At 42.6% G+C, this 144,179-nt stretch overlaps 1 protein-coding gene across 1 annotated transcript; it reads right to left on the bottom strand.

Moving 5' to 3' along the window:
- Positions 1–29,143: 29,143 nt before the first annotated feature.
- On the bottom strand, positions 29,144–112,847 carry ATP10B (ATPase phospholipid transporting 10B (putative)). The gene is made up of 22 exons (XM_039910163.1): positions 112,828–112,847; positions 112,206–112,400; positions 89,672–89,876; positions 74,310–74,395; positions 70,880–70,986; positions 63,760–63,891; positions 60,281–60,408; positions 58,700–58,952; positions 57,437–57,672; positions 54,257–54,448; positions 53,138–53,747; positions 51,474–51,580; positions 50,667–50,793; positions 49,213–49,397; positions 45,183–45,504; positions 41,885–41,961; positions 40,883–41,008; positions 37,221–37,421; positions 36,162–36,242; positions 35,814–35,918; positions 34,754–34,941; positions 29,144–30,328 (listed from the first exon to the last, which is right to left on the bottom strand). Exons 1-22 carry the CDS (start codon positions 112,845–112,847, stop codon positions 29,851–29,853), a joined length of 4,161 nt encoding a protein of 1,386 aa, XP_039766097.1. The 3' UTR covers positions 29,144–29,850.
- Positions 112,848–144,179: the final 31,332 nt, after the last annotated feature.

Below are 144,179 nucleotides of genomic sequence, written 5' to 3'. Positions count from 1 at the left end.
CCCCTGGAGCCTGAGGGGATGGCCATTTTGCATAAGGCACAATAAGGCAGGGTATGTTATATTAGTCTCAGTCATTCCAGGGGCCGTAGCTCGGAGACTCTTACTGAGACCAATTCCTGCTCCATTCCCTCTGCCTTGATTGCTCCTCCACTCCAAGGCCATTAAATTCCCCCCATTTTACCATCTATCAGTCACCTGATGGGTGGCAATTATGCTTCAGGACTATTACATCAATAATCTCTGAGATCCTCTGTTGCCTTCAAACTCTGTCCTTCATTTTCTACTTGTGGTAAATTAGTGTGGGTTCCTAACATCTGGCAAAAGGATTCTTCTAACACATGTGTTGGCTTTTCACCTTGCCCAAATTCACCTCTAAAACCTGAGGCAACTAAACTGGTGACATTTTTGCCTGAAACCGCTTTGTAATGGAATGAAGTATCTACTTTCTAATGTCTCCCAGGAGAGTTGCAAATAAAGGTAACATCATATAAACATAGAATAGCTCCTGCTTGTCAGTAAATACAAGCTGGAATGAATTAGTGAATTAACTGAGGAAATCTTGCGCCGGATCATAAATTTGGCTTTCTTAAACTATGGTGATGATAATGATGATAATAATAATAATGATTGTAGTATTCATTAAGCACTTACTCTGTGCCAGATACTGTACTAAACACTGGGGTGGACACAAGTAATTCGAGTTGGACACAGTCCCTATCCCACATGGGACTCACGGTCTCAATACTCATTTTACAGATGAGGTACCCGAGGCACAAAGAAGTGAAGTGACTTTCCCAAGGTCACACAGCAGACAAGATTAGAACCCAGGTCCTTTTGACTTCCAGGCCCTTGCTCTATCCACTAGGCAACACGGATTCAGCTTTGATAATTACCTAGATGACCTTGAGGTAATCTTGCCAGGATCATGTTCGAACAAACTCAGAGCCTAGGTTTTGTGCTCCCTCCTGAAAGGTATTAGGCAGTAACCCTAGAGGCTGAGGAAGTGCTTGTGCTTTCCCTAGGGAAAACTCTAGGGAAGCTAAGGGTTTTCATTTTGGAGGAGAGAAGGCCAAAAAAATATCTATGCAGATGAAGGGTTAGTACAGTGCTTGGCACATAAAAAGGGCTTAATGAATACCACAGATATCATGAAGGATTGTTACACAGGGAATGATGAATACAAGCACAAAACAAGTGGAAATGGAACTTGACTGCACCATGCAGGATTTTGATTAGCTAGCACTGAGGCTATTGCACAGTGAGCTTTCTTAATATGGGAATGTGTAACCAAGGGAAGTAAGGGATTTTCTCTCTTCAAAGGACTTTAAAAAAAGGGTAGAGTATCCTCTGTTTGGGCTGATGACATCCCAATTGACCCTGCATAAGGACAGAGGGATGGATCAGATGAACTCTCAAGCAGCCTTCTAGTCCTATGATTCTCTTGTAAGGGATGAAATAGATACCCTTAAGAGGGTGGCCTCTGCGTACATAATTTTCAGAACAATAATTCCGAGGGAATCAGCTCTGATTGTTCTCCTATGAAGAACAGCAGATTGAGGCAGAATCCATGTCTACAACTATTCTGTGGGAAACTTTATAGAAAAGGAGTTAAATCAGAGCCATATAGTTTAACATCTGGTACATGATGATAGGCCAACTGCTGGAATACCATCCAGCTAATCCGGGCAGCTGAAAAAGCATGTGTCATCAGAGCAATCAACACAGCTATAAAATCCAAGGCTATTAATCAAATGGAAAGTATTCCATCCAGGATCAGCCTGTCAGTGGGCTGCAGAACAGATGGGCTGTGGATTTGGTTTCAAAAGGAGGCATTTTCAAGCAGGTAGGTAACATATTGTAAGCAAAATTCAATAGCTGTCATTTTAGACAGAGCCTCCTGACTTGATAACTATCCCAAAAATGCTAATTGAATAAATATTGCATTTGGGATAGTCAGGAGACACAATGGTAGAAAAAGGGATGAGATTTTTCTGGTCCAGGAAAGTTTAGAAAATTTTCATATTGTTTATTTTGGAAAAACTATAAATTTTGGCTTCCGAGGACATTTATATATATATGGAGAGAGAGAGAAATGCAAGTAATCCATTTTAAAGACATTTGAATATGCATTGCATTACTATTTGAGCTGTAGTTATTCATATTGCTTATATGGAACTTAGTATTTTAAGTTGGAGTTTGAATGTCCAAAGGTACTTAAAATAGGCTGGCTGACGGGGTTACAGTCCACAGTGAATAGTTTCTGGCTTCTGTGGTGTGGAGCTCTGTCCTCATTTTCCACTACTCTCTCTTTCAGAGACAGAACAGGACACAACAGTTGGATGATAAAACCAAACTAATGGCTGAGCTACTTGAATGTGGTGCTTTAAAATCCTGAATGCTCCACAGAAGCCATGTCCCTAAGCTCTGACCACACGTTCAAGATCTGGGAGAAATTAAAGCAGCTCTAATGGAAATCAATCAGTGAACTTAGAAACTATCAAATACATCTTACCTGTCCTTCCTCTTCCTCCTTGATTAATTTTTTTTTCTAGGAATCTCCATGAGTGGGATAGCTCTGAAGATGCTTGTTTCAGGCAGATCTTTGTCACCATAAAAAAGCCTGAAGGAATTAAGACAGGGAAATCCTGTCCTAATCATTGATCTTGGCTTTTCTAGGCATATCTAGTCACCTGGATCTCAGAGAGCAGGGAGCTGAAGGAAGTGGAGAGAGCCGCACTGGGAAATGGAGGCAGGGTTGATGAAGAACGTTGGTGGATAAAATAGATGTTTTGTGCTGCAAAATTTTTGAAAACAATTTTCTGGGGTAACTTATAAGGGCAGCGCAGTCATTGAGGACACATTATCTATCGAAAGGAAGAACAAATCAAAGCAGGAAACTAATCACAAAAGAACTTAGTGGCTGCCTCTTAATGAGATAGAATTAAGAGAAGGGAGGGAAAATGAATCACGAAACTTGCCTCCATCATAATGACATAACTACCGCCTCTGACAGTTTTTGAGTCGAAGACCGAGTTACCAAAATATCCCGAATAGAGAGCCAAAGAGACAGCCGTCAGCCCAACAGGACACTGAGAAAAAATAAAGGAGATGGGAAATCTGGCCAGAATCCAAAGGGAAACACTACATGAGTCCTTTGTAAAGCTGAGTAACTCTGTGAACATGTCTGAGAGAGTATATAAAACATAGTGATAGTCAGAAAATGATATTTTATTCAGAAAGATTTACTTGAAAGAAAATGCTAGAGCAAACTAAGATTTTAACCATAAAACTTAGAAATCTATCACAAAAACTTATTTTCTCTGGACTACCTTTCCTTCTGTCAAAGAATCAATCAATCAGTCAATGCCATTAATGAGCACCTCCTGTGTACTGTAGAGCACTGCAGTTGGAGAAGTACAATTGAATTAGTTGGCATGATTCCCATTTTTTAAAGTCTAGTAGGGGAGAGAGACACTAGAATAAAAAAAGGGAATGTATGTATATATGTGTGTATAATAATATGTATGTATTATTATATTATATGTATATGTGAAATATATATATATCTCCCTACAGTGCTTAAGTGCTGAAGTGGCAGTTAGTGATGGGTATATAATTGAGAAATTAGGAATTAAGTGGGGAAGGACTCCTGGAGGAGATGTGATATGTGATTTCAGAAGGGGTTTGAGGATGAAGCAAAATGGCTTAATTGAAAGAGAACAGGTCTGGGAATTAGAAGATCTGGGTTCTAATTCTGACTGCCAATTGCCAGCTGTGTGATGTTATGTAAGTCACTAAATTTCTCAGTGCTTCAGTTTCCTCATCTGTAAAATGAGGATTAAATGCACGTTCTCTTTTCTACTTAGGCTGTGTGCCCCATGTAGGGCAGGGTCTGTCTCCAGTCTAACGTATATTTGCCCCAGAGATTAGAACACTGCTGGACACATAATACTTAATAAATAATAAGTTAAATAATTATTATTATTATGATGGGGAGAACTGTGGTCTGTCAAATGTGAAGGTGAAGGGAATTCCATTCAGGAGAAAGGGTTTGAGAACGAGGTCAGCAGTGGGGAGGACGAGAACAAATTATTGTGAACACAGTGGCTGAGGGCTGAGTGAATACTTTAAAATCAACTATCAGGAATTTCTGCTTCACATGGAGAGATATAGGGAGCCAATGAAGGTTTCTGAGGAATGAAGAGATGTGAGAAAAATGACGGGAGAAAAAATTTTAAAAAATGATCAGGGTAGCAGGTTGAAGTATGATCTGGGAAGGGGAAACTGGAGATGGGAAGATCAGTAAGGAGACTGAAACAGTAGTCAAATAAGATATCTCAAGAGCTTGAAGTAATGTGGTGGCTATTTGCATAGAGACAAAGGGACTGATTATGGAAATGTTGAGGAGGAAGAACTGACAGGATTTGGTAACAGACTGAATATGAGGGTGGGTGAAAAAGGGAAGAGTCAAGGATAATGACAAGGTTAAAGACCTGTGAGATAGGGAGGATGGTGGAATTGTCAACTGTAATGGAAAAGTGAGGTAAAGGAGAGGATCTGGGAGGGAAGATGAGGATTTGGGTTTTGAACATTATTATTATTATTTTTATTATTGTGCCTTTACTATGTGTCAATCGACTTGCTAAATGCTGGGGGTAGATACTAGTTAATCAGCTTGGACACAGCCCCTATTCCACATGGGGATCACAGACTAAGTAGGGAGGAGAGAGAGGAACATATTGTGCCTCAGGTGCTGGCAGGACATCCATACTGAGATGTCCTAGAGACAGAAAGAAACACAAGATCTCAGAGAAGTCAGGACTAATGAGGTAAATTTGGTAATATTCTGCAAAGAGGTGGTAGGTGAAGTTGTGGGAGCAGTTGAGCTCCCCAAGGCAGTAGGAGTAAAGTTTTCCTCCTGGAAGGGCCACAAAGCCAGTTTGAGGTTTTGAGGGCAGGGCAGGGCAGTTTTTCTTTGGCAGAGGTAGGTGCCCCCCTGAGTGATTTAGAAATCTAGCTGATGGATGGCTGTTGCTTGGCAGTGTTGGAAGCCCTGTGCTAGCTACCCTTTCAGGCTCCTCAGAGTATTAGCTGGGTGGAGGAACAGGACTGGAGCATAGGAAAGCTTGAAATGAAGTGGGTCATTCAGCGGATGAAGCCACAGTGGGCTTCCTGGGGTGGTCTTAGGGGTAGGACTAATGGTATGTGATAATAAAATTCAGTTCTACCAATCTTCGCGGTGCAAACCTTGTCAAAATGGAATTTTCAGCACAAAAATTCTCTTCAAAAATTATGCTTGGTACAGGCTGACTTGGTCAATGCACTCTCAATTTAAGGAATCATAAAGTACATTTTTTTGAGGTAAAATAATCAGGCCTTCCATTGTCCAGTGACATCTCCATAAGCCTCTCTAAGGTCACCCATGACCTCCTTCTTGCCAAATCCAATGGCTCCTACTCCATTCTGATCCTCCTTGACCTCTCTGCTGCCTTTGACACTGTCGACCATCCCCTCCTCCTCCATACCTTATCTCACCTTGGCTTCACGGACTCTGTCCTCTCCTGGTTCTCCTCTTACCTCTCTGGCCGATCATTCTTGGTCTCCTACGCTGGAGCCTCCTCCCCCTCCCATCCTTTAACTGTTGGAGTTCCTCAAGGGTCAGTTCTTGGCCCTCTTCTGTTCTCCATTTACACTCACTCCCTCGGTGAACTCATCCGCTCTCACGGCTTTGACTACCATCTCTACGCAGATGACACGCAGATCTACATCTCCGCCCCTGTCCTCTCCCCCTCCCTTCAGGCTCGCATCTCCTCCTGCCTCCGGGACGTCTCCACCTGGATGTCGGCCCGCCACCTAAAACTCAACATGAGCAAGACTGAGCTCCTCATCTTCCCTCCCAAGCCCGGTCCGCTCCCAGACTTCTCCATCACCGTGGATGGCACGACCATCCTTCCCGTCCCGCAGGCCCGCAATCTCGGTGTCATCCTTGACTCGTCCCTCTCGTTCACCCCACACATCCTATCCGTTACCAAGACCTGCCGGTTTCACCTCTACAATATCGCCAAGATCCGCCCTTTCCTCTCCACCCAAACGGCTACCTTACTATTACGGGCTCTCGTTATATCCCGGCTAGACTACTGTGTCAGCCTTCTCTCTGACCTCCCTTCCTCCTCTCTCGCCCTGCTCCGGTCTATTCTTCACTCCGCTGCCCGGCTCATCTTCCTGCAGAAACGATCTGGGCATGTCACTCCCCTTCTTAAACAACTCCAGTGGTTGCCTATCGACCTCCGCTCCAAACAAAAACTCCTCACTCTAGGCTTCAAGGCTCTCCATCACCTTGCCCCTTCCTACCTCTCCTCCCTTCTCTCTTTCTACCGCCCACCCCGCACGCTCCGCTCCTCTGCCGCCCACCTCCTCGCCGTCCCTCGGTCTCGCCTATCCCGCCGTCGACCCCTGGGTCACGTCCTCCCGCGGTCCTGGAACGCCCTCCCTCCTCACCTCCGCCAAACTGATTCTCTTTCCCTCTTCAAAACCTTACTTAAAAATCACCTCCTCCAAGAGGCCTTCCCAGACTGAGCTCCTCTTCCCCCTCTACTCCCTCTGCCATCTCCCCTTTACCTCTCCGCAGCTAAAGCCTCATTTTCCCCTTTTCCCTCTGCTCCTCCACCTCTCCCTTCCCATACCCACAGCACTGTACCCGTCCGCTCAACTGTATATATTTTCGTTACCCTATTTATTTTGTTAATGAATTGTACATCGCCTTGATTCTATTTAGCTGCCATGGTTTTTATGAGATGTTCTTCCCCTTGACGCTGTTTAGTGCCATTGTTCTTGTCTGTCCGTCTCCCCCGATTAGACTGTAAGCCCGTCAAACGGCAGGGACTGTCTCTATCTGTTGCCGACTTGTTCATCCCAAGCGCTTAGTACAGTGCTCTGCACATAGTAAGCGCTCAATAAATACTATTGAATGAATGAATGAATGAAAAGCCTGCTTTTTTCATGGTCTACAAGCCTCCCACAGATCAGCAAATTCATCTCCTAAAACCACAAAGAAGAGTCTGCTTTAGTTCAGAAATGGAATAAAATTCCTTATCAGCTCTGGGTCCTCTTTTCTAGTCAAGGATGATGGTGCTTAAGGGACCAGAATTAAAACCTGCTAGATTTTTCTTCCTTAAATTCTACCTAGGCCCCACCAAGGGAATGACCTTCTGCTAAACCTTGGAATTTAGTGGGTGAAACTGGGTCTTTTGAGTGGTTTCTTTATCCCAACATAACGTGGCCTATTATGGATTCTTGGACTAGGACTGAGCCTACAACGGATATTGTGGATATCGCAGAACAGCTAATATATCATGATAGATCGTAGAACCTCCCAGAGATTCAGGCTCTATCAGAATCCATTTCATTCCTCATCTGTTATCATGAGCATATTATGTGAGAAAGCCCTTTGCTACTGTAATATACCAGCACACAAAGGCCAAATGCCCTGTGATCATATCTGCAAGTGATGTTAAATTATAGAGCATTTAATCTTCTCTGTAGACAGTGATGGATTTGGAGGACTATTTACATTTGAGTTATCCCATCTAACTAGAATCATATTTTGAAACCATTTAAAACATCATTGCATGTTACCCTTTTCTCTTTTAAATGGTATTTGTAAAGCACTTACTCAGTGTCAGGCACTATTCTAAGTGCTAGGCTGTTCCAAGAGCTTGGTATGTCTGGGTTGATGAGTTTCACTTATGGGAAAACAAGAGCAGAGTAGGGAGGAGATGACATTCCAACTTCTCACTTTGAGCTCCTGATTGTTTTCAGTAAGATCATTTGGTGTAGGACAGATTTGCAAATTCATAGCAAAGAGGTGCAAGAGACATCTCATAGAATAATCACATTGGAAAAGACCTTTTTATGGCATGTGTGAAGCACTTACTATGTATCAGGCACTGAAAATGCACTGGGTAGTTACAAACTAATCAGGTTGAACACAGTCCACATTGCACCCGGGGCTCACAGTCTTAATCTCCATTTTACAGATGTGGTAACCGAGGCACAGAGAAGTTAAGTGACTTTCCCACAGTCACACAGCAGACCTTCTTGAGTCATTTAGATCATGTTCCTGCCTTCAGGAAAGTCGAGCCCTAAACCAGCCTGGTGAGATGAATGTTCATCCTAGCTTTGAAGATTCTTTGGGAAGAAGGCATGACTCATTCACAGTAAGAACAAGTCCTGATGTCTTGGTAAGCGCTTAACAAATACCAATATTATTATTATTATTATTTACTACAGTGCTCTACACACAGTAAGCTCTCAATAAATATGTCCGATTGATTGAAGAGACTATGATCCATATGTACCCAGGACAAGCGTATGGACCCAAGATTACAAGTAGACACAAAACAAAAGTGAAGATGAAAGGGATGCATAGGAAAATAAATAGTAACACACACACACACACACACACACACACTCTACATTCTTATATATGTACAAGACTAAGCTCCTCAAAGACAGGAATCTGATCTACCTACTCTAATGGATTGTACTCTCCCAAGAGCTTAGTACTCTGCTCTGCACACAGTAAGCGTTCAATAAATACCATTGATTAATTAATCTAGCTTCATGGAGAATTGAAGCTTTTAGAAGAGTTCTGAAGAAAGGGAAGAACATGGATAAGAGAAAAACGTTAAGGCGATCCAATGGACACCACTACTTCTAATTCTAATTGCTAATGAGTGTCAGTCATTGTTTAAACTCTCCTGAATTTGGAAGATAGTTCTTTGACTCCTGAATTTAGAGGTAACATTTTTGAGGCATAGTAATTGATTGTAAACTATGGAGACATATTACAAGATATTGCTGCTAGTATCTTAGCAACCAAGGACAATAATAGACCAAACATACAGGGAAACTACCTCAGTCTGGCTCATGTTTTTCAAAGAAGAGTCTTGTTTTATGTCGGTTATATTCTGCTGCTATAGAATTGTAGCTAAGGGTATTTCGTGCTATGAATTTGTGTGCTTGTAGAGAAGGTCATTCTTTTTCAGGTGTGATGGATAGATGATGACTTCTGATCTAACTCCATCAATATGTTGCAGCCTTTCAGTTGACACCTTATGGACTGAACTTGGAAGGACAGAATTGAATATTAGCTGCAAAACTCAGCCTATTGTGGACAACCTCTGAGTAAGTATTAGGTGAGAAATAGGTTTACAGTATATTTTCCACTATTACTAGGGAATCGATACTTTTTGGACTTTGAGTGACAGAAAAAAATACACTTCCTCAGCATTGCATATAAATATGATATTTTAAATATATAAATATATATATTCACAATTATATGATTACACATCAAATGTACAGTCATTTATTCATTCTGATTATCCTATTTACTGAGCATCTGTGGGTACATTGGTCTGTTTTAGGAACTTGGAAAATGAAAAACAGAAGAAATGACACATTCTTTGCTCACAAGAAGCTTACATTCTAATGGAAAGACAGCTAAAAGTATCTACAAATTGAGTAGTCCAAATAAACAATTTAAGGCCCAAATGAATGAACATATATTAAAAAAAAGTGCTTAGGATGGGCTCTACACACAGTGAGAGTTCAGTAAATACCACAGCTTGATTAAATATGGCTGACAGGTTTATAAGAACAATAGGTGCTGGCAACAAATTGGAAAAAGTCTGTTGGAAGAGGTGGGATTTTTAAAGCCAGTGAATGTGGGGAGAGTCGTGGCCTGTCGTTATTTGATAAAGGAGTTACAAATGCGGGACTAGGATGACCAAGGGGATAGAAGCTGGAGAGTCTAGAGTTCAAAGGTTGGATCAAAGAGAGACAGTTTGGGAATAAAGGGTGATGAAATTTTCGATGGACACCTTGGCTCTGGGGCCGGTACCTTTCTGGCTTTGTGGGCTGGAGCTGGATACCTACAGCTGCCCATGCTGCCCAAGAAGCCATGGGGCCAGTCCCATATAAGTGGGGACAGCGACCCTTGTTTCATAGATCTGGGGCCCTTGTTACAGTCCTTTCACTCAATAATTTGACCAAATTCTATGTGGCTCCCCAGTTATACAATGAAGACTAAAGCTTTAATACACATGGAAACTTTTCAGATAATTTAAGTTCCAAAATACATTGATCTAAATCTTCCAGATATTTCTGACGGACAGGGTTCTCCTATGCCTTAAATTATCTATAAAAGTGGGACCAAAAATATTTTTAGGCCTTATTTTCTGGATAATTTGCACAGTCATGAAATGCTCAGTGATGATGATGATGAAGGTGGTAGGTGTCTCATCCTCATCGAAGACCACTGGTTGCCAGCCTGCCAGTTGTGAATGAACTCAAATTCTCCTTTCCTGTGCTCTATAGTCAGTTGGGGGAGATGACATTCAAAGAAAACACACTGCAACTTTCCAAATGAAACCTCAGGCAGAAATGTCATCATAGGAGAGCCTTCCCCCTTCAGCTATCTCAGATCCATAGTTGAGAAGAGTGAAAGTTAAAACATTATTTCATTTTTCATGTTAACAGATTTAATTTTTTTAGAGGAAGGAATCTTTACAGTGGAAAATCAATTTTGAACTTGAATCTGCATGGGCAAGCCTAACTTTTAGTACTTAGATTACATTAGCAGGGCCTTCCCTGCACAGAGGAGATCTTTGCAGGTCCATGTACCACTAACTCAGTCTCTGTTGCCCAAGGAATCTAGACATGTGACAAGGCTGGCGTCCAGGATTTTCCAACTGTGGCCAGACCTAGGCCCTCTTATTCTGCTTCGACCTTTAGCATTCTTATCCTTTTCCAGCATAGCTTACCCTACTGATTGCTCTCTATATTATAAATTCTTAGCCTTTCAGAATGATAATCACTTTCAAGTCTAACTTTATCAACCCTCTTCAGTTTTGTCCAGTTATTATAATCTTTGTTAAAACACAGCCTATCTTTCTATTTCCTTGCCATGTTGTCTTTATTAATCTATTTTCCGTCACTGATTACATTTCCAGCATCACTAGAAGTCTATTTTTGACTTCCCTAGCAAATAATAATTTTGCTAGTGGATATTTCTAAAACACTTGCCCCCTCCTTAACTGCCATCTTCAAACTTTCATTTTCAAATGGCTTCTACCCTACTACTTTCAAACATGCTTATGCATCACCTATCCTACAACCCCCTCCCCCCTTCCTTAACTTCACAGCTCACTCCATTTACCGCCCCATCTCTCTTCTACCATTTCTCTCTACACATTTTGAGAGAGTCCTTTACACCCACTGTTTACTTCTAAATCCACTCCAATCTGGCTTTGGCCCTTTTGCTCCATGGAAACTGCCCTCTCTAAGGTAACCAATGACCTTTTTCTGACCCAAACTGATGGCCTCTACTCTATCCTAGTCTTGCTAGACTTCTTAGCTGCCTTCTACACTGAAGACCTCTCTGTCCTCTTAACTTTATCTAACCTTGGCTTCATTGATGCTGTCCTCTCTAGGTTATCCTCTTATCTTTCTGACAGATCCTCCTCAGTCTCTTTTGCAGGTTCCTCCTCTGCCTCCAGAGGCTCAGTTCTAGGTCCCCTTCTATTCTCTAGCTACACCTACTCCTTTGGAGAATTCATTCGCTCCCATGGCTTTTTCTACCATCTCTATTTGGGTGATTCCTAAATCTAAACTTCTTTTCTTTCCACCTAAAGTATGTCCCTCTCCCTGTATTTCCCATCACTGTAGACAGCTTCATCATCCACCTGAACCGCCATTGACCCTCCCCTGGCCCATGTCATACCTCTGGCCTGGAATACCCTCGCTCCTTACATCCATCAAACTAGTACACTTTCCCCCTTCAAAGCCCTACTGAAAGCTCACCTCTTCCAGGAGGCCTTCCCAGACTAAGCCCCCCTTTTCCTCTGCTCCTCTTCCCCTCCCCATCACCCCGACTCTCTCCCTCTTCTCTGCCCCCCCTCTGCCCCAAGGCATTTGTATATATATGTACATATTTATTATTCTATTTATCTTATTAATGATGTGTATATATCTATAATTTTACTTATATTGATGCTATTGATGTCTATTTGTTTTGATGTCTGTTTCCCCCATTTTAGACTGTTACCTCGTTGTTGGATAGGGATTGTCTCTACTGCCCAATTGTACTTTCCAAGTGCTTAGTACAGTACTGTGCTCACAGTAAGCACTCAATGAATACGACTGATGAATGAATCCTCCCTACTTCACAAGTCCTTAAACTTGATGTAGTCCTTGATTCATCTCTCTAATTCTACCCACATACAATATGTCACCAAATCCTCTCAGTTCTATCTTCACAATATTGCTAAAATCCACCCTGTCCTCTGTAATCAAACTTCTACCACCCTGATCCAAGTACTTATCCTATCCTGCCTTGACTACTTTATCTGCCTTCTCACTGACCTCCCTGCCTTCTGTCTCTCCCCACTCCAGGCCATACTGCACTCTGTTGCATGGATCATTTTATTTTTAAGAAACGTTCAGTCCGGGTCTACCCACTTCTCAAGAACCTCCAAAGACTCTCCATCTACCTCCTCATCAAGCAGAAATGTTTTACCATTTGCTTTAAAGCATTCAATCAGCTTTCTCCCTCCTACCTCACCTCACTGATTCTCCTACTAGAGCACAGACTACACTCCTCTAGATCCTCTAGTGCCAGCTTACTCACTGTGCCCTGATCTCATCTATCTCACCACTGATCCTTCTCCCATGGGAACTCCCTCCCCCCTCCCCTTCCACACCCACCACTGTACCCACCTGAAATGCATTATTCATGTCACCTCCTCCAAGAGACTTTCCCCAATTAAGCCCTCTTTTCTCAAGCTCCCTCTTCTTTTTGTGTAATCTCTGAAATTAGATCTGTGACCTTTGGGAATTGATAATCAATCAGTGGTATTTGTCAATTGCTGGTATTTACTGAGTGCTCACTATGTGTAAGCATTGTATGTGATGCTTGCCCTAATCTCCACTCCACCACATTTATGTATATATCTTTAAATTATATATTTATATTGATGTTTTTCTCCTCCTCTAGACTGCAAGCTCATGGGCAGGGAACATGTCTGCCAACTCTGTTTTATTGAACTCATCTAAGCACTTAGTATTCTGCACAGAGTAAGCACAAAATAAATACCACTGATGGATTGATCCCAAAAGTCAATCTCAATCAAATGATTACATCTGATGTGAATTTCTGATTCAAAAGCCCCCAACTTTTGTTGCAGTGGAATGCTCTGGCTTTGACTGCCCTATTCCCCACAACCTTTGACTAGTCAGAGCGGCCCTTGTCAATCCGACAGACTCCAGAGCCAAACGGAGGTCAGGCCAGAAGACATGATTTTCACAGAGAAAGCCCTCTCTGCCCCCAAACCCCCAGAAAGACTTCAACCAAATGGATTTCAGACACTCCTGGCTAATCTGTGACAAAGCTGAAACTACAAGTCGCTCTCTTGTTGATGTCACAGTTGCCCTGTTTTATTTAGCTTTGTCAGGGTGTACACACTAATCATGATAGCAAAACACTCTTGCTTTAGAGGCCAGGGTAGGGTCATTTGACCATCACATGCCTCTGCATTTATTCAGTAAACCAGAAACTAAAGATTGGGTCTATCTAGCAACTGTCATTTCCTCAATTCAAGTCTTTCCTCAAACCTCACTTAAGCTTTTCTACTTTCCTTGGACCTTCATAGAACCCTAAAGTTGGCAAGTCAGGGACTTTGATGCTGTCAGACCCTTAGAAACTGCTCCTTCCTTTGTCATTAATCTCTCTTGGTATAAGAGGTAGTTAGGGTGGCCTGTCACTGATTTTATAATGGACAGTCCTGATTTTATGTCTGGTATTTTTAAGTGCCCAGCTACCCTTAACTCTGCCACCGAGTCCTGCAGCTCAGATGTGGTGTCCGTGCTCAGCGAGAAGGCAAAGCCAAGGCTCTAGCTAAAGTGAAGAAACGCTCAATATTGGGCAGAATTTATGCAAAATGGCCTGTACGACATTATTCTATTATTCTGTGTGCCCAGCCAAGCACATCTGAGGTCACATAAGTCTCCTTGACCAGTAACCGCAAGGGCTATGAGTGAGCTCAGCCTCATTGTCAGATTTACCTTGTGAGGTCACTGTGCAAAGACCAGGCTTCACTGGGCTCAGTATAGAGGGCAGCGCATTCATCTGTCCCGAAAGCGCCAATAATATTAATCTATGAAGCTTATAATCAGCAGCTGATCAAAAATGTAAAAACTGCTTTGGGCAGAATTGGATTCAAATGGCTGAGAGAAGAGGCTTAGAGTGCGCAGTGGAAATGCCATTTGAATATTAATTATAGCAACTCTGATGGTTCACTCTGCCTGGTTCAACAGTTGGGGTCTGTGAAACACCAGAGAGTCTGGAAGAGACTGGAAAATATGAACCAAGTCTTTTCTCGATGTTGAAAGAGGAAGCGAGGACTTGAAATATGATCCAAGGAGCTCCGGGCTGTTTCTAAGCAGCTCATTCCTTATTAGTCCCAGCAAGGACCATCATTCTCATTATTTACTAAACATGCTCAGCTCTCCAAGAGGGATGACACATTGGTAGACTGATGGTAGGACTTGGCTCAGAGCGGTCTCAGGGGCATATTTTAATTAGTGTCTGGGGGTTAAGAATGCACAAGCTGGCTAAAAGAAGGCTCTTCAATGCCTCTGCCAAGTTTCATTTTTCTCAGCAGTTTCTAGGTCAGAATTCTAGGTGAAATAGGTCTGGTCTCATAACTGTAATGGATCTGTGCTGTATGTCAGCACCCTTATACCTCCCCTCCCTACCCCCCAAACAGCCTCAGCAACGGATGACAGCTTGCTTACTGAAAGCCCGAGTGATAAGCATTAAGCAAAAATCCCTGGCAAACTTTTTAATTATGTATACTGTATAATTTCCTACAGATTTAACTGCCCAATAGATTGTGTGAATAATTGCTTCTTTCCACTCGAAGAGTAAGTCACCCGGCAGACAGCTCACTTTGGCGCCATTACATTGGGCCTTGGGCCAGAGAGGGAGTCATTTCAGCCACCTGAGGAGTGCGCTAATTGTCCTGAAATACACTGCCCATTGTGCGCCTCATTGCCGCAGTGTTTTAAATGGGAACTTCTAATTAAAAATAAGAAAAACAGTCGGGGTTGGGTGCGTTTCCCTGAATTCAAGATGCATGGAGGACACCTCTGATAGCAAATTACAGTATTCCAAGTGTGAGTGCCCTTATGAAGCCATTGCAGAAAGGGAATTAATTTGTCTTTGGTTGGCTTTGTCCATTAAATGATGCTCCAGTTATTAGGGCTTCAATTAGAGCCAGGTCAGTGTAAACAGACTCTTGAAGGAACCACCATCCCCTTCTGGTTTTGTATCCTGTGACTGTGCGGAATTTCTCTGTTGGGAAGGGGACTCCAAGAACAGTAGCAGGGCCAGCCCCTCCACAAGGGAAGGAGACTCAAGTTGGAGGTTTGGGTGAAGAGTAGCAACCGTCCATGGGCTGGAGAGGTAGGGTCGAACAAGGTGGCTTCTAGCTATAATAATAATAATGTTGGTATTTGTTAAACGCTTACTATGTGCAGAGCACTGTTCTAAACGCTGGGATAGATACAGGGTAATCAGGTTGTCCCATGTGAGGCTCACAGTCTTAATCCCCATTTTACAGATGAGGTAACTGAGGCACAGAGAAATTAAGTCACTCGTCCACAGTCACATAGCTGACAAGTGGCAGAGGCAGGATTTGAACCCATGACCTCTGACTCCCAAGCCCGTGCTCTTTTTCACTGAGCCACGCTGCTATCCTACCTCTGACCTGAATACAGATCAATCAATCAGTCAATGATATTTATTCACTGCTTACTATGTGCAGAGTACTGTACTAAATACTTTGGAGAGTATAGACAGAATCAATAATAATAACTGTAGCATTTGCTAAATGCTTACTATATGCCAGGCTCTGTACTAAGCAGTGGGTTATATACAAGATAATCGAGTTGGACCTGCTCCCTGTCCCACATGGGGCTCACAGTCTAGATCCTCATTTTACAGATGAGGTAACTGAGGCACAGAGAAGTGAAGTAACTTGTCTAAGACCACACAGCAGACAAGTGGCAGAGCTGGGATTAGAACCCATGACCTCCTGACTCACAGGCCCTTGCTCTATCCACTACACCAAGATTATCTCCACATGGGATACAGAAGGATGTTTGTGTTTCGTAGTGCTGAGACTTATGTCTTAATAATAATAATAATATAATAATAAACATGGTATTTGTTAAGCTCTATGTGCCAAGCACTGTTTTTAGCACTGTGGTAGATGTAAGATAAGCAGTTTGTCCCATTTGGGGCTCACAGACTTAATCCCCATTTTACAGATGAGGAAACTGAGGCATAAAGAAGTTGAGTGACCTGCCCAAAGACACACAGCAGACAAGTGGCAGAGCCGGGATTAGAAACCACGGCCACTGACTCCCAATCCCGGGCTCTTTCCACTAAGACACACTGCTTGACTGTGTGTTGTATGGTTTTAGAGTAAGAAAATCATCAAATGGCAAGATAATAATAATGATGATATTTGTTAAGTGCTTGCGAGGCGCTAAACACTGTTCTAAGCACAGTCAATCAATCAGTCAATGGAATTTACTGAGTGCGACCTACATGCAGATCACTGTACTATGTGCTTGGGAGAGTAAACACAAAGGAGTTGGTAGACGTTATCTTAGCCCTTGAGGAGCTCAGTGACTGTGTTCATTCTACCAGCATCAGAGCAATGCTGTTTATAGCACAACTTGGCTGGGCAGGACATTGTGAGGAGACGGAAAGGTAGCAGAATCCCCACACTTACTGTTCTCTGGTGAGCTGAAATTAGTAATTATAAACAGGTTGACAGAAGAAATGCTCTAAAGGCCCAATGAAACAAAACCTCAAGCACACTGTGGTACATGGTAATAATAATGAAGTTAAAACCAGCAATAATGATTATACGTTTGGTATTTGTTGAGCGCTGTACTGTATTAAGCTCTGGGGTAGATACAAGACAATCAGAGTTTTTTGTCCCACACAAGGTTCACAGTCTAAGTAATTGTGGGCAGACAGATGAGTCTGTTGCACGGTGACTGGAAGTGGGATGATTCATTCTTAGAACAGAAACTTTAGAGAGCTCGTGACAAAAAGACACACGGATGAAAACCAGGCAAGGCCCTGTGGGTAACAAATGCAACAATATATTCCTAGTGATGTTTTTCACATGCACTTGAGGTGGAAGAAATTGTAGGTCACATCTTAATTTGAACTTCATCATTCCAGAACACCAATAAACATCTGACTGAGAAGGAGTCTGAAAGACAGCTATGTAAGTTTGCAAACGTAATGAAAGCCCTTCTTACCAGGGGCCTCAAGGAGACAAGGGCGCCTTCCTCATTAACAGCCTCCAACATTAAATGGTAGCGCTCTATTTAGAAGACAGTGAGCATTAAGCGTGATCCCCTTTACTCAATTTTTTTCAACGTGGTCTAAGAAGACACCTAAAAGCTGTTGTGGTGTCACTTGAGCAGGGCCTGATGGAAAAGTACCGCTGTCCTGTTGGAGGGAAAGAACCACTTAGCTGTGACTGGTAGCGGTGGCAGGATAACAGGTGCCTCAAAAAAGGAGGAAAGAGTCTTCCTCCCGTTCTTCAGGAACCAATAATATTATTTTTTCTCTACCTTAGCACTTAGCATAATTCTTCACGCGTAGTAAGGGCTTCATCAATATCATAACGTTATTAGTATTATTATCAACCAATCAATTGCATTTATTGAGCACTTACTCTGTGCAGTGCACTGTAAATAAGAGCTTGGGAGAGAACCCTATAACAGAGTTGATAGACACATTCCCTGCTGACATCAAGAAGTCCAAACCCAGTCCAAAAGGAAACAGAGAACATTCCAAAGAATCAAGGCATCCATGCCACTCTGGCACCAACTCCTGATACTTCTAGCAATATTAGCAAGCTATGGAAGAAGTCAATGATGGATAAATACAACACATTTTCACCACTGCTGAACTGAAAAATCTGGTAAAATTAAAAAAAAATCCCTTTGGGCCAAGGTTGGAGATTCCTTAGCACTGGGGCCTTTGGCGTCCCCCATTAGAAGCATCACACCCAAGCAAGAAGCTGCCAGCCTGTACAATTCAGCTGTCTCAGTGAAGACTGAGAGATTTTAAAGATTGAGACTTAGCAGCTGATGGGGGTGAATCTTTGGAAACTTCCAGCCATTTGGCTTGAGAGCCACTGGCAGACTGGAAATCTCTCAGCTTGGTTGTCTCCCAGCCAAAGAATCTCCATGCTTCACTGCGAGTGCCACGATGCCAAGATAAGCCAGTCAGCCTAAACCCTGATCACTGTACCACTCCAACTCACTGTGGTATCTCAAGTGGGGAAGTACAGGAGTCTCTCTACTGGGGCTCATCATTCCTTTACCACCCCCCCCCCACCCCACTTTAGTCCCCCGCTGGGCTCTCACAGTGGAAAAGGCATGGATAGCCACATCATAACTAAGTGCAATTGAGGTTCTGAGCAGCAGGTCTGCCCTGCCTTTAACCAGAACACTTTCAGACACATAGATGAGTGTCACTGAGAAACAGTATCTTGCACCCTTAGCCTATGGGGAGGACAAAGAAAAAGGGAGTAGACAAAATCCCTGCCTTCGAGGAACTTATGATCTCCTGTAATGTAAGGAGATGTGGGAAGGCAGGTAGACACACCACTATGTAGTTAGGAGGAAAAAGAAAAAAAGCTGGTCATAAGGAAAAATGGACATAGAAGTTCATTTTTTTTCAAATGGAAAAAAGTTCATAAATACGTGCATAAGTAAATGACCCAGAATAGCATTCCCAGACCATTGATAGGGAAATTCTTATAGAGTAAAGCCCTCTCTTTGAAAAAGAGAAAACCAGTTTTTTAAATTCTTTTCAATCTTTTCCTTCTTTCTTCAAAACGTGAACACCATGAGGGAACCTGAAAGAAGAAAGAGTATGCAGGAACAAGAAGAAAGGGAGAAGAACTTGTGAACAAACCCTACGCTGCAACAGAACCTGTCATTAGAACTTCCTAAGACTAAAGCATTAGGCGGTATTTTGACATTAATTATCCCTTTTAGAGCTTATTCATATTTCGAGTTTATAGATGAGAAAATTGCAGTTAGAGGCGGTAAGTAGAATAATGGGTTTAAGGTCACCGAGCCTGGTCTTTCCAGTGCTGACTAACCAGTGATTTGGATATATATTCCCCAATGGCCTCAATGGTGAAAGCCATATGTTGTGTGAGTAGCACTGTCAGTTTTGCCAGGTAGAGTAAATCAAGGCAGCCTTTGGGAAAGAAGCCTCTGATAGAGCATTTATAAGGTAAATATCCCTAAGTGGTGGGAATGACTGCCTTGATTAGTATATAGTGATCATCATATTTGTAAAATTCTCTTACAAGCCCAAGAGAGAAGCAGCATGGTATATTGGCTAGAGCACAGGCCTGAGAGTCAGAAGGTCATAAATTCTAATTCCAGCTCCACCACATGTCGGCTGTGTGACCTTGGGCAAAACACTTCACTTTTCCGTGCCTCTGTCCCCTCAACTGTAAAATAGGGATTGAGACTGTGAGCCTCACATGGGACAGGACTGTGTCCTACCGGATTTGCTTGAATCCACCCCAGTGCTTAGTACTGTGTTTGGCACAAATTAAGTGCTTAACACATACCATTATTATTATTCGTGCCTTTCATGAGACTGTTTAGTTTCTTATTATTCACCAGGTGGAACAAAATAGGAGTTATTAAGTGAAATTAATGGCTAAGCAAAATTTTCTCTGTCCCTATCTTTCTGCAAACTCACTTTCAAAGATGATTAATGGTATTCATTGAGTGCTTACTCCGTGCAAAGCACTGTACGATGAGACTCCATCTGCGTAGATGAGTGTTATTGGAGACCATCAATCAATCAGTGGTATTTATTGAGCACTTACTCTGTACAAAGCACTGTACTATGGGACTCCATGCACATGGACGAGTGTCACTGAGAAACAGTATCTTGCACCCTTAGCCTATGGGGAGGACAAAAAAAAGGAGTAGACAAAATCCCTGCCTTCAAGGAAATTACGATCTCCTGTAATGTAAGGAGATGTGGGGAGGCAGGTAGACACACCACTATGTAGGTAGGAGGAAAAAGAAAGAAAGCTGGTCATAACAAGGAAAAATGGACAAGTTCATAAATACATGCATAAGTAATATTAGACTATGACATTTGTTACATGCATAAGTGTTACCAGTGGCAGGCAATGCATAGATTACTAAAGTTGGGATAAGGAAACCTGGGGAAAAGGAAATAATTGGAGAATGCTTCTTGGAGGGCACCATTCCATAATGAATGGTTTTCATCATTGAGAGCAAGTGTGACTTTGGGAAATGTATTTGAAGCAGTTTACAAACCTCTTGTTGGTTTGTTCCAGAAAGTCATCTCTGTAAAGATAAAGCCTCTTAGTGATGCATTCAGGAATTTGTCACAGAAGTAAATGAAACACATCGGACAAATATTTAGCACAACTAGAGAATGGATGCTGAATTTATTTGCACGCTGTAAGGATATTTTCACCTCTATGAAAGTTGTCTACTGCAGAAAATAGAATCATCTGGAGTCAATAGGAATTCAATCTTGGGCTTTTTGTACTCCTAGTCTTGGGGTCACATCTGCATCAGAAACCACACACTTTCTAACTCCTCTCTCCTTCTCCTGGATTTCCTCCTTATAGGTGAGGAAACTCTGGAATAGCCAAGTATTATGAATTCCATCATCTTTCCAAATCCTCCACCTCAATACCTCTAAACACAGCTGTATTCTCACCTGAGACCACAGATTATGGTCCAAAGCAGTCAGCGTGAAATGTAAATGGGGGGTAAAAGTGCTCAGCGGGCAATAATAGTTCTAAAGCACACAATTTTAACCCTCTAATTTGTATGAAGGGTGCCTGGAACACAGAACAAACCAATCTGTTAAAAATAAAAAATAGGAAAAGCATATGTGTGCTTTTTCTAACACGTTCATCTTTTATAGCCACTAAAAGGGACAAATGTTTACAAATATTTCTGTGGGAGTGTGCATGTTGCTTTGAGGGAAACTTCTGTGATGGCGAACAACAGTGGATGCAGTTTTCCTGGTGTGTTTGTGGGATTGGGACCTGAGGGCCAGCAGCAATGACACGATTTCCATTCCAGGGGACTCACAGTCCTTCTGCCTTACCAGAATGTGGAATAGTCATTTTCCACCCTACTCCCTCCCCCTATCCTCTGAGACATGTTCCAGGGTCACATTTCCTGGTGCCGATCAATATTCCTCTTGGACATTGAAATGCGAAGACTGTCCCTCCTTCATTTTGCTTCCCATTTAGTCAGGACTGTCTGAAAAGCATATGGTCCACTCATCAGAGTGGACCAGATGATCTAAGGGAAAAGACAGTTCTTGGAGTCAAGGCAGACATTTGAATTCCAAGGAAAGGGAGATCTGTTTTCCATTTGATCATGTTCATTTTCTGTGCCCCCCAGCACTGCTAACATTCCTAGTCATTTTCTCTACCTGTTTTCCAAGAACAAATCCTGCTAACCCACTGCTAATTATTTTGGCAACAGCACAAGGCCATGTTTTCTGACATAATTGCTGTGGTGGGAGTTACCAATTTGGCCACTCTGGAGCCAGAGGCCTCTCTCTTCTAAGGAGGCAGACACCTCTTCTATGCCAATATAACTCATCTCTGTCACCATCATCTTCAATAACAGAACTTACTGAGGGCCTACTCTGTGCTAAGCACTGCATTAAGTCCCTGAGGGCATACAATAGAAAAGACAAGGACTGCCCTAATGGGAATGAAGAGAGTACATTCTTTTTTAGGCCTTTCAAATTTTGGTTTCCTTATTGCCCAAGCGATGATATCCATTTTAACGTCGGGGTTTTGACCCTGCTCTGGGTACCATAGACCAATCAGCCCACCCTCAGTTGTCTCTGTCAATTCAGCTGCCTCTGTCAATTCAGCTATTCCCTGTGGATATAAACTTTCCTGCCTGATTTTTCTTTTACTGCAGGAAGGTGTTGTACTTGGGAAATCCATAATGGAGAGGTGGTGGGGAGAGGGGAAGCAAGAGGAAGGTCACTTCTTGTGGGCCAATACCTCCTTTCCACATTGCCTATTCCTCTAGCCAAGTGGGTGGGTCTGAGAGAGGAATGGCCCAGAAATAATCTTCAATGAATACGAGAGTGCTTGGCCCTGTTCTCATTGCCACAAATTTCACCAAAAAGAAAGATAACCAAATTAATTACCTAAGGAATAGAAATTAAACCAGAAACACAAATTGGCATGAACTGGGAGTTCTTGAAGTAGGCAGGCCAGCCTCTGTATGCAATCAGGGGAGGGGTTGTTTTCCTTGAACAGAATTTTTGGGAAGACCAGGACCCTAAAACACAGATTCAGAAATAATATCAGATGCTGCAAGTCCCACAGGTACCAATAAGTGAGGAATCAATTGTGTTTGCAGAGAGAGAGACTTAGCTACCCCTGTACTCAAGGATAGGATCTCATTGATAATAACAATCCCCCTCCTCCTCCTTCTTCTTTTTCTTCATTTACTATATCACCAAGGACTGTACTTAGTGCTGGGGGAGATATAAGATAATCATGCCCCATATGGGGTTACAGTCTAAGTAGAGAAGCATCGGTCCTCGAGAAAGCATAGGTTTAGGAGTAAGAGTTCTCATCCCAGCTCTGCCACTTATCTGCTGTGTGACCTTGGGCAAGCCACTTAACTTTCCTGTGCCTCATTAAACCTGTGAGTCCCATGTGGGATTAGCTTGTATCTACTCCAGTTCCTGGCATACAGTAAGTGCTTAACGAATACCACACATTATTAAGTAGGAGGGAGAATGGGTAGTGCATCAGCAATTTGAAGATGAGGGAACTGAGGCACAGAGAACTTAAGTGACTTGGCCAAGGTATGTGGCAGAGCTGGGGTTAATAATAGTAATGATAATGATGGTATTTGTAAAGTGTTTACTATGTGCCAAGCATTCTTCTAAGCTCCGGGGTAGATACAAGGTAATCAGGTTGTTCACTTGGGGCTCACAGTCTTAATCCTCATTTTACAGATGAAGTAACCGAGGCACAGAGAAGTTAAGTGACTTGCCCAAAGTCACACAGCTGACAAGTGGCGGAGCCGGGATTAGAATCCAGGTCCTCTGACTCCCAGACCCGTGCTTTTCCCACTCGGCCACAGTACTTCTTAAAGTCATCTTCAAATACGATAGTTCTAAGGACCACTTTACCTATTCCTGGGCAGAATGGAGCTGCAGATTAATTAGTAATTGAATTTTAAACCAATTGCTCCAGTCTGAGTCAAAAAGTGCTCAAGATGTTGCCTCAAAGATAAGAGACATTGATTTGCCAGTGTTCACAGGCTAATCACTTTAGGAAGCAGTAGCTCAGGAAACTTCCTCTCCTATAAACTTTCATCTCTGCTCTCTGAGTCTCTGTTGTTTTTTTCCCACAGTGACAACCAGCTACAGAAGTCAGGGCTTCATCACCAGGTATTGCGCCTCGTCGGATTACATTAGAAACTGCTCACTGGGTTCTGACTGATCTGCCCTGGCTAAATTGTTGGGTAATGACATGCATAGAGGACCTAGCTTCCTTCTAAACCTCTGTCTAGCAATTTTCCTTCCAGTCTACCGATCTTCAAACCATTTGAAAAGCTTAAAAAAAAATCTAAAAGTAATCTGTTAGGTGTGATTGTGTCATGACACCTAAGATTGTCAGCTCCTCCAGGGCAAGGACCGGGATATGTGCCTATGTACTCCCCAGGGCCAACTGCATTGTGACAATCATTTTGAAATGACAAAGAGTTTCAGAGATGACCAGACATTGTTGGGAAAATCCAGGACTATCTTCATTATGGGTGCTGCTTTTCCCTATCAATCAACGCAGGGTCCCTGACTGCCCTGGGCAATGCGTGAGAGTAAGTCACATTGCCCACTGAGCGGTGCCCAGCACATAGTAAGCACCTAATAAATACCATTTTAAAAAAATTAAAAAAAGATGGTCTGCTACCTGTTTCTGCATTCCACCACTCGGAAGAGCTGGGAACAATCAGGAACACGCCAGGCTCCATTTACGTACCGGTCACATGAGAAGAGCCACCGTAATGGCAGCAACGACGTGACACTTCGCAGTGTTGTTTTCCTACAGCAGTTGATGGTCTCCCCTTTCAAGCCTTGACCTCGTAGGCCATTGTCTTCCAGAGATTTGCTTTCCTGTCCAGGTCTTTATTCACCCGTGGTTTTCAGAGGTCTCTCATCACTGCAGTCACTGAGGAGATAGCTCAAAATACTTGATGCAGTGTGCATGATGCAATCTAATTGAATAGATGAATTAAACATCACACAGAGTTCCTACAAAAACAAAAGATGTTACAATCCATCTTTCAGGTGGGGGCGGGAGGGTGGAATGGTCTTGCTATAGAATAAAATTTACCGGTTGTTCAGAATATTATACTGATCAGCTTCCTTTGAGGAAAGGTTTGCAAATTTGATCTTTTTTTTGCCCTATTTGAAACTCCACCAGAGGTAACAGTGTTTTCTAATTCTCTTTAGGGAATTTCTTGGCCATTTCTTTACCCTTCAATTCCCATCTTCTGCCCCTTACCACTATCTACCCTCCTTCCAATTCACATGTCAAATAACCTCGAGTAAGACTGAATTGTTGACTGATCAGAAGTTAGAAATTGCCAGCCAGCATCAGTTAGACAGTTCTTTACCCTCTAGAAGGCATATAATTGTCTAGTTCAAAATCAGCTTCTCTAGGAATTCCAGAGTAAGAAATGGAGAGCTAGTAGTAATATTTGTTAAGTGCGTACTATGGACCAAGTGCTAGGATAGACACAAGATAATTAGATTGGACACAGACTCTGTCCCACATGGAGCTTGCATTCTAAGAGGGGGAACAGATATTTAACTTACATTTTATGGCTGAGAAAATGGAGGAACAGAGAAGTTAGTAATAATAATACTAACAATAATAATAATAATGTTGGTATTTGTTAAGTGCTTACTATGTGCAGAGTACTGTTCTAAGTGCTGGGGTAGATACAGGATAATCAGGTTGTCCCAAATGAGGCTCACAGTCTTAATCCCCATTTTACAGATGAGGTAACTGAGGCACAGAGAAGTTAAGTGACTTGCCCGAGGTTACACAGCAAGTAAGTGGCCGAGCTGGGATCTAACACAGGTGATTTGATTCTCAAGCTTGTGCTCTTTATAGTAGGGCCCAGTTTCCAGCTTATCTGTGAGCCAACCATCCTGACCTTGGGTGGGGGGGGAGTACCCACAACTCCACCCTTACCTTATTCAAGCACACTCCCACCTCCTAAATGCAGGAATGATTTTGTTCTTCTTATAGCTCTAGTGTGTGAGATCCTTGCATCATGGCTCAGTGGGAAGAACAGGGGTTTGGGAGTCATAGGTCATGGGTTCCCAACTCAGCCGCTTGTCAGCTGTGTGACTTTGGGCAAGTCACTTAACTTCTCTGTGCCTCAGTTCCCTCATCTGTAAAATGGGGATTGAGACTGCGAACCCCACCTTGGACAACCTGATCACCTTGTATGCCCCCAGGGCTTAGAACAGTGCTTTGCACATAGTAAGCGCTTAACAAATATCATTATTATTATCCTTGAGGATGGGGATAGTGCCTAGCACACACAGGTATCTTGTGATAGATATATATTTTTATGGTATTAGTTAAATATTAAGTGCCAGACACCATACTAAGCACTGGGGTAGATATAAGCTAATCAGGTTGGACCCAGTCTATGTCTCACATGGGACTCACAGTCTTAATCCCCATTTTACAAGTGAGGTAGCTGAGGCCCAGAGAAGTGACTCTGTCCAAGATCACTCAGCAGACAAGTGGCAGAGCCAAGCTTATAACCCAGGTTCTCTGACTTTGGGCTCACGATCTCTCCACTAGACAACACGGCTTTTCCAGTTACCGCCAGAGCGTCTCTTGGATTTCTAGATGAGAGTTTATTTTTTGTCCATCCATTAGAGCAGTGTTCCCCACACTTTTCAGTCTCAAGACTGCTTCGGCTGTGGTCCACCTGGTTGTGTGGAAGGGCACTGTGCTGTCTTTCCCCTCCCCCAGTCCGGCACCCAGCTGCTTTTCCAAGGCACAAGATTAGAAGGGGTGCAAGAGGTAGGAGCCCCATTCTGAAAATCCCGCCCTGGGAAGGGGTCAAGAGTAGGTAACTAGAAGTCTTCATTTCTACTGATGGTGGTGGTGGTGGTTGAAAACCAGGGATGTTTAGGGGAGTTTATTGAAGAGTGCAAAGAACTTGGATTGGAGCATAGTCAGTCGGTCAATAGTATTTATTGCGCGCCTTACTATTCGCAGGACACTGTACTAAGCGCTTGAGAGAGTATAACATAATAATAAACAGACATATTCCCTGCCCACAACAAGCTCACAGTCCAGAGACCAGCTTACGGTCAAGAGACCAGTTTACCGTCTAGCTTACGTAGTGCAAGAAGAGAGCAGATGGACACAGACAGAAAGGATATGAACGTGCACTAATATTTAGATCATTTCCATGGGAACAAATGACTTTGGTTTTCATTTTTAGGACAGGACAACGAAGTGTCGCAAAAACGAAGGGACAAGGGCATGGAGGAAAGGAGAGACGCAAAGGCAGGCCAAAACCCAATATGGTGGAGATTTATCACTAGGGGGCGCTGGAATGCCGTTTTCAGAATCACAGAAATAAGATTATTAGTTGAAGCGTCTGTCTTTGCTAGTTCCACACTACTGCAGCTGGTGGAGAGGATTTTTCGGGTGATCCCCCATCTCTGAGGTCAAAAGATATTTCTCCAGCCCGAGGGGCAAGTGTAAAGTCCTCAGATGCTTAATTTCATCGTGCTTCCAATCCTTCAATTGTAGAAGAGGAGATTCAATACTCCTTTTCCCTCTTAGACTGTCAACCCCGAGAGGCAGGGACTGTTCCAACCTCATCGATTTGTATCTACCCCAACGCTTAGTATAGTGCTTGGCACATAGTAAGTGCTTAACAAATGCCATGAAACAAACCAACAGAAACCTGTTTCCTGCAGAATTCCCCTTTGGTGGTTCCGGCCTGGCCAGCTTGGGTTCCGCCTTGGGCCAGGAGGACCCCTATCACCACTGTTGGCTGATTTGGCTAGAACCTACTGGTTTGGTCCAGCTTCTGGGAGCTTCAGCACCATCCTCTGGATGGTAATAATAGACCTCTGTTGTCTGGAGTGGGATGATGTGGTCTCCCTGTTTCTCTTGTTGATCTACTCTTTGCTTCTCCCCTTTCCATTTCTTTTTATTCCCCATCATGATCCTCTCCCAGTCTCATGTAAAGACATCATATTTTTAAGAAGGAGGAGGAGGAAGATGTAAGTCCTGAGCTGGATCAGATAGCGATGCAGGGGCATCACAAAACATCACTGACTCGACAACAAGAGATAAAGATTTGCCTTAGCAAAAATCCATCCAGTCAATCAATGATATTTACTGAGTGCTTACTGTTTGCAGAGAACTATACTATGCATTTAGGAAACTACAATAGCAACATACCACTGACGAATCGCCATAACTTGACCCTCATCTGTGGAGGAAGAAACTAGATGGACACATATACTATCCTCCCATCCATCTGGTGGAAACAAGGCTGCTTTTCCCAAACTCTAGACCATTCAGCACAAACACCCAGCCATACCAAGGCTGGTGCTCTTGCCAGAGGCAAGAGCTGAGAGTGGGACAAAATGGCCACCAAGGCCTATTAAAGAACCGCCTGGCCATGATCACAAAGAGTGGGACATCCACGATGAGTGAAGAGGGGATCCTGGGGAATACAGGTTCATCAGGAGATGCTTCCAATATTTGGACAGCTGTTTTTATGTGTTTACAACCACAACCCATCCACCCACCCACCCATGAATGACCCTGGACATTTGGCCCTATCAGATTGGTATCCAACAGATCCCTAGCAAGCCAACTCATAATTTTATTTCTAATTGCAACTCATCAATCAATTTAAGAAATACACAGCACATCTAAACTCTATTAAATATGCATCAAACTGATACAGGTTTTTTAAAAGGAAACCTTAGGCTTCTGGATCTGAAACAGTAAGCTGAAACAAAACAGGAGACAAAATGACAAAGCCACAGTCTCTTGCATATCGATACAAAATAGTAAAAAAGTAGTAAAAAAGAGTAGCAGACTCATGGTTTCTTAAATAGTAAAATTGGTATAAAAATAGAATAGCGCTGCAGTGTAAATCTGACGTTCTGTTCTCCATCTCAGCAAAACTCTCACTGAATTACAGTAAATGCCAGAGCTCACAGCCCGTCAAGCATCCACACAGTTGGCATGGCACAGTGCCCGGCGTCGGTGACCAAGGTTGAGGGTCCTGAATGCTTCCATTCTTAAAGTTGGGGTTGAGGAGAGAAGGGGCCGTATCATCCAGTTATGGTGGCCAGTGACAATGGAACCTAGCAGCCACTGCATTTGGCTGAGAAATACTGAGGTCCACCTACATCAACGCTATTTTTGTTCCAGAGAAATTGGGTATAGAGTGGAGTAGCCAAACCTTGCCCCTTTCTGAGGGCACCAGCAACCAACGGTGCCCACCATGGAGTTGTGGGAGTCTATGGAGGGGGATTGGGCAGGGTTTTGAAGGCCTTTTGTGGGAGGTGGGGTAATATCACCTGAGAGAACGATGACCCTGGGGTTCTCATTAAAGATGGCTGCTAATACAATATGATCTAAGAAGTAGGAGTTTCACCAGCAATATTTTCTTCCCTAATTTCCCTGGTGAGACCAATTAGCACCTTGCTTATCAGGTTGCATAGTCAGAATTGGCCTAGTTTCATCTGAAGGCCAGAGGACGTTTTTGGCATTCTTTCCCTTTATAAGCCACTCTTGTCACCCAAAGTGAGATCTTTATAGAGACCTGGATGACAGGATGGCCATCTGGCCACCATTGATTGAAACCAATCAATCGTATTTATTGAGCACTTACTGTGTACAGGGCACTGTCCTAAGTGCTTGGGAGAGTACAATATAAGAGAATTGGTAGACATGTTCCTTGTCCACAAGGAACTTAGAGTCCAAAGAGGGCATTCCCCCAAGCAAGTGGGGATGGGGTAATTCTTAGAGAAATTTCTGGGGCATGAGACTCTCCACATACTCCTACATAGCTCCTTCCTGGAACCCTGTGTCGATCATGGAGCACGGGGCAGTCAGTGACTGAGTGGGGAAGGCAGGGAGGAGACCAAAAGCAGGCGGGTGATCTGAAGTGTTGCTTAATGTGCTTTTTTAAGGCTCCTGAAATTCAGTCTCCCATCAGCTTGGCCCCATCTTGGGGAATGCAGCCAACTCTGGGCCAGACCGAACTCTTCCAAAAGGTTGTGGTCACCATCCAGATGCTTCCTCAAAAAAAGCTCTCCAAACTTCACAGTTACTTCTAAATAGAAACAATACCTACTTTCTCTGCAGCTTGTAAGACTGGTTGCCCAACCAGATGTTGCTGGCTGCCCAGCAGCTGCACCCAAAGGCAGACTATACAGCAGCCTGTGCATCAGCAAAATGTTCATCTGCCCACACCCAGATCCCTGTACTGACTTTCCCTCACCCATGAAGGAGAGTCTAAGGAGAAAATCAATGGAACCTGCCATCTTTCCTGCTCCAGGTGAGAGGTAAGTGGCTGTTTCCAAGACTGCTGTGCCTCTTTTAAGCACAACCCCCTTTATATGGTCAATGCACTTATGGATCTGCGGTGGCCACTCCTGGAAAAATCTTTGGTGTTAATGGTCTGCTGACCAGGGGCTGCTGACCCAACGGGTCCAAGAAGATGCTCCCCAGGGGAAGGTCTTGCTGAGGTGCTTGCAGTGCCAGTTTCAGCCTCTGAACAGCTTTTGTGACCATCGAGGTTGCTGCTCTCTCCTGTTATTTCACAGTCCTCTCCAGGTTCCCTTTTAGGTGTGCAAAATCCCCTATGGGCATCGTTCCCAGGCCCCTGTGGGGTGAGGAAGAACCCCTGGAAGTGGCTGGGAGGGGCTTCCCCAGAGATCTCTGGCCTGCTGCAGGGGTCTGGTGATTTCTTCTTCCTTTCCCTCCACCCCCGGATCTCCAGCTCTCTCTTATCTTTGGGGAGTTTATCCAGTTGTTGAGCTTGAAGGATTGGAGACTGACTGCAGGTCCCTTGTAGACACATGATGAAATACCTGGTGGGAGATAAAGCAAAGAAAACCTTCTTAATGAAGGATTGTACCAGAAACAGGATATTTTAGAAAGAAGTCCTGTCCTTTTCTCAGGACTCTTCATTCTTTTGGAAAAGGACCAGACAGGGTGAGTGAATGAATCGATCAATTCATAGCATTTTGGCTAGCCTACTGTGTTCAGAGAAATGTTTTAAACCCTTGGAAGAGTACAAGAGGTTAAAGACATGATCCCTGTCCTCAAGGGGCTTATGGTTTAATGGAATCAGACTGGCACAAAATCATTTACTGATAGGAGGAAAAAGAGAATCAAAAGCTGGGTAAATGGATAAATACATGCTTAGATGGAGGAATATTCAAGTCAATATGTACAAAAGTGTGAGAGGTGGCTGTTATGAGGATGCAACCTGAGGAGAAAAAACTTAGGGATTTCAGGAGGACCTGGAACATTTTGGTGGCTTTGAAAATCACCTCTGAGCAGTCCATCAGTCAGTAGTCATAACTGAGCACTTACTACGTTGGAAACACTATACCAAGCGCTTGGGACAGTTCAATAGAGTTAGAAGATCTGGTCCCTGCCCACCAAAAAATTACAATCCAGTGGAGCAAGACACATGTCCTACTTGCCACCCACGAGGGTAACACATTTGTGTAAATAACCCAGTGGATTTTTAGAAGGATACCACTAGGCTCTTAAATCGGATAGGAGAAGTAGATATCACCTCTATTCTGCCATTTTTCCCTATCTGTAATTTAGTTTAATGTCTGTGTCCCCGCTAGACTGTAAACTCCTTGTGGACAGGGAAAGTGTCTGTCAGCTCTATTATACTGTAGAGTTTAGTACAATGCTCTGCACAGAGTAAACAGTAAATACTACTGAGTGAGAGTTTGAGAATCTGTAAGCTGAATCGGTCATTTCACCCACTGGCTTCTCAAGCCAATGCTGTAAACCTTTACACAGGTGACTGCGATGTGGAAGCGACCAGCATGATAAAGATCGTACAGAACATGGCAATGAGAAGAATCCCAGTTTTCTGAGGCAGGCTCTCAGGAACAACAGAAATGTCTTTGGTGGAATGATGGGGGAAAACTGCTGGGATGGCAAGCAGGACAGCACACCTGAACGAAGCAGCTGAGAGGGTCTCAAAAGGAATGGGAAAATAAAAATTATAAAAAATGGAAAAGTGCAACACTTCTAGGTTCTAGGACTGGATTTCTACTTTGACAAAAACCCCAAGAGAACAGCAGAGCCAAACGGTTAAGTTTTCCTGAGAACCTGCAATCCAAAGAGTCTTGAATCTAAATTCTGCCTACAGAAATGACCTTGGGGGAACTTGTCTTTCTTGAGGAGACAACAGAGCCCCTCCCTTATGTAAACACAATTAGCTGTCTGCTCCTCTCTGGAATCTAACAGTCTTTCTGCAGGAATTTGGAGGGGCAAAGTCCAAGTTTGAAATGCCACTTCACGGTCCACAGTGAATCGTTCAGCGGTATTGATTGGGCACTTACTGTGTGCTGGGCACTGTATTAGTGCTTGGGAGAGTACAGTATAATAGACTTGGTAGACACTATCCTTGCCTCAGGAACCTTACAGTCTAGTTGGGGAGACAAACATGAAAATGAATTACGGCTAGGCAAAGCAGCAGAATACAGGGATATTAAGCAATGTGAAACTTGGAGTGACTATCAAAGTGCTTAAGGACTAGAGACCCAAGTGCAAAGATGATGCAGAATGGAGGGGAAATGAGTAGAAGGGGAATGGAGTAGGAAATGAATAGAGTGGGGAAATGATAGGTTAATCAGGGAAGGCTTCTTGGAAAAGACCTTCTCTTAATATGGCTTTGAGGATGGGGAGAAGTTTGGTCAGACACTTCATATTCACCCCAACCAGATATAAGCATATTTAAAACCACTCAAAGAGTATATGTGAAAGGGATCCAGTGGGTTAGGACTATGACAACTAGCTTCTAAATTAAGGAAGGGCCTGGTGTTCCCAGGAACATGCCAGGGCAGTTTGGAGGCAGAGCTAATCAGTCTGAAGAAGCACAGCCAGTGTGGGGATTCGACAGTGCAGAAACTTCTGAAGGAATAGATCTAGGGGGGCCTGGAGAGAGAACAGCAATGCGCCAACCCTAAAGTGAGGAAGTCAGAACTTTTCAAGCTTGGTGTCCTGCTGAGCCAGCAATGATCACAACCTTGCTCAATTCCCAAGATGGAAACATGAATTTTTAACTGTGTGTTTGATGCAGCTTTCCAAAGACAGAGCAGGGTCAAAAACTGCAGTCTCCAAGTTGGTTGATTGGAATACACAAAGAGAGTCACACTTCCTGAATGACAGAGGCTGGATGAAACACTCTTCCAGGGGTTTGAGACCTCAAGGAAACAATACACTGCTCCCTTTTACCTGAACTCTGCAACAAGACACAAAAGAACAAATAACTATGGCAAAATACATAGTTGAAGAAAACATTGGCCAAATAAATTATTCTAGGAGCAGCATAGCCTAGGGAAAAGATCATGTTGCTGGGAGATGGAGGCCCTGGGTTAGAAATCCAGATCTGTCAGCAGCCTGCTGGGTGACCTTGGACAAATTACTTGGATTTGCTATGTCTCTTTTGCCTCATCTATAAAATAGGAATTCAGTAGCTGTTCTCCTGCCCCCTTAGACTGGGAGACCCATCTTGGGCAAAGGTTGTGTTTGATCTCACTACCTTGTATCTACCCCATTGCTTAAAGTGGTAAGTGCTAGTAAGCACAGAGTAAATGCTAAGTCAATATAATAATAATATGACATAAGTCCAGCATTTCCTCCCAAATTTTCTTTTAGAAGCATTGCCATCTGTTGAACTCTCCAAATTTTCAGGGTGGATGTTACTGTGTCTATCTCAATTTGATTGTATCCACTCTAGCGCTTAATACAGTGTCTGGCACAAAGTAAGCCCTTAACAAATACCATCATTATGAATATTATTTGCCTTGACATAGTCCTTGATCTACATGCAGACCTGAATGATATCCATCTTATTCCCCATCCTATCACAGCTTTAATAACACATGGCGAGGGAGGGGAATACATTTTTGGAATGTGCTATCCAGTTGCAGCATAGTCTCTTCTGTGACCACAAGTACTCGCCCCAGGTTACTCAGTGCTTAAGAAGGATGTTAAATCTGTTTACAGATGGGTGAATGATAACCTCACATATAGTCATGAAAGGAAATGAGTTCTGCTTGTTTACCCCTTAGAGACTTAGAGACTCAGGCCATGTTGTTTTATTGAATTGACACTCTCAATGTTCAATAGCCAAATCAGGTTTTCCTTAGAGAGCTGAAATGCTTTTGTCTCATGAGATTCCCACTAAGTCTTAAGAGGCATTTATGTATATTAAAATTAAAGCCCATGGAGAGAATTTCATTGTCAGCAAGGTCACTTCCATATTCAAAGCATAAAGAGAAAAAGAAGAAGAGATACATATAGAGATGTATGCTTCTCCATAAAGAGAAGCAGTGTGGCTTAGTGGAAAGAGCACGGGCTTGGGAGTCAGAGGTCATGGGTTCTAAAGCCGGTTCCACCACTTATCAGCTGTGTGATTTTGGGCAAGTCACTTAACTTCTTTGTGCCTCAGTTACCTCATCTGTAAAATGGGGATTGAGACTGTGAGCCCCACAAGGGACAACCTGATTACCTTGTATCTATCTCTTGTATCTATCTAAGTGCTTGGCACATAGTAAGCACTTAACAAATACCATCATTATTACTGTTATTATTATTACAGAGACAGGTGTATGTGTGTGTGTGTTTGAGCATAAACATAGGCACCATTAGTTATATCATCTTTGAATACAAAGGGCAGATGTATATATGACAGTGTATATGTATGGGTTTGTGAAGGAATATGGAAAATCATTTTCATATGCTTGAATAAAGCTGTGCTTTTTATTCAGAATAGTAGTAGTTACAGTGGAAGCCACAGTAGCAATGTCATTTATTAAGTGCTTACTATGGACAGAGCAATAAACTAAACTCTGGAAAAAATACACAGGGGAAAATTTGACACCATATCTGGTCCTCAAGGGGTTCACCATCTAAAATTGAAGGACAGGGAAGGGAAAGAATGACAGCTACAGAAGGCAAAATGATAAAAAACACAAAAACAGCAGCAAAGACAAGGAGAACATTCTCCGGGGAGAAGGATGGGGCATTGTGACTAGAGAATCCAGCTCTGCATGGCTCAAAGTCCAACAGACAGAGCCACGGCAGCAGTTGCAGCCTCTGCTCATCGCTGCATCTACAAATCACTCACTGATATACAATTGATATAACAGTATCAATTATTTATATACACACATATATAATATATATATAAAGTTTGACCTTATAATGAAATTTCCCCAAACACTTCTAGGAAGAAAAGGAGTAAGAAAAGTGCGAACCTTGGTAAAAGGGCGATGACTGGTGTAATGAAGCACACAAGATAGAAGGTGGGATCTGACATCTGAAGCTCCATGATCCAGTAGGGGTTTGTGGGATTATTACAGATGACACAGAGAGCATTATATATGAGTGAGGTAACAAAGTAGAGCAGGAAACTTCCAATTATGGAGATCCAGTGGATTGCCGTCTATGAACAGAATGGGAAAACAGTCTTGGTTGAGTTTAGAATTTGGAGATACCAGAATTTGAGGTAATTGATAAAAAAGTTCAGTTTACTAACTTTTTTGTTTTATTCTAATCAGAAACATTGTGCCAGTATAAATTTATGTTAACTGCAGTTCAACCATGTATTATGCACGAAACAAACTATCCCTGCATAAAGCCAATTCAGAAGGAAATCATTCCTGTAAAATGATGCCGACAACCTCCTTTTTCCAAGAGCACTGCATTGTGTTTCACATTCTACTCCTCCGCATAATAATGGAGCAATTTAGCTGTGCTTTATACCACAGGTACTAAAGGCATGAAGAGCAACTGAGAGGGCTTCTGTTGCACAGATGCAATTATCTTTCCTCTTCTGTTGGCTGATTACTAATGCACAACTGCATAGGAAGAGAGTTTTTTTTTTTTAAATGGGAAAATGTGAATAATGCAACAGGTTCGATTAAATGGCTCACGACACTTAATTCTATCTCTTTGTTAACGGATTGAATGACTATCCAGAAAGACTCTTGCATACAAACATTCTCATCATTCATATCAGTTAGAGTTCTGATTTGAGAGCATATTCGGGGGTTTCTAGTCTGACATTCAGAATACAGGTTATGGCTTGGGGAAACAGCTGTCCCCCGATAGTCTCCATATCACTGTGTCACAAGCACAGAAGATAGCTTGCTGACAAAGGAGGGAGATATGGGGCTGACCACAGAAGGCTTTGGTCCTAGGATAGCAAAGTGGCAAACGGAGATGCCATGGGTTGAGAAGACCATCTCGGAAAAACTGGAAAATGAGCAATTTCACCCTATAGAAAAAAAATCTCTCCAACCCTAAAACACATACCCAAGTTTTCATCTCTATCGCTTGATGTAACAGAATTGTTATAAGGGCGATGGTATTGATTGGGGTCCCGAAAGAGAAAACATCAATGTCAGTGTCCATGTATATCTAGAAAACAGGCAAAAATATGAGGAGTTTATTCACAGCCATATAATGAGTGAGCTTTACACAAAATCAGTCTGCTAAAGAGAAAGTCAGCAGGCTTTGTCTTGGAAAAGTACCCGCCATTCCTCCATCAATTTCAGCTGGCCCATATGGACATTTATTCATCTCCTTCAGCAAAAAAAGGACATGTCCTAGAAACTGTGAAATTTGGCCTGGTTTGGGGCTTCGAATATAGGGAGAACTTACCAAATAAGGGACGAAGAAACAAATGATGCTCTGATAGAAAGCATCTAGAATGGCCAGCCAGAAGGTCGACAGCTTGTAAAACTGTGGGAAAAATAATTTATTAACAATTACCATCACCAAACCCAACGCGTCTCTGGTCAGTTGCACCATTCCAAGGCCAGTTCCTATCAAGATTTTCTTGGACTGTGAGTTGGATATTTGAGAAAAGACATTTGATATTTCTCTTATTTTTAAGAAACATGATAGAGTGTATCAGAGACATCAAAAGAACATATTAAAGGCCAGCCCAGGCATTAACACCCAAAAGTGGATCTATTGGAATGTGAATTCTCAGTTTTTTCACTTCACCTTCTATGGGTTCCCAATTTGACTGAGGGTTGTATTTTTGATACGTTTTATCCTTTAAAAACAAAATAAATATATAATACAGCAGTTAGGTTTTAAAGAGAAATAATAAAAAAATCCAACAATGTGTCCCCTGCTGGTGCTAATTGGAACAAATGCTTGAATTGACTTGATCTACTTTTTAGTTCCAGTCTTTTATTAACACATATTTGTTGAAAATATTCATGGCCCACAATAATAATATCTAATGTTTTGTTCAGTGTTTTGATTTTCTAAAGTGCTTTCATTTTATTTATTCAATTTTATCCTTCAGTGTCCTTGTAAGGTCAGGAGAGGTGGATATTAACCCCATTTTGCAGCTGAGAAAACTGAGGCCAAAAGTGATTAAATGACAGTAGTCCAGAGACAAACTCAATACTAAAACCACTGTCTCCCAACTCTCTTTCTTGTGTTCTTTCCACTAGACTATGTGGTCTGGCCTTCCCAATTCTCTTAGCTTATGCCTCAACTTTTCAAAATGACATTCTTTCTACTGGATGTCAAATAGCAGTTAAACAAGCCATCCCTTCTATTTTTCTCCCCTAAGTGACCCAGCAACTTCTTGGTTCCAAAAGTTCTGGATGCTAAAGAATCTTCTCTTCCAAGCCTCATCTGTGTGAGAACTGCTGTGCTCTATGGTTACCGTGGCAACCAGCACTTCCCCGAAAATCCTACCTCAGAATTCTGCCCACTTTTGTACAGCTCCGGCAGAGCCAAGAGGGTTTCTGCAGAGATGTTTTTATCCAGGATACCAAAGATGAGTGGCGGCAAGGAGGTGAAGAAGAGATTAAAAAATATCATCTGCCAGTAATCCATCATTGTGGAACCCGAGAAGCCACAGAAAAACTGATACCAGAAGAGAAGGTTGACGTAGCACTGTGAAGAAAGATGACAGACCTGTTAGCTGTATCGTGGAGTAAGACCTTAAACTTAGTTCAAATCTTCGAAGGCAAGCCCTATTGTCTATTCTTTATTACGCAACACAGGTTTACAGTCCAAGTTGATGGACCAAATAGGGGTTCAGTGTACTCATTCATTGACCGGTTGGCTGGAAACTGTTTGGACGCACTTCGAGGAAGAGAGAGCAGGAGGGGATAAGAAGGTGCAAGCATGAATCCCAGGGGGTTGCCTGATATTTTCAACCACATTTTACACATGTGAAGAACAGAGGGGCCAAACCATTCAGTGTCAGTGGTAAGGTCTAGACTTAGGTACAAAACAATCTAGACTAGATCTGTCTTCAGGATAGTTAGGATGAATCTAGCTTTGGAGAAATTTGAAAGAATGCTCATCATTCAAAGTCCTGACTCTGGTTAAAGAACCAAGTGCAACTCACACACTGCATCTCGTTTTTAGGATTCTTCCTCAAGATCATGTTTGGCCAGGTAGGGAAGAATAGAGGGGAGTCCTTTCTACTGCCTTTACATGTTGTGGCATGAAAGGGATGTATGAATTAAGAGTCCAGACTTGGGTGGATCAGCAAAAGAAGAATCCAGATTTCCTTAATATCTATGGGTACAAAAATGTTTTAAGGAGTTCCTTTGTAACCAAATAATAATTTGAGATCTCAACCAGTTATTTTAAATTTTCTTTGCAATTAATATATCCACCAGTGGTGTTTGTTGAGTCCTGACTGAGTGCAAAGCAATGTACTAAGAATGTAGTAAAGTTCCCGGTCCTCAAGGAGCCTAAAAAACTAATGTAAATGACAGACAACTATTTACAAATAATAGAAGCAAGAGGAAGAACAAGGCTATACTAGGAAGCAATACAAATGCATCAGAATGAAATAGTTGAATAAATAATGAATGCATAAATAAATACATGAATAAACCATACAAATTAAAATATATTTGTGCATAAGTGTAGAAGATAAGAATAAAATATATAAGTGGTAAGGGTGGTTTTGTGATTAATTGGGTTGCAAGAACTTTTTGCCTCTGAGGAGTGCGTTAAATTTGATGATGGCATCACAGTCATGGTAGCACAGTTTAGTAATTAACGTATTGCTCAAACTTCTAAGAGCCTAGGTTTTTAATCCTTTTGAAATTGGTTGTGGATGTGGAAGTCATAGTTCTACACTCTCTAATTGCTACAGTGAGATAATACTATATAGGCATGGAAAAAAAATATCATTTAAGCTCAGAAAGCAAGCCCAGTCAAGAAAGTTTCCCTTACCATTTCAGAAATTTAATGCCGAGAAAGCACTGTGCTTAGTTAAAAGAATGCCTTAAAAAAATCCAGGGACTCTTTGAATTCTAAGTAAACAGTCTTTCAAGCTCAGAGTGAATTTCAAGTCAAATGGAGTGACTTGTTTGTAAAGATTTGCAGAAAGGATATTACTATCAAGTTTATCCATTTGCATTATTCTCATCATGCTGCTCATTTGCATATACATTAAACTTTGAACAGAAGAGCAGGCTGTGACTGCCCCAGTGACTGCAAGCAGAGCCTAGAAAATTGAACAAAACTTAAACCTGAAGTTTTGGAAGAACCATTCATCTAAATGCATTCATCTGTTATCTCATGGGCGTAATCATTCCCCTCTCCCGCACAAACAGGCATCAGATTTTGTTTAGAGACTTCTGGGGAGTAAATGAAGTACCTGACTTGGATTATTGTTAGGAAACAGCAACATCTTGGGTGCTAAATCTAACAGTGCTATCCCTCCACTTGCCTGCAGTCCCCTCGAATACAAGATTTAAATCACTTCATCACCTTGCCCCCTCCTATCTCAACTCACTTCTCTCCTTCTATAAACCAACCCACATTTCACTCCTCTAGTGCTAACCTCGCTGTGCCTCAATCTCGCCTGTCTCACTGCCGACTCCTAGCCTACATCCTGCCTATGGCTTCTCTTCTCAAATCTGACAGACAATTATTCTTGCCCTCTTCAGAGCCTTACTGAAGGCACATCTCCTCCAAGAGGCCTCCCCAGACTAAGCCCCACTTTCTCTCATCTCCCACACCCTTCTGCATCATCCTGACTTGCACCCTTTGCTTTTCCTCCTCCCAGCCCCACAGCAGTTATGTACAGCACTTATGCACATATCTGTAATTTCATTTATTTGTATTGATGTCTGTCTCTCCCCCACTAGAATGTAAGCTCATTATGGGCAAAGAATGTCACTGTTTATGGTTGTATTGTACTTTCCCAAGTGCTTAACACAGTGCTCTGCACACAGTGAGCACTTAATAAATACAGTTGACTGACTGAATGAATGAATGAATGAATGAAAGCTTTCCAAATTTTCAGACTGTGAGGGATCCACCTCCGTCCCTGTGATCTCCTTATATTCAAGGCTTCTAAACTTTTAGACTGTGAGGGCTCCTTCCTAGGCAACTCTCTGGGGAAATGTCTTGGGCATGGCATATCGATCTCAGGGCTCCGGGAAGGGACCTGATTAACTCCCTACTCAGAAAACATCCTTTGATTGCACCATGAACTACGCAAGTGCTGAGAGATCTCAGCCAAAATGAAGATGTCCTCATGATAGGTAGAAGAAATACATCTTTACAAGATCCATTTCAGAGATGGGGAAAACTGAGGGGAAAAAAAGAACGAATTGGTTTCCTTTAGAACTCTCCATAAGGCAATAGAAGAGCAGGTATAGGATGTATAAGAAGAGAAAACCACTTCTTACACCCCACTAATTTCTGGAGTTTGCTTCATTTGGTTCTGATTAAATCCAAGCTAACCTCACAGTGTTTTTGGTTTCTCTAAGGAATGGGAGTCAGTCTATGTGGTGAGTTTGAACAGATAAGAGCCTGAGAGATTAGAGTCCTTCCATCTGAAGAAAGCGGAGCTTCATCCCAAGCTCTGAAACAGGATCTCCTTTCCTTCTCCAGCATGACCCTGAGTGATGAATCACAGAAGGTAGACAAACCCAATTTTACCAAAGGGGAATCTACTGTAGGTTTGAGAAGAACAAGCTCCTTAGCTCAGAAGATTAAAAGAGAAAGTGCCAGGGTTTATAAAGAGTAAGTTCAACAACAGAACAAGGGACAACATTTGTATGTGCCAATGTGGCCAGGAACTGTAGATCTCCCATTGGCTTTTTCTTTCTCTTTCTCACTCACAGACATCACCATCAGTGGTCATCTTCAAATTCTATATAGATTTTGACAACTATAGGTATGCCTTTGTACCCCAGTTCTACTCTGGCCCTCTTGACTTCTACTCTAATGATGAAGACTTTTCTCCTCCACTGCTTAGGGTCTTCTACTTGACCTGGCCATACTAAAATAGATATTTCCTAAGCAAACCTCACCCCGGTAAAGAGGTAAGACAGGAAAAGAAGGTACTGGGAATCCTCACCAATTTGACCACCACTCACCACATTTTTGTAGAAGTAGTAGACCACCATCTTGGCCAAACGCATATAGCACCAATGGCCATGCACCAGGAGCAGCTTCTTGAGATGCTTAAAGCGAGATATGGCAAAATCGCTGGACATCACTGCCTAAGGAAGAAAAGACAAATAATCATTCCCCACGCTGCCTTGCTCCACGTTACAGGGTACAGTTATTAACACTGAAGACACTGCAGAAGTAGGATGGGCACAGCTCGATTCCATTTGGTTGGCTTGTGCCATCAAATCATCTCCAACTCATAGCGACGCCATGGACACATCTCTCCCAATACACCCCACCTCCAACTGCAATTGTTCTGGTTGTGTATCCATAGAGTTTTCTTGGTAAAAATATGAAAGTGATTGTCCATTGCCTCTTTCCGCACAGTGAATCCGAGTCTCCACCCTCAACTCTCTAGCATGCCGCTCCTGCCCAGCACAGGTTTTGACTTGTAGCAGATTGCCTTTCATTCACTAGTCACTGCTCAAGCTAGGAATGGGAAGGCCTCTGCTTGAATGTCCCTTCCATAGTCGAGACTGGTAGAGAACTGGAAACTCTCCAGGTGCGACCCTGAGAGGGGTCCATTTGGCTTGCAAGGACCAAAAGTCTCATTCTCTTTATGGCATAATGCAGTTAGATAGTGATGTATCCTAAGACTCTTTTTTTTAGTGTCCCGACAGCACTAAAAATTCCCAACGTGTATTGCCACCTAATCATTGCTGAATGATAAGGGCAAAAGCCACAGCTCTGGCCAAATAGACAATCTTTTTCTTAGACTCTTAAGAAGAAAAAGGAAAGATAATGACCACTTAAAATCCCTCATGCTTCATTCAGGAACCCACTGTGCAAGGACAGATAAGAAAAGTAAGAATCTATGACTGCTTGTAAGGGAAGACTCTGTATAAACTCTACGAGTTGTCCTTGTCTCTCAGCAGGCTAAATAGGAACCAGCTATCAGGGAGTGGGAGGACGGTGTCCACTCATACCTGCATGCCTTCTTGACCAGATATTCCAATTCCAATATCAGCAGCTTGGATCATGCTCACATCATTTGCACCATCACCTAAGGGTGAATGAAGAGCGAGGTCTCTGTCTTTACTTGTGAAGAAATGGAGGGGCATGTTACACAAGAACTTAATTGGTGAGATTGAACAGATGAGAACAGAAGATAATATTAATAATAATAATGATAATAACTGGTATTTGTTAAGCTTATTATGGGCCAGGCACTCTTCTAAACACTGGGGTGGACACAAACACATAGGGTTGGACCCAGTTCCTGTCCCACATGGGGTTCACAATCTTAATCCCCATTTTAAAGATGAGGTAACTGAGACACAAAAAAGTAAAGTGATTTGACCAAGTTCACATAGCAGACACATGGTGGAACCCAGATTAGAACCCAGATCATTCTGACTTCCAGGCCCATGCTTGATCCACTAGGCCATGTTGCTTCTCCTTCCATCTGAAGAGTCCTCCCATCTGAAGAAAGCAGAGCTTCATCCCCAAACCTGGCAGACACCATGCCTGTGAAGGATGGACTGGGACAGTGACATTAATACCCACTTTATGAAGGGGGGTCTCTTCAGTACACCCGGGAAGAACAGGATCTCAGAGTATTAGACTGTAGCTCGTTATGGGCAGGGAACATGCCCTCTAATTCTGTTGTATTGTACCCTCCAAAGTGCATAGTAAAGTGCTCTACATAGAGTAAGCACTCAATAAATATGACTGATTGATTATTAGAGAAGAATGGATCCCTCATTCCCTAGTTCTACTCTGGGGACTTGATCCCGATTCTAAAAACCAAGTGCTTATACTGTCTGTTCCCCAAGTCTCACCTAAATCTATGTTGGTGTTAAAGATCATGTCCTAATGGAATTTTGCTCCTTTGGTTCCTGGCAGCCCCCAGATATTTGCTCTAGATTTCCTTGCAAATACCTGTACCTTTTAACATGACACTGATAAAACACAGGACAAGGTTTTAGTTATTTTACTGGGGTAAGGACATCAGGCCCCACTTCCCTCTAGACTGTAAGGTCCCCCTAGATTTTAAGATTGTTTTGGGCAGGGAACGAAGGAATGTAGCTACCAGCTCTTGTACTCTCCCAAGTGCTTAATATAGGGTTCAGCATACAGTAGGTGCTCTATAAATACCACTGATTGATTCTCTGTTCTCCTTGGCCTTTATGCCTAACAGTGAAAGCTCTTGAATGGTTACAAAATTCAAATGGCAGCAATGAGCTGAAAGGGAAAGACCATCTAAGACTCTCAGAGAGCTTGATGGACATATGATGGAAAATATTTCCTTTGTCTTTCTATAGATGGAGATACACTGATCACAGATTGATGGAGGGAAGGAAAGAAACCCAGCAGGTGCAGTGAAACTGGGAATAAATATGGGGTGGAGGAGACAGATTGATTTTTATGACGTGGTGGTATTAACCTGGCAGATCCCTGACTGCAGAAGGACCTGTTTGTGATTTGGTGTCCCTTTAAAAATTTTTCAGTGGTGGTGGCACGGAAGGAGAGCTTGTCAGCCACATTTTTGTGAGAGTCCTTTTTTCTCTACATATCTGACCTTCAATCAAGATCCACAAGACTGCATTACCTTGCCAACTCTTTTTATAGATGCTTGGAAGCTATATGCTGCAATTATAATACTATTATTCATTCCCCAGAACGCTGAAGTCCAGAATAGAAAAATCTCCCACAATTGTTTTGAAACAAATTTATTAATCTAAAAAAGTTGCATGTCATCTGCTACTGTCTTTATTCTTCCTATAATTAGTTTTTTTAAACATCATGAAAATGCATAATTTAAATCTTCCCTAAGGTAGAACTAATGCACCCTTTTTAACCTCTTGCATTAGCAAGCCAGGGAGAGTGAAGGTGGAGTGGCTCTGCTATTTCTCTTCTGTGTCTGCAATTATCCCGTTGCTATGGGAGTGCAGTAAATCATTGTAATCTCTGACCTAAAATAATTAACTCTGTGATATTTCAACTGGGATTGTGTGTCTATGCTCAGCAGAGAACGATTCCAGCCCCAAATGGGGAGTTAACAATAAGTTTGCTCCCTAATGCTTTTTCTTTTTCCTCTGACCTCTTGTCTCCCCTTCTCCGGTCAGTCCTGCAAGAGGCAAGTCATATTCCTCGACTGGATTTTCTAGCAGAAAATTCCCTTTTTAAAAATATATTGTAGCTGTTAAGCACTTACTGTTCTACGTTCTGGGGCTCATAAAGTAAGAGAAAGAACAGGTATTGAATCCCCATTTTGCAGCTTAGGAACCTGACACACAGAAAAGGTAAGTGACTTTCCCAGTGTCATGCATCAGGCAAGTGGAGTCAGAATTAGAACCCAGGTCCTCTGGCTCCCAGTCCTGTGCTTTATCCACTAAGCCAAGCTGCTTCCCTCCTCTTGGAAACCAACTCTTCACATAACAAGCTGAAACCTTGGTGCCAAACCAATGTTTAAAAGGAGTACGTCAGGCAGATAAGATGTCTTTAAAATCATAAGCTACTAGCCCTTCCCCAGAGTCTGTCCTAGATATTTTGGCATCAGTGGTCTGCTCAATTGCTATTCATCATCAGGAAGACCATCCACTAATCCACGGAGCTAATAGTCAAGGCTTTTCCAGTCTCCTACTCTAGTAAAACCTTGAGATGCTTCACAAATTCTCAAGAGTTCCAGTAGCAGCCAGTGAGGGAAACAGACTTCAGCACTTCTGGGTAGCATCTGTCCTTCAGGAATCATTCAGGAGGGGTACACGAAAATGCAATTACATTGCCCCAAATCCATGTTTGCACAGGTGGAACCCAGTGACTTTTGAGTCAATCATAAAATAGTAGAACAATATTAAGTTTCCAAAACCTTCTTTGGTTTGAGTCAAAAGGCAGCAAGACACATTTGCATTGCTTAGAAACATGTGGTGCCTGGATTATTTTTTAAATGAGGAAGAGAACCACAGTGCATAACCAGCCTATACCTGCATAGAAGAAGCTTCTCCATGGGGTTTCCTCTTGATATACCAATGCAAAACCCCTCTTCTGCTCTTGAAGCAACACAATGAGGCAAAAGGGTGTGTGTATTATACTTTCCTAAATGCATACTACAGTGCACTGCACATAGTAAGCACTCAATAAATACGAATGAATGAGTTTATGAGTTGAATGAATTCATTCAGTCGTATCTATTGAGTGCTTATTGTGTGCAGAGCACTGTACTAAGGAGAGTGAAATTAGATGCAATTTGAAGTTGGCAGGGTAAAAGAAGGCTGACATTACCTATAGAGAGTGTCATTACGTTCAACTTGTCCCGCACTAGTTTGACCATCATGCTCTTCTGCAGGGGAGTGCAACGGCAACACAGAACAGAATGGCAGTATTCTGTCAAATCTAAAAACTTCTTCTCCAGATTTCCCTGGAAAATGACAGTCAAAGTCTTCCCGTCAATCACCAGCCCAATATTTGGAGCTGCAATCTCAGTGGGTGAAGGCGGGACTGAGGAAGATGAGAAGAGAGAGAAACACTTCCGCTCCATCTTCCTAGGGCCATAACATTTCTTCACTTCCTCCAAAGCAAAATTGAGGATGGATTCACAAGTTTCCTGTGAATAAAGACCAGAATGCTTTGAAATTTTCCCACCTTCTTAGACTTTCTTCATAGCATTTTGAAACAACAACAAATGCTTTTTGATCCAGAGCTAAATCTAGTTGAACAAAGCATGAGCAATTGATCAGAGCAAGAACCATCTCAGAAAGAGGCCTTTTGATCCGGTGAAGTTATCTCTCGAAAATGTGCCTAGAAAACATTACCTTTGAGAGCCACATACAGGATGGAAGCCCTCACTAAGCACCCATTCAAATTAGACCACCGCTTCCAACTTTTTTTTTTAAAAGACCATCTCAGGAGGCATACTTCAAAGTACACTGAAGAGACCCAACAATAACAACAGCAAATGTTTGAGCCCACAGCTTGGGCTCCCTCCACCAAATGCTCTACAGCAAACACTAGAATAGTTTCATTTTAGGGGATGGTTTCAGTTCCTCTGGGTTCTCTTCTGGGAAATATCACTAGTGGATACTATTATTACTGGTTGAAAAGCACTTACTTAGAGCATTCCGTCTTGACAAACTTTGAGTATGATACTGCAGAATTCTCCTGGCCTGCACTGTGTTGTCAAATCACTTTCCTCTAAGTGAATGTTAACAGTGTGGGATGCGCAAAATCGTTGTCAATTCAGCATCCTTCCCTCGATCCTAAGGCAGAGAGGTTGGGTGCTCATCTGTCTTTACCTTTGGTGTCAACTCATTTGACTGATGTCGATTCCTTTCTAAATGGCCATTCTAATTCTGATGTTGCTTTGCAAACATATTCAGGAGGCAGCCCCAGCGACTAGCTTTGAAAGTAGGAGATGCTGGATCCCCAAGTGTTCTGACCCTTGACAGAGGCTCTCTGTGGTTCACTGTCCTGTGAGCAGCCTGGAATGGACAGGTCTTTTCCCAAGGAAATATCAACTATCCACGGGGCCAGGCTGCTTCCAGAGTAGCTTGGATTGTCTTTAGATCAGGTCTGGGTCAGAACTCAAATGGCTGGGGAAAACTCCCTAAATTTTTCATTTTACATTTTCTTGAAAATCCTTCCTTTGTCATCTTTTTGACCATTAAGAGAAAAGGTTATGAAAGTGGACACTCCCTCTTTGGACCAATGTGGACCTTTCTAAAGTCATCCCCTCCAAGGAAATCACTTTCCCAAGGATCCTCAAACATGCCCCATTAATGGGAGGTTCTTCTTAGTCCTTTTGGAGGAATCAGATTTCAATTAACTTAAGGTCATGCCTACAATTTATTGCTTTTTGTTCTATTATACTTTTCTAAACTCTTAGTACTGTGCTCTGCACACAGTAAGTGCTCAGTAAATACGATTGACTGACTGACTGACTACAAACTAGCCCATCCTGCATCTTTTGGCAAATTAAGTACTTTGGGAGACTCAGTGTCCACTTCAGTGGAATGTACTTGCAATTAAGGGTGTGTTTATACAAACAAGGATCCAAGCCTCCATACGTGTTTTTACCCCCATGCTTAAGATTTAATATGAAGGAGGTCGGTGGGGGGGAGCTTTTACATAAAACTCTATAACAGTTTAGGTAGAAAATACAAACATGCTTTATTGGCAAATACTATGGATTATTTTTGGCCCCTAATAACCAGTGTGAATGGAACTCCTACATAGGAAGGATGAAAACTGTCTTCTATCCTCACTCTCCACTCTTCATACTTCCCCTAACCTGAGGTGTGCGTGGGGGTGGAGGGTGTTGCGAAGTTTTTTAGAAGGTGTGCTGTAAGAAGGAATAGTAAAGACAGGCCCCCACAGCTTTTCCTAGTCATGGCCCTCAAGTGGTGCCAGGCAAAACCCCAGAGCGATTCATCAACCTGGAGTTATACATAGGGTTGGGGTGGGGAAGTGCATTCTCTCTTCCTACCTATGGAAAAGGGGTCTCTATGTGGATTTCAGATGGCCTAGTCTCCCCCTCTAAAGTGAGCAGAATCAATCAATCACATTTATTGAATGCTTTCTGTGTGCAGAGTATTGTACTAACATTTGTGAGAGTACAGAGGAGTTAGTAAACATCATCCCTGCCCTCAGATAGCTTACAGACCAGTAGGAGAAGCTGACTGGTGTGTCTCTTGATGGTGGAGGGAAGATTGGCACTGATAAACAAAGCAAAAAACAAATAAAAAGATGGGCTTGTGAATTATTTTCCTGCAGGGACTAATATCTAGCATGGGTCTTGCAAGCTGACACAGTAGGATGTGGCAATTTAGAGTGGCATTATTAATCTCCGGATTGAAAAGTTCAGGAGAATTTGGAGATTGAGAACTGCCCATCCCTGAGGGGTGGATTCTGCTCTCTGATATAATATCCATCAAAGTCTTATTGAGCCCTAAGAGGTGTTCTCCTATACTCAGCTATTCTGTTCAGTCACTGCTAAGGGCAGCTCCAAGAACACTGTGGTTAATTTACAGCTAAGCTTGGTATCTATCAATTGAGGAGTCACTTAACCGCAAAGTTTTTTTTTTTAAATGGTATAAATTAAGTGCTTACTATGTGCCAGACACTGTACTAAGCACTGGGATAGATACAAGCTAATCAAATTGGCCACAATCTGTGTCCCACATGTGGCTCACAGTGTTAATCTCCTTTTTACAGATGAGGTTTTACAGATGAGGTAACTGAGGCATACAAGCTAATCAAATTGGCCACAATCTGTGTCCCACATGTGGCTCACAGTGTTAATCTCCTTTTTACAGATGAGGTTTTACAGATGAGGTAACTGAGGCACAGAGAAGTTAAGTAACTTGCCCAAGGTCACACAGCAGACAATAACAATATTAATAATTGTGGCATTTGTTAAGTGCTTACTATGTGTTGGGCACTGTACTAAGCTCTGGGGCAGATACAGGGAAATCAAGTCAGACATAGTCCTTTGTCCCATGTGGGGTTCACAGTCTCAATCCCCATTTTACAGATGAGGTAAATGAGGCAGGATTAGAACCCAGGTTCTCTGACTCCCAGGCCTGTGCTCTATCAACTAAGCCACACTGCTTCTAAGCTGACATAATGCACCTGTGTAACCACTAAGCATTCCTAGACAAGGAAGGAACAGACATGCCAAGAGGGACTTGCCTGGGAGCTTGGGATTTTTATTGGAGGATGTATCATCCTGAGGGTGCTTGATAGCTCAAGGAGGTTGAATATTACTGACATTATGGCAGGACTAAATGTTACCTAGCAACAAATTAATGTCCCACAAAGACTAATTTATCAGAGAGCATCCATGGATCCTTGCTAGAATGTTTTCCCCTTAATATAATTGACACCAGCCCTTTTTTCTGAGCCTGACTCACACTTAAAGATGTTCTCCTACAGGTATTACCCTAGAGCAAAATTATCATTGCAAACTACATTTCCATATCAAGTGGTGAAGGCAAACATCAACACTATTATAGGATCAAGCACTTAAAGCAAGTTGCAAATTACTTTCTTTCATAAGCATAATATTAAAGTCTAAATTTTTCCTATATTATTTTCATTTTGAAAATTCATTGTGGTTTAATCTAATCACATCATATAATCCGCATACCTGACAGGCATTTAAATGACCCTGTTCCTTACTATCTGAAAAACCCACGGCACATTTTTCAAAGTGAATAACATTTCATGTTTTCCAGCTTCACTTCTGGGGGTGAAAACCAAAAAGATTTCCCAAATCTCCCTCTGCCAGGAAACTGGGACCCATGTCTGAACACACCTGGCTTTCTGTATTGAGGGTGTAAACACAGTCTTTGGGATCCAAGAGTTTACAGGAATATGCAATGTTGACGGCTGTCTCTTGTTTGTCTCCCGTGAGGACCCAGACTCTGATCCCGGCCTCTTTCAGAGCTGCAATGGTGTCAGGAACACCATCTTGCAGCCGATCTTCAATCCCTGTTGCTCCTGGGAAAGAGGAGAGACAAGTTGATTTCCCTATATCATAAAAGAGGGATATTTGTTAGGTATTGCCTTTCCCCCAGACATTCTGGCTTGTAAATAGAAACTGAAATTACACTGCCTTCTGGTTGATGATAATGCTCTTTAAAAGGGGGACTAATGAAGAATGCAAATTCTGTACATTTTTGCATTATCTCACAACCTTTTGGATATATACAACACAATATTGAATATTTGCTTAGCGATATAGCAAACTGAATTGAGAGTTTTAAAGCTACCATCCAAGACTAATGGCTATTCATTTAACTATGTGCTGGAACACTGCATTTCATTTTCTTTAATAATATAGGATGACCCCTGATTAGCAAAGATATTGCACTACCAGCCAGTTAAAATATTGCCTCTTCTGGCAGAACCAAGAGATCCAAGTCAACCTTAAACTCAAACCGTTTGATTTCATTCAGGATGAGGTTGGAAGCTCTTTCCAGTCCCAGTGAACCTCTGGGCAAGAAAAATAAAAGTGCTTAATTTCCCTGAATTGCTCACATTGAGGATCATAAATCAAAACTGAGGTAAACAGTCATATGAAAAGCTCTGGGGTTCAGCTCCTATTTTCCTCTTGAGGTCGGATAGATAGAAGTAAAGTGACTCTGAAGATGATATGCATTAAAGGAGAAAGGTGTTTTTTTTTTTAAAGAATATTTATCCGTGTGAAGATGACAATGCGATAGGCCAAGCGAGAAAGCTTTGCTAGCCAGGAACACTGATGGATTCTGGCACTAACTGTATTAGCCTTTCTAGAACTCTAAGATGAAAAGTACTTATCGCTGGTCTGTCCTAACAGCATTTCTTAACAGTCACTCCAGAGATCTGCCCCCCCAGAACATAGGAAACCTTAGTAAAAGAGGTAGTGCATAAGATGCTGACAGGGAAAAAGAAGGGGAAGCTGTCAATCCAAATGGATGGAGCTTGATTATTTTGAACCTGAACAGCTCTTACTTTAATCAGCCTCTTGAAGAGGAGGGTAAACAACAGAGATGAAGGGGAGGTTGTCTGGTTACAGAGGGTTTTGCCAGCAAGAACTGTGCATTGAACTAATAGGAGATTTCTCGGAGACCAGAACAGTACTTTTGTGTTGAAGACTGGCTAGATCTCAAGAAGGGGACTTTCAATTTTGTAACTATTTAATGTAATGTTTGTATTGGAAGCACAAATCCTCTTTACAACCTGCAATATTTTTCTTTTCTGAGCCATAATGACATTATTTTTAGCTACCTAATAAGGTGAGCTCCGTCTCCAGGTGTTGAGCTGTCTCCATTAGCAGCTCATCACGATTGTCAATTGCCGCCTCGGCTTCCCGACGGAAATTGGCCCATTTTGTAAAGTCCTCTTCGCTCAGTACCTTTGGAGGAGAGCAGAAGGTCATTGGCAAAGCTCAGCCCATTGGAACCCATCAGCCCCTGTCGGTTCTGGTCAACTGAAGGGTGATATCCCAGCCAGCTCACTGGGAGGGTAACCATTCTAGACATTGTGCCCAGTTGAAGAGACCAATTCATTTCAATCCATACTTGGAACAAATGGGGACAGTAGCTTCCTTTTTAGAGCCTCAGAGATTAATCCTGTAAGATTCTGATCACGACAACTCTACTTCCACCATCACCAGAGTGCTTACGGATGTCCCGTCATTAAACTTCTAGGCTTTGGCTGGGTGCTTTTCAGTATCTTCATTGTGTTTCACCTTTGTCCCTCGAGGTTTGTGTTTACTTTCAGATTGTGAGCATTTCTCATTTGTCTTTTCCTGATTCTGGCTTTCCTCTGTGATTCTTCCAAAGAACCTATCTAGTGCAGTGCTTTGCACAGAATGCTCTGGTAGTTCTGCCTTTTTTTTCCCAGCTGTCACCAGTAATTCCAAGCTGGCTGCCACAGGAAACAAAGGACTGAAATCGGAAATCGAGAATTTACTCAGCCCTCTGTTGTAACTTTATAACGAAGAACAGCTGAAGGAATATTCAGGCCTCTTCTATTTATATTCCAGGGTTAACGCATCAAGCAAAAGACTCATCAGTCTCACTTTCTTCCTACCTTCTTAGCAATGCACAGAGTCCTCAGGCCATCTCTCGCATACCAGTCCAGATGTTTTTGGGTTATAGCTTGCATTTTCCTCAGCTTCCTCTCCATCTCTTTGTGAGCTGTCAAATATTAATGCCCACCACAGTCAAATGCCAATGCCACAGGACTCCTCTCAGCTTGTTACCACAGTCACAAATATTTAAAGCTGGCATCCCACTGACTGTCTATTACCAGAGGCAATTGAAGTCTCTCTAACAAAGCCCATCCTGAAAAGTGGCTTTAATTCTACCCCACTGTTCCCTGATGTGAGGGTTAAAATATCCTGGGTGGATCCCTCTTATGTGGTAAGTTCAGGGTATCCAGGCCGCTTACTGATGGGGTGGCAACTTGTTTGTGCAGAAAGAGCCAAACAAAATAAAAAGTTCTAATAGTAGAGGTGCAGAGAGTCATCTGTACACTTTAAAAAGAAGAAGAGGTAGGTAGGATGAAGAAAAGAGGAAAGAAAAAGGGGGAAGAGGATGGAGGAAGAAAGAGAAAGAGAGAAAAAAGGGAGAAAGAGAGGAGAGAGAGGGAGGAAGGGGAAGAGGAGAAGAAAATGGTGAGGGAGGAGAGGAAGATGATGGGGGGAGGAAAACAATGGGATGAAGAAACAGACTGTAAGATCCTTGTAGATAGGGATGTGTCTACCAACTTTGTTTTAATGTACTTTCTCAAGCGCTTAGTACAATGCTCCACAACTATACTTTGCCCTGTTGTCCGGCACCATGTCTCCCTGTCAGAAGATAAGGAATGTATATATATATATGTGTATATATCCATGATTCTATTTATCTTGATGATATTGATGCCAGGCTATTTGTTTTGTTGTCTGCCTTCTCCTCCTAGACTGTGAGCTGCTGTTGGGCAGGGATTGTCTCTATCTGTTGTCGAATTGTACATTCCAAGTGCTCAGTACAGGGCTCTGCACATAGTAAGTGCTCAATAAATATGGATGAATGAATGAATGGAGTTGCTACCTTGGCTCCTTTGCTGTGTCAAAGGGCTAAAGTGGGCCAGCTATTTCCTGCTCAAAAACCTTGCTTTGCCTTCATGATGTCGAGTCCACAGGGGCAATGGTCCCCACAGAGGAAGTTCCCAATCACTAGAGCCACATTTGGTGTCCATAAGAGCCATTGTTTGCCAACCCCTGGTTTAGTCTTAATGAACTTCTACCCCATTTTAAGTCAAGAACAACACAATGGCCCTTCTCTGTGATTTAAAATCTTGGTGATTTAAAATCACAGCCTGGAATCTCTTCTCCATGAAACAAGAACCATTCCGGAAAAATCCACTTCTTAATGGCAAATAAAATGGTGGTTGTCATCATCATGGCATAACTTTATGCTGCATTTCACCCTAAAGAAGCTTGAAAATCTTTAATTCTCATCAAAATCCTCCTGAGGGAGCTTGGTGAAAGGAGTTACATACCACTCATTGCTAAGGACACAGAGGCCCAGAGTGATGATCATCCAAAACCGTAAGTGGTGAGTCCATTTGGGATAGGAGGCTGGGATAGCTTTATCAATGGGATTCTGGGCTTCTCTTCTCAGTGGGAACCTATCTCAGTCTCTCTCTCTCAAAACCTTTTTCCCCTTTCAATCAATACTGCTCTTTAGAAAGGCTTGGCTGGCAATTACCTTTGGCTGGGTCCTGGAGCAAATCCATCATGACTGAATCAGCTCCTTTGGTGTAAACGATAATCTCATTGGTCAGGGGGTGCCTCACGATCACCGACATCCTCTTCCTGATGGAATCAAAGCCCAGAGTGCCCAACAGGTCAAAAGTGAGGAGAGTTCCCTGGGGGAGTCGTACAGTCACCTGCTCATGGGTCCTGGATACCAAGGTGAAGCTGTATGCCCGGGCGGCATGAACCAGAGCGGCTTCATCGGGGCTCTCGGCCTCATAGCAGAAGTCTGGCTCCACCTGGTCCAGTGCTGCTGGCTCCAGAACCTCCTGCAGCGAGGCTTCCCCAGCATGCAGACTCTCTGTGTGAGCCCCCCTGTCCTCCCCGCCATCGTCCGACAAACTTGCCATGCCATGGAGAGATGCGGTGTCTTTATCGTTGGAGTCAGTGGCTAAGGCACCTTCTGGCGTTTGGTTTGCCCTCTCTTGCGCTCCCAGGTCAGTCTCACCCGATGCTGTGGAGGAGAAGGACTGACTAAGACTGGGTAATTTTAGCCTTAGGAAGAGCTGGTGTATTTTCTCCAAAGAGGCCCCCAGCGACTTCGCCTGTGGTGGCCTGATGACCTGGAGATAGAGGAGAAAAGTGGAATGTAAAAATGAGAAATTGTCTATGGCTTGTTCCATAGGAAAACACAGCAAAGTTTTCTCTCTTCTGGCCCTTACCAACTAGATTTCATTCGTGGTTATTAGGTTTGTGCATTTTAATGCTGAGGGGTGATCTGGTGGGGGCAAAACTCCCAAGGACCCTTTTTGGGCATGTCAGGGGCATGATATTAGTAGAAGTCCATCTCTGAACTTTGTCTGATAGTTTAGTCTCTTTGAATTTCTATTTCTCCGATTCAGGTCCTAAATTACAGTAGCCAAAAGAGAACTGTATGAACACCAAAGGGCCATCCATCAGAATGGTATTTCCCTATCTCTCAGTTACATAGTGCCACTGATCTCCTCCAGTCTACTTCCTTCCCCCACGCCACAGAGTCCCTTAATGTGCACTGCACACTAATTTTTTTTTTTCTTCACAGAAACCCCATAGGAGAAGGCTGCAGCCCTACTGGCTCATCAACAGTGGTTACCCGTTGCCTTGGCTCGGTAGTTGTGGAGACCATAACGGTGTTGCAGATGGCCAGGGCAAGAAAAAAGTCAGCAATGGAAGAGCTAGTGGTGAAAGTGGTCTTGGTTGGTCTAAGTGTCGATAGGGTCTCCTCTGGGTGGAAGGCATTTCTAACCCTCATCAGCAGTCTTTTATCAGGAGCCACATCCTTTTCCTGAAAGAGAAAGGAAGGATTTGGTTGAGGTTCTCTTCAGATGGGGATAACTAAATGAGTGCTCCTTTTCCTAAGTCCCTCTATCTTCAGTGGGCAATGGGTGGGAGGAGGAAGAACATCCAGTCCCAACTCCAAAGGGACATTGTCAAATCAAACATTGAACCTGACTGCTACTTTCTTTCGGGGTCAAGCACAACCCTATCCACAGCTGAAGTTTTCATATGATGTAATTTTTCTATCTGAATATGCTGATATTGGTGTTCTCTCCCCCATTGAATTGATAAAGCACCTGCTTAGGTGCCTTTCCCATAGGTTCACTGGCTCCCCCACAATACTAGCCCAGCCAAGGAGGAACAAATGCTCTCATGTATATTTTGGCTTTGGCTTTGATTAACAATCTCTAATCCCCACATCAATTAGCTAATGGGGCAGGTGGTTTTTCAGGGCCACAGCTGCTGCAGTTCCTCTCTGGTTGGCTGCCTTGTAGCCAAGGGATTTGAGGGAAGGGGAAGAGAGGGGACAGGTGATAAGATGATCCTTTGCCCCTGCTTCTCTCCCTGAAGGTCTATCCCTACAGGCTGAGGCCTGCTGAACCTGTTCTGAGGCTCCGACTCTTCCTGCACTTTGGCCCCGGCAACAAATCCGAGCTGCAGGGAGGAGAGGGCACGCCAACATGGAATGGGGAGACATGGTGGGAAAGAGGGTTCCACCTGGACCCGTTTGAGATTAGCATTGGAATAGTTGAGGCAGCTCACTCAATTGAGAACCACATTTTGGGAGCATTTTTTTGAGGTGGGACCTTAGCCCCATTCACCAGCCCCATGGGCCCTGGTGTGAATCTAGCCCCGTCTCTGATCCTTTTTTTGCATTTAACATTTTTTTCCCCCTATCAACTAGTCTATTTTTGGTTCCTTTCCCTTTTCCCTCTCACACAGTTTCTTCTTCCTCTTTCCCCTCTCCTTGTCTCTTTTTCTCTGTACTTTCTCCCTCAATCTCTCATCTCTAAATTTCTGTCCTTTTCACATTTTTCTTTCTCTCCCTCTCTCAAACCCTTTCTCTTCTCCTTTCTATCTTCCTCTTTTTCCTTCCCCTGTCTCATATTCTATGTCCTTTCCAGTTTATCTTTGTTCTCTGACATTCTCTGGAGCCCTCTCTCTGCAGAGCCTGGCAGCTCCTAGATGCTCCTCTCTTTAGATAATCCCCTTCTCCCCAGACTATCTCACTAAAAATCTCTTCCTCCTAAGTGGCCACTGGGCTGTTTCTCTTCCTGGCAGCTTGGTGGGAGGGAGAGAAAGCGTGACTGGGATTGCTGTACTGTACTGGGTCCTTCCCTTCCCCCAACTCAGTACAGACCCTGGTAGCAGTCGCAAACCAAAGCTATTATTTTTCAGCTTGGAGGTTCATTCTTTACTCATATAAGGCAAAGACTATTATCCCTTTAGCTTCCAAGCATAATCTTCTAAGGAAAAACTCACATTTGGTGCTTTATATATAATCCTTTGGGCAGAGGAAACAAGCTTGGATATTTAAGGAAAATGCTTTTCTGAAAGTCTATTCATTTTACTGGGGCTGCATGTAAATGAGACTGTTTTCACCTGTCTGATTAATAACCAGGCCCTCCTGTGCTGACAATATTGTTTAATACATTCTCAATGAATCACACAGGAGAAGCAACAGTATATACTCCAATTTGCATAAAATTCTTCTGTTCAGAGCACTCTCCTCTTCCTGTTTGTTTTGGCAGCTGCCCCAACATGCAGGCATTGGAAACAGATGCTATGTTAACCTTTATCCAGGAACCTCTGTGACATCTTAGCTGTGCAAAGTTCTTCAATTTTCTTTTTCCTGGGGCAACCTGGTTTAATAGTAACAATGACTGTGGTATTCGTTAAGTGCTTACTATATGCCAGGCACTGAACTAAAAGCTGGGGTGGACACAAGCAAATCATATCAGACACAGTCCCTGTTCCACTAGTGGCTCACAGTCTCTATCCCCATTTCACAGATGAGGTAACTGAGGACCAGAGAAGTGAAGTGATTTGCCCGAGGTCACAGAAGAGAGAAGTGGTGGAGCCAGGATTAGAACCCATGACTTTCTGACTCCCAGGCCCATGCTCTATCCATTACAGCATGCTGCTTCCCATGGTTTCTTGCCCAGCACTCTGATATTTGCAGACCTCACATTCAAGAATGGATCTTTCAGAAAACTGTATCTGCCTAACTCTGGACTCCCTGTAACAGCAGAAGCTACTAGCAGAATTGACAGCAGGGCAGCAATAGTGACGAAATGGAAAGAGCCTAGGCCTGGGACTTGGAGACCCTGGGTTCTAATCCCAGCTCTGCCACTTGTCTGTGTGATCTTAGGCAAGTCACTTCATTCTTCTGGGCCTCAGTATAGTATAGTATTGTGCCTGGCACATAGTAAACACTTAGCAGATACTATTAGAAAAAAAAAGATGCTTGCCATACTACGGATGTTGGAAGTCGTGAAACTGTTTGCAAAGAGCCAGATTTCATTTTTAATGGAACTTTGCATTAATCAATTCTGGTTTTGCCTCAGATTGGCAAGGGACAAACATAACAGCAGGCCCCATCTTAAATTAACTGTCATTGTATCACACCTTCAGGAGTAATGTGTTTTGGAATCAGAAACCGCAAGTGCTCCCTGGGATCTCCTTGGACCCTCTGAATTACTGCATTTCAAAGCTTTCCTCCTCTCCAATCTTGCTTGTTAGATTGTAAGCTCCTTGAGGGAAGGCTTCATGTTACTTACTCTACTGTGCTCACCCAAGTACTTAGCAAAGTTATCTGCAAAGAGTAAGCACCCAGCAAATACTAATGATTAATGAATTGACCTTCCATTCTGCTGCCTGGCAGGGTGGTGGGAGCAGAGAGCAGCCAGAATCGCACACCCATGCAGCACCTGTCAATCAGAAAAACTACACGGCCAATCGGCAGAATAAGCAATCTCAAAGCAAAGACACTTACTATGGTGCTGCTGAAGGCCACCTGCGAACGGTTACTATTGCAGCGTCCCAGTGACTTGTGCCGGACATGGCCCTGGAAGTGGGCGTGGGCACTCTGACACCTCCTTAGAGGTCTGGTGTCCTGATGCTTCAAGGTGGTTGGGTCTTTGGAGTTTTGAACCGGGAAGGGCAGGTGTTGACCTTTGGCCCAGTCTTCATCATCTGAGTCCAGCTCCTTCTGGGTCTCCAGCCGCTTGGCTATAAGAGAGGCATGGCAGTTTTCAGTCGGGTGCTATAAGAAAGATATTGATGGCCATATCCTTATAGATTTGGGTCGCTCTGCTGAGCAAAAACTCCTCAAATGAGGGACTTTAGGTAATTGAGATCTAACTGATAGAACCCTTCTTCCAGGTGTCCGTTCCTTCAGTCATTTAGCTGGATTCCCTAAACTGATTTACCCTTTGGAGAGGTCCAGAGAGACAGTCTGACACTGATTACCCATAAACAACTGCCTGAACACTTGACTGTTATCAACTCCAAACTGAAGTCCTGTGCTAAGGTGAGGTCATTTTTGAACATTTTAAAGTCTGCAGTATTTTCTGCTTGCCAAACAATTAGACTGTGTCCACACTCCATGGTCAATAAATGTGCATTCTGGTCATGGATGACACACCCCTGTCACCTCAGGAAGAGAACTCCACCCAAGTGAGAAAGGTAGAACACCCTCTTTCCATTTCCTTACTGGAGCCTCCTCTAGAATGAAAATCCTGCCAGTTTCACTGCTTCCCTACACCTGCAGGGAAACTGATGGAAAAATATAAGGCCAGAAGAATCACTGCATCTAGGAAAGCTAGTCAAGCCGTCTAGAGAGGAGGGTGAGGTGACAGTGAAGAGCTTGAGGTGCCAGTGAGGAGGATGAGGTGCCAGTGAGGAGGGAGGGAAGGAAGAATGAGCTCTCCTGAGTCTCTGAGTATTTTTTACATGGAACACAGTTATGATTCTTTAACATTTCTAGAATTTTGACTATGAATCCAAAAATACAGAAATGGATAAGAATGAACATATTAGCAAACAAACTGTGTATGAAAAGTTCCCTTTCCTTCAAGGAGGAAAAGTCAGAGAAGGGTCAAATAACTTGCCAAAGGTCACCCGGCACACTGGGAGAGGCAGGATTCAACCTTTCCCTTCCCGGAATCCCAGGGCTGGGCTCCAGTTTGCAGGATTCCTATCCACCCATAATTCCTTTGTCAAGGAGAGGGATTAGAGGCAGCTTCCGGGTTTTTACCATTTTCCTGATGGGAAAACTCATTGCCCATGATAGTGCAACGTCGAAATACCATCTTGTTCTCTGTCAGAGTCCCTGTTTTGTCAGAAAAGATATACTGGATCTGGCCAAGGTCCTCAGTGATGTTGAGTGCTCGGCACTGGATGGACAAATCAGTCTCTTCATCATACAGGTCGATGTCATTGTGGAGGAAAAACACTTGACCGAGCTTCACCAACTCAATGGACACGTAAAGGGAGATAGGGATCAGCACCTGCAAGGAGAAAAACCCCTGCTCTATGAGGAACAAGTCACTTCCTTCATTTTTCCTTTCTTTTAAATCCTCCTTTACAGTTAGCAGAGTTTTCCAGGGATGGGAGGAAAACCGCAAGCTCTAGAGTTCAAATTCCCACAAACTTAACTAGATGAAAGAATTACAATTTCTTCAGCAATGGTGAGGTCAAGCTCTCAAATTCATTCATTCATTCAATCAAATTTACTGAGTGCTTACTGTGTGCAGGGCACTGTATTAAGCGCTTAGAAATCCCTTCCTGCCTTCCTCTTGGGTCACCTTCGGAGATAGATGGTGACTCTGAAGAAATATGAAGGGCAAGGGATATCAAATGAGAGGAGCAGAAGGCAGCACATCAGTTTAGGACATTCTTGTCACATTCTTGGCTCCTTAGACAGGTCAGTAGTTGGGGCTGCATGAAGTGGAGCAGAGTTTTGAGGGTCTTTTTTTTAAAGAGAAATCCTCTGTTTTGGAAAACATTTTGTCCAGGAAAGATGCAACCCTCAATTCAAAAACACAGTGATGGAGAGAGAGCCTTGCAGGTGGGGAAAATGTTTTGGGCAGGGGGGAGGGAAGCGGGGGGGGGGGGGGCGGCAGTCATGCTTTACATTTTACTTTAGAACCCTCTTTTGTTTTGCTTTAATCAGTTTATCACATGCATTAACTTGAATACTGTCCTAAGCACTTGGGAGAGTAAAATGTGGAAGTGACTCCATCTCTCCTGTGTATCCCTCCTTCAGGGAGCCTTGACTTCCTCTGCCAAAGGCAGGGTTGAGAGATGAGGCTTTGAAGGGAAGGGGCCTCTACCAACTGCCTTTTTGTATCCTACAGCTCCCCAAGTTAATCATTTCTCTGAGAGGAAAGAAATAAGGTAATTCTCCAGATTCATCTTCTTGTTCTAGAGTTTAACTTCCTTTATAGAGAAGCAGCGTGGCCCAGTGGAAAGAGCCCGGGCTTGGGAGTCAGAGGTCATGGGTTCGAATCCCAGATCTGCCACTTGCCAGCTGTGAGATTGTGGGCAAGTCACTTAACTTCTCTGTGTCTCAGTTCCCTCATCTGTAAAATGGGGATTAAGACTGTGAGCCTCACGAGGGACAACTTGATTCCCCTGTATCTACCTCAGCGCTTAGAATAGTGCTTGGCACATAGTAAGCACTGAACAAACAGCAACATTATTATTTAAAACCACAAAATTTATTTTGATGTCTAACTGAAATCTCGCCTGCTGTATTTAAAACTCATTTCCTCAGTGGCGGAAGAGCAACCTAGGTCACGACCCTTTCAGAACTGAGACTTGGTGGTTTTTTTACCTGTAACAGAATGATCATGGTCAGAAACATGTAGAAACCCCCCAGGGCCAAGGGAGGAAAGCTGCCACTGGCACCCGGCACATCAAAGGGAGGGTGTTCCCCAAAGGTTTCATTCCAGAGACAATGACCTGAAAGGATAGAAAGCCAGTGGTGAAGAGGAAAAACAGTGCTCATTTCAATTATATGAGGCTACAGCTGGGAGGAATTCCTTCAAACACAAACACTTCTTTCAGTAAAATGATCGTAAGGTGGGGAGGAGAGAGTTTCCTGATTCCTGCTCTTTGACATACATTCAACATGGCCTCTCCAGGAAAGTAGCTTGGTGTTTTGCTTTTGTCAGTGTCTCGATCAAATTGTGGTATTTTGTCAAGTTAGTCAGTCAGTCTTATTTACTGAGCTCTTATTGTGAGCAGAGCACAATACTAAGTGCTTGGGACAGTACAATATGACAGAATTAGTAGACATTCCCTTCCCATAACAAACTTCCCATAGTCTAGAGTACTAGGTACCAAACACTGTACTAAGCACTGTGGGAGATACAACAGAATCAGATTGGACCCAGTACCTGCAACTCACAGCACTCACAATCTAAATAGGGAGGAGAACAGTATTTAATTCCCATTCTGAGGTCCAGAGAAGTGAAGTGACTTGTCCAAGGTCACCCAATAGGTAAGCGTCAAAGTTGAAATTAGAATCTAAGTCCTCTGACTCTCTTTCCATTAGACCATGCTGCTGTTCTGACCCAAATACTATGCAATAAGAGACAATAATCACCCAGCCCAGCAAATATAAGAACAATCTGGGAAGCAGCCTGGCCTAGTGGCAAGAGCACGAGACTGGGAGGCAGGAAATCTTGATTCCAATCAGCATTCCAAGACTTTCCTGCTGAATGAACTTGGGCAAGACACTTAGCTTCTGTGGGTCTTGGTTTCCTTCTCTTTAAAATGGGATTAGATAACTGTTCTCCCTTCCCCCTAAACTGTGAGCTCCATATGAGACAGGGACTGTTTGATGAGACTAGTATCCCTTGTGTGTGATCTCTGTGTGTGTGTGATCTGTATCCCTTTAGCACTTTGCTACTCACTCCACTTTCAGCCTCAAAGAATTTACACACATATGTTTATACTCTGCCACTTCCCATTTTTTTCATCTGGTTTAGTCTGTGACTCCCCTAGATGGTAAGCTCCTTTGGGGCAAGGTTCTTATCTACCAACTCTGTTGCACTGCTGCAAGTGCTTAGTACAGTACTCTGTATATGGTAAGTTCTCAATAAATACCTTTGATTTACTGATTGAAGTAAAAGAGCTCCCCGCTGCGAGGCAGGAAAGGGGATACCGATTCCTGGTTCCTTTGAGCACCCAGCCCCTCTCATTCCAAGTTGGGACTTGTAGGAATCGGGGATTTGAAATCTCCCATCATTTAACATGGTACTTTATATACAAAAAATGCCAATAAATGCTCAGTAAATACCCCTGATTGATCCCTTTTCCAGGTCTGGCTGCTGAAAGTAGAAGACAAATGACAGCCTGCCCGTGGACTAAGTTATTTGAAGGAAGAAAGACTTTAATTGTAGTCATATATGTGGCTTTGGTCACCAAGACAGTCTTGTAAGCAGCAGAGGGGCATGCTCAACTTGTACAGAATGACTTGAGATTAGTTTGCCAACTCGTCACCTCAGCCAATACAAATGGGCATAATGAATGCACATTGTTATTAAATGTGTAGATGTTTTATTATTTGGTGTTATTGCCACTTTTTTGATTTATGGTTACAGGCCCTGACCCCACCCAACTGCATAAAGGGAAAAACCCAACAACTTTATACCACACAAGCTGGCCTGCCCAAGGGAGGGTGTTCAGAGGCTGATAATCCAATAAAGACCCAGCACATGAAACAGTAGCGTTTTGGTAGGCCGCCAGCTGGAAGGAGCATTGGAGCTGCCACTGAGGGTCTTATCTGACAGCTTAAAGACTTCATTTTCTCCTGCCAAAGCTGAGGTGACTCAACAGCAAGGGATACCACTTAGCCATCAGATGTGAGGTTATGAAAATAGGTTGGTTGCTGCTGGGAAGAGTTGGAATTTTATATGGAGGTCTGTAATTTATCCTTTGTAATTGAAGATGGCACTGCCAGGGGATAATCAGTGTGTGAATGTGTGTGTCTTCTGATGTTAGGCCAGAAAGCAGAGGAATACTTAAGGGACACAGGACTGCACTTAGTGGAGAGAGTTGCAGACTGGGAGACAGGAGATCTGGGTTCTAGTCTCAGCTTGCCCACTTGCCAGCTGTGTGATCTTGGGTAAGTCATTTAACTTCTCTGTGCCTCAGTTTCCTTACCTGTAAAATTGGGAAGAAATACACAATCATCTTCCCCTTAGCCTGTATGCCCCAAGGGGGGATGCGGGCTGTCCATTTGTATTTACTCCAGTGCTTAGTACACTGCTTGGCACACAGGAAGAGCTTAACAAATATCACAGTTATTTTTATTATTGACCAGCAGTCCTGTCCAGACTGTGCATTTGTGGAGCCTGGCTTTTGGTTTGTGGCTGCAGGCACTTTGTTCAATCTTTATGACTTGTCTGAAACTCCACCATTTTGACTGAAAGTGTCAATCTTCTTTGTTTCAGAAACAGCCTCCTTGTTTCTAATTTCAGGAGACCAGGGAGGGCTGCCTGATGCTGTTATTGTTTGCCAGTGTTCTTCAAATTTTCACACCACTGAATGAGACCATGCAAACAAGCTGGAAGCAGAATCCACCAGCCCACAACCCTTTTCCTTAGCCCTGTTTAGTGGTAAAATTTATTAAGCACTCACTGTATGCAGAGAACTGTACTAAGCGTGAGAGAGATGAATGAGGCACAGTCACTGTTCTTTGCGAGGGGCTCATAATCAAAGGGGCTCACAATTTAAAGGGCCCATACTTACTAAAACCAGAGGGCAGTTATTTGAGGGCCACAAGTTACAAACCCCAAAGAGGGAACAGAGAATGTAATAGATTCTATTTTTCCTCTTTATTGCAGTCCTTATATGGCCACAGTCCAGTTGACTTAAGGCCCTAGGTCTGGGATTAGTTGTCTGTCTCAACTAATGGCAATTCGTTTGAACCCTTTAATCACCTCCCCAAGCAAATCTAACATTTTAATGCAAAAGTATTTATTTTCTAAACCAAGACAGTAGTGTCAGGGAAAATACTAGGAGGTCAAGAGCCCAGCTACAGGAACTGGTAGACCATAAGGGCACTGGGCAAAGCTACCCATAAATACAATTTGATAGTCATAGTGGTGCTCCTCTTAGCAATGATGTGTTTTTGTTTTTCTTGTTGTTGCTTAATTAGACACAGGACTGACTTTCCTGAGTCTGCATGGACACAAGAGAGCAGTCACAGGTGTGAGAAATGACAGAGGTTTCCAGGAAGATTTTGGCCAAGGAGACCTCGTGACATACGGCAGAGCTAGTCAAAGATCAGGCAAAGTTCCATACCTACAGCTCCAGTGAGGCACATAACAAACAGGAGCCCAACGCAGAAGAAAATGTCGATATTCATCCGCCGCTCAATCTTGCTCCGCTTATACCGGGGGCCACTATTATTTAGCATGGCTTTTGTTTCATGCCCTACAAAAGAGAAACGGAAAGGGGCTCATTCTCCCAGCTCAAGCAGTTTGAGCTCATTTTCCCTGGGGATCAGGCAAAGATTCCTACTTATAGTTTGATGAAAAAAAAGTTCCAATAAACCCATGGTTCTTGAGCCATATCTGGGTCATCTTCATTCATTCATTCAATCATATTTATTGAGCATTTTCTGTGTGCAGAGCACTGTACCAAGCTCTTGGGAGAGTACACTGCAGTAATAAAGAGAGAATCCCTGCCCACAATGAGCTCACAGTTCTTGTTACCTGGTGTGGCTTTTGAGCTGAGGCAGACATCCAATAGGGGTGGCATTTTAGTTTAGGTCCCGCAGTTTTTGGGGCAGGAAGGAGCTGGCCTGCCTTGACCAGGACAAGGGTGTAGGAAGAGCCAAAATGCTGGCTCCATTCTTTGCTCTCAGATGTCAGGATGAGGCCTCACTCGACCTGGGCACTGGAGGGCTTTCCATCAAACTCACCTGATGGCCACAGTGAGTTGGAGTTACTCTTGGCCTATCCTCTTCCCAGTGCCTGGCGAGCAGCAGTAATGCCAAGGTGAGCCAGCCAAGCCGGGCGGGAAGGAGGATCACCTTCCCGTAGGATGGGGACAAAAGCAGCCTCCTAGCTGGGTACTAGGTGTTGAATTTATCATGGTCCTTACAAACATTTGAGAAAACAATTTAACCCCCACCCCCTGCCATGCTTCTGGTTTAGAGTAGTGAAACAGCAGCAGCAGCAACATAGGAGGAGGAGGAGAAGAGAGTGAAATGGCACAACAGAAAAAATGGTTTGCAACAGCTGCTCCTGTCCTCTCTCCTTCTTTCTGTTCCCAACTGAAAACTAGGAATTAAGTTCTTTCTCTATCCTGCTTTCACTCTTTATCTCTCTCCCTGTTCCTCCTCTTCCTCCTTTCTTTCACCTCACCTCTTGTCCTCTTCATTATCTGTTTTCCCACCTCTTTTCTATTTAAGTTTTATGACTAGCTTTTTGCACAATTGCTCAAAGGTTTCATTTTGTTTGGCCTTTCTGCCCTGAAACTTGCTGCCTTCTGTAATATGATATTGGTCCAGAATTTTTGAAAGCAAAAGCATAAGATAAAAGCAGTTGGGGACTGTTTCTCACAGTGGGCAGATGGTATATGGGATATTTTACCCTCACATGGTCATTTTATTTGGCATAAAGAGTATGAATAAGCTTCTTGGTTCCCAGAATAGGCTGCAAGATCCCTTAGGGAGGAATTTTGTCTCTAATTCTCTGATCTGCATTTACCTTCACTGGTGCATCCAAATCTGAAGCTAGAAAATCACAATACTGCTATGTTTAGGCAGAAGCCATTTATTTTGTCCCAATTTAATTCTGTCCCGTAAGAGGAAGTGCCCTTGGTTAAAAAGCAAACTTCATTGTTTTCGGGGAGCTTTTGAACACTGAGAGAGTTCCTGAGCAGCAGAGATTACCCAGAATTTAAGATCATCGCCAAGATTACTGATCCAGTTAAGTCTGCCTCTCCAGCACCCTCAGGAGGAAAGTAGGTTGAGAAGGCTATACTTATGAGAGAATTCAGATGTCACCTAAGTTTATTTCCTACAAAGGCAGCAAAGACAGATCAAAGTCTTAGAATCCCAGAGCTAGAAAGGACCTTGAGTGATATTTGATTCATCCCCTTACTCCAGTCTGTTGAATGTGTAATCCATCCATGCCAGGGGTGTTCAATTCTTTTTCAAACATCTTCTCTTTAAAAGCTGGAGATGGATATTTCCCTCCCTCCTCCTGTAACCTGTTCTAATGTTTTTTCATCCTTATAGTTCAGAAGTTCTTTCTGATATCTAAGATGTTGGGATTTTCATGCAGCTGGTTCGAAAATCTGTTTCTACTTGAGGGCTTGGTGAATAAAACTTCAAGCAGTAAACTCCACTTAGGGGAAACCAACAACAACAACAATATACTGTATATATTTCAAGCTGTTTTTTTTTCTTCTTTAAGCATCCTCCTGAGGTTTAACTACTTTGGAATACTCCTTGGTAGCTGAATTAGAAAATGCCAATCACATATTGCTGTACAAAATGAAAGGAAACCAATATGTCAGGGAATGACTTTAATGCTATTTGATTATCACTATGAGGATAAAACTGGTAACTAAACAGTAGGGAATATAAAAAAGGAACACTTTCTGTTTATTAAATTAGAATCTAGTTGCTGCGTTGTAATAGCAGAAAGAAAAGATGCACAGGCAGGCTTTACTGCTGAGATTGGACCCTTTTTGCCTTACCAGAAAAATCAAAGCATATCCTGTTAGCTACCCTTGTCAGTGAGCAACACCACTGTCACATTCATTCACTCAATCGTATTTACTGAGCGCTTACTGCGTGCAGAGCACTGTACTAAGCACTTGGAAAGTACAATTCAGCAACAAATGGAGACAGTCCCTACCCAACAACGGGCTCACATTCAGTCACAGGTGTAACTGTGGAATAATAATAGTAATAGTATTTGTTAAGGATTTACTATGGGTCAAGCACTGTTCTAAGCGGATAGGTAGATAAAAGATTGGACACAGTCCCTGTCCCACATGGAGCTCACAGTCTTAATCCCCACTTTACAGATGAGGTAACAGGCACAGAGAAGTTAAGTGATTTGTCCAAGGTCACATAGCAGACAAGTGGCAGAGCTGGGATTAAAACCTATGTCCTGACTACCAAGCCCATGCTCTTTCCATTAAGCCATGCTGTTCGCTACCTCATCCTTCAGCACAGCTATATGAAGATCAGATTTTTAGCCTCCTCTCAGTTTTTCTGGGATGCAGTTGTGGATTTGTAGAATGAATACCAGCCTGGAAGTCAGAAGACTATTCTCATCCTGACTTTGTGAGTTACTTAGGCAAGTCACTTGACTTTTCAGTGCCTCAGTTTCCTCATCTGTAAAAAGGGGATACATCCCTGTGCTCCCTCTCTCAAAACATGAGTCCCATATGGGACAAGGACTGTGTCTGATCTGATTACCTTGGATGTACCCCAGTGCTTAATAAATATCATTATTATTAGTATTATTATTTTATTGTAATACTCACTGTTTTCCCCCCAAGACCGTGATTCAGAGGACAGGGAAAAAGATGGAAAAAACAGTTTCACCCTCATCACCTCTGTTGTTTTCATCATTCTTGAACCCCTTTGCTCCTGGGCCTTCACCTCTGGGCTCCCTCTAACTCAGATCTTTTGTCTTAGGATTCTTGGAACATGTGGCCAGGTCAAAGGTAGTAGCAGTCCTATCCCTGTTCTTCTGGGCTCCCTAAGGGCAGTGGGACCAGTTTGGGATGTCCAGGGACTTTATTTATACACTCTTATTAGTCGGAGGAAAAAGGAGAGCACACTGTTATTAGTCGAAGGAACAAGGAGAGCCAGGAATTACCCTAACTAAATCTTGATATCTGTCGTAGTGTATGCTCCCAAGTGCTTTAGTACAAGTGCTCTGCAAATAGTAAGCACTCAGTAAATACTATTGATTGATTGATTATATTGCAAACTGGCTCCTGCGTGCTTGCATTTCTTCTTGATCCTCCTGCTTCCAGAGAGCAAAGGAGTTATTCATTAGCCAACCAGGAACATGTTTTAAGGACACCACCAGATTGTGCTTGTCTGTTTGTTAAAGCTGAGTAGTTAGCAGTTGACAGAAACACCCAACAATCTAAATAGTTTGCTTAAAAATGTCAGTACATCAGTTTAATGCCAGCTTTATCTCAGCAAAATGGGTCTGGCTCCATTTTACAGTAAGAATGGGGAAGAGGCAAAGAGAGAACATTGTAATACACAGCTCCCCAGTCCTCCCCACCTTCAAAGCCTTATTTGAAGGCACATCTCCTCCAAGAGAGCTTCCCTGATTCAGCCCTCTTTTCCCTTTCTCCAACTCCTTTGTTACCCTAACTTGCTCCCTTTATTCATCTGCTTCTCCCAGCCCCACATCACTTATGTATGTATCTGTAATTTACTCATTTATATTAATTTCTATCTCCCCTTCTAGACTGTAAGCTTATTGTGAGCAGGGAATGTGTCTGTTATATTGTTATACTGGACTCTTACTTAGAGTACTTAGAACAGTGCTCTGCACACAGTAAGCTCTTGATAAATGTGACTGTGAGTGACAAGCTGGAAATCAGGGAGGGGCAAAGGAAGCTTTCGGCTAAGATCAAAGGTCTCATTGCCCATTGTAAACTGGATTCCAGCACATACTCTTCCTAGATGCTATTTCCAAAACTATAAAGCAAGGACATCAGAACTCAATTCTGTTCTGCAGAGTACTTTAAGAATCCTTAATTTGGAAAAAAAAAAGACCATATTAGACCTGAACACTTCTTACTGCATCATTTTTTGGGTTTGTAAAGTGAAAAGACACCCAAGAAGTCCTGATTGAATTTTCCCAGGTGACAATATTGCTGAACACCAATGTTGGGAATCAAAAAACTCTCTGGGATATGTCAAAACCTGCCCCATGTGGGGTCCACTTGCTGATGTGCAATAATAAATGAAATACTTTTATTGGGGGGTGAGAGAAGAGAGGAAGCCTCCCATGGAGAAAAACATTCTCAGCAGGGGCAATTGGAATAATGCTGAAACATCTGCCTTGTAGATGGTCATAAATTTGAAATTCTCTCAGTATTCATAACCCACACTTGCTAAATAAACAAAATATTGAAATTATTCCATCCTGCTTCAATTACTTTGCTTCTAAGTTGGCACATTCTTCCTTAGCCTTTTGCCGAAAACCAATAGGTCAATAACATACAGCAATCACTGGAGTTGTGCAAAATCAGAGTTCAAAGAGAACATAGTGTTAAAGAAGTAAGGATTGGAGAATGAGACGTTAGCAGATTGGAAAACTGCCTTCGTTTAATGAGAGGGACACAAAATAAGTCAGCCATGCCCTTTTATGCCACAGGAGTCCTATAGATTTTGTTTTGCTTTGTGCCTGTCCAGAAAAATCAAACAAAATGTAGTAAAAATCTATGGCATGAGGGTTGGAGCTGGAGTGTTTAATTAGCCCTAAAAACTCATTCCGTTCTGCCTGGACCAGCAGGAACTTTTTCAACAACAACAATAAGAGATTCATCCGATTCTAAGGTGAATTGACTGTGTGATCTGGATTCCAAGAACTTGGGGACCCTTATTCCATTACAGGGACCCACTGAGATACTCGACATTGCCCTAGGTCCCAAGCCAGACAAAGAAAGCATGTTGAAAATCTAAGTGAAAAGAGAACTAAGTTTCAGGGAGTCTGACTTCCTCCAATCTGTATTTACTCCAAAAATTATGTGGGTAATTGGGGAACAAATCAAATCATTTACTGTGCTCTCACTACCCGAGAACATTAATTTGCCTTCTGAAGTTGTAGCTCTAACTGGGGAAAATCAGCTCTTTGTAAGCGCCAAGCAAAGAAAAATTCTTTCCGGATGCAAAAGGAAGATGGAGTAGTTGTTTTTCCCTAAATCCTCACAAAGAAACATCCGCAGGACGGTATCTGACTCCAGTGGGTACATGACAATGACTGCCTAAGCTGCATCTGATTCTATTATGGCCATCCCAGGAGTCCTGATCTGATCTTCCTTCACTCAGTCAAAGGGATTGTTGACAGCATGGTTATGGGCCACGTTTTTTTATTGGTCCCCCAGCTCCACTGTCCCTGCTGCTGGAAGAGTTTAGAGCCAGGCTCTTCCTGCTGACAGGATCTGAAACTTTATTAAAACTTTAGAGATAGAGACTTGGGGAGAATGTTTCTGAGAAATCAAAATTAGCATCCTTCTCTGCTGTTGCTCTGCATTTGCAAAAGAGATAGATGGAAGGCCAGGCTGAGGGATGGGGGGTGGGGAGGTAGGAGGTGGGTAGAAGCCAGGCTCACCAGTTGTCCCACCGGTGCAGGGGTCACCTGCAGCCATCAGGTGGCCAATGCCAGCTAATCTCAGGGCTGCTTGATAGAGCATGACATCTTGATAATCCAGTTCAGATGGGGAATACTTGGATTTCTGATGCTTTTAACCTCATGATCCAAAGGTTTCCCAAGTAAGGCAAAGGCTTATCTACTGCTGATGCACAGACCTGGGATTCAGGGAATCTGGGTTTTAATCCCAGTTTTGCCACCTTTCCATTGTGTGACCTAAGGTGAGTAATCTAACTTCCCAGCATCGACACTTGCCTATGATAAATTACTGAAATTTATCTGGGCCTCAGTTTCCAGATTTGTAATATGGGGATTAAGTACCTTGTTCTCCCTCCTACTTGGACTGTGAGCCCCACGTGGGACAGGAACTCGTTCGACCTGATTATCTTTTGTCAATCCGAGTGCTTAGTACAGTGCTTGACACATAGTAAGTACTTACATATTATTACTATATCACTATAATAGTTATTCTTTTTATGCCTTTGTAAAAGGAGGACCGCAGTCAGTTGTCCAGGAAACCAAAGAGAACTAGCTGAGTCTCTGGGCAGTCACAGAACACATAGGGAAGGCATGAGTGTAGATACTGTAGCAAGGAAAAGTGGTAGGGGGAGGATGGAGAAAGAGGAGAAAAATTAAGACAAGGGTTGACACTGCCTTGGCATGTACCTCTGTAATGGAAGGACTGAACAAATAACCTGGCCAAGTCAGAATACTAATCCTTGGCTACGCCACTTGTCTGTGTGACCGTGGGCAAGTCAGTTAACTTCTCTGTGCCTCAGATACTTCATCTGTAAAATGGGATTACAACTGTGAGCACTTTGAGGGACATGGATTGGGTCCCACTTGATTACCTTGTATCTACTCCAGGACTTAAAACAGTGCCTGGCACATAGTAAGGGCTTAACAATTATCATTGGAAAAAAGGTCATTGTACCACTACAGGTCTGTCTCACTAGCCCAGAATAGTGGATACTTGATGAAATGGAACAGGCAGTGATTAAGAAGGTGAGCAACAAGGAAAAGTGATCATCAGGCACCAGATAAAAGGCTCTCACCTGCATAGATGACAATGCCGACTGCCACTTCAGTGTTCCTGATGGTGCAGCCTCTCAGAAGGAGGCTTTCGCTGCCAAGAGCCGTTCTTGTTTGGTTAGGGTGTTCCCTGGGAGAGAAGGACAGAAATGAGTCCAGTTCACATTCCGTCTTTGCTTCAAGTGAATCGCTTTGCAGGCTGAAACTCCAGGGTCTGAGCCTCGGGAATGTCCCTGACCAGGGCCCATATTGGGGCTGGGAGAGAACTGTAAAATCCCCATCCATAAAGTGGGATTAAGACTGCGAGCCCCATGTGGATTATATCTACTCCAGTGCTAAGTACAGTGGCTGGCACAGAGTAAGTACTTAAACACCAGAAAAAAATACCTGAGTGTTTGGGAAAGAAGGAGAAGTCACGTTCCTTGTCCCCAGAACATACATTCTCCTCTTCCTCTAACCATGGGGAACACCTGTTTTCCCTTGTTCTATGGTGGCTCCTAATCCAGGGTTCCCTGAAATTGAGGTGGTCTAACCTGAGGCAGTCGCAGTTTCCACCAGAATCAGGCAAAGAAAAGAGGGGACCTCTCACGGTGGTCTCAGTTCTGGGGATGGAAGGGAGACCCTCTGGGGAAGGAAGTGCCAATTCCTGTGCCCAAGTAAAGTTCCTAGCCCCTTGCCCAAGAGCTCCCATCCATTCCAAGAGCATGGCATTTCTGGGTCCATCATCTGAACCTGGCTGGGAACTTGAGGCACCAGAAGCAGTACATATTTAACTAAAAGCAGGTGCTCTTCAGGAAGGGACTGGGAACACTTAGGGGTGGGGACCCTTTCTCTTAGTTTGCTACCCTCCTTAGAATTATAACAACTCTTTTCTTTTCCTGGCATAGAACTGGACACCTCCATATGCTGGGGAATGTTGGGAAAGAGGGCCAAATTTATAAGTGACCAACTCTCAAAGAAAGACCTGAATCTCAGTTTCCCTGGATTTGGTAACCCAATCTGAGGATTATCAAGATGCTTTGCTATTCCTCCTTCCCATTCCTGCTACCCATCTTTTGAGTACTTCATGACTCAGCAGAGGATGGGCAAAGGCAGCTCAAATAAGTCTGTTCATTTAACTGCTAAAATAACAGCTGTGTTAACACGCTTGCTGGGGAAAGAAGTTATAATTGCTGATGTAATCAATCTCATTTATCGAGCACTTACTGTCTGTGCAGAGCACTGTACTAAGCACTTGAGAGAGTACAGTATAAGAAAGTTGGTAGACATTCATGCATTTAATCGTATTTATTGAGTGCTTACTGTGTGCAGAGCACTGTACTAAGCTCTTGGAAAGTATATTCCCTGTCCATGCTGCATTTACATTATAGAGGATGAGCCTTCAGTCTAAAAGAAAATAAGACTTTTGCATTATCTGTGAATTTCAATTATCTGTGCTGTTATTTCTTTAATGGAGTAAGTTCCTAGATTCCCAGGAAAGCTCTTAGATCTCTATTCAACAAGACCCATTGAGCACATTTGGCCATGATGCCTTGCTGACCTGAAAATAGGACAGGAAGGCATGGAACAGCCTCTGGGAAAACAAGGGAAGTATTAAACTTCCCGTTAACAACTGGGTTGACAGAGCACCAAGGAGCACATGTCCAGAGCATCTACCGATGCTAATGTGGATTTCCTGTTCATTTCTTAAAACTGGCTGATGTTAGGGCCAATGTATCACCTCAAACTGTTTAAGCCATGACAGTCTGTGGTTTCTCAACTACTTTGGAAAAGATTTCTTTGTCTCATTTGCTGCCTCTCTTGCCAAAAGGTGGCTAGGAAATGAATGAATCTCAGCTATCATTTTATCAGCACTGTGGTTTGTGGAAATCTTCCATTAAGAATCACCTGGAAATATCATTAAATTCTCTTCAGACAGGTTGATCCATTTGGTTGACAGCCACAAAGAAGATTACTATAAGGTCTGTCACTTTGCATCCAGGGTTAGAGCTTACAGTGAGGTTTCATTCAACTAACTTGGGATCTGTCTGTTGACAAGTCACATTTTCAAAAATATACACCTTTAATCTCTGAAATGGTTTCTGGAGGAAAGTTCATTCAAATAAAGCAGGTCGGAGGCTCATACTGACTCCTACTGAAGAGTTTCAAGAAAGGTCCCACCCAGAAACTCCTGGGAAAGCTAGGGACCTCAGTCAATTCTACTGATTTTAGGTAGCAAATAAGCCTATACCACATCCCAGCAAAAATCTTTTTTGCCTTCCCCATGACTTCTTTTTCTCCCCCTTCTCATTTTCCTAGACAGACTTTCTTTCTTTGCTTCTCTGTTCCTTTTTCTTTCATCCTGCTAGCACACAGAGGAGATTGGGAGGGACAGATTAATAATGATAACGAAGTGCTTATACAGCGCTTTGCACACAATATGTGCTCAATAAATATGATTGAATGAATAACGACAATGATAATAATGTTATGTTAAGTGTTTACCATTTGTCAAGCATTGTTCCAAGTGTGAGGATAAATACATGATAATCAGGTTGGGCACAGTCCTGATCCTCATGGGGCTCAGAGACTAAGTAGAGGGGAGAACAGGTACTGAATCCCCATTTTGAGTAAGGAAGGAAAGGAAGAGGGCAAAGAAAGTAAGGGAGAGGGAAGGGAAGAAAAAAAAGAGGAGGACAAAGGGGGAGATAATAGGACTACTAAGTCTCTTTCTCTCCCATGATTCAGTTTTGGGTACTTTTGAGCACACTTCATCTCTTACTGGGAATGGAGTTTGCTGAAGCTACATATACAGAAACTCCCTGGATTAGATTGGGTTTCACCTGTGTCAACCGCCTTGCTAGGGAACAGAATTATCATCAAGTGAATGAGAATTATGACAATGCATGATTCATAAATGGTCAGATTAAAAGGTAACAGGTGCCACTCTGTTCCTTTATTACAGGCATATTTTCCTGAAGACATTCTTTGAGAAAGAAAGTTCAGGGTTCTGCCCTCTTTTATTCAAATACGATCCCATTTCCTTTATTTCAATACTACTGACTTCCTGTTAACAGGACTTGCGATAGCCTTTGCCAATATTGAAACAAAAAGGGAGAATTCCTGAATATTCAGTTCCTTTATCACCACGATAACTTTTGGAAAAGGCAATTTCACTCCCTGAGCTAACAATGAGGACTGAATGGATCATATTCTGTTTTTCTACACCTGAAGGTTTTAAAACTATTTCTTAAAACCACTGAATAATCCAGAGAGAGGCAAAGTGCATGCAAAACCATCATTCCACCAAAGAGAAGTGCAAACATAGCCAATTTTGTGAGAGGTAAAAGGAAATAAGTCTTCCCAAATCAGATTCAGATCTGCTGAGCAAATTGTGGAAAGTATTTATTTAAGTCCAGTTTAAATTCAAGAAGAGAAAAATATACAGATAGCATGAAAACATCTATTACTTACATATAACCTTTGAATTTGTTGAGATTATTGTTAGGTTTCTCACAGACTATTGTATTGCGAAAGTGTTCTGGTTCAAATTGAGCATCCTAGGGAAAAAAAAATGCACTGGCATTTATTAAGTCCAGTGAAGAACATTTTAAATAGAATCAACAGCTAATCACAATTATCACCATTCCAAATGAACACACCAGAAAGAGGCAAACTCCTCTATGATGTTAGTTTACAAACCAGTGATGTCTCTCATGCATAGAAGCTAAATAAAGCTAAATCTTTGTTAAAGAGGAATAAAGTAGGTGGGATAGGAATCTAAGGGGTATATTCATTCAATAGTATTTAGTGAGCACTTACTATGTTCAGAGCACTGTACTAAGCACTTGGAATGTACAAATCGGTAACAGACAGAGACTGTCCCTGCCCTTTGATGGGCTTACAGCCTAACTGGGGGAGACAGACAAAAACAATAGCAATAAATAGAATCAAGGGGATGAACATCTCATTAAAACAATAGCAATAAATAGAATCAAGGTGATGTACATCTCATTAACAAAATAAATAGGGTAATGAAGCAGCGTGGCTCAGTGGACAGAGCATGGGCTTTGGAGTCAGAGGTCATGAGTTCGAATCCCAGCTCTGCCACTTGTCAGCTGTGTGACTGTGGGCAAGTCACTTAACTTCTCTGTGCCTCAGTTCCCTCATCTGTAAAATGGGGATGAAGACTGTGAGCCCCACGTGGGACAACCTGATTCCCCTATGTCTACCCCAGCGCTTAGAACAGTGTTCAGCACATAGGAAGCGCTTAACAAATACCAACATTATTATTAATGAAAATATATACAGTTGAGTGGACGAGCACAGTGCTGAGGGGAGAGGAAGGTAGAGGGTGAGGAGCAGAGGGAAAGGGGGGAAGAGAGGGCTTAGCTGAGGGGAGGTGAAGGGAGAGGTAGAGGGGGAGCAGAAGGAGCAGAGGGAAAAGGGGAAGCTCAGTCTGGGAAGGCCTCTTGGAAGAGGTGAGCTCTAAGTAGGGTTTTGAAGAGGGGAAGGGAAATAGTTTGGCAGAGGTGAGGAGGGAAGGCATTCCAGGACTGTGGGAGGACGTGGCCCAGGGGTCGACGGCGGGATAGGCGAAAATGGGGGACGGTGAGGAGGTGGGCGGCAAAGGAGCGGAGTGTGCGGGGTGGGCAGTAGAAAGAGAGAAGGGAGGAGAGGTAGGAGGGGGCAAGGTGATGGAGAGCCTTGAAGTATATGAGCATTTGTGAGAAAGAACCAAACTCCTGCTCTCTGGGTGCCATCACGGAGAATCTTTGCTCGATCAGTTTCTTAAAACAACTGGTTTTCCACTTTCGGAAGGTTGGTGATTCTTGACTGGGTACCCCTGAAATAAACATTTTACTACATAGTGATATTTACTGAGTATTTACCGTGTGCAGAGCATTAAGTGCTTGGGAGAGTACAATACAGCAGAGTTGATACACTTTTTTTGTATTTGTTAGGTGCTTACTATGTGTGCCAGACACTGAACTTAGTTCAGGGGTAGATCCGAGCTTGGACACAGTCTGCCTTCCACATGGGGCTCAAAGCTTTAATCAGCATTTTACAGATGAGATTATGAGGCAGAGAAAAGTTAAATGATATGCCAAGGTCAATCAGCAGGCAAGTGGCAGAGTAGGGATTCGAACTCTCAGGCCCACCATTCCTCCAAGACACACTGCTACTCTAGACAGGTTCCCTATCAATCAATTTTATTTATTGAGCAAAGAACACTGTACTAAACACTTGAGAGAATACAACATAGATTTGAGAGACAGGTTCCCTGTTTCAAGGAGTTTACAGTCTATCATAATTATCTTGTTCCTGCCTTAACAAAAAGTCACAATTGGGTTATTGTTTGAACAGTAAACCAGGGGTTGGGAGACATTGTTTCAGGGGAGGTTTGCAAACAACTGGGTTTCTGCCTTTCAAGCTTGTTTCAAACCGTCAAGATATGTATCAGAAACACATTATCAGTACATTAGCATTTTAAAGAGAACAAATTTGTAACTGCTTAAAGTTCACTTTTTCAAGTAAAGATACGGCAACCACGAAGTCAAACACAATTAGTTCCCTCAGTGTACTGATAGAATGATTCTGGAGAAAACGCCATACAGTTCTGTTTGAAGTCATTCCTTTGTGGAGTTGCATCTCATTAATGACCAATTTAGGACACTTAATAGCACTGTGTTTCCCTATTCTCTCAGATTCCTACAAATCACACACTAAATGTAGTGTTATCAATCCATCATTGAGTCATATTTACTGAGTGCTTACTGTGTGCAGAGCACTGTACTAAGCACTTGAGAGAGTACAATACAACAGTTGGTAGACACAGTCCTGGAATGATTATATTTTTAAATTTTGGGGATCATCAGTGGGTTCCATGTTGGAAAACCACTTAAGAGGAAAAAGTGATTTATCAAAGTGAGTCCCTTTTCACCTTCTATATAAGGCCACACAATCTAACAGATCATCAGGGAGGTTAATCCTGAATCTAAAGGCACCCTACTTGTCTGAAGCAAATAAGTAGTTTTGTTATGAATTAATGTTTTCAGGTCAAGAAATAAATGAGATGCTAGATGACAATAAATGGTGTTACAATTTGTGGAATCCATTTCTTTGTCCATAACTGGACAATCATTTTTTAAGTGACTTGTTCCATTCAGCATACAGAGTGACATTAAAAAAAGAGGTGATTTCAAATATGATCATTTAGATATGCGACCATACCTATTTTCTTTTTTGAAACTCAAGGGAATTTTCACCTGGGTGGTGACAGAACCAGCCAACACAACATAGTTGCTGGAAATAATTGACTGATTAGATGTGTTGAGTCCAGGATGAGAAAAGGAGGAACAGGGAACTACTGTACCATACAGATGAATCAGTGCAAAATGCCTATCAAACTGTAAAATTTCCCACACCCACTTAGAAAAAGTTTCAAAGTCCAAGATGTGCTTTATTAATTTTTTCTGAATGACTTTAGCTCTCATTGTCTCAAGTTCCTCTCCTCCAGTTCTCTCCTTGAACCCCTGCAATTTGGCTTCCATCCCCTTCATTCCACAGAAAACTTGCTCTCAAAGGTCAACAGTGATCTCCTTCTTGCCAAATCCAATGGCCTCTACTCCATCCAAATCCTCCTTGACCTCTCAGCTGCTTTTGACACTGTCATCCATCCCCTTCTCCTGGAAACAATTTCCTACCTCGGCTTCACTGACACTGTCATCTCCTGGTTCTCCTCCCATCTCTCTGACCGCTCATTCTCTCTTTTGTGAGCTCCTCCTCTGTTTCTCGCCTATTAAATGGGGGGGGAGGGGATTCCTCATTTCTGAGTCTGCTTCTATTTTCCATCTAGACCCACTCCCTTGGAAAACTCATTCTCTCACATGGCTTCAACTACCACCTTTATAATAATAATGTTGGTATTTGTTAAGTGCTTACTATGTGCAGAGCACTGTTCTAAGCGCTGGGGTAGATACAGGGTAATCAGGTTGTTCCACGTGAGGCTCACAGTTAAACCCCATTTTACAGATGAGGTAACTGAGACACAGAGAAGTTAAGTGACTTGCCCACAGTCACACAGCTGACAAGTAGCAGAGTTGGGATACGAACGCATGACCTCTGACTTCCAAGCCCGGGCTCTTTCCACTGAGCCATGCTGCTTCTCTATGTGGATGATTCCCAAATCTAATCCTCTAGACCTAATTTCTCCTTCTGCAGTCTTGCTTTTCATTCATTCATTCATTCATTCATTCATTCATTCATTCATTCAATAGTATTTATTGAGCGCTTACTATGTGCAGAGCACTGTACTAAGCGCTTGGAATGAACAAGTCAGCAACAGATAGAGACAGTCCCTGCCGTTTGACGGGCTTACAGTCTAATCGGGGGGAGACGGACAGACAAGAACAATGGCAATAAACAGAGTCGAGGGGAAGAACATCTCGTAAAAACAATGGCAACTAAATAGAATCAAGGCGATGTACATTTCATTAACAAAATAAATAAGGTAATGAAAATATATACAGTTGAGCAGACGAGTACAGTGCTGAGGGGATGGGAAGGGAGGGGGGAGGAGCAGAGGGAAAGGGGGAAAAGAGGGTTTAGCTGCGGAGAGGTAAAGAGGGGGTGGTAGAGGGAGTAGAGGGAGAAGAGGAGCTCAGTCTGGGAAGGCCTCTTGGAGGAGGTGAGTTTTAAGTAGGGTTTTGAAGAGGGGAAGAGAATCAGTTTGGCGGAGGTGAGGAGGGAGGGCGTTCCAGGACCGCGGGAGGACGTGGCCCAGGGGTTGACGGCGGGATAGGCGAGACCGAGGGACGGTGAGGAAGTGGGCAGCAGAGGAGCGGAGCGTGCGGGGTGGGCAGTAGAAGGAGAGAAGGGAGGAGAGGTAGGAAGGGGCAAGGTGATGTAGAGCCTTGAAGCCTAGAGTGAGGAGTTTTTGTTTGGAGCGGAGGTTGATAGGCAACCACTGGAGTTGTTTAAGAAGGGGAGTGACATGCCCAGATCGTTTCTGCAGGAAGATGAGCCGGGCAGCGGAGTGAAGAATCGACTGGAACGGGGCGAGAGAGGAGGAAGGGAGGTCAGAGAGAAGGCTGACACAGTAGTCTAGCCGGGATATAACAAGAGCCCGTAGCAGTAAGGTAGCCGTTTGGGTGGAGAGGAAAGGGCGGATCTTGGCGATATTGTAAAGGTGAAACCGGCAGGTCTCGGTAACGGATAGGATGTGTGGGGTGAACGAGAGGGACGAGTCAAGGATGACACCGAGATTGCGGGCCTGAGAGACGGGAAGGATGGTCGTGCCATCCACGGTGATAGAGAAATCTGGGAGAGGACCGGGTTTGGGAGGGAAGATGAGGAGCTCAGTCTTGCTCACGTTGAGTTTTAGGTGGTGGTCCGACATCCAGGTGGAGACGTCCCGGAGGCAGGAGGAGATGCGAGCCTGAAGGGAGGGGGAGAGGATGGGGCGGAGATGTAGATCTGTGTGTCATCTGCGTAGAAATGGTAGTCAAAGCCGTGAGAGCGAATGAGTTCACCAAGGGAGTGAGTGTAAATGGAGAACAGAAGAGGACCAAGAACTGATCCTTGAGGAACTCCAACAGTTAAAGGATGGGAGGGGGAGGAGGCACCAGCAAAGGAGACCGAGAATGACCAGCCAGAGAGGTAAGAGAAGAACCAGGAGAGGACAGAGTCCGTGAAGCCAAGGTGAGATAAGGTATGGAGGAGGAGGGGATGGTCGACAGTGTCAAAGGCAGCAGAGAGGTCAAGGAGGATCAGAATGGAGTAGGAGCCATTGGATTTGGCAAGAAGGAGGTCATGGGTGACCTTAGAGAGAGAGCAGTCTCGGTAAAGTGGAGGGGTGGAAGCCAGATTGGAGGGGGTCTAGGAGAGAATGGGAGTTAAGGAATTCTAAGCAGCGATTGTAGACGACTCGTTCTAGGATTTTGGAAAGGAAGGGTAGTAGGGAGATCGGGCGATAACTGGTCAAGAGCGGGTTTTTTTAGGATGGGGGAGACGTGGGCATGTTTGAAGGCAGGAGGGAAGAAGCCATTGGAGATTGAGTGGTTAAAAATAGAAGTTAAGGAAGGGAGGAGGGCAGGGGCGATGTTTTTAATAAGGTGAGAGGGAATGGGGTCCGAGGCACAAGTGGAGGGGGTGGCACTTGCTAGGAGGGAGGAGATCTCCTCTGAGGATACTGCAGGGAAGGATGGGAAAGTAGGGGAGAGGGTTGGTGGGGGGGAGGGGAAAGGCGGAGGGGTGACTTTGGGGAGCTCAGGCCTGATTGTGTTGATTTTTGTGAGGAAATAGGTGGCCAGATCATTGGGGGTGAGAGATGGGGGAGGGGGAGGAACAGGGGGCCTAAGGAGAGAGTTAAAGGTTTCCTCCTGCCTTCAAGATATCTCTACTTGGATGTCCCACCATCACTTCAAACTTAACATGTCTAAAACAGAACTTATCTTCCCACTCAAACCTTGATCTTCACCTGACTTTCCCATTACTGTAGATGGCACCATTATCCCATCTGTCTCACAAGCCCATAACCTTGGCAATATCCTTCACTCTTCTCTCTTATTCAGCTCCATTTATTCAATCCATCACTAAATCCTGTTGGTTCAATTGTCACAACATCATTAAAATCTGCCCTTTTCTCTCCACCCCAACAGCTACCGTGCTAATCCAAGCACTTATCCTATCCCACCTTCGTTACTATATCAGCCTCCTTGCTGACCTCCCTGGCCCCTGTCTCCCCTCTCCAATCAATACTTTACTCTGCTGCCCAGATCATTTTTCTACGAAAACATTCAGGCCTTATTTCCCCACTCGTTTAAAACCTCCAGTGGTTTCCTATCCACTTCTGCATCAAACAGAAACTCCTTACCACTGACTTTAAAGCACTCAGTCATCTTGCCCCCACCCCTCTCACACCTCATTACTCTCCTACTACAACCCAGTCCACACACTTTGCTCCTCTAATGCCAATCTTCTCACTGTACTTCATTCTCGTCTAAATTGCTGCCGACCCCTCACCCATGTCCCGTTTCTGGCCTGGAATGTCCTCCCTCTTCACATCTGACAGACAATTACTCTTCCACCTTCAAAGCCTTATTTAAAGCACATCTCCTCCAAGAAGCCTTCCCTGACTAAACCCTCCTTTCTTCTTCTCCCACTCCCTTCTGCGCCTCTCTGACTTGCTCCTTTTATTCTTCCCCCATCTCAGTCCCATAGCACTTATGTACATATCTGTAATTTCATTTATTTACATTAATGTCTGTCTCCCTCTCTAGACTGTGAGCTTGTTGTGGGCAGAGAATGTGCTGGTTTATTGTTATATTGTACTCTCTCAAGTGCTTAGGACGGTGCTCTGCACACAGTAAATGCTCAATAAATATGTTTGACTGACTGACTACTCAGTAATTTCCTGACTGAGCCTTGTGACCTTATTACTCCAGATACTGGAAAGGAGCTGGACAGAACTTTCGTTCCTTGGTCAGGAAGCCTCTAATGACAGGAAATGCATTCAGAACAAACCTGATGCAATGGGGTAGATAAGAATTGGGGTATTCATTAAAAATGGTTGAACCGTTTGTTAGAGCCATGGAAGGCGTTTGCACTTCACACACTGCTTCCATTGACCTTCTAAATCAGCTAGTTTTTCTTGCACATAAAAATTCATCACTTTCTCTTTTACTAGAGAGGCTCTTGGCTTTAGAGAACCTTATCTGAAAACAAACGACAGTTTCTGACACTTATAACCTTCCAGGTTGGAGTTATTTTCAAGATAACCACCTTACAAAGAGGAAAGTAACTGCCACTCACTCTCTAGCTGGAAAATGTACCAGGGACTAATGCATATTCAGGTGCCCTGAAAACACTTGTCTGCTGTGATTGACAAAAAAACCCAGACAAATCCTGCTGAATAGGGCATTGGAGGCACAGGTGAACTGGGTTTCTTCAGAAACGATGCAAGACAAAGTATGCAATTCTCTACGGCCTTCATTTTCAGGCAGCGGAGGTCAAAACATTTTAGATTTGTTTCAGGGTTAGCTATGATTTTAAATCTGACAAGTCACAATGAAAGAGACAACAAAGAAGGAATGATATCCCCAGACTCCTGGTTGGTGTTTTGGTGTCAACTTAGGAAGAAGTTCAATTTCTAAAAAAGTTTTCTTGAAGTTTCTTCCTTTTCAAACAATGAATCAATCAATGGCATTTATTGAATGCTTACTGGGTGCAGAATACCGTACTGAGCACTTGGGAGAGTACAATACAACAGAGTTAGACACATTTCCTGCCCACAAAGAGCTTACAATCTAGAGAACAATCAATCAGTAGTGTTTCTTAGGCATCTATTGAATGTTGAGCACTGTAGTTGTGCTTGGGAGAGAGCATGGATACCAACACACTATAGGCAATATGATCATGGAACAAAAGGACAACCCCATTACTGCAAGTAGCTGATGAAAGGAGACATCTTAATTCATCTCAAATTGGCAGATGGGCAAAATGATCCTTTCCCAGTTCATCTTGGCTTGAGGGTTGTAATACTAATTGTAGTGTTGGTTAAGACTTACTATGTGCCATGTTATGTAGTAAGCACTGGAGCAGATATAAGAAAATCAGGTTGGACAAGGTCCCCGTCCTACAGGGGGCTCACATTCTTATTCCCCATTGGACAGATGAGGTAACTGAGGCCCAGAGAAGTGAAATGACTTGCCCATGGTCACACAGCAGGCAAGTGGCAGAGCCGTGTGATATCACTTAACACAGTTTACTCATATAATTATTGGCAGGTAATACTGCCAGTTAGGGACTTTCTGACTTTCAGCTTTCCACTCCCCTTTATCCCAGAGGTTCTTTCTTTCTTTCTGGGAAACACCTCAACTCCACATATAGAAAATAAACTCTGAGGTCTCAGTTCTCGCTGCATTGCTAATATTAGCATCTGAATTTCAGTCCTACCAGAAGGACCAGATAGACTTCCCGAGGCCAGGGCTCTCACAGCATTCCAGGAGAAGAGCAGGACATCTCCAGAAAATGATTTCTCTGTAACTCTCAGCTTTCAATGCTAAGGAGCTTAAGGAAGAACCCACATTCTGTTTGAAAATCAACCCTATTGAATAATTAGGGCTATAATGAAATCATCTTCTTCACTCCTCAAATACTTTGGAGGGGAAGAAAATCAGACATCTAAATCTGTTAAATACATGTGGTGAGGAGCCCAGCTAGAACTGCTGTTATTATTTAAGCAAATGGACTTAAAAATGCTAAACTTCGGTGGGATACAAATCTGTTAAATTGGAATCTTAATTAAGCTAAACAGTAGTCTTCAACAGGCAATGAATAGATGAATATAATTATTATATTGATAGTAGATATGCTCACTGTTGTAGTAGGAGGTGAGCTGCATGCCCTAAAATGAACTTGGAATTTCCACCACATTGATCATAAATGTCCAGGAACATGTTTCATTCTAAATTCTTATTAAAAAAATAAATCAAGTTTTTTTTGGGGCTCAGGCAACTGTTCAGTTTAAATCCCAGAGTTCTGGAGGAGGGAGTTTTTTTAAATAGGAAAATCAGAAGTCTGCCATCAGAGATAAGTACCGTAATATTTTGTCCTCTCACAAAGGAGGTTTCTAACCTGTTTTCCAGCTCTGCTTCAAGAAACCTCAATATACGTGAGAGGAAGGTCGCTTCCCATGCGACCTCCATCTCACCCAGCCAAATACCATTAACTTCACCAGCCTCACGTCATCCTCTAATAAAGAACCACTTTGTTTCACTTTATTTTCCTGGGAAGCTACTTAATTTTTTGGCTTAGGATCGTGGACATGAGTAAATATGTCCGAGTAAGTATATGAACTGTTTTAGGAAAGAATGAATTGGATCAAATGTAAAATGATTGGAATTATCAATTGTTAGAAGCAGTGTGGTTTATTGGAAAGAGCACAGGCTTGGGAGTCAGAGGTTATGGGTTCTAAACCCCGCTCTGCCACTTGTCAGCGGTGTGAACTTGGGCAAGTCACTTAACTTCTCTGTGCCTGTTACCTCATCTGTAAAATGGGGATTAAGACTGTGAGCCTCATGTGGGACAACCTGATTACCTTGTATCTACCCCAGCGCTTAGAAGAGTGCTTGGCACATAGTAAGCACTTAACAAATGCCATAATTTTTATTAATCTATGTCATTTACTGAGCGCTTATTGCATACAGTGCACTCTACTAAATGTCTGGGATTGCACAAGACAAAAGAGGAAGTAGAAATGGTAACCACACAAGAGGATCTTTCAAATTAGAGAATTACCCTCTGTGTTCCTAGATTTACAATATTTCATGTTTTTGGCCTTTATGAGATCTACTTTCAATCTTCCCAGCGCAGTAAAAAATAAAATAAAATCTGTTGTCATTTTTGTAAGTGCCCTCAATCCATCAAAAAATACTCTGAAATTTGTCTGAGGATCAAGTCAGGCTTTTAGTAAAGTATGTAACAATTCAGAAGTAGGGACATTCTTCAATGCTAATTTTGTGTTCTGGAAATTGGCTACTGAAAATAACTGCACTATCAAAGCAAATTACATATGGGCTCATTTCACCCTTATTCATAGTTTTCTTTACAGAACAAAATAGGTAAGTGGATTTTTGTAGTTGAATTGATCATGTTTAGGATTTCATATTTGCACTTTCATTATAGACTGAGAAGATATATGAGCTACAAGCATTTCGGTGAGAACAAATGAAATCCACTAAAGAGACTTGGTGGTTTGTCTTGGGGGAAATGGCTTGTCTTGGGGAAAATGGCTGCCAGTTGATGAGTTTCAGTAAATCTGAATTATTTGATTGTTAAATCAGACTCATAAATGAGAATAAAAATTTATCAACTTATTTCCCCTTCCCCAAGAAGTCTATAGGCTGTAAAATGTACGTGATCGGCATTCTCTTTCACTCATGGGCAAGTGGCTATTTTCAAGGCTGCATTAAAATCTTGGGAGAGAATATGATGTTTTCCTATCAGATTCTATCTTTCTGCTTCTTTTGGTCTTTCAGATCATGAGTAAATGTAATTCTTTTTTAATTTGCAGTTACTCCATAGGACCCAGAGAACCTCTTGATAGTTTGTAAACTGCTGATTTGTGTAGGGTGTACACTGGAATCTTGAAACACAAATAAAACACTTGTGGTGTTGTTGTCTGTGTGATGCTTTCTGCCTGCTCCCCCCCAACCCTTTCTCCACTCATAAGACCTACTAGCTGCAATAGCAGTGCTACTTATTTCACTTAGGTGTGGAAGATATTAGTAGAGGAATAAACTGATCTATTCCTCCAGATAGGACTAATGAATGCTTCCCCCCCCCACTATTTAGGTTGCTTTTTAGTTTCCTACTGAAAGGATGCTGAGAAGTATGAAAAATCTGTGGGTTTCATAAAATCAATCTGACTGGTAGACTTGAGGTCCAGGTAACACTGGCTTTACATGGACTATTCTACTGCTTGATGGGAACAGTGTGTGCCAGGCAAAAATGTCAAAAGCAAGAAAGGGGATCTAAGGCACTTGAAACACTCCAGTCCACTTACTTTCAAATTTAAATATGTCATCATTACCACCATGATTATATTCAAATGGGTATGTCAAGTGCCCTCAGAGACTTCCACAGGTTAGAGATGGAGAAGAGTCATTAAATAATCTTGTCAATCCTCCTGTCATTGTCAAGCAATCTCTCAACCCAGTTTTCTTTCAACTCAATCACATCCTGAACTGATTGAATTCCTAATTAGTACATGGAGAACTGCTAGAGATAGGTCTCCAAAGGGAAAAAAAAAACCCAGAAAGAAAAAACAAAACAAGCCTTGTTTCAAAAATGGCAACTATGAATTATGAAATCCTGCCCTAAATGGCTCAGAATTGGGACGAGGCCACTTGGAACATAAATGTTGAAGGGCTTCTTCATGATCAAAGTAGAGAAGATTCACGTCTCTTCATTGCTAGAGCCACAAACAAGGACCTGGGTGTTGGAATGGATTCGTAGCCCTCTACTCTCCTATCCGTAACCTATTTTAATCTCAGTTTCCTCCATTAGATTATAAATTTCTTGCAGGTAAGGATCATATCTACCAACTCTATTGTACTGTACTTGCTCAGGCATTTAGTACAGCTCTCTGCAATCAATCAATCACATCTATTGACTGCTTACTGTATATAGAGCACAGTGCTAATAACTTGGGAGGGTACAGAGTTATAACGTATCTAACGTTCCCTGCCCACTACCAGTTTACAGACTAGAAGGGGAGACACTGATATAAATCATTAAATTGCAGATATGTACCGAAGTGCTATGGGCTGAGGGTGGGATGAATAAAGAGTGCAAATTTAAGTGCAGGGGCAATGCAGGAGGGAATGGAAAAAGAGGAAATGAGGGCTCAGGAAAGGTTCAGGGCAGTTGCCAGCACACCGGAGAAGACACAATAGGGCTACAACAAAGATAGATAATCCCTTCATCACCAAGAAAGCTACTGAGATAGGCAATATTGAAGGGGCAGGGAAACATTCCTCTGACAATTAGTCCAAGAAGTCACACTAGGGAACTCAGAGAGGACCCTTTCTCATGAACTGTGCAGATTTCCAAACAAGAGACTCCCCAAAATATGCAGTCAACTCAGAACATCCTGGACGATGTAGATTGACGTCAGAGATGAGTATGCCCACCTTCAGGGTGGGGGGAGGGAAGGGGAAGGAGTATTGCAGGGGTGGGGGTTACCATAGGGGTTCTTTTCTCTGTGGGTCCAAATCTGGTTCCTAAACCAATGTACAGGCGAGCTGGTAAACTGGATTGTTGTGGACCTCTTGACATGTTATCGTGTTCTTAGATTGGTAGGGGCACGGGCTGGTCTTTCCTGTTTTGGGGGCATTCTCTTATAGGAACCCCTTCACATTGCTGAAGGAAGGTGGTTTCTGGCAACAGCGAGGATTATATATAATATACTTATAATTCTGGTTTTTTTTATTAATGATGTGTACATATCTATACTTCTATTTATTTATAATGATGCTACTGATGCCTGTTTACTTGTTTTGATGTCTGTCTTCCCCCTTCCAGACTGTGAGCCTATTGTGGGCAGGGATTATCTCTATTTGTTGCTGGACTGTACTTCCCAAGAGCTTTGTACTGTATGCAGAGCACACAGTAAGCGCTCAGTAAATATGACTGAATGAATGAATGAATGAATAGATAATTGCTGACAATATACTTTGAGGAAGGAAGCATTTCAATCCATTAGTTCATTGTGGGCAGGTACTGTGTCTACTAACTGTTGTATTTTGTACTCTTCCAAGCACTTAGAACAGTATTCTGCACAAAATAAGCACTCAGTAATTACTATAAATTGATTGATACACCAATAATATATACTGAACATCTACTGTGTGCCAAGTACTGTACTAAATGTTTGAGAGACATTTCTACCCTCCTTTCTCCTATTTCTCAACATACCCCACCAAAGGCTTTCATGGTAACAATAAACACTCCAGATTCTCCTGTGGGAGAAGGGGGTAAGGGGTTAATTAATTAATTAATTCATTCATTCAATAGTATTTATTGAGTGCTTACTATGTGCAGAGCACTGTACTAAGTGCTTGGAATGAACAAGATAGAGACAGTCCCTGCCATTTGACGGGCTTACAGTCTAATCGGGGGAGACAGACAGACAAGAATAATGGCAATAAATAGAGTCAAGGGGAAGAACGTCTCGAAAACAATGGCAACTAAATAGAATCAAGGCGATGTACATTTCATTAACAAAATGAATAGGGTAATGAAAATATATACAGTTGAGCAGGCGAGTACAGTGCTGAGGGGATGGGAAGGGAGAGGGGGAGGAGCAGAGGGAAATGGGGGGAAAAGAGGGTTAAGCTGCAGAGAGGTGAAGGGGGGGCATTAGAGGGAGTAGAGGGAGAAGGGGAGCTCAGTCTGGGAAGGCCTCTTGGAGGAGGTGAGTTTTAAGTAGGGCTTTGAAGAGGGGAAGAGAATCAGTTTGCCGGAGGTGAGGAGGGAGGGTGTTCCAGGACCGCTGGAGGACGTGGCCCAGGGGTCGATGGCGGGATAGGCGAGACCGAGGGACGGTGAGGAGGTGGGCAGCAGAGGAGCGGAGCGTGCGGGGTGGGCAGTAGAAGGAGAGAAGGGAGGAGAGGTAGGAAGGGGCAAGGTGATGTAGAGCCTTGAAGCCTAGAGTGAGGAGTTTTTGTTTGGAGCGGAGGTTGATAGGCAACCACTGGAGTTGTTTAAGAAGGGGAGTGACATGCCCAGATCGTTTCTGCAGGAAGATGAACCGGGCAGCGGAGTGAAGAATAGACCGGAGCGGGGCGAGAGAGGAGGAAGGGAGATCAGAGAGAAGGCTGACACAGTAGTCTAGCCGGGATATAACAAGAGCCTGTAGCAGTAAGGTAGCCATTTGGGTGGAGAGGAAAGGGCAGATCTTGGCGATATTGTAAAGGAGAAACCGGCAGGTCTCGGTAACGGATAGGATGTGTGGGGTGAATGAGAGAGACGAGTCAAGGATGACACCGAGATTGCGGGCCTGAGAGTCGGGAAGGATGGTCGTGCCATCTACGGTGATAGGGAAGTCTGGGAAAGGACCGGGCTTGGGAGGGAAGATGAGGAGCTCAGTCTTGCTCACGTTGAGTTTTAGGTGGCGGTCCGACATCCAGGTGGAGACATTCTGGAGGCAGGAGGAGATGCCAGCCTGAAGGGAGGGGGAGAGGACAAGGGCAGAGATGTAGATCTGTGTGTCATCTGCGTAGAGATGGTAGTCATAGTCGTGAGAGCGAATGAGTTCACCAAGGGAGTGAGTGTAAATGGAGAACAGAAGAGGGCCAAGATCCTTTAGGAACTCCAACAGTTAAAGGATGGGAGGGGGAGGAGGTGCCTGCGAAGGAGACCGAGAATGACCGGACAGAGAGATAAGAGGAGAACCAGGAGAGGACAGAGTCCGTGAAGCCAAGGTGAGATAAGGTATGGAGGAGGAGGGGATGGTCGACAGTGTCAAAGGCAACAGAGAGGTCAAGGAGGATCAGAATGGAGTAGGAGCTATTGGATTTGGCAAGAAGGAGGTCATGGGTGACCTTAGAGAGAGCAGTCTCAGTAGAGTAGAGGGGTGGAAGCCAGATTGGAGGGGGTCCAGGAGAGAATGGGAGTTAAGGAATTCTAAGCAGCGATTGCAGACGACTCGTTCTAGGATTTTGGAAAGGAAGGGTAGTAGGGAGATAGGACGATAACTGGAAGGGGAAGTGGGGTCAAGAGCAGGTTTTTTTAGGATGGGGGAGACGTGGGCATGTTTGAAGGCAGAGGGGAAGGAGCCATTGGAGATTGAGTGGTTAAAAACAGAAGTCAAGGAAGGGAGGAGGGCAGGGGCGATGTTTTTAATAAGGTGAGAGGGAATGGGGTCCGAGGCGCAAGTGGAGGGGGTGGCACTTGCGAGGAGGGAGGAGATCTCCTCTGAGGATACTGCAGGCAAGGATGGAAAAGTAGGGGAGAGGGTTGGTGGGGGGGAGGGGAGAGGCAGAGGGGTGACTTTGGCAAGGGGTTGGCAGGGAGAAGGAGAATACTTTCCCAATCTCCTCCTCCCTAAGCCTACCACATTAGAGGAAAGACATCCAAAGAACTGAATTTGAGGTTCTGTATTCCTATTCAACAAAAACCTCGGTCCAGCAAGATGACTCCATACCACTGGTAAATGACCACAATTTTGAACTCTTTTCTTACCATTCAATTCACTTTCAGTGCAGATTTCACTCATTTTTTTTCCTTTGTCCCAAATAATGTAAAGTTAAAATCTCCCTGAGGCCTACCTGGCACGAGAATCCCTTCACCACACGTCTCTGTTTGAGATTTGTCTCGCCATCCAAGTTGGCAGTTTCCAGGTAGCAGATCCCACTTTGATCGGAGGAGAAGAGTAAGAGGATGTCGGCTGGGATAATCTCATTGCACTGCATCTGGACAAAGTCTCCCACCCGGACATCTTTCCAGCGTTTCTTAACATAGGCCCGTTCTTTCCTGTGATGAGAGAGAGGTGTCACAGTTCAATCACTCTGGGCTTTGAGGCGTCCCGGAAAAGGAAAAAGGGATTTTCATAGCTGTCTTCAGATTCACACACTACTGGGGCACCATGCGATCTTTCTTTAAGAGGCAGAGCAAGCAGATGAACTGATGCTCCTTATAAGGCTTCCACTGAACTGAAGAGGCAGGTGGGAAGAGATACTAGGAAGTGTGACTGCAACACTTGCAAATGAAAGGTTTCCATGTCTCACAGTTGTATTTGAGCTTGGAGGAGGACCCTGGAGAATGGCAAAAACCTTGAGCAAAAGCAATGAAAAATAGGAACCGTGAGAAAGGGTCAAAAAGGATCGCAGAACTCAGTCTAGAGATGTTAAGGATAAGGGGACAGAAGAACTAATATTGTTTTCAAAAATATTCGAAGCTAGCAGACACTGGATTAGGGTTTGTAAGGTAGGGAAAACAGGCCAGGACTTGCCCTGGCACCTGACCAACTTGGGATCCAGCTTCACCCCCGGAGCTTCCCACTGTTGGACTTCCGGAAGAGTCCTGGCTGTGTTAGTTGAAGGAGAGGAGCAACTGTACCAGCAACAAGTTCTGTTTCTTCAACCTCCTCTTGCTCCCTGCTTGATGGAAGGTGGTCCCAGTTGAAACACTTTACTCAAGGTCCCCACTTGCCTAGCACCATCCCTAGTAAATAAAGTCTGCTTTCAGTCAGGTTGGAGAGATGCTATACTGTTTTTCGTCTCCTTTCCTCACCTATCAATCTCCCCATTGTTCTCTCCATCTGTCACTTTCCTATTTCCTCCAGAGATAGCAGCCTATCTCTCCTCCATTTTTCTGTATCTCTATTTATTAAATCATTTTCTCCTTCCCTGAGGTACCCTCTTCCTGTCCACTTTTCATTCTCTATTCCCTCTTCCACTTAGTGTTCTTTTACATCTTTCCTCGTTGCTTCAAATCTTTCATTTTATTCTTTTCCATTTTTGGCTACCCCTCTTCAATTGCTCCGTTGGACTCCATTCTACTCCTGTAGCCTCTCACATGATCTTGTTCTTTCCGCATTTTTCTTCTCTCTCTTTTCACACTCTCCCTTATTCCTCTTTGATTATTTCTACCTCCTTTTATTGCTAAATCTTGCACAAAACCTTTCTTTCTCCTTATTTCATGTTCTTTTTCTCTAACTTGTTCTCCAATATCCCTGAAGCCTCTTCCCTACATTACCTCTCTCTTTGCCCTCTGATGTCGCTCTTCTCAGTGGCTGCTCTACTTTCTCCAAAGAATTAATTCCCAGCCACTACTCCCCTCCTGCTCCTTCTCTCTCTAACACCTCACGGACCTCTTCATCCTTGAGGCTTTCCTTCTTTCTAAAGTTCCTGGGTCCTTCTCTCCAAGCTACAGCTAATTTCTCCAGTGGCTTAGTGGATGGGAGAAAGAGAGGACAACAGAGTGACATTTTTCCTCCCATGTAGACCCAGAAGCATTAAAAGAATCCTGTGAGAAGATTCATCAAGTCACAACTGCACCAGTCTTCTCCTCTTGGTGGCACTGAACTGGCTCTGGACTCCAACTCTCCCCAGCTGCAGCCTCACCTACCAATTCCACACTGATCCTGCCACTGTCCTGTTGCTGAGGTGGGAGTAAGGATTTGACAATCTTAAATTGACTGCTGATTAGCTAGTCTGTGTCTTGTCTTCAGGTATTAACCAATACCCAATCCAACAGATATGAGTTTAGGTTGAAGGGACCCTGCATAAATATTAAATTTTTATAGACCTTATAGATTGCTCTACAATGACACATTCTGTGTGCATTTTGCTGTTTTTCTGTCATTTATAGTTCACTGACATTATGTTTTTATACTTCTGTCTAATGTTTTACTTACCTTTATTTGTAATTCTATTTTTGTCCATCCTGTCTTCCTTAGTGATCTGCATACTCTTTGAGGGGAGGGACAGTGACTTATTGCTATGTAACTCTTCACATTTTCTTCTACCAATCTCAGCATGTGACAGCCCAACACATTCTTCTAGTTGATTGACTCCTACAATTTGCTATCTGTATTGGAAATAGCTGTATCCTTGGAGGCTGAGAAATCTCAAATTCTAGGATTCTTCCATGCCAATGGATAAACAGAATCAATTCAGGTGGGGTTTTCAGGAAACTAGCTGAAGGCACGACGCTGCTTCAAATACAGGCCATGGACTACCTCATTGTAAACATCAGGCTCAGTACAGGTGTGGGAGCCTTTGAAAGAGTTACAGGTGAAAGGTGCTGGCTGAGTGACAAAGTCTGAAGGTTTTGCAATAAAATATATGGTGTCAAGCCTCTCTTCAGGTGAAAGGCCAAAGTTACAGTTTCAGATTGAAAGAAAAAAGAGCTAGCTTTGTGCCTTTGAGAGAAAAAAGGCTTTCAGTTTCTAAACTTAATGAACCAAATTAAATATCATCTTTTTAGATTTTAATGAAGTAGGAAAACTTCAGTTTAGGAGAGCCATTTATCCATGACTGCCCTAGAACTCTAAGGGCAGAAATATTCTTTTTCAGATTTATCCTCTTTATTCTATTATTTATTTCATCTTATTCAAGATTATTACTCTCTTTTTATGGCATTTGTTAAGTACTTAGTATGTTCCAAGCACTCTGTGCCTCAGTTACCTCATCTGTAAAATGGGGATTAACCGTGAGCCTCACTTGGGATAACCTGATTACCCTGTATCTGCCCCAACCCTTGGAACAGTGCTCTGCACATAGTAAGCGCTTAACAAATACCAACAATATTACTAAGAGCTGGTATAGACAGAAGTTAATCAGGTTGGGCACAGTCCTTGCTCCACAAGGACTCATAGTCTAAATACCAATTTTACAGATGAGAGTAACCGAGAACAGAGAAGTGAAGTAACTTACCCAAGGTCACACTGCAGATAAATGGCAGATCTTGGATTAGAACCTAGGACCTAACTCCCAGGCCCACACTTTAACCTATAGGCCACTTTACTTCCCATCATCTCTGCTTAGAAACAGAACAGGGACTGGTTTCACATGTATGTTGAGGAAGACAGTACTGGAGACATTAGCTTCCGAGGTCTTGTGACTACCCTGGGTTTCCAAGAATATATGTGTATATTTACCCGTCCTTTGCTTTTGAAGAGTATGCTGCTGATGGTGAGATCTGATCGATGGAGGTAGGTGTGAATGAAAGAGGATGAGAGACCAAGTCTATGTTCCACATTATGTTCAGCTAGAAATAGTTCTTTACTTTGTCAATATATTTTCACGTTTCAGGGGCCACAGCTATTTTTTAGATTGTCTCCCTAGATCTAGAGCTTCCTGAAGCCTTTGATTAGGAAAGCAAAACGTTGCATTCACTACCAGCCCGACGGATCTCTGCCAAAGTGATCCCGTAGGTCTACGTCATACTGGTTTAGTCTGTGCTTTGTCACACTTTTAACATGTCTTTTCTTCCCTCTGTTTGCCTAAGCCCCTTTCAGTTCCAGTACAAGAGCCACTTGGGTATCTTTCTTATACAGTCTACCTGGGCAGGTTGCATTTCTGGGGGAATTATCTGGTGACATGACCTCGCTGTTGGGATGCATAGTTTATGCCCACAATGTCCTTGCTACCATACAGAGCTGGGCTCATCCTTTGAAGTTCCCGCCCTCTCTTTCCCATCAAGGTTAGGAGCTTTGCATTTTTCTCAAAGGAAATTCACTGAAGGGAAGGATAATGTCTTCTGTTTCTGGTGTGCCTCCCAAGTCCTCAGTATAGTGTTCTGCATACAGAATATGCCCAAGAAATACCATTAATGGAGTGATTGATGATGAACTAGGGCTGTACTGTCAGGCTCTGCTTCCTTCTAGATCATTTTCTGTGAAGAGCTCCTTCAGCTTTTTTTCCTAGTTTAATTGCTCCAAAATGCCTCTTCCTTGTTTACCATCTCCTAGTCCTTCACTAAGAACATACCAGTTTAACTGTTTCATGTGTCATTAGCAAATCTGGATAGTATTTGCAAAGGGAGAGATTCCTCAGGTTTGGCAGGACACAAGAAGACTCTCCTTCCTTTACCATATGCCTCAGGTCAAATGGAGACCATTTTGCTTTGTGAAACTTTAGCGTCCCAACAACATGAAAACAGACAAGGAGGCTTTCCTATCTTCTCTCTGTGATTTCAACTCCACAGATGGTTATTTCATGAAGTTAACAGCTGAAAACCTAGAATCATATACCTGGAAGAAACCTCTAGAGATAATCTGGGACAGTCTAGGGAATTCTTCAATCACTTATTTTTCAAAAAGATCTTGGGAGAAGAGTTAGAATGCAGCAATAATATGCTAGATATTTAGTGTCCTTTTGTGTTTAAAGATGATGTCCCTGAAGGTGAGATTTTTGCCCCTATAAATTCAGCAAGTATCTGATGTGTGACTTGCAAACCCTTGCTACATTTTTACATTTTCCATCAGCATTTTTTAATGGAATTTATTTAGTACTTACTATATGCCAGACACTGTATTCATATCTGGAATAGATACAAGGTAATCAGGTTGGACACAGTCCATTTCCCATGCGGGGCTCACAGTCTTAGTCCCATTTTACAGATCAGGTAACTGAGGCACAGAGAAGTTAAGTGATTTGCCCAAGGTCACACAGCAGACAAGTGGCAGAGTAGACCCAGGTCCTTCTGACTCCCAGGCCTGTGATCTATCCACTAGATAACACTGCTTTTTTTATTTAGTCTCTTGATATTCTGATCAATCATATTTATTGAATGCTTACCATGTGCAGAACACTGTACTAAGAGTTGGGAGAGCACGATGCAACAGAATTAGTAGTGATAGTCTTGAAGTCTTTGCTCTTAAAGAATCACCCCATCCGAGACAATGTAGACAAAAATCTCATCATCAGGGGCATCATCTTTAAACACCAAAGGACACTAAATATTTAGCATATTACTGGTGCAATCTAACTCTTCAAGATCTTTTTAAAGATCTCGTTTTGTTTGTGGCTGTATATTGGGGTTATTGGGTGCAAGTTGGCTCCTAAGCTTATTTTCCTTAATACTAGTCAACACATTGATTTGTCAATTCTAGCACCCGATTTGTAATAATCATCAACTTGATTTGAAGATGGAAGCCTGGTTGGCCCTGTGTGCTATCTGCCATTCTCTCAAATTACAACCTGGCTTTCTAAAGTCTGTTTTCTACCTATGTCTATCTTGTGTTCCTAGACAATGAACTGCCTAGGTAGTAGTATTCAAAGACAGTTTACAACTTTGTGTTGTTTGTGGCTGTATACTGGGTTTATCGTATGCAAGTCGGCTACTAAACTTATTTTCCTTAATACTATAGTCAACACAGTGATTTGTCAATTCCACCACCTGATTCGTAATAATCTACATGTCTTCTAGTAAATGGGGAAGCAACATGGCCACGTGTATAGAGCACAGGCCTGGGAATCAGAAGGACTAGAGTTTTAATCCCAGCTCCTCCACTTGTCCGTGGTCACCCACCATACAAATCACTTAATTTGTCTGTGCTTCAGTTACCTAATCTGTAAAAGGGGGATTAAGATTGCGAGCCCCATGTGGGACAGTGACTGTGTCCAACTTAATTAGCTTGTATCTAGCTTGAGAAGCAGAGTGGCTCAGTGGAAAGAGCCCAGGCTTGGGAGTCAGAAGTCATGGGTTCTAATCCCAGCTCCACCATTTGTCAGCTGTGTAACCTTGGGCAAGTCATTTAACTTCTATGTGACTCAGATACCTCATCTGTAATATGGGGATGAAGACTGTGAGCCCTATGTGGGACAACCTGATTACCTTGTATCTACCCCAACGCTTAGAACAGAGCTTGACACATAGTAAGCACTTAACAAATGCCTTTATTATTGTTATTATTATATGTGCTTTCACAGTACAGTCATAGAATATAAGAATGCTTGAATAAGTAATGCAGAAGTTTTAATGATGTTCCCAGCATCCTGAACAGAAAATTCTCTAGAGGATCAGAATTATATTTTAACACCAATTTCTAGAATCCTTGTTGCATGATATTTTGGATCAAATTGATTGAATAGGTCCTAGGACCCAGCCCTACTTCCTTTCTTTATAACTGATTTTTGATGATGCATTTTCCTGTTGAAGAGGAAAAGTTATCCAGAAGACTGGCATCTCTACTAATGCTAATTTCCCAATTCCCTGCTCTGTTTCCACTCATAGTTATGCAGAATCCTATTCTCTCTTATTAAGACTGGGAGCCCCATGTAGGACAGGGATTGGGTCCAACCTGATTATCTTCCTGCAGAAACGTTCCTGCAGAAACGATCTGGGCATGTCACTCCCCTTCTTAAACAACTCCAGTGGTTGCCTATCAACCTCCGCTCCAAACAAAAACTCCTCACTCTAGGCTTCAAGGCTCCCCATCACCTTGCCCCTTCCTACCTCTTCTCCCTTCTCTCTTTCTACCACCCACCCCGCACGCTCCGCTCCTCTGCCGCCCACCTCCTCACCGTCCCTCGGTCTCACCTATCCCGCCGTCGACCCCTGGGTCACGTCCTCCCGCGGTCTTGGAACGCCCTCCCTCCTCACCTCCGCCAAACTGATTCTCTTTCCCTCTTCAAAACCCTACTTAAAACTCACCTCCTCCAAGAGGCCTTCCCAGACTGAGCTCCTCTTCTCCCTCTACTCCCTCTGCCACCCCCTCTTTACCTCTCCGCAGCTAAACCCTCTTTTTCCCCTTTTCCCTCTGCTCCTCCACCTCTCCCTTCCCATCCCCACAGCACTGTACTCGCCTGCTCAACTGTATATATTTTCATTACCCTATTTATTTTGTTAATGAATTGTACATCGCCTTGATTCTATTTAGTTGCCATTGTTTTTACGAGATGTTCTTCCCCTTGACTCTATTTATTGCCATTGTTCTTGTCTGTCCATCTCCCCCGATTAGACTGTAAGCCCGTCAAACGGCAGGGACTGTCTCTATCTGTTGCCGACTTGTTCATCCCAAGCGCTTAGTACAGTGCTCTGCACATAGTAAGCACTCAATAAATACTATTGAATGAATGAATCTTGTATCTACCCCTATGCTTATGCAGTACTTGGTACATAGTAAGCATTTAATAAGTATAACAATACATTGAAAAACACTAAATGCTTTTAATGGTATAAATGAATCAGTGAATATACCCCCAAAGCACTTCATTTTTTCTAATGATGGCATTTGTTAAGCACTTACTATGTGCCGAGCACTGTTCTAAGCACTGGGGTAGATGCAAGGTAATTGGGTAGTCCCACATGGGGCTCACAGTCTTAATACCCATTTTACAGATGAGGTAACTGAGGCACAGAAAAGTCAAGTGACTTGCCCAAAGTCACACAGCTGATCAGTGGCGGAGCTGGGATTTGAACTCATGACCTCTGACTGCCTAGCCCGAACTCTTTCCACTATGCCATGCTGCTTCTCTAAGGAGTATTCTAGAACAGCAGTGGGGAAATACAAAACTACTTGGGAAAAATGAACTTATTATAACTTCCCATAAGGTACACATTTCTAGAGAGGAAAAAAAGAACAGTTATCTTCATATCCTGGAATATGAAGATTCTCCATCTTTACTATCCAAGATCTGTAGGCTCAGAGTGTTGGTTGTTGGTCTAGATGCCATCTTACAGTTTGGTCACTGATTATTAATACTAGTAGCACAATGTGCAAAATTCTGTGAAAAGCACTGAGGTAAATTCAGGAGCCCTGGCTCTGTGGTCCATCAGGGGTTCACAAGTGGGAGAGAACAGACTCATAGAAGTATAAGAAAATACTGTAAGCAAATGAAAACACGTTCAAATATTTTTAAAAGTTCACTAGCAAAATAAACTTAGTTGGAGGTTACCAGTGCACTGCAAGGGAAGAGTTCTATTTATAATCATTGAAGTCTGTAAGCTCTTTGGGGACAGGGAACATGGCTACCAACTCTGTTATACTGAACTCTCCCAAGCACACAGTACAGTGCTCTGCACACAGTAAACCTTCAATAAATGTGATTGATTGGTTGACTCTAGTCTACCCGTAAGGCAGAGGAGCATGGCAGGTCTTGCTGCTGTGGGTACCTTCACAGACCTCAGACCTCAGCTCTGTGGAGGTTTCAAACTGCTTGGCTTCAACTGTCTGCACCCTCTTCTCTCCCTGATGCAGCATTATGCCTCATTCACCCCTCTGCCATGGCCTCCTGAGGTATAAACTGGGGGAAGGGATAGTCTAGCAGGAATTGGGGAGTGAAGGGGCAGAGAAGACGCTGTACCTGGCTGCAAGTTGCTTAAGCAAAGAGAGATTCAGGCAGGAATGAGCTCTTGAATAGAACCAGGCCTGAACCCAAATCCACACAACCTCTTCCTGCAGTAAACCTCAGACCAAAGAATGCTTCTTATCTATGAGGAAATGCATGAACAGCTATGAAGATATTCAAAAATCTCCTATTCTGGAGGAAAACTGGACATGAGCATGGAGAACCAATTCAAAGGGGTGGTAACAATTACTGTTATGTTTCCTGAAGAGGTCCTGGACAAAATGAATCCCACAACTCAGACTTAGAAATCCCCCCCATTTAAAAAAATAATAATAATGTTGGTATTTGTTAAGCACTTACTATATGCAAAGCACTGTTCTAAGCGCTGGGGGAATACAAAGTGATCAGGTTGTCCTACGTGGGGCTCAGAGTTTTAATCTCCATTTCACAGATGAGGTAACAGAGGCACAGAGAAGTGTGTGACTTACCCAAAGTCACACAGCTGGCAAGCGGCGGAGCCGGGATTAGAACCCTTGACCTCTGACTCCCAAGCCTGGGCTTTTTCCACTGAGCCATGCTGCTTCTTGTGCTGGTATTTGGTCATCGCTCACTATGTGTCAGACACTGTTCTAAGTGTTGTGGTAGATACAATATAATCAGGTTGCACACAGTCCTTGTACCACATGGGGCTCAAAATCCCAATTTTACAGATGAGGTAATGGAGGCACAGAGAAGTGAAGTGAATTGCCCAAGGTCACATAGCGGACAAGAGGCGGAGCTGGGATTGGAACCGAGGTCCTTCTGACTTCCAGGCCCTGTGCTCTATCAACTAAGCTATGCTGTTTTTTGTAAAGTAGTGTGTTACCCACTCCATTTCCTCCTTGGCCTAAATGGATCAAAGCTGCTTTGCAAACTGCCTTCAAAGTAATCAGGCTCTTCTGTCCTCTATGTGTTCCTTTGTCATTATCACTGCTAACTGTTCATTAATCAATATTCCTGATGTGGGAGACAATTAGTGAGGCTTAAGCAGCAAAGATACCAGTTGTTCAGTTTGTTTAATAGTGTCAGATGACTGCCTCAATAGCCCTCTTCTTTGGTTATTATTACTAGCATACAGTTAATGCTTTTCTCAGCATGCTTGGGCTGCACTGAACAGGAAGAAAGCATGCTGCCTGCCTACAGGCTCCTAGCTTAAAGGAAGATGAACTGAACCAGTAAATGCCTGATGAGAAGGAGGCAGCCTGATAGGGGAAGAGGGTTTTCATTTGTTTGGCTTTCATGTTTCCTGCTGAATGCCCGCCTCCCTTCTCTCTGTGGGCTTGTGGTCCAAGGAGCAGTCTCTGTCCTCGGCGTGAATGCTCATATGGGCCACATCAGCTCAGCTCACCCTCCCACTCCCGCCCCACTGAAGGAGAAATACATAATGCCAACCTGACCTGGGATGAGTGAAAATGTCTCAAAACGGGGACTGGCAGCTGGCTAGAAGCTGCTTGGCTATGCTAGTCTCTCATTAATCCTGATATTTTTGAACAGCTGCCCCAGGAGATCATCAAACATCTCCACATTCTCTCTTGATCATCCTTGCACTTAGCAAGACTACATCGGGGAATTAATGGCTATTTTAAGTTCACCTGACATTCGGTATGGTTTAAAAATAAATAATATCACTTAATATCACTGAGATTCAGGATGAAGAATCCATCTGTCAAATTTCACCTGGAGGAGCACTGAAGCAGCTGAGCTCGAAACATGTTCATGAAGTGGCTGGCAATGATTAAGAGGGAAATAAAGACCAGGGAGGGATTCTGGGGTGGAGATGGAAGAGAAACAGCGAGAGAAACAGAGAGAGCAAGAGAGACAGCGAGTGAGAGAGCGAGTGAGAGAGAGAAAGAGGAAAAGAGACAGAGCATTACAGAGGGAGAAAGAGAGAGAGTGAGAGAAAGAGCGCAAGAGAGAAAGGCTACCTGGACATTGCTGGTGGCTGAATTTTATAACAGATGAGTAACTATTCAGTGTGCCAAGGAGCCTGGCATTTCACAATAGGACAAAGTCTTTCTTGGGATTTACAATTAAAAAGGAAGGGCAGCAGGAGGGTTTTCAGTATGAGTTCTTGCTCCATAAAGCCCAAGTACAGTCCTGGAAAGCTAGACACTGAACAACCACAGCTGGAAAAGGTAAGCAGGAACCAGCCTGTTCTCTATGCTGTAGCTTCCCTATCATATACAATGCTCAGCTTTTATTTATTTCCTTTAAACAACTCACGCAATCAAGAGTTTGAAAGGGAAATCCATTTGCTCCCCAGAGATCAAAGTTCACGGTACAAACCCCATTCTCCCTTCTGTGCTAAGCGAACACAAACAACTCTGTGTCTGTGAACCCTTTCTCAAGCCAGAGAAAACTGAGCAGAGACCTCATTTAAGACATGAAAAATCACCTAGGTGGGACAAGAGAGGGAGGCACGGTACTGAGTTTCAGCACCTTGGAATGAGGAAGAACAGTTGTGCCACCACAGCTAATTCAGGAAGAGGGAGTAGGAAACTGGGTGTGGGGAAGTCAGAAGGGAGGTTGGGAGTCCCAGTCTGTGAGAGGTAAGTCCCGGAGGTAGCTTTACCCATGAGGGGTCTCTGATCCAGGGATTCTACCTTGTGTCAGGATGGGGAATAGAGGAGAGAAAGAAGGCGTACGTAATTATAATAATAATTGTGGCATATATTAAGCACGTACTATGTGCCAAGCACTGTACTAAGGGCTGGGGTGGATACACGCAAATCAAGTTGGACCCACTCCCTGTCCTTCTTGGGGCTCAAAGTTTTAATCCCCATTTTACAGACGAGTTAACTGAGGCCCAGAAAAGTGAAGTGCCTGACTCAAGGCCACACAGCAGACAAGTGGTGGAGCTGGGATCAGAACTCATCATCTTCTGACTCCCAGGCCCATGATCTATCCACTACTCCATGACGCACATCACTCGAGAAGCTGTCCAACTAGGAGCAGAGTGGCCTAGATGATAGAGCACAGGCCTGGGAGTCAGAGTATGTGGATTTTAATCCCGACTCTGCCACTTGCCCGCTGTGTGACCTAGGTGAAGTCATTTAAATTCCTGTGTCCTCAGCTTCCACACCTGTAAAACAGGGATGTTCTCCCTCTTAGATTGTGAATCTCATGTGAAACAGGGACTATGTCTGGCCTTATTATCTTGTATTCACATCAGTGGTCTGTAAAATGCATGACACACAGTAAGTGCTAAACAAAGAGCACAATTAGAGTCCCTTCCATTGCTTCTCTGTTCCCTCAAATCTACATGAGGACCTTTGATTAAGGTATCTTCCTTCTCCTTACACTTCTGTTTACCAAACCAGCCCTCAGTGCTGGGACCACAAGCAAGTCCACAGATTGGGAACAAAACACCCTCTGCCTACTGGCCACAGAATTCAGTGCTATCACTTTTTCAACAAGACACAAACAGGAGACTCCTCGGTCCATGTCTTGTGCATTTTTGGAAGAAATGCCATGATATGGGACTGAAGGACCAAAAGACACTAGAGGAACACAAACGTCAAAGGGTGGACTTTTTAGTACCCAAGCCATTGTCTACTCTCACCCTCCCTTCCAGGACCCCTTGCACAGGTGTTCAGGACTTTGAACTTTGCGTAGATTGAGGAGAATTGTCTTTAGCTTCAGCACAATCCATCAACAGTATGTACTTAGTGCTGAGCACTGAAACATGAGCTTGGGAGTAGACAGTTGAAGGTTAAAGATGTAGTCCTCGCCCTCAAAGATCTTACCATCTTTTAGGAAAGACACCAAATAATTTACAGGCAAGAGGAAAGAACAGAATGGAAAGATGGACAAATGAATGAATAATAACTGTGGTATTTGTTAAGTGCTTACTCTGTGCCAGGTAAACTTCTAAGCACTGGGGTGGATACAAGCAAGTAGGGTAGGACACAGTCCCTGACCCACGTGGAACTCAGAATCTTAATCCCCATTTTACAGATGGTTAACTGAGGCACAGAGAAATGAAGTGACTTGGCCTAGGTTACACAGAGCTGGGATTAGGACCCAGATTCTTCTGACTCCCAAGATCATGCTCTATCCATTAGGCAATCCTGCATCCCTAACTATGAATGAACAAATGAATAGGAGATTGCTTAGGCTGATTTCTTTCATAGATGTTACTATTGGCGTTGGTGACTACAGTAGTATTTGAGGTGGTAGTTGGGAGAAAATGACCTGGGGATAAGAGAAGTAATTGGGGAATTTGTTCCAGAGGAGGTGAGTTTCCAGGAGGGTAATAAATATGGAGAGAACATTGGTCTGGCAGGAATAACGGTGTGAATGAAGATTTGGAGACAGTGCAGAATGAGGCACAATAGGAAGATTATCTTGGGAGGAATGAAGACTATGAACTGGGGTGTTCTGTGAGAGAGTGAAAGAAGTGGGGAAACTGATGGCTAGGCATTTCTGCTTAATGTGGAGAAGAATGGAGGCTTTTGAGAGGTAGAGAGAGAGGTGTGCGCAGAATGATTTCAAATACAGGATTTCCTCCATTTTACTGATTGAAGAACTAGAGTTCAGTTCTAGCAGGGTAATATACCACAAGGATGAGTTACAGCTCAGAAGAAAACTCAGGCTTTCTCTCAGACTAGAGTTCTCTACACCAGGATCCATACCTTTATTCACAGTTGTCTCCCACTTCAGTACAGAGGCTTAAGCAGTTTGCTCAGGAACCCACACCCACCTACACATACACAATTATTTACTTGACAAATGACCAGACTGGGAGTTTAGATAGGCTGATGGTACCCTAGCAGACTTTTGCTTCAATCTGGGAGGGAAGAGTTAGCTACTCACGGCTCTGCCTTGCCCTTCCCCTTGCTCCCTGTCTGGGTTTGAATAAGCATTTACTACCTGGATGGAAAAGTACAAAATCCTCCCTGGGTCTGGAAAGCAGATTCATTATACTAAGCCTTCAGAAAAACAAAGAAAATGCAGTTTTCAATCTAATCATTCCTCCAAGTAATACTGTAAATCTGTTTAATAGGTCACCTCTAGACCAAAGGAGCAGTACTATATTAAAAGAAAATGCTCCAACAGGATTATGATTCAGCTAACAAGCCTACCAGTGTCTTCAAAACATTTTTTACCCTCAGAACAAACAAGCCAATTCCAGATGATTCATTGAGATGAAATGAAAAGCGAAGATACCAAAAGTTTTCTAAGTACTTGAAACTAAAAAGAGCCATCAGCAACCAAAGCCCAGACCAAATTGGATTAAAACAGTACAGGAAAGTTAAGTCTGGGGTCAGAAATTGAGAAAGAGTTAAAGGTGGATTTATCTGAGTTTTCTAGAAACAAAATGATACACTAGGAAATCTTTACTATAACTCCTTCCAAATATGCCCCTGGTTTTTATAAGCAAAATGGAAAAGACCATCCCTGTCCCATCTACCCAATTTTTTTAAGCCACTCCAGGGGCATTCTCAGCAGAGTCACTTACGAAAGGGTGAGGGTACAGTGGAGTCTACTGCTGTAATAGTGACAGAGATAGTCGGTTCCACAGTCACAGTTTGCACCAGTTCTCCCTACCAACCATCTCACAAAGTAGGAACTTGGGGACGGAGAGTGGACTTCACACTTTCTCTTCTCCAATCCTCAGTGCTGCAGAAATTTTGACCAGGTTGTTGATAGAGGTGACCTACAGACAGAGAGGTGATCTCTTGATCTATTATTTGTATTTATTAAGTGCTTTCTATGTGACAAGCAATATTTTAAGCTCTGGGGTAGACACAAGTTAATCAGGTCAGAGACAGTCCCTGGCCACTTGGGGCTCACAGTCTAAGTAGAAGGGAAAATAAGAATTTAATTCACATTTTACTGATGAGGAAACCGAGGCATAGAGAAGTTAAGTGAATTACCTAAGGTCACACAGCAGGCAAGTGGCAGAGTCAGGATTAGAACCCTGGTCCTCTGACAGGCCCGTGCTCTTTTCAGTAGGTCATTCCTCAGATCTAGCAGCAGATCTCAGGCAGGGCCTTTACCTACTAAAAAAGAGTGCTCTTCATGGAAAGAGGCCGTGGTACTGATATTTACTTGTTAGTGGGGACAGTTTGGGGTTAAACTCAAGATGTTCAGCATTGATCTAAAAACCCCAAGGAGTAGAGCAACATCAAAGTCATCACAGAGAGTGAGTCTCTTTATGGGGACACTTACAAAGGCGAACATGTTTGGCAAGGAGGGGAAAATGGGCCAAACTGGGTTCTGCTGGTGGAGATTCTACTTATACTTCAGATCAGATGTCTCAGGTAAAAACCCATGGAGGGTTATTATAGTTCTTTTAATCACATTTCTTGTTCCCAGTCACTGCCTCTTCTCCCCCACTCTCTCCTCCCCCACATGCAGAGAAAATGAGAAATCAAGAAAGACAACCTTTTTCTAGCTTCAAATAATGAGTTTCTTGGACATCAGTAGTTCTATTCAGCACTTCTCTAACCAAACCTTTTTTTAAAAAGCTAAACCAATAGTTTACTCTAATTATCTCCTACATTACTTTTTTATAGACTTAAAAAGAAATGCCTTTCACCTTAAAGACCAAACATTCTGTCTCTTTTCTAAGCTACAAAGAAAATAAGAGTCAAGGAATACCACCTGGGGTCCAGGAAGCTGGCGTGAAGTTTATTTAAGGGAATATCTAGTCAAAAGCCAAGTACTTAGAAGCTTAGGAAATAAAACCCTTTTCATTAGAAAAATCCATCAGGATGATTCTCCTGATTTAGCCCTTTATAAATGGTATTTGGTTTATGGGGCCCACTGGATTTTAGTCAACAAAAACATAAGGAATTCAATGTTCTCTTCCCCAAGTATAGGGATAATAAAAAAACAAGCAGTGACTAAATCACTGGTTTAAGCATCTACAAGCATGCACTACACAAATTGATAATGACAACAGCAGTATGGGAAAAACAGTCATTTACGCAGCTCAGCATGTGTTCAATTCAGGTTTTGTTGAAACTGGGTAAGTAACCCTGCAAAACTTCAGGGCTGGAGACATCAGGGTTTTCTACTGGGGACTCTGAATAGGCTTGCTCACAGAATGGCCACTTTCCTTACTTGGAAAGAGGTCGAACCTCTTCTTATTATCACTAAAAAACCTGGATACTTGTTGGTTACCATCTCCAGAAAGGCTAGTGGTCCCACAGTGCTCTCCGACATTTCCAAAGTTTTGCTCTCAATTTAAAATCACGTTGGAACCAAGTTGGAAAGGAATATCTGTATCGGTCTCACTCTTTCAATCAGTGGTATTCGTTGAACGCTTACCGTGTTGAGCACTGTACTAAGCAGTCAAAAAAGTACAACACAGTAGGTATAGATGATCCCTGGCCACAAGAATCTTGCAGACAGATATTAAAATAAATTATTAATAAATAATAATTTTCAGGATAAGAATTCCTGGATTTCTTACTGAGTGGCTGTCAAATGATTGATTTCATTTAGCCATTTATCCTATTTACCTGCCTTAAAATGACGCTAGGTTTGCACCTACTTTAATATACCAGAATCAGTACATTGGTATAATACTATACAAGGGAGAATGTTTCATTTAAGAATATTAGATATAGAAGGAATCAAGATAATTACACTAATTCAAAATAATTGAGACTTTTTTCAAATTGAAAAGTCACAATAGAATAAAAACCATAATCTTCCTCCCTTTATATTGGCACTCTAGCCTATAATTTCCATAGTCTAGTATCAATCGTATTTATTGAGTGCTGTGTGTAAAGTACTGTATTAAGCACATTTTTAAAAATGGTATTTGTTAAGAGCTTAGTATGTGTTAGACACTGTGCTAAGCTCTGGGGTAGATTCAAGATAATCAAGTTGGACACAGTCCATGTCCTGCATGGCACAGCTTTAATCCCCATTTTACAGATGAGGTGACCGAGGCCCAGAGAAGTGAAGTGACTCGCCTAAGGTCACTCAGCAGATACATGGTGGAGTTAGGATTAGAACCCACGTCCTCTGACTCCCGGGCCTGTGATGTTTCCACCAGACCATGATACTTCTCCACTTGGGAGAGTACAATACAATAGAGTTGGTAACAACCGATAGAGAGAATTGAAGATTATTACGAAACAGGGTAGAAACCAGTCTTTGGGACACCAAATATGCTATTATATTTACCTGCTGTAGACAAGACAATCCTGGTTATTGATCACTTTATCCGACTTATATCTCCTGAAGTCCTCCCAAGCATCTTTAATGGCAGTGACCGCCATTATGATACAAATCGGGATCAAGCCAACTGCCGGTTGAAAAGCATTTACGACCGGGACAAAATTCAGAGCGGCAAGGGCCACAAAATAGAAGTTTGCAAAGCGGTGGAACTGTTCAAAGACATTCTTGGGCAGAAAGGAAACTAGCGTGTATTTTGTAGTCTTGATCCGATTCGTGTCGTAGTTCCAGTTAGGATTCTTTTTCGGCTGTTTTCCTTCAAAGGGCAAGTTGGAGATTACGACCCATCTTCTGTCGTCTTTCTTCTTCTTCTTCCTTCTTTCTTGTCTCATCTCCTTTCCCTTATCCAGCTTCTGCGGACATCCAAGGGACACATCCTGGCACTCCACTTCTCGGTAAAAGAGCTTTTTCCTGATCACCTCCATTGTTCAGCAGTCAGTGGCCTGATCCCCCTCGCATCTTTAAGTTCCTTTTACAGGTGTACTCCCAATCAGGTTAAAAAAAAGGCATAAATAAAGGGGCTCAAATAATTTAAGTAAAGGGCGAAGCAGTGCCAGGGAAGAGGTGTGTGCTCACTGCACCTGTTTCCTTTTGCTTGCTTTTGAACTCCGCCTGTTGGAATGCAGACGTCACCTGCAAGTATCCTCCTTTAAAAAACCAGTCGGCCAAGGTCAGGTGAACTGACTAGGTCCTAAAGCCTACCATGTTTTAGAAGCAACTGCCTTCATATGTGATCACCACAGATTTTAGAATCATCCATCTCTAGCAAATCAAGGCTATGTTTTTTAACCGCTCCTCAAAATAAGTTCCTCCAAGTGAGATCCTGAAATCCTCTCTGAAGTTTCAATCTCAAACCTCAAACTAAATCTGAATAATAGAGCGAAGTCTGGACCACTGATTCATTGGCAAAATTTGTGGACCTTGTCATGGATTCTCTGATATCCTCTGTTACCAAAATCACTGTAGTTCAGAGAACCAATATATCCTGGATTCTCAATCTTTGAGAGTTTACGCAGTACTTGGCAGGAGTCAGGGTGTCCGATTCCCTGGAGCAGATTGAACTTCATTATAGTATTATAAGTTCTCGCTTGTGTACTCATCCTGGAGAATGTGCTACATTTCTGAGTAACAGAATTGTTATTCTAAAAGGTGGCAAGAACTTATACGGACGGCCTAGGATGACGGTGTATTTAGTGTGTGAGTTCATTTGACTTTCTCTTTGGCATTGAAGTTATTGTCAACAAAATGTTATGGCTACTACTTAATATGTAGATTGCATTTAATGCTTTCAAAGTTCCTCATTTATGATCAAATTAGTCCACGAGCCAGTATTATCCCTGTTTTAGGAGGGAAATGAGACAGTGAAAAGTTAAACAACTTTCCAAAAATCATGTGGTAGGTTTATGATGGGGCTGATGCACACATCGGGGCTTCCAGTTGCGCTGTGCCTGCTTTCTCCTAAATCAGTAATCATGACAAATGTTAAAAACTCTGATCCAATTTTAGCCACCCAGTTAGGAGAAGAAATTCATCAGAGCTGATAGTGAAAAAACGAGTTAACTTACGAAAGGAAACAAGGGCAATCAAATGACTTTTGTTGAGGGATCCTGTTGGTTCATTCTCCACAATATTTCTTTGATCCTCCACTTTTTTAATATTTCTTAAGCACTTACTTTGTGCCAGGCACTATACTAAGCTCTGGGGTAGCTATAAGTTAATCATATTGATCACGGTCCCTGTCCCACATAGGGATCATAGTCTTAATTCGCATTTTACAGATGAGATAACTGAGGCACAGGGAAGTAATATCTCAGAGCTTACACAGCAGACAAGTGGCAGAACGTGGATTAGAACCCATGTCCTCTTGATGTCCAGGCCATAATCTCTCCAAATGGACACCATCTTGGTGCAAGCCCTCATCATTTTCTAATAAAATACTCCCTCAGCCTCTTCACTGGTCTCCCTCCCTTCTGCAATCTGTATTACACTCCACGGCCTCGATCACCTACCTAAAATGTTCTACTAACATCCCTTCAAAAATATTCGATGGCTATCCATTTCCTTCTCTATTAAATATGACTTGTAACTAAAGGTTTTTAGGTTTTCCATCAGTTCTCTCCCTACTTCTCTGTCCTCTTCAATCCCTACTCCCTAGCTTAATCTCTACACTCTTACTAAGCAACTCTCCTCACTGTTTAAACTCTCACCTTTCCCACTTCAGGTTCCTTGTTCATGCCTTCCTTCCTGCTTGGAATTCCCTCCCCTTTCAAATCCACTAGTCAATGGCTTTCCCCATTTTCAAAGCCCACATGAAATCACACCTACTCCAGGAAGCATTCCTCTAGCAATTTCTCAGGTGATAATGTCCCAACGACCCATCAGTATTTTTGTGCTTATAGCATTTATAACACTGCTATAACACATGTTTTCATTACCTAATTTGGATGCAACACAGTGGAAGATTTACAAAATGCTCTTCCCATGACAGGAATCTGTTTTTATCTATCACAACCCAAAAGATGGCACAAGTACAGTTACCATAAGAAGAAACAGTGATATGCACTTATATAGCCTGAATCAAGGTGTGGTGCTGATGTGCAGAGATGATGTGCAGAGAAACAGCGTGGCTTAGTGGAAAGAGTCTGGGTTTGGGAGTCAGAGATCGTGGGTTCTAATCCCAGCTCCTCCACTTGTCTGCTGTGTGACCTTGGGCAAGTCACTTAACTTCTCTGTGCCTCAGTTGCCTCATCTGCAAAAATGGGGATTAAAAAATGTGAGCCCCACATGGAACAATCTGATCTACAATCTGATCTGTATCTACCCCAGCACTTAGAACAGTGCTCAGCACATAGTAAACACATAACAAATACCATATTTATTTATTATTATGTTACATTTTCCATCATCTGTTTTACTGTACCGAACAGTACTTGATGTTTATGCAACTTCATAGTATTTAATACAGTAAAATGATAATTCAATCTCCTGTTAAGAAGGAGTTTTAAGGACTGAGAACCTGCATGAAGAAGTGGATTACAGTGCTTGTGGTTTGCTCGGAGCCACTCACACTCTCTTTCTGTCTGTCATATTTCTCCTGGGACATGGAATGTAACAATCAAGTAGTCAGCCAGGGGTGCAGCACATTGCCCTGCACACGCAGTAGCTTTTTTCCATTCAAGACTCATTTAAGGCTGAAGGGACTAGAGCATGGTGCTAGTGTAGGGCTATGATGGCATGACCTGAAAGTTGGTTGTCTTAGAAACATCTAAGGTCTTTGCTGCCTAAGTTAGCCAGCTATTTTTTAGGATTCCCTCTTGATCTATCCCCTTACAAAACACTCTAGGCTATTCATCGGTCAGGAATCTTCACAACCAAAGGCATGGCCCCAAAAGGCAAAAACCTGGATTAAAACAAGGTCTCTTGATTCCCAGATCAATGGGCTCCTTTCACGTGACTGACAGTCAATCACTTGAATGCATTTCCCTGCTGACAAGGAGCTTACAGTCTAGACACAGTCTAGAGAGGGTGACACAGTAAAATAACTGTAACAAAAGTGAGTATAAAGCATGCTAGTTGTGAATATAATAATATAGGGATTTATATGTTTTGATTGAGTTGAGTTAATACAATGCAATTTACCCATAATGAAAAGTTTTCACAACTTCTTTCAGATAGATGTACAAATTCTACCACCATTTCAATATTTATTCAGTGCTTACTAGTTGACTAAAACAGAGGATGGAAAACAGTAAAACAGAGGATGGAAAACGTAACATAATAATAAATAAATATGGTATTTGTTAAGTGTTTACTATGTGCTGAGCACTGTTCTAAGTGCTGGGGTAGATACAGATAATAATAATAATGTTGGTATTTGTTAAGCGCTTACTATGTGCCGAGCACTGTTCTAAGCACTGGGGTAGACACAGGGGAATCAGGTTGTCCCACGTGGGGCTCACAGTCTTCATCCCCATTTTACAGATGAGGTAACTGAGGCACCGAGAAGTTAAGTGACTTGCCCAAAGTCACACAGCTGACAAATGGCCGAGCCGGGATTTGAACCCATGACCTCTGACTCCAAAGCCCGTGCTCTTTCCACTAGGCCACACTGCTTCTCAAGTTATTATAGCATTTTGCACACGGTTACAAATTAAATATTACTGCTTGATTGATCTGCAAAGGTCTCTTCAAATCTTGAGTCAATTATCTGGATTAAGTATCAACAAAAAGAACCTCTTTTGATTAAAATCCTGAAGCTGATGGTCATGTTGTCAACTGACCTCTTCTTGGTAATGGGGAATAAGTCAGCCTGACAGTCAAAGATTCCTGTGAATTTAAAATTGGTCATCTTGCTACCACACCTGTAGCTTAAATTAATGGAAAGATTCTTGGGGTTGACTTAATTTGTGCTACCCACTCTCATTTACAGGGTATCTAGTCACCCTCTCTGTGGATTATCTAGGTCCCCATGAGTCTCCCCGTCATCATCTGCCTTCCTTCTGTCAGTAACTGTGGCTCCTTGTTCGTGGCTCTGGTACCTAGCCTGAGGTGAATGATCTGAGGACAAGAAGATGGAAAATTTTGCTATTAATGGAGTTGAGAATTTTCTTTGATGGCACCAGGTCATGGATAATTGAGAGTCAGGTGAATTTCAGTACACCTGAACTTTTAACTGGGTTGAGAGAAAGAAGAGAAATAATGGCCTCAAATGCTTCTGGAAGCATGCTTAAATAAATGGCTTTGGAGCAGGTTTGCCCTATCTGGCTTTTGTGTATCTGTTTAGGAGGATTTGTTTATTTGTTTTTTAAATCTGTGTCCATTTCAGGCCCAAATACAAGAATGACAGGAATATGAAATATGTAAAATAGATGAAACAGAAAACAACAATGGAAGACTGTGATTTCTCTCATACTCAGATAAATCCATAAATCCAGATAAAACCATATGCCTCTTGAAAAATGCAAGTAAAACCCACTTCCTATGAGCTTTCATGTGAGTGAAAATATATGAGAGATTCATACATGAATCTCTCAGTTGCTTAGAGCTTAAAGGAATTACTGTAATATATACTCCATATTTCACCAAGCAAAATATAATGAAATTCCATTTATAGACAAGAAGGGGATATGTCCCATATGATATCAATGGTATTTATAAGCACTTACTAAAAACACTGTACTAAGCATTTGGAAGAGTACACTACAACAGAGTTGGTAGGCATGTTCTCTGCCCATAAGGAGCTTTATGTCTTTAGTAACACAACATACAGAAGTTCCTCTTCTAGGAACCCTTTCATTGCTCCTCTATATCTTCCATTGCTTGAAATCCTTTTTTCCGACCTCTATACCTTGACTTGTTCTTGAAGCATCTCAGATGGGTGTGAGCCCATATTATAGTGTCTACTGCCGCTGCTGCTTAAGTCAGAACCAGGAAGAAGGAATGGGAAAAGTGTGGTTGGGGGGGATGAGAGAGAAATGGAGGGGGAAGGAGATAGAAAAGGCAAGTTCTGTACTGGACTCCTGTCTTTTGTTTTCTCCTGTTGTTACTTATCTTTTGTATAACAAGATTCAGTAAATGTTTATATTGCTGTCTTTCAATTTATACGCTTTCCCTAGCAAAGGTAAATACTATAAGTGCTTCCCACTGCTATTATATTTATATATATATATATATTCCCCTGTTTAGGAAAAAGAAGTTATCTTATCACAGAGATAACTTGCCTATAAGGAAACACACAAAAATAGAGGTCAGTCATTTGCAACTGTAGTAATGTTTGCAGAACCTTTCATAGATTGCAAGGCACAATACAGATGTTTGATTCCCTTACTTCTCGTATGTTCTGATGCTGGAGGAGTTTACTTCTCTGTCAAAGCGGTGTTTCTTGAAGTCTTCTATGCCGTCCTTGAGCATGATGACAAATAGAACCACAGCCAGGGGTAGCATGGTGATTTCCCTGTGAAATGCTTCAACAGAAGGCATCCAGTTCAGGATCACCAGGAACAGGAAATAGAGATTAGCCCACCTGAAAAGGATAGAAAAGGAGTCACAAATTTAGTCAGAAATAAAATCTGAGCTCACTTTGGTGGAGAGAGGAAATGGATTCCTTTTCTATTTCTCCCTATTCCTATTTTTCCAGGTGAAGGTACCATGACATGTGGCCTAGTGGAAAGAGCATGGGCTTGGAAGTCAGAGAACCTGGATTCTAATCCCAGCTCTGACATTTGTCTGCTGTGTGACTTTGGGCAAGTCACTTCACTGCTCGGTACCTCAGTTTCCTCAACTGTAAAATGGGATTTCCCCTCTCAGTGTCACACCTGGAGGGTTTCCAGTACCCTACCAGTCTCCACTACAGGAGGGTGAGTCCAGTAGAGGCCTGTCCATTCCATTCCATTCCTACCTTGGGCAGTGGATAGCAAATGAAAGACAATCTGCTACAAGTCAAAACTCACCTGAGCAGTAATGAGTTCATATTCTCATTTGTTCCTGCACCTGCCACTCTATACCTCAGTGAGGTAATGAGCCATGGCAAGAGTCCCCAACTTTCTGAAAGTCTCTCCCTGTCTCAGAGGCTGCTTCTGCCTCATCCAGTCTATTTCTTCCTAACATTGCCTTGGGTCCTAATCCTGGCTCTGCCACTTGTCTACTCTGTGACCTTGGGCAAGTCACTTAACTTCTCTGTGTCTCAGTTGCCTCACCTGTAAAATGGGGATTAAGACTGTAATCCCATATGGGAGAGGGACTATGTTCAATCTGATTAACTTGCATCTCCCCCAGAGACTAGAACAGTGCTTGATAATGTTGGTATTTGTTAAGCGCTTACTATGTGCAGAGCACTGTTCTTAGCGCTGGGGTAGACATAGGGGAATCAGGTTGTCCCACGTGGGGCTCACAGTCTTAGTCCCCATTTTACAGATGAGGTAACTGAGGCACCGAGAAGTTAAGTGACTTGCCCACAGTCACACAGCTGACAAGTGGCAGAGCTGGGATTCGAACTCATGACCTGTGACTCCAAAGCCTGTGCTCTTTCCACTGAGCCACGCTGCTTCTCTGGCACAAAGTAAAACAAATATTTTATTGCTGAATTGTACTTTCCAAGCACTTAGTACACTGATGTGTACACAATAAGCTCTCATAAATACAACTGAATGAATGAACAAGCACTATTATTATTATTGGCAAAGCACAGATTCCTTTGGTATAATCTAGTTGAGATTCCACATGATCTCTTGAGTTATAAGGGCACCTATTTATATTTATATATATATTAATCAGCCGACGGTATCTACTGAGTGCTTACTTTGGGCAGACTGTTGTACTAATCACATCTAGGGATTACATACCTGTTGAACTGTTCAAAAAGATTTTTGGGCAAGAAGTTGAGCACCGTATACTTGGTAGTGTGAACTCTGTTGCTTGAGTAAAGCTTGGAGACCTTCTTCCAATCACTGTGAAATCTCTGGTTGTTTGGAAACACAATCCGTTGCTGGGTCAGGTTAACCTCTGGCCTCTCTTTTCCAGCCGACAGCAGAGGTGTGGATTCGGAAGGAGTCTGAAGGGAACCAATGTCAGACTGCCACTGCCTTCTGAACAAAGCAGATTTCAGCCTCAGAGCCATTCTGGGAGCAGGTGGTGGCTGGAAGGCAAACAGAGCATAAGGGTCCTTGTATTCAAGAGGAATTAACAATACTTGCTCTTGTTGAAGGAATGGAGCAGGTATTTTAGAGATACAGTTACTATTATTTATTGTTTTTAACCATGATAGAGTGCCCACAATGTATAAACATTAAAAAGAATGTAAGCATGATCCTCTCAGAGTTGTATCTTCCAAATGGACAATGACTTCAGCATCAGAGTCAGCCTGGAAGGAACGTTTTTGGCTCTGAGCCTCAGAATAATAATCATGGTATTTGTTAAGCACTCACTATGTGCCAAGCACTTGTTTTGTTTTGTTGACTGTCTCCCTCTTCTAGACTGCGAGCCCATTGTTGGGTAGGGATTGTCTCTATCTTTTGCCTAATTGTACTTTCCAAGTGCTTAGTACAGTGCTCTGCACACAGCAAGCGCTCAATAAATACGATTGAATGAATGAACTGTTATAAGCACTTGGGTAGATGCAAGGTAATTATTTGCCAAGCACTGTTCTGGGGGTAGATACAAGGTAATCAGGCTGTCCGACGTGGGGCTCACAGTTTTGATCCCCATTTTACAGATGAGGTAACTGAGGTCCCGGGAAGTTAAGTGGCTTGCCCCAAGTCACACAGCAGACAAGTGGTGGAGATGGGATTAGAACCCTTGCCCTTCGACTCCCAAGCCCGGGCTCTTTCCATTAAGCCGTGCTGCTTGAGGTCTGACCTGGAAACCTGTCCGCCACTTAAGGGGAAAGAGAATAGTTCTGGAATCAGGAGGCCTGAGTTTCAATACCACCACAAGCCGCTCTGCTCTTGACCTGCTGTATGACCTTGGGCAAATTACTTAATCTCCCTGGGCCTCAGTTTATTCATCTGTAAAATGGAGATAGCAGACCTGCTCTCTTTGCTCTTGGTTTATGAGTCCTATGGGGGACTGGTTCAAATATGGTTATCTACTATCTATTCCAGTACTTACCTCAGAGCTTTGGTACATAGTAAATGCTTAATAACAGAATGAAATCTAACCAATAAGATCTCCACTTCTAGCACCAGAAGGGGAGCCCTGTACTGACCCTTTCTCTTTAAATTCTGCATGCTAAAATATGACTTTGCCATCCCTAGACACTGTGGCCAAAATCTGTTTGCACTGCTAATATTAAGAGATGTACTGGTCTTTTCAAAGGTTGGTAAGTATAATACAAATGCTGCAATAAGGAACTATGTCAAGGAAAGAACCTTTCCATACCAAATAAAAAAGAGGATGTAGAGTGGAGGAATTCCTTAGAGAAAAAAGATCTAAAGAAACACATCATAAATATGAATTATTAGCAATTATAAAGCAATTGGACACTTACCAAGCCCTTTAATATCTCTTTCATTAGATCCAACCTGATTACCTTGCATCTACCCCAGCACTTAGTACAAGTGAGTGCTTAAAAAATACCATAAAAATCTCAATTAGAGAGATTTTAACCTAGTGAGCAGCCATTTACCCATTTTACAGATAAAAAAACTGAGGCACCATGACGGATATTTTCTCCTGTAGGGCTGAGAATAGAATGCACTGCTACCGAGGCTTTGGCCCCTGGTGTAGCCCCCAGAGTTGTCAGGGGTTCAATCCACTGAGTTACTTTGTCTCCATTTTCTCATCCCTACAACAAAGGAGAATGAAGGAGAATGAAGGAGAACTAAGCCTTCCCATCAGCTCTGGTGACCCAGCCTTGCTTCGCAAACTGATTAGTTGGTGATCTTCCAACCACCTACAAGGAAGCAGTGAGCTCAGTACAGGTGAGGGCCTTATCTTTGACTGTCAGCATGTGGGTGGAAAATTTTTCTTTGTTTCGCTATTTTGTTCCAAACATGATGGAGGGAGATTGGGGGGTGGGGGAGGGGCCGGCAGCGGAGAAAAGACTTTTCTTTTGGAAAGTGCTGATAATTTCAAAGGAAAGAAAGATTTATGGAGGGTGGGTGAGGAGCAGAAAAAGGGACCAAATTAGATAAAAAGCAAACCTGGGACAACTTCTAATTTCCCCAATTTTCTTTCACATTTTTGCCTGTAGCCCTGACTGAAGAGAGAGGGAGGGAGAGAGAGAGAGTGTATGCATGTGTATGTATATGTGTCCCTGAAAGCACCTTTTTATCTTTAAAGAAGACATGGCACCTTCTCAAAAGAATCATGCAAGTGATGCTTCAGTTAGGGAGATAAACATCACTGAGTGAACACAGCACTAGGGCAGGTTGAGCTGCAGTGTTTTAATTTGCATGGCAATTATCTGCCAGGCAGTTCGATTTTTGCAATGTTATATAAAGCCTCTTGTAATCAGAATCTAGTCACAATAACTCTGAGAAAGCACTCAGCTAGGCAAAAGGAGGGGGGGAGTGATTGTCTCTCATTAATAGCCTATAAAGCCTAGCCTATAATTATGCTGTTGTACAATAGGTTGATTTTCTCTTGAGGAGAAGAAATAACATAGGCCGAAAGAATCACCTGGAGCTTGGGGAGTGTGAGGAAGATGATGAGCAGAAACTAAGAAATCACTATCATCTAAAATAAAGTTAATCATGGTATGCAGCTCGGACTGTTAAACAATAACTAAAGTGCCTTATGCATTCCATTTTGTATAATGTTCCCTTTTGAGGGATAAATAAAAGACCGCTACATAAATCAAATACTTCATTAAACTGTCATTTTCTTCACTGATTCTGGTATTATTCCGTTAGGGCAGTGCATGCTTTTCACTCAGTGGTTGACATTATCAGCCCATCAAAAAACGCTCTCTAATGGGTTGATCATTAGGGATTGCTGAAAATAAAACGGTCAAGTTCTAATCTCCCTCACTGCTGATCCTCTGTTGAGCACTATTTTAGAGTGTGAAGCTCAGTCCACATTGACTAGGCCACAGCTGCTGCCTGGCTCAAAGATGATATGTTCCTGGTAACTGTAAATGCAGAGATCATAAAAGCAGAGATTGGGTTTAACAAATGGATTTCTTTAAAGCAGACTGCAGAGGAAAGAAAGGTTGCAGTGGACTATGAATGCAGTCATACTGTTCCTTTGTGTAGGTATAACATGGACACTATGGAATTCAATGAGGTGAGTGAATTCCATCATACTTCCTATTAAACTTTCTCCTTTAACTTTAAAGTTATCTTACAGAAAATGAGTAACTCTGAATACCAAAAGGCCTTCTCAGATTTCTCCCCTAGTCTTCTAAGACTGCCTGGACTTCTTTCTGTTTCTTTATGGCATTAGTTAAGCGCTTACTATGTGCCAGGCACTATTCTAAGCTCTGGGGTAGATACAAGACAATCAGATTGGATTCAGTCCTTGTTCCTTATGGAGCTCACAGTGTTAATCCCCATCTTACAGTTGAGGTAACTGAGGCATAGAGAAGCTAAGTGTCTTGCCCTAGGTCACACAGAAGACAAGTGGCAGAGTTAGGATTAGAACCCAAGTTATTCTGACTCCCAGGCCCATACTCTACTCACTAGGCCATGCTGCTTCTACTGGACTGGTGAATGTGGTCTCAAAATGATCTTTCAGGTCAAGAGCTCTGTTGGGCATTTTACGGTCACCTTCACATTTGAAGATGCTAGGGCTGTAGGGTATAATCTCACTGTGAAATGGTTGTCTGCCTAGTAGAGGCAGAAGGGAGATGGCACTTTGGGGACTTTTATCCTTGAACTTTTTTCAGCAGGGCATCTAACTGCCATTTTCACTGTCTTTCAGTATATATATATATATATATATATATATATATTAAAATAGCCTTTAGACTTTCAAAGACATATAAGAGGAAAGGAAGAGAAAACCAAATAACCTCAAGAATGGATAAAGCACCTCCCGAGGGAGTCTTGCTCCGTGGACTATGTTCAAAATTCAGATCCCAGAAGACAGAATTATTTTTGAGGGCAAACTAATAGTTAAAATAACAATAATCATGGTAAGTATAGTATTTTAAAAATTCTTACCATGTGCTATGGTATTTATAATAATGATGGCATTTAAGCGCTTACTATATGTCCAACACTGTTCTAAGCACTAGGGTAGATACAAGCTAATCAGGTTGGACACATGTCCTACATGGGGCTCACAGTCTTAATCCCATTTTACAGATGAGGTAATTGAGGTCCAGAGAAGTTAAGTGACTTCACACAGCAGACAAGTGGTGGAGCCAGGATTAGGGCCCCAGTTCCTTCTGACTCTCAGGCCCGTCCTCTATCCACTTGGCCATGCTGCTTCCTTATCAAAGTCCCTGTTCCAAGTGAGGCTCACTATCTGTCTTAACCAGATGAAGGAACTGAAGCTCAGAGAGGTTAAATGATTTGCCTAAGGTCACAGAGCAGATCACTGGAGGAGTTGGGACTCAAACTGGGGTTTCTTGATTCCCAGTACCACCATTAGGCCTCACTAAAGACAGGATTCAAATGTCCGAATTCTCTCACCCAGTGAGTCCAGAATGCAAGATAAATCCAACTCCCTTCTGGTAAGTCGGTCCTCAGAAGATGATGCTTTCTTGCCAGATTGCTAAATGTTTCTTTGGCAGGTCTGGGCAAGTCCCTCAGTGGCACACAGACACTGCCATTCTAAATTCCTTTTGATCTGAAACCGTAAAGTAGCCCACATACCCACATTCTCAAGGGAAGACTACTTCCTCTCATTTTTAAAACACACTCGTTCCCGTTTGATTTTCAGTAGACTCCTCTATAATGAAAGGAAAAGTTTCTTGAAAGAGATGGATATCTCCTGCAATCTTTAATCTATGGAGGGAGGTAAAAATGAGATTTTTAATTTTCCTCCCTTCCCTCCTCCAGACAGAATATGATTTCAACCAAATTGCTTTGTAGATTCTTTCAATTTTGCTTACTAACAAAATAATTAAATTGGGCTCAATTAAAAATACATAAATAGTTAGAGAGGCATAACAAATCTGTGCTGAGCTGAGAGATAAAGAGGCTATTCCAGAACCTGCAGGCTGAAGTTATTAAAGTGCACAGCTCTTTATAAGCTGCATGCACCGTACTCCAACTTTAAACATTTTTATATGCAAATTGTGTGCACTGACTGATGCATCTGCTTTATATAAGGTGAAAAATTGGGGGATGAACAAACTAGAAGAGTCTAGTTCTTTCATTAATTTCTATGTCTTTTCAAACACACGTGTTTATATCCAGGACCATGCACTTTGGAAGAAATGAATCTTAAGATGAATTTCAATTATACTTTCAATTATTCATTTTGATTACATTTTACATCTGCCTCCCCCATTTGAGTGTAAACTCCTTGTGGGGAGGAGCCACATTATTTTTACTTCTCATACATTTAGTTCAGTTCATTGTATCCAGTAGGTACTCAGTAACTATACAATCACTATTGAACACATGGAGGACAGAGTCTATGTTTTTCTTTTTTACCAAACTCTTCCAAGTAGCCCTGCTTACTGTTTGCAGACACTGTACTAAGTGCTTGGGTGGGTACAATGCAAAAGAGTTGGTAGATGTGATCCCTGCCCACAGGAACTTAAAGTCTAGAAGGGGAGGCAGATATGAAAATAGGTTAGGGACAAGGAACTAGATTTGAGGTAGGGGAATGATCCAATGAAAGGAGAACTGCTCTGGATATCAGGAGATCTAGAAACCAGGTTCAGGTCTAGCTTCTGGGGCTATACTATCAATGGTGAAGGTTTTCAAATGAAGAACCACTATTCTTCATGCTACTGATGCCTGTCTACTATGCTGTTGATGCCTGTCTACTTGTTTTGTTTTGTTGTCTGTCTCCCCCTTTTAGACTGTGAGCCCTTTGTTGGGTAGGGATTGTCTCTATCATTTGCCGAATTGTACTTTCCAAGCGCTTAATATGGTGCTCTGCACACAGTAAGTGCTCAGTAAATACTATTGAATCAATAAATGAATGAACCACATAGTGCTTTCCATGAGGTAGACAGACCCAGTGGGAATCTTGAAAAAGAGCCAGCCAATATGAGGGGTGAAGACCACCATGGTTGCCAAGACCCTCCGGGTCTGGTGCTATGGTGCATCACTGGCACATTCCTGCATGTGTAAAATATTTCTTGGCACTTTGTAACAAGCAACACCCCTGCCCACAAACTTGCTCAGTTATTCCTTGCCCCAGAGGGACCATGACTGGAGGGAAGAGTGTTAGTAGCACTGGGCAAACCACTAGCTCTATAATTAATTCCTCAGGACTGAGGCTCGTCCATAAGCCCCCAAAGGAGACTCCACCATTTGTTCCATGGGCCTAGTCGAGTGCTCTTCCACAGAAGGTATTCAATAAGTATTACTGAATGAACATTCCTCAGGGATCTGTAAATAAGCACAGTTTAAGAAACTGGAAACTTTTTGTGAATCACTTTTTCCCCAGGGCTAGCGAGACCTTAACAAGTATCTGAAAAAGGCCTTTGAATTGCCACATCCCTGAGGAACATCAGAAGCCATCTAGTTAGGCCCACCAGAGCAATAATCTAGAAAATAAAAATAAGACAGAGACTTGTATGCATGGTTTTCTAGTGTGGTGAATCTCCCAAGTGGTGTTTGGGCATGATCTGGGGAAAGAAAAATGTCAGTTTTCATGGTCACATGCCACATGATGTCAAAAAGGCAGAACCATTTAGCTCAAAGTCTCTCATAAAACCCAATTTAAAGATGAAATTCATGTGCTTCTGATCACAACATATTCTTTTATCTCATGCCACAGGTGGCATCCAGCTCATTCTCTTTCTCCCCCAATATTTTTTTAAAATCAAAAAATCAAAAATGACCCTTAGAATGACAAAACCCTTCATTTATTCCATTTAGCATTCTAAAAGAAAATAATCTTTTACATGACTGGATTTAATATTTATAGCATGTATAATTACACAGCACTTGTGATCAAGAGCATTATGTTGGAGATGTAAAACATCTCCTTATTCCCACATGCAAAACTCCAAAAGGAAGAATAAGATTGAAAATAAATTGGTCTCTAACCGATAGTGTGCTATGTGCCAACCCGTCCGATGGGAGGGATTGTGTGTATCTGGTAATTTATATTGACCTCAATTTTCCATATCTGAATATTAGTTTCTAGTTCCCTAGAGAGAACAATCATTTTCTGTTGTACAATAAAGAACTTACCAGCAAAAGTCCCACAGCACCATAAAAAGTTCAAATTACTGTCGATTCATGTGGGACCAGCTGAATGTCAGTGGAGCAGCTGAAAAACTTCAATCAGAATTCAATCAGACACAAACATAAAAGGAATGCCCATTAGTTTCGTTAGACATCTAGAACACCAATCCAACTGCTTAGATTTAATGAAGAGTTGCCCACCCGGGATCTCCTTAAGTCTTCTGCAATGAAGCATTATCAGTGAGTATATGCAATCTTAAACACTTCAACCATGGGGTGTCAGGTACAATTATTATTATATTCAGAGAAAGCAGTAGCTGTTTGATTTATCCCCAAGTAGCCTCAATAGGCATAAACTGCATAAACTACCTGCACTCAATCAACTCTGCCTACCTCCCATCCCTTGTTCTCCTTTTCCTTCCTTTCTTATTCTACCTCCCTGCTTTTCTTTTCAGAAAAAAAGGATTGATCTGCTTGGAAATTATTTATCCTGTTTAAATCTTAAGTTTTTGTGAAATATATGAAAGGTTTTCCCGAAGCCCTCTATGGAGAAAGCTTGTTTTGTGACAGAAATCAATGAGTAACTGGAGTTTGGTTTGGCGCTGTCCGGGCTGCAGAGAAGGAATACTTAAGATAATGATTGAATATTCCAACAGGTCGAAAAGTTACTGAGGAAACGATCGGGCAAAACAACTTCAACTCTGACATCAATCAATAGTATTTATTGAATTCCTACAGTAAGCAGAGCACTATACTAGGGGCTTGGGAGAATAAAATAGAGAGACCAAAGAAGCAATCCCTGCCCTAAAGGAGTGTACAACAGCAGAGATCGACCCCAGATCACTTGCAAATAGGCAGAAAAAGGGAATGGTCAAGGAATAAATGTGTTTAAACAGTAGAGAACGTGAATTAGTATGTATATATTTCTCAGTGGCTGTGAGTACAGAAGTGCTGAGGTGATTTGGGAAGATATGATCTGAAGAGAAAAATAATTAATTAGGGAATGCCTCCTGGAGAAGGTGGAACTCAAGCTGCCTTTAAAGATGGGGACTGTTGGAACCTGCTAGGTTTAAAGGGGAAAAGGAAGTTCAGGCAGGAGGAAGGGCATGAGCAAGGGATCTGAGGTAGAAGTGAGACAGAGAGATGGTGAAGAGGTTTGCCTTGGGAGGAGCAAAGAGCCTGGATTGAGGAGTAATGAGTGAATTGGGTGAAACAGAAGAGACAATATGCATCATGTCATCATAGACTAATCATAGGATGCTAATAAACTTCTCTAAGAAGAAATTTATTTCATATTTGCCTTAATCCAGACAACCGATCATCTCAAACCTCTTGGTAAGGTCTACACACGTATTTACTATGGGTTTTTATTTCAGTTTTATGTGTAGCAAACTGTCTAGCTTTCCACTAGTTTTCTGGAGCACTACAAATCTAGCCCAGCTCCAATCCATTACCAAACTTGAGAAGCGGCATTACCTAGTGGAAAAAGCACGGGTCTGGGAGTCAGAGGATCTGACTTCTAATCCCAGCTCCAACACTTGACTTGTGTGTGACCTTGGCAAGTCAGTTAACTACTCTGGGCCCCAGTGACCTTAACTGTAAAATAGTAATTAAGATTGGAAGCCCTATGTGGGATAGGGACTCTGTTCAACCCAATTACTTTATATCTACCCCAGTGCTTAGCACAGTGCCTGACTCCTAGGGAGCACTTAGCAACTACCATTAGAAACAGGGAAAAAATACTGTTCTCACACCTTATTCTATCCAAAATTTATTCCCTTGCACATGCCTTAAATAAATCTAGATCCCTTTCATGTTAGTGCAAAACATTAGTCCTGCGTAACATTCATCCTGCAAACTGAGTTCCTGGATAGATCCCTGTAGCTATGAGAACCTTGCTTCTCTTTTTCACCAACTTTGCAAATCTGTTAGCAAATCGTAATATTTCCTGGGATGTGATCCTCATGTGTAATAAAGGTTGACTGGATATGGGTCTCAATCCCTGCTCTTCTCCTAGATTTGACTCCCGGCAGTGACTATTATTATATCACATTATATGTATTATATTTTTTAAGGGTTTTACTATGTGCCAAGCAGCACTGGGGGAGGTACAAGATAATCAGGTTCCACCTGGGGCTTCCACTCTAAATAGGAGGAAGCATAGGCATTAAATTTCCATTTTGCTGATAAGGGAACTGAAGTACAGAGGAGTTAAGTGACTTGACCAAGGCCACACAGCAGTTACATGGCAGATCTGGTATTAGAACCAGGTCCTCTGATTCGCAGGCCCATGATCTTTCCACTATGTCATGATGCTTCCCTCTTGGCCACAATGCAGTATGAAGCCACACTGTGATTGTTAATGATGAATTAATATCCTTTCATATTTGAAGAATTAATGAGGAATAAAGATATCCCCTTTGGTTTTCTATAGATCCATTATAAGAACTCAGTGTTTTACTGTCACCTCTACTGATCAATCAATCAGTGGTACTTATTGAGCACTTACAGTGTGCAGAGCACTAAACTAAGTGCTTGGAAGAGTACACTACAACAGAGTTGGTAGATACGTTCCGTGCCTTCAACAAATTTATAGTCTATATGGAGAAACAGATATTAAGGTAAATTACAAGCTTTGGGGAGCTGGGGGTGGGGTGAATATCACAAGCTTAAAGAGAATCACTCTATAGATACAGAGTTGGCTTAAAGTAAAAGAGGTCAGGCATGAGAGTCAGTTGGTAGGATAATGAATGGATTTGAAAAAAAAAAAGACTAATTTAATTCATGTTAAGTGGGATGTTAGAATTTTCAGTCTGGGACAGTACACCAAATAACTGATGACTGAGAAGCAGCTTGGCCTAATGGAAACAGTATGTGCTTCGGAGTCAGAGGACCTGGATTCCATTCCTGGCTCCACCACTTGTCTGTGTGCCTTCAGGACATCTCCACCTGGATGTCCTTCCGCCACCTAAAACTGAACATATCCAAGATTGAGCTCCTTATATTCCCTCCCAGACCCAGTCCTCTCCCGGACTTTCCCATCACTGTGGATGGCACTACCATCCTTCCTGTCTCACAAGCCCACAACCTTGGTGTCATCCTCGATTCCACTCTCTCATTCACCCCACATCCAATCCGTCACCAAAACCAGCCGGTCTCACCTTCACAACATTGCCAAGATCCTCCCTTGCCTCTCCATCCAAACCGTTACTTTGTTGGTTCAATCTCTCATCGTATCCCGACTGGATTACTGCCATCAGCCTCCTTTCTCATCTCCAATCCTCCAGTCTCTCCCCACTTCAGTCTACACTTCACTCGGTTGCCCAGATTACCTTTCTACAGAAACACTCTGGTCATGTCACTCTCCTCCTCAAAAATCTCCAGTGGTTGCCTATCAACCTTCACATGAAGCAAACACTCCTCACTATTGGCTTCAAAGCACTTCATCACCTTGCTCCCTCCTACTTCACCTCCCTTCTCTTCTTCTCCAGCCCAGCCCACACACTTTGTTCCTCTGCCACTAACGTCACTGTGCCCCATTCTCTCCTGTCCCACCATTGATCCCTGGCCCACATCCTACCTCTGGCCTGATATGCACTCCCTCTTCACATCCGCCAAACTAGCTCTATTCCCCTTTTCAAAGCCCTACTGAGATCTCACCTCCTCCAGGAGGCCTTCCCAGACTGAGCCCCCCCTTTTTCTCTGCTGCTCCTCCTCCCCTACTTATCGCCCACACTTCCTCGCTCTGCTCTACCTCCTTCCCCTCCCCACAGCACTTGTGCATATTTGTACATATTTATTACTCCATTTATTTTATTAGTGATGTGTATAGATCTATAATTCTATTTATCTATTTTGATGCTACTGATGCTTGTCTACTTGTTTTGTTGTCTGTCTACCCCTCCTAGACGGTGAGCCCATTGTTGGATAGGGATTGCCTCTATCTGTTGCCGAATTGTACTTTCCAAGTTCTTAATACAATGCTCTACACATAGTAAGCACTCAATAAATACAGTTGAATGAATGAATGAATCCTGAGCAAATCAATTAGCTTCTCTATGCCTCAGTTTCTTCAACTGTAAAATGAAGATTAAATCCTAATCCATTCTACTTGGACTGCAAGTCCCATGTGGGATAGGGAATATGACTGTCTTGATTAACTTGCATCTACTCCAGCTCTTAGAATTGTGCCTGGCACATAGTGCTTAACAAATACCATAATAATGATTGACTGACTGATAATTGATTTTTATAATTTCCTTGAGAGATAGGAAGGAAGGTAAAATGCATGTACTGAAGTTCTCCCAGCAGACTAAACCGGGTAGAGACTCAGGCTCAAAGTTTGACTCAAACACAAGGGTTATTTTCCCCTCCTGGATGTCATTTTTCAGGTACAGTTCTAATACATAATTATGGCCTTTAGAATATCGTGAGGGCAAATATGTGGAAAGCAAAGAGTTGAATAAATTCAACCCTGTGACATCAATTTCAACAGATTGAAATATCTCAAGATCTTTCTCTCTGAGTTACCCTTGGACTTGTGTGCAGAGGAATGATTTTACTAATTAGAAAATACACAGAGCCGATCAACTCGAGCCACAGAAAAGATCCAAAGTGTCAGAGGGTCTTTATGTCCACCCATCGGGTAAATGTGAGAGTTGATTTGAGATGGACTCACTTCTCTTCATCAGGAAGTCTTAGAGTGACTTTCTCAAGCTGAGCAAGGTGGGCCAGGATTCATCCTTATCCCTGTCTTTTAGGGTGATGGAACTGGGGATGGGTTGGGTGAGGTGGGTTTGCAAGGGGGGAATTGGAGCAGCTCTAGAGAAATAGCATGTGAGAGAAAGGAAGGAGAGAGAAGATAGAGCTAAAAAAAAATGGTGACCCGGGGTAAGGAATCACAGAGCCCATTCATATTTACCAAAAAAAATGATTTTTCTTCAGTGGCAAATATTAATCAGCAATTACCTATGAAAAAAGGAGTGAGTGGGAGCCAGATATTGAGAGAGAGAGATCAGGATCCACTTTCATCTTGACCTGCCTTATTTCTGCCCTATCATGTTGAGCTTCCTGCTATGTGTGTCTAGTGATTGGAATGCCTTCAAGACTTGGGTTGGAAAAGAAAGTTTTTTTATGGAATTTGTTAAGCACTTACTATGAGTCAGATACTGTACTAAACTCTAGAGACTGCTAGTATCCCGATGTTAGTGTGCAGAAGCAAAGTAGCTCACACCCTTCCATTTCTCCCTTCTTTGTGCTGCAGGCTTCTCTTCCTCAGTTGTTACTGAAAGACTTTGTTTGGAGGTGGGGTCAAGGGAGGAATTGTTGAGAAAGAATGGGACCAGAAATACACTCACTAATTCCAGCAGCAAAGAGAGAATCAAATTAGCTATAAACAGTTTAAGGAGAACATGTGTGAAGAGGAGGTCCAAGGGGGATTAAGAGATTTTATTCCAACACTAAACTACACTCTAATAAAATTATCAGTTTGCAACTGGTTCCAGACCTTTGAGACACATTATCATAACCTGCCTGGTTAATTACCTATTTAATAGAGTTAAAGAACTCTTTACACTGCTGGACATTATGAAGGCAAAGGAGCTCAAATCAACTAATGAGAAATATGTATCTGACAACAGAAAGTGGGGAGATGGATTAAACAAAGAAGAGCAAAACCCATATGCAACATAATCCTTTCACAGTCAAAGCAAAAAAGGCTAATTTAACACAGAAATCTAGTCCTGATTTGAAGGGAAAGAGGCTAAAATTGTGAACTGCCCAGAAACAGGAAACTTAAAAAAGTTCTTCAAAATTAGAAAGTTGTCAGAGATCCAAAATTTCAAGACTCAACTGCTTAGTGAAGCAATACTCCAAAGGGAGGTTATGAAATATGCAAATGAAATAAGCACTCTCTCCAAGCCAAAGCAGAAAATTCAGGGCCCAAGCCAAGAATCTTGGATTGAATATTTGATGTCTTTGCTTTTAGCTTTGACACATAAGTTAACTTCTGCAAGCCCCTCAGTTTTTCTATCTTTGAAATGGGCACAATCTCAAGTGCATGCCTAAATGCTTTGAGATTCACAGACCATAAATGCAGGACATAGATATCCTCTTCAGGGTTGATAATGGGCACAATCTCAAGTGCATGCCTAAATGCTTTGAGATCCACAGACCATAAATGCAGGACATAGATATCCTCTTCAGGGTTGTAACTGTCAGAGCACAGCTAAAATTTCAAACCTTGATAAGCAGAGCAGTCCCGGGTAGTTTCCAAAAAATCATATTTGTTTCAGTACACACCAACACTGCTCTCCTGGATGGGTAAGATGGAGCATTAATACATGTCACCCTACCAATACCTCTCAATGATTTCCCCATCTCTTTATTGCACAGCATGGTTTTCAGCTGAAAGTGTGGGAGAGGAAACATGAGTGAATTTGAGATGCCCAGCTGCTGATGAGCCCACTATCTAACAGGCAAGAGAAGTTGCAAGAACAAAGTGTTTGTTCTATTTCCACTGAGGAGAGGTAGGTGGAGAGGTTAAGTTAGAGAAACTTATTAAAGCCTCCTGCTAATGGGCTCTTCAGAACATCTCTGATAGGGGAAGGGAAGGGGGTCTCTGAGGATTTTTCCATGGAAAGAGTTAGCTGCCAAATGGTCACAGGTATTGGGAATAAGGAAGAATAATGGAACATATGAATGATTGGAGCCCACTAGCAAGCGACTGATAAGGAACTGAACTTGTGTTTTATACCCAGAGGGAGGCAGGACATTTTGGCAATTAGTGCTCCACTATTATTAAGACTCAGATGGGGCAATTTGCCACTGCTCAAATGTCTTATTGATGGCAGACTCCTCTTGGAGCCTGGGCTGGTATTCTGAGGACATTTGTGTAATGCAAAAAAAAACAGTCTAAAATCCCCTAAAATTCCAATCTGCTCTTTCCCGACTTTCCCACCCTCAAACACTATCCTGGCCCTTTTCTGTATAGCTGTCTCTTCAGAAATGATTTGGGGGTGGTTAGGAGCTGAAATGAAGTGATCTTCATAATCAAAGCTCCTGCAAGTAGAGCTGTGGATAATTCTAGTCCTGAGTGTGTAAAGTTTTTTTTTTTTTGGTATGTGTGTGCTTTGTTTTTAAAACAAAATAAAAATGACGTCAGTGCTGTGAAAAATCACCTTCCTTCATCCACGTCTTTGTTTGACTTAAATGGCAAAAGTCCCAGGGAAGCCAGCGTCTACATGTTGAGGCACAACTCTCTGCTGACTACCGTTACAGTTTAAACATTAAAAACAATGTGCCGTTGGCTTCCAAGCTTGATTCGGTTCTTCTTCCTATGGTTTGAGAAGGCTTAAAAGTATTTTTATCTCAGAGCAACTGCTGCCTACTTGGTTTCATTAACCTGACTCAGCGTTCTAAATTAAATGTGCCACTTCTCTACGTGAACCTAAGGTGCAATTGTAGAAATTAGGCATAACAGCTTTGTTTTGCACCCCATAACACTGCCTGTCAAGTGAACTCATGGTCTTTTAATACATTTACGATCAGCTAAATTTCTGTTCAGTCTTGTTTTTGTTGCTCTCTGCCCCAAGTTTGAAGCATCCACCCTTGTTTGAGAACAAATTTTTCTGTGCTCTGGCCCTCTTTAATTTACAGAGGGAAGATAGAAAACTTGAGCAGGTAGGACACCCTTTGCAATTAACAGATGAAGCAGTTGTGCAAATTGTGTTCTCAATTTTGTAATTTTGCTTTTCATTTATTTTTAATATACCTAGAGGGTGTTTGAACACTGGTAGCTAAAAATTCACTATATAAGGAAGGAACCTAAGGGCACAGAGGTTAAGTAGGTTGCCCAGGGTCACATAGTCGAAGTGGAACCAGATTTTGTGACTTTGGGCAAATCAACTTCTCTATGCCTAAGTTTCCTAAGCGATAAAATGGGGATTCAGTAATAATAATAATAAATAATAATAATTATGGTATTTAAGAGCTTACTACATTCCCAGCACTGTTCTAAGTGCTGGGGTAGATACAAGATAGGTTGTCCCATGTGGGGTTCACAGTCTTTAATGCCCTTTTTTTTTTTTACAGAAAGGTAACTGAGGCACAGAGAAGTTAAGTCACACAGCAAAGTGGAGGAGCTAGGATTAGAACCTGAGTCCTCTGACTCCATAGACTGTGCCTTCCCCACTGGGCCACGCTGCTTCCCACACCTGTTCTCCCTCCAAAATAGACTGTGAGACAGGGGCTGGCTGTGCCTCACTGCTCAGTACCGTGCTCAATACATAGTAAGCACTTAATGCGATGAATAACTTTACTATTTGTAATTAGATAGTGACCCCCAGCCCAGTGCTTTCACTTTGCCAGAGTGCCCCCTATTCAATCCATAATTACCTATCCTGTGGCCAGTGTAGGAGAGGAAATCGAGCCCCATTTTTTTTTTTAATGGCATTTCTTAAGCACTATGTACTAAGCAGTGGGGTAGATACAAAATTGGACACGGCCCATGCCACAGTTGGGGCTCACAGCCTTAATCGCCATTTTAAAGATGAAGTAACTGAGACAAAGAGAAGTTAAGTGACTTGTCCAAGTTCACATGGCAGACAAGTGTTAGAGCTGAGATTAGAACCCAAGTCCTCTGACTGCTAGGCTGGTTCTCTTTCCACTAGGCCATGCTGTTTCCTATTTTAGGAGCAATGAAGATGAGAGAGAGATTTCAATCACTTTTTGGACATAGAAGGCTTACCTTTCTTCAAAAGGTCCCTAAGGAATCACATACTAAAAGGAAACACTCAAGATGAATTTGTCATCTTGTTTCCAAGTGACTCATTAAACTTTATAGTTACTATCTAGCAACCTGATTGCATTACCCCTACTGATCAGTCAATCAATCATTCATATTTACTGAGTACTTACTGTGTGCCTGGAGAGGAAGTGTGCTTTAATGAAGGTCCTCTGGTAGGACATCTTTTCATTAACTTTGCACTCATGAATAATCTCCAGATTAGTAACTTAAAACCCAAATCAGTGGTATTTGTCAGGCACTATTGAGTGCTAAATGTGAAGCACATATATATATTATAGATTTGTAAGTATATTTATATATGTATATACACTCAATTTCTCCAATTATCTGTAATTTGTCTGTCTCCTCTTCTAGACTGCAAACTCCTTAGAGGAGGAATTGTGTCTTCTAACTATATCATACTCTTTCAAGTGGTTATTAGAGTGCTCTACATGAAGTGCTCAGTAAATGCATTGATAGATTTATTGATTTTGTGGCGAGTTCTGGAAAAAGCTCTTGAAAGAGTATAGCAGAAGCAAAAGGTTTCCTGCTCTCAAGGACAGGTGGACACAAAATGTACACAAATGTATACTGCTAGTAACATTAGAAATATGATAGAATAAAATAAATACATGAATAAATAAATAGCAGACATAGATTCCCACTGATCAGTACACTGATTTATACTTTGGAACATAATAGTTATGAACAGTAGCAGATTGGATAATAATAATTGTCATGTTTTAAGCCCTTACTTTGTACCAAGTACTGTTCTAATGACTGAGGTAGACACAAGATAATCAGGCTGGAAACAAATCACTGTACCTACTGGAACTCACAGTCCAAGTAGGAGATAGTAATCAATCAATCAATCAATCAATCAATGATATTGAGTGTTTACTATGTTCAGAGCACCGCAGTAAACATTTGGAAGAGGAAAATACAACAGAATTTGTGGATACGTTCCCTGCCCATAATGAGCTTAAAATCTAGAGGGGAAACAGTCATTAATACAAATAAATAATTTATAATATATAATTTTAAATTATGTACTTAGTAGGATTTAATCCTCAAGTTACAGTATGGAAACTGAGGCCCAGAAAAGTTAAGTGATTTACCCAAGGTCACAGAGCAGGCAAATGTCAGAGCCAGAATTAGAACCGGTGTCCTCTGACTCCCAGGCTACTTTGCCATGCTGGATGTTGCAAACTTGCTATTCATTACCAAAGGAGCGAAAAGAGGGATGAAAAATGGGGTTTTGATAATTGACTTTGAGAAAAGGACCCGGTGTTTTAAAAGGTGGCCCCCAGCATTTTCTAGCTTTCATTAATCTTTTTCCCAGAATAACATAGCAGTGGCCAGCAGCCTGTTGAAACTTAAAAGAGTACTCAGTTGATCAGTCTGTACTGCTCACTATTCCCAAGGTTACTCTGCCTGACTGGGCTATTTACGAGGGACAGGATGACCCTGACTGTGAGGAGCCTCACTTCTTTCGTCTGGCTAGCACTCTGCTAGAAAATATTGATTCAAGTATGTGCATTGCAAGAGGAGTTCAGCTTCATGTTCAGTAATGGAATTCACGGTAAGATAGAGAATGAAGAGAGGTCACAGTAAAAATCTCCCCCAATCTGTACCTTTAGAAAATGATGATGTTCCCAGATAGTTCCTAAAGCTTTCTCTGTGTAGGATTGGAGAGGTACATGAATATTTCACTGTCTTTCCCATGTAGGTTTTTTAAATTTTTTTTTTCTTCAGTCCTTTTCCAGTCATTTTGCAGCATGGCTCAGTGAAAAGAGCACGGGCTTGGGAGTCAGAGGTCATGGGTTCAAATACCAACTCTGCCACTTGTCAGCTGTGTGACTGTGGGCAAGTCACTTAACTTCTCTGTGCCTCAATTACCTCATCTTCTGTAACATGTGGATTAAGACTGTGAGCCCCACGTGGGACAATCTGATTACCCTGTATCTATCCCAGTGCTTAGAACAGTGCTCTGCAAGCGCTTAACAAACACCAACATTATTATTATTATCTTGTAAACATGTCACTTTCCTAATGTGACCACATGTCCTTATTAGCACAGGAAAGTCACTCTTTAAGAATTCTATCCCACCACCAAGAATGGCTGCTGGTGAGATCTATTAGGATTCTGATTTAGGCAAGGAAGCAGGGCTGGGATTGGGGTGGAAAGGGGGAGGAGAGGATGAGAAGGAGGAGGAGAGGATGAGGAAGAGAGAAAAGGAGAGGATGAGGAAGAGAAAAGGAGAGGAGGAGGAGGGACAGAGGGAGGACCTACCAGAAGATATGACGGCGGAGGAGGAGAATGAGGAGGAAGAAGGAGAAGGAGGGAAGATGAGGATGGAAAAAGAGAATTGGAAAGAGGAGGCCCTCTTCCTATTGTTTGGTGTGACAGCAGCTACTTCTTCTGTTTCTCCCATAGCAATTGAACTGGCCCTTCCCAAACATATATTAGGAGTGCCTGGCCCAGCTGGATTGATGTGTTTTCGGTCATGCTGGGTTCCTCAAGAAATGGTCAAGAAAGGGCCAAATGAGAAGGGCTGATTTCCATGGTGGCTTTTGCCAGTACTTCTGCATGAGTGATGATGATGAGTGGCAGAGGATGGCACTGGGCAGTGGGGTAGATGATAATTTGGTAAACCCCTTCTTTGTTTCTTTCTAATACTTCTCCTTTTTATCCACTCCTCTCTATCTTTCTTTTTCTTTCTCTGTCTGTGCATGGACAGGTCATTAGGGGCAAGAGATGGGGTTGGGGAAGGCAGGAGATTTGAGAAGGGAGATAAACATCTCAAACAGTTGGTGGGGCAATGGATATGGGAATCAATAAGAATGGAGAAGTATTGTTATCAGGCAGAGGAGAGGGCAAATTAAAGCAGTTAAGAATGAATTTTGAAAGGACAATATCAGCCAGGTATCTGGATTACTTCCAGCAGTCCTCCACTCTAGAGCACAGGAATGGAGGTGAAGGTGATCCAGGGTTGTGGGTTAGTGGTACTTGATCAGCAGAGGAAGAGAAGAGGGAGGGGGCTGAGTTCAGTGGAGAGGGCAGTTTTGAGGGTGTAGATTTGTGCTTTAACCACCTCTCTTGGTTGACTGAAAATCTGGTTAGTTTACTTTTCCCTTAAGAGTCAAAGTTCTGGGAGAGCAGTTTTCATACGCATAGACATGCAGGTAAAATAAATTACATTTTGAACTCAATTTTCCCCATGTGGATTTCAAAGCTGAAAGCTGAGTATTTTTTTTTCCATTTTTAAAGTTTGAAGTACCCCAAATGATTACTACTGGAAAAGTCATTGGTATTCCTATTAATTTGTATCATACAGTGGCTGAGAAAGGAAGGGTAATAAGAGAGCCAACATAACAACCCTACAAATAAGTGTCGTGGAGCCAAAGATTCAGGAAGATCAGGCAACTAAGAGAAATAGAAATAGTCCCAGGTACTGTAAGTAACAAATGCAGCGAATGGAAATCTGTATGTATGCCCAGGGTGGAAGATATGCCAGTCAGATATTGGTCTTACTGGCCATATCTGTACCCAGAAATAGAACTTCAGAGGCGGAAGCATCACCTCTCTGCCCATTTTGTAGTTACAATCTGGGTCTCAACCTTCATTCTGGGTAATGGGCTATTCTCCGTTGATGCATACTTATAAAAACAAAATTTGGTAATGCAAACCAAAACCAGGAGGATCAAAGCAAGGATCCATTTGAATAGCAGTTTAGATCCTTCAGAAACGGGGTCACTTCCACACCTTTGGACTAATCCCGGCTCTGCCACTTGTCAGCTGTGTCACTGTGGGCAAATCACTTAACTTCTTTGTGCCTCAGTTACCTCATCTGTAAAATGGGGATTAAGATTGTGAGCTTCACGTGGGACAACCTGATGACCCTGTATCTACCCCAGCGTTTAGAACAGTGCTCTGCACATAGTAAGTGCTTAATAAATACCAACATTATTATAGCCACCTGAAGAGTTTCTGTACACATTGTCTTATCTACCATCCACATTTCCACCCCCTTCCCCACCTCTATTCTCTTTTTCCTCCTAATTATGCATTTTGTGCATCTCGCCCACTCAGTTATACTTTTTTTGAGGGGAGGAATCACATCTTCTAATCACTGTATTGATCAATAGAATTGATTGAGCAACTACTGAGAAGCAACATGACCTAGTGAATACAGCACAGGCCTGGGAGTCAGGGGGAGCTGGGTTCTAATTCTGGCCCTGCCACTTGTCCGCTGTGTGACCATGGGCAAGTCACATCTCTTCTCTGTATCTCGGCTACCTCATTTGTTAAAAAGGGAGATTAAGATTGTGAGCCCCATCTGAGACAGAGACTGTGTCCAACCTAATTATTTTGTATTTACCCCAGGGCTTAGAACAGTGCCTGGCCCATAGTAAGCACTTTGCAAATAACATAAAAAAATTTAAAAACTATTGAATGCAGAACACTGTATTAATCACTAGGGAGAGAACAATTCAGTTAATAGAATATAATCCCTACTCTCAAAGAGTTCACAATTTAGAGGGAGAAAAGACACTGAAGCTGCACGAAAAATGGGGGAAAGCTAGATTCATGCTTAAATAGTATGGTAAGTACATTGATATGAAATGTTTCAGGTGCAGAAGTGCTGAAGTAATAGTTGTGTGAGTGGGATGTAATCCCTCTCAAATGTCTAGTACAGTGCTGTGCACATGAGGCTCAATGAATACCACTGATCAACTCTTTCAGATAAAAAAGCTGTAGGCTGCACAGATTATCAACAGATAGATAATTCTTTTCTTCAGGTGGGATGGAGGGAGGAGGGAAGGGAAAAGGGGAGCTTCTTTCAAATGGATCTCCTATAAAGGGAGTAAGAGTGAGGAAGGTGCAGCAACTGTGGTAGGCATCCAGTTCTCCTCCTTGAAGGAGATATCAGTCAGTTATTCAATGGTATTTATTGAGCACTTACTGTGTATAGAGCACTGTATTCAGCACTTGGGCGAGTACAATACACAGAGTTGGTAGACATATTTCCTTCCCACAAGGAGTTTATAGTCTACAAGGGCAGACATAATGACAGGGTTTTGAGCATATTGGCCATTTCCATGGTAAGAGGGGCCCAGTTGAGGCTGGAGGCTGGTAGTACCAATGGGAAGAAAGCACACATTTCAGGGGGAAGCTTTCCTCACAGGCACGGAGAATATATCTAAAAAATTGTTTTGCAATCCTTGCCAATTGCTTGTGTAGAAAGTTATGTCAGAAACAGCATGGCCTAGTGGAAAGAACACAGGCCTGGAAATCAGAGAAGCTGGGGTCTAATCCTTGTTTTACAAATTACTTGTTGTGTGACCTTGGGAAAGTCACTTAACTTCTCTGTGAGTCAGTTTCCTCAACCATAAAATGGGGATTAAATATCTATTCTCTCTTCTACTTAGACTGTAAGCCCCTTGTGGGACAGGGACTGTGTCCAACCTAATTAACTCTCACCTATCCCAGCTCTTAGAACATTGTTTGAAACATAATAATTTTCATAAAGGAAAATAGGCACTTCATTCTCAGGAGTTCTTTTTTCTACATAACCCCCATGATACAGCCACAGTTTTCATTTTTCCTCTTCTTCCAACTGCTTCTCCTCACATCCCTCAGATTCCATTGATGGAGATTCAGGTGGTCTTCCCAGCACAAAGACAACACCTCAAGTTCTGAATTTATTTTCCCGGTTAAGCAGCCTGTCTGCTGGCTCCTGCTCTTTGACTGAGTACACTCCTGCACATATAAACAGCTCTCTTGGAAGCAGTAACATTTATGAACTGTTTGTGCCGGGCTCCCATTGCCAGCTGTCAGCAGCTGAACAATCACTCACCCCAAAGAAAGGGAAATGGGAGAAGAAAAATGACTCTCCGGGAAAATCCCCATAAATTCAGGGAGAGGAATTACTGCTCACCATCACTGCTGCCTTGACTTTCATTAATAATGTTAGCACTGAGTTTTGGGCAGCTCTCCTAATTCACCTAAAGGTCAGAAGAAAGCTGGGCCACCCAGACCTAATCAACTTATGTGTTTTTAGCCAAAAGAGAAAGCTTGTTCCTGGGCTTAAGGAGGGAGATGGAAATGGAGGCAGCAGAGTTCTGACCTTAGAGCGGGCAGGAAAGCCGAGAGGCTTTGAATGCTATTCATTCAATTGCTTTGTTGAGGAAGCATATTTGGATTGCAGTGATATTCAGGGAAAATGGCCCATAGAACAGAGCTGGAAAAATTAGAAGTAATTATTATAGTATTTGTTGAGCACTTACGAAGTGTCAAGCAGCACTCTAAGTGCTGGGGTGGATGCAAGTTAATCGGGTTGGACACAGTCCCTGTCCCACATCAGGCACATAATCTAAGTAGGAGGGAGAACATGTATTAAATCCCCAATTTACCTATGTGTAAACTAAGGCACAGAGAAGTTGAGTCACTTTCCTGAGATCACGCAGGAGACAAATGGCTGAGCTAGGTTAAGAACCCAAATTCTCTTACTCCCAGGCCCAGATTCTTTCCACTAAGCCATGCTTCTGAAGTTGTACCTTTTCAGTTTCCTGAGTCCTGGAACTACTGATAAAAGTGAGCTTTGCATCTGATACCTACAGACTACCTTTCTGAGTGCCAAACCAGGCCCAGATGTTCAGGTCCTCCACTGGCCTCTCCTCTTAGTTCATGGTTCATGTTGGAAGCCTAAGCATAGCCTGATGACATTGACAAGAGCTCTCCTTCAATCAAACAATAGTATTTGCTGGACACTTGCTAGAGCACTGTACTAAGGGAATGGGAGAATACAATAGGGTTACTGGGCACGATCCTTTCCCTCAAGGACTTTACAAGTTACCAGGAGAGGCTGAAGTAAATTACAGATGGGGATGTGTTTATAGGTTCTACGGGGGTGAAGTGGGGTGAGTAACTAGGTGCCTACATAGCACAATAGGGAAATGAATTAGATGGGGAAGTGAGAGATAAGTCAGGGAAGGCTGGGCCAGGGTTTTCCCTTCCACAGACCTGATGGGGACCCAAAGAAGCTATTGTATTTAAATCTTCTAATAAAAATCACTGAAATTTTCATTCTTATGAGAAATCATATTGTGTTGTCTAAGAGAATGAAGTCTGAAAGGGTCTCATGCATATGTATAGTTACTGAGCGGGAGAAGGTCCCTTGAATTCTGGGTCTAATTGCAGTGGTGACCTTCTCCAAAATCTTGGCCTAATGCACACTGAGCAATGATACTTTGCACTTACATATCCCTTAGCACTGATATATGGTGCATTTCACTCACTGAGCCCCTAATAAGTATGTTTACTACTACTATCATCTCCCCCTCCCCCATCTTCAAAAATATGCTTACCCTAAGTATATATGGCCATTGAAAGAGAAAGAAGGTTGCCTGAATCAATTTGTCTTTCTCTCCCCAGAGAGGATACCATTTGAAAGGTCTGAATTAGCTGTCAACTGATAAAGTCTTCCCAGTCAAGGAACCAATAACTGATGATGTTGTTTATATAATTGGTGGAGGGATGCTTCTCTGGCAACCAGAGTAACAAAAACAGCAGGACATTCTGCCAGTGTCTTTATAAAACCATTTCAGAGGTTGATATTTCTACTAATACCAAAGACTGTTTTTTTTTCCATTTTTTCACTTTCCTATTTGTCTCCAGTTCAGTTCTTCTGCTCTTGATTATGAGTTCCAGCACTTCGATAGAACAAGAAGGCATTTACCCACTGGACCTCTCTGGCCTTGCTCATGGTAATTCTGACAGGGCTTGCACCAGCCTAGCCCAGGCTAAGGCTGTGGGCCCAGCCACTAAAAAATAGCTAGACACCCCTAACTTTAAAGTTGAATTGGCCCACTTAAAAGCAGCTACCTCTATTGATTAGATTGGCACTAAGTCTCAAGTGATTTAAACATCACCCAATATATTTAAATATCTATTATTACATAATTGAGAATAGTGCTCAGCACTTAGAACTGTGCTTGGCACAAAATAATCACTTAACAAATACCATAATTATTATTATTAATAATACATAACATATATTATTCGTACTACACAGATGACATGTCTAGTATGTAAGCACAAGTTGAATGGGCATTTTCATTGAATGTGTAGACATTTAAAAATCTAATTAAAATTGTAGACATATATTTACATTTCAATTTGATACTGTAATTTTTCTATATATTGTGTTTATCACTAATACATTCATATGACTTCGGTCAATTTTTTTGGTCTTTGGAATGCTTTAATGCACTTATATGATTTTCTCTGGGAAACCCTAATCAATTTAACATTCTTTTTACAGGTATTTGTTAAGCACTTGCTATGTGCCAGGCACTGTAACAAGTACTATGGGGTAGATATAAGTTAATTAGGTTGGACACAGTCCATGTCCCAGTAAGGCTTTACAGTCATAATCCCCACTTTGCAGATGAGGGAACTGAGTCACAGAGAAGTAAAGTGAGTTGCCAAAGGCCACAGAGCAATCGACCCCATCCATCTCTCTCAGCGCATTACACCTCACCTAGCCTCCCTACCCATTCTACCCACTCTTGATGACCAAATAGATGCTCTCAATTCCGACCCTCTCTACTCGACTCAACTCATTCACTCCCTTACCCTTTCATCTCTCTCGTACTACTAACCCACAGCACTGGATCACCTCCACTGTCCACCTTCTTCGTTCTTATGCTCAAGCCGCTGAATGTTGCTGGTGGAAATCTAAACACCAGGCCAAGCTTGCCCACATTAAGTTTGTCCTTTCTTGCCTTAACTCTGCCCTCTCCTCTGCCCTGCAAAGCTGTTTCTTTTCCCTTATTGACACCCATGCCCATCACTTTTGTCAGTTGTTCTGGACATTTAACTCCCTCCTCATGTCTCTCCCCTTCCGCCATACCTCGACCCCAATGATCTGGCCACCTACTTCATTAGGAAAATTAACACTATCAGGTCTGAGCTCCCCCAAATCACCCCTCTCCCTTCTCCATCCCCCCTCTTCTACTTTCCCATCCTTCGCAGCAGTATCTTCAGATGAGATTTCCTCCAAGTGCCACACCCTCCACATGCACATCATCAGACACCATTCCCTCCCATCTTATAAAAACTCTTGCCCCTTCCTTCCTCCCCTCCTTAATATCCATCTTCAACTGATCACTCTCAAATGGCTTCTTTTCCTCAGCCATCAAAGATGCCCACGTCTCCCCCACCCTAAAAAAACTCTCCCTTGACCCCCACAACACCTTCCAGTTATTGCCCCATCTCCCTCCTACCCTTCCTTTCCAAACTCCTGGAGTGAGTTGTCTACACTCACTGCCTCAAATCCCTCTCTTCCAACTCTCAGAGTACCAGTTGAGAGCACGACTGTGCCAGTGGGTGTTGGTGTTGGAAGACAACCAGGACTAGGTACCTCATTTACAAATAAGTGCAGAGATGAAGTAGGTAAAAAATGTCCTTTGGGCGAGAGTGCTTTTTCAAATACCAAGAACTTAAAAACATATTCGGGGAGTCAAATCTTTCCTATTGTGAGATAAAAACCAAAACAGACTCATATGGATCTAGTGGAATTAATTATTGCCTTTCTTCTACCCTCACCCCTACTGTTCCATATTTATATCACTTCCAAGACACCCAACACTTTTTCATGTTTTTGATAACTCTAGCAGGCAGATATGGTCCTTTTTACATATCAGCCCATACTTCAATATGTTGTCTGGATACAGAATCCCTGCTCCCGACATTAGCTGAACTGAGAAAGGGAGCCAAATGAATGTGTTCTGCTTTTAATACTCCTAGTGATCTTTACTCTTGGCAATTAAGAGGCCATTAAAATGAGCCCAGATTCCAACTTAGTTTCTTCTGTGGTAATTAGATTCTGCTACCGATATATTCCTAAGGAGCAACCAGCAACCGAACAGCATTTATAATATAACACTGGTTTGGGGAATTAGAAGACCAGTCTGTCCACTTCAAAATGATGGGCTCTGCCTTCTCTTATGGTAGCCAAGGAATCCCAGAGGTTTGATTTGTGAGGTGTGATGACATTGTGTTCCTTTAGAGGAGCTTCCTCATACTGCCCTGGCTCAAGATTTCTCCCAAGATACCAGAAAAAAATGTATTCTCCCCAAAATAATAGTAGAATACCACTGCCTTGTGTTAACTGAGAAAGATACAATGAGTCTTTGCCTTCTGATAAAATTTAATGTCACCCAGAAATCATTCTCAGCATTAGTGATTCACAACTTTTGGCAAGCCCTGCTCATATTCCAAATGCACCCCCTTCAACACAATATGTACTGGCTCCTATCAGTGCCCTGAGTCAGAAGAGACATTGAAATGGGTTCAAGACTCACCTTTCATTCAGTAGAATGAAATAGAATAGAGGATCAAGTAAGGACCTAAAGATGAAGTAGGCAGGCTTACCCCTGCCTGAGAAGGTCTTCACTAAAAAAGCTTGCTTTACAGAGCAGGTTTGCATTAAACCTCTCTGAAGGAGGATGGGTTTGGGGTTCTCTCAGTAAGGCTTCCTCTGACCTTGAGGCAGATTCGAGCAACCTGGAATGCTTAGTTGGAGAGGCAGGAGGGGTGAGATTTCCTCAGGATTTTGAATTTCAGAGTTACAAATCCAGCTCTTGACTTTGCTTGCAATTCACTGGGGAGGTAGAGGTGACACTGTATGTTTAGCTTCCCCTATCTGTAATTTATTTTGATGCCTGTCCCCTCCACTAGACTGTAAGCTCAGATCTGTAGGGACATCTCTAAGCAGAGATCAGGTCTCCTAACTCTATTGTATTGCACTTTCCTAAGCACTTAGTACTATATTCTGCAAACAATAAGTGCTCAATCAATGCCATTGATTGACTGATAGATTAACCAGGCTGCCCCTGTAGCCAATATGGTAGGAATCTCCCAAGAGTCAAAGTCTTGTGGGAATGCAGCATTATCTCTATATAGAGTAAACTGGACAGTTCTCAGCTATTTAAAACTCATGGCCTCTTTGGTACAAATTTACATGCTTGAAAAATGCCTGTCACTGCAGGATGAGCTTTGGACACTGCAAGGAAAACAAGTTTCCCTACGACTTTCTCTGAATTGCAGCAGTCATTCTTCTTGGCAATCACTCTGATTGCCTTTAATGTTCACTACAGGGCTCAGCCTTGAAGCTTAGATATTCTGTCCTCTCACTGCTGAGCAAGGCATTTATTTCTTTTTTTCCACTCAGTGTCATCTGCCCATCTTCTTTAACTAATGATAGTTGTGGTATTTACAAGCTTTTTAAGTGCCAAGCACTGTCCTAAACATTGGGATAAATATGAGATAATCAGGCCAGATGCAGTCTCTCTCCCATGGTTTAAGGGAGAGGAAAAGCAGGTATTGAATCCCCGTTTTACAGATGAGGAATCTGAAGCACAGAGAAGTTAAGTCACTTGCCCAAGGACACACAGTAGGCAAGTGTCAGAGCCAGGATTAAAACCCAAATCCTCTGACTTCTGTGCTCTTTCCACTTGGCCATAGTTTTACTAATGGATCTTAAAATTATTGAAGGACAATTGGTATCACTTCCAAATTAAAAATAATCATTCAAAACTCCCCTTAACCACACCTCTGCTTCAGACCTTCACAAACTCAACATTTCCCCTTATATCAAGAAATCCTAGCCAGCAGCATGAGGATAACTAAACAGATCCAGTATTTAATTTATCCCAGGCCTTTCCTTGGTTCAGGCCTAACACCCCTGGGCTCAGCAGTTCAGTTATGAAAGTAGAAATGAAATCCATATTTTAGATTTGTAAACCTCTTAGATGTTGTAAACATCCATACTCGCACGACATTATAATAGTCAGCTGCTACTTCAAATAAACTTGTTATGGCTGAAGGTGCAGCAGTATTATTTTCAGGGCTATAACCAGGATACCACCACTCTTTCAACGTTATTGCAAATTTAAAATGCAAAGCTGCATAACCCTGGCTTCACTGAAACAGTTCATCTGCTGTTTCTCCTTTCTGGCCACTTCTTCTCAGTCTCCTTTTCAGGCTTGTCTGTCTCCCACCCTTTATTGTAGGTTCAGGTTTCTCCATCTACACTCACTCCCCTGGAGAAATAATTTGCCTTCTATGGCTTCAATTACCGTATCTATATGGAGCATTTCCAAAGTTACCTCTCCGATCCTGATCTCTACTCCTCCTCTGCAGTCTTACATTTCCTCTTCCCTCCAGGACCTCTCTACTTGATTGTCACATGGACACCTTAAACTTTTTGTCCAAAATAGTACTCTTCATCTTCCCACCCACACCCTGGCCTCCCTCTGACTTTCCTATTGCTTTGGACAGTAGCACTCTACTCCATGTCTCAGAAACCTGTAACATCAGCATTACACTTCACTCATCTCTCTAATTCAAACCTACACTTTAAATCCTGTCATTTCTACCTTCACAACATCTCTAGAATCTGCCCTTTTCTTTCCATCCAAACTGCTACTATCCTTATCCAAGCACTGATATATACTGCCTGACTACTGCATCAGCCTCCTCACTGGCCTCCCTGCAGCCTATATCTCCCCTCTCCTGGATCATTCTTCTGAAAAAAACATTTAGTTCACTGTTCCCACTCCTCAGAAACATTCAGTGGTTACCTATACACCTTTACATCAAATAGAAACTCCATTAGCATTAAGGATCTAAGTGAACTTTCTTCCTCCTACCTTAATTCTCCAGTTTCTTACTACAACCCAACCCACACATTCCACTCCTCTAACACCAGCCTACACTCTGTTCCTCTATCACATCTATCCTGCCACTGACCTTTTGCCCAGGTTTTCCCTAGAGCCTGGAACTCCCTTCCCTTTCATATCCAATAGTCCATTACTCTCTCCATTTTCAAAACCATTCTAAAGTCACATTTCCTCCAAGAGACCTTCTCAGACTAAGCCCTTTATTTCCCTCCCCTTCCCTCTGTGTCGACTGTGAGTTCGGCTGGGTACCCTTTAGGCACCTTGATATGATCTTATACTCTACTATTTCCCCATCCCTAATCTGTTTTAAAGTCAGTCTCCCCCTGTAGATTGTAAACTCCTTCTAGGCCTGCATCTTGTCTAGGGAACCTATTGTATTGTACTTTCTTAAGTGCTAAGTTAAGTACTCTGCATAATCTGAGTGCTTACTAGTTACAGAGCACAGTATAAGCACCTGAGCTCTCGAACCTCTTCTGTTTCACAGAAAACACTGACTATATCTCTTCTGTCATTCCTCCTACCCTTATGCCCTCCACAGGGGCTCCTGGTGTCTGTAGACAAAGAAGAGCCACTTCCAAAGTCAAAAACAATGACAAAGACCATATCTGAACTGATGCTTATCTGGATCCCAAAGGACATATGTGAGAAGCACGGAAGGAAAAAAGGAGTCTGGATTTAATTCTTTCAAATTCTTGTTTTGTGCCAAATTAACTCCATAAGCTCCTATTTCGATGCCCCCTTGAAAAACATGGTAGTGGGAGAGTTGAAAATAATATAAGCTTGGAAAGAGTCACTTTCCCAGGTGAGAAGAAGACAGTACAGAGTCATGAGTTTGATCATCCAAATCACTTACACAGAGGTATCAGGAAGAGGTGATTAAATGAGACCTCAACAGGTTAACTTTTGTACTTATTAAAAGAGCTGCTGTCAGAGTTTAGAATTGGGTGTACATTTAATAAGTTAATTTCTGAAGTCTGAGCCTATGTTTTCCCCATCTCTCCCCTTTCTCCTAAATTACAGCACCATCTACAACAGCCAACCTCTCCTTAACTGTTTCTCTTCCATTCCTGTGTCCCTTTTCTCCTCTCTCCACACCTCTTCTTTATGTAGCCTCTCCCCACCAGAACCCACCCTATGTCCCCCAGAAGGTCAGAATAGGAAAGTTATGTTTTGCTCTTTCCCATCATATATTTTGCTATCCCCACACCCCCACTTCTCCACCCACCCCATCCTTTATTCCTCCTGATACGTGGTGGAAAAAATGTAGTCTTGCGCCCTTGAAATGATGCAGAAGTGCCATTTGAACATATTTCAGAAATAACAAAAAATAAGAATTTTGTGAGTCTTTCGTGGTGACAGGGTGAAAGGAATATGTGGCTGAATCCTTGTTGCTATGGCAACTGCTAATAGTACAGGCAGTTCGCTCTCATATAAAAAATCCTCTTCAAATTATTAGATGGTACTGCAGAATTATTTTCTTATATGTAAACTGCACAAAGGTGGTAAAATG

Source organism: Ornithorhynchus anatinus, chromosome X1, assembly GCF_004115215.2.
Source record: "Ornithorhynchus anatinus isolate Pmale09 chromosome X1, mOrnAna1.pri.v4, whole genome shotgun sequence".
Lineage (NCBI taxonomy): Eukaryota > Metazoa > Chordata > Mammalia > Monotremata > Ornithorhynchidae > Ornithorhynchus > Ornithorhynchus anatinus.
The sequence above is the reverse complement of the archived record's forward strand: the minus strand, read 5'-3'. Positions and strand labels throughout refer to the sequence as shown.

Excerpts from the sequence above, each read along its gene's own strand:
- ATP10B (XM_039910163.1), bottom strand. The coding sequence starts at position 112,847 with ATGAACTCATTACTGCTCAG. Across the intron at positions 36,243-37,220 it reads AAAGTGGGCAGAATTCTGAG|TTTTACAAGCTGTCGACCTT; the intron begins GTAGGATTTTCG and ends TTTTTCCCACAG. Across the intron at positions 34,942-35,813 it reads CGATAGAGATGAAAACTTGG|ACGGCAATCCACTGGATCTC; the intron begins GTATGTGTTTTA and ends TTCTGTTCATAG.